General features: G+C 44.3%; 37 protein-coding genes across 42 annotated transcripts; 22 read left to right on the top strand and 15 right to left on the bottom strand.

Moving 5' to 3' along the window:
- The first annotated feature begins 10,194 nt into the window (after positions 1-10,194).
- On the top strand, positions 10,195-12,128 carry J3458_021383 (uncharacterized protein). 2 transcript variants are annotated; one of them, XM_007817985.2, is made up of 2 exons: positions 10,195-10,729; positions 10,776-12,128. In XM_007817985.2, exons 1-2 carry the CDS (start codon positions 10,304-10,306, stop codon positions 11,949-11,951), a joined length of 1,602 nt encoding a protein of 533 aa, XP_007816176.2. In that variant the 5' UTR covers positions 10,195-10,303; the 3' UTR covers positions 11,952-12,128. The 2 variants fall into 2 exon arrangements, with proteins under 2 accessions (XP_007816176.2, XP_065972340.1); XM_066122582.1 differs by having other exon boundaries at positions 10,195-12,105.
- Positions 12,129-15,132: 3,004 nt separating this feature from the next.
- On the bottom strand, positions 15,133-17,871 carry J3458_021382 (uncharacterized protein). Its single transcript, XM_066122581.1, has 7 exons — positions 17,667-17,871; positions 17,224-17,606; positions 16,738-17,171; positions 16,478-16,680; positions 16,116-16,418; positions 15,890-16,066; positions 15,133-15,840 (listed from the first exon to the last, which is right to left on the bottom strand). The coding sequence occupies exons 1-5, from the start codon at positions 17,838-17,840 to the stop codon at positions 16,293-16,295; spliced, it is 1,320 nt and encodes a 439-aa protein (XP_065972339.1). The 5' UTR covers positions 17,841-17,871; the 3' UTR covers positions 15,133-15,840; positions 15,890-16,066; positions 16,116-16,292.
- An 11,352-nt stretch (positions 17,872-29,223) lies between these two features.
- Positions 29,224-31,850, top strand: J3458_021381 (uncharacterized protein). 2 transcript variants are annotated; one of them, XM_066122579.1, is made up of 3 exons: positions 29,224-29,449; positions 29,505-30,840; positions 30,908-31,850. In XM_066122579.1, the coding sequence occupies exons 1-3, from the start codon at positions 29,285-29,287 to the stop codon at positions 31,165-31,167; spliced, it is 1,761 nt and encodes a 586-aa protein (XP_065972337.1). In that variant the 5' UTR covers positions 29,224-29,284; the 3' UTR covers positions 31,168-31,850. The 2 variants fall into 2 exon arrangements, with proteins under 2 accessions (XP_065972337.1, XP_065972338.1); XM_066122580.1 differs by having other exon boundaries at positions 29,235-30,840.
- Positions 31,851-33,328: 1,478 nt separating this feature from the next.
- On the top strand, positions 33,329-34,507 carry J3458_021380 (uncharacterized protein; the record flags this gene model as incomplete). The annotated part of the gene is made up of 1 exon (XM_007816845.2): positions 33,329-34,507. The coding sequence occupies exon 1, from the start codon at positions 33,449-33,451 to the stop codon at positions 34,505-34,507; it is 1,059 nt and encodes a 352-aa protein (XP_007815036.2). The 5' UTR covers positions 33,329-33,448.
- A 7,885-nt stretch (positions 34,508-42,392) lies between these two features.
- On the bottom strand, positions 42,393-47,653 carry J3458_021379 (uncharacterized protein; the record flags this gene model as incomplete). Its single annotated transcript, XM_007816846.2, has 2 exons — positions 42,393-42,569; positions 42,629-47,653. The coding sequence occupies 2 exons, from the start codon at positions 47,651-47,653 to the stop codon at positions 42,507-42,509; spliced, it is 5,088 nt and encodes a 1,695-aa protein (XP_007815037.2). The 3' UTR covers positions 42,393-42,506.
- Positions 47,654-48,538: 885 nt separating this feature from the next.
- On the top strand, positions 48,539-49,935 carry J3458_021378 (uncharacterized protein; the record flags this gene model as incomplete). Its single annotated transcript, XM_007816847.1, has 2 exons — positions 48,539-48,795; positions 48,855-49,935. 2 exons carry the CDS (start codon positions 48,539-48,541, stop codon positions 49,933-49,935), a joined length of 1,338 nt encoding a protein of 445 aa, XP_007815038.1.
- A 2,345-nt stretch (positions 49,936-52,280) lies between these two features.
- J3458_021377 (uncharacterized protein) lies at positions 52,281-52,976 on the top strand (the record flags this gene model as incomplete). Its single annotated transcript, XM_007816848.2, has 1 exon — positions 52,281-52,976. The coding sequence occupies one exon, from the start codon at positions 52,281-52,283 to the stop codon at positions 52,974-52,976; it is 696 nt and encodes a 231-aa protein (XP_007815039.1).
- Positions 52,977-54,018: 1,042 nt separating this feature from the next.
- J3458_021376 (uncharacterized protein) lies at positions 54,019-56,313 on the top strand. Its single transcript, XM_007816849.2, has one exon. The coding sequence runs from the start codon at positions 54,213-54,215 to the stop codon at positions 55,566-55,568; it is 1,356 nt and encodes a 451-aa protein (XP_007815040.2). The 5' UTR covers positions 54,019-54,212; the 3' UTR covers positions 55,569-56,313.
- Positions 54,057-57,761, bottom strand: J3458_021375 (uncharacterized protein). The gene is made up of 4 exons (XM_007816850.2): positions 57,326-57,761; positions 57,238-57,271; positions 56,468-57,177; positions 54,057-56,405 (listed from the first exon to the last, which is right to left on the bottom strand). Exons 1-4 carry the CDS (start codon positions 57,486-57,488, stop codon positions 55,849-55,851), a joined length of 1,464 nt encoding a protein of 487 aa, XP_007815041.2. The 5' UTR covers positions 57,489-57,761; the 3' UTR covers positions 54,057-55,848.
- Positions 57,762-61,226: 3,465 nt separating this feature from the next.
- On the bottom strand, positions 61,227-62,453 carry J3458_021374 (uncharacterized protein; the record flags this gene model as incomplete). The annotated part of the gene is made up of 3 exons (XM_066122578.1): positions 61,227-61,777; positions 61,847-62,148; positions 62,203-62,453. 3 exons carry the CDS (start codon positions 62,451-62,453, stop codon positions 61,227-61,229), a joined length of 1,104 nt encoding a protein of 367 aa, XP_065972336.1.
- A 4,210-nt stretch (positions 62,454-66,663) lies between these two features.
- J3458_021373 (uncharacterized protein) lies at positions 66,664-67,392 on the top strand. The gene is made up of 2 exons (XM_066122577.1): positions 66,664-66,855; positions 66,916-67,392. Exons 1-2 carry the CDS (start codon positions 66,739-66,741, stop codon positions 67,051-67,053), a joined length of 255 nt encoding a protein of 84 aa, XP_065972335.1. The 5' UTR covers positions 66,664-66,738; the 3' UTR covers positions 67,054-67,392.
- Positions 67,393-67,501: 109 nt separating this feature from the next.
- On the top strand, positions 67,502-69,405 carry J3458_021372 (uncharacterized protein). 2 transcript variants are annotated; one of them, XM_007816853.2, is made up of 3 exons: positions 67,502-68,125; positions 68,199-68,708; positions 68,773-69,405. In XM_007816853.2, exons 1-3 carry the CDS (start codon positions 67,945-67,947, stop codon positions 69,135-69,137), a joined length of 1,056 nt encoding a protein of 351 aa, XP_007815044.2. In that variant the 5' UTR covers positions 67,502-67,944; the 3' UTR covers positions 69,138-69,405. The 2 variants fall into 2 exon arrangements, with proteins under 2 accessions (XP_007815044.2, XP_065972334.1); XM_066122576.1 differs by having other exon boundaries at positions 67,502-68,708.
- Positions 69,406-69,554: 149 nt separating this feature from the next.
- On the top strand, positions 69,555-72,261 carry RTG2_3 (retrograde regulation protein 2). 2 transcript variants are annotated; one of them, XM_007816854.2, is made up of 2 exons: positions 69,555-70,125; positions 70,213-72,261. In XM_007816854.2, the coding sequence occupies exons 1-2, from the start codon at positions 69,929-69,931 to the stop codon at positions 71,900-71,902; spliced, it is 1,887 nt and encodes a 628-aa protein (XP_007815045.2). In that variant the 5' UTR covers positions 69,555-69,928; the 3' UTR covers positions 71,903-72,261. The 2 variants fall into 2 exon arrangements, with proteins under 2 accessions (XP_007815045.2, XP_065972333.1); XM_066122575.1 differs by having other exon boundaries at positions 69,561-72,261.
- A 2,728-nt stretch (positions 72,262-74,989) lies between these two features.
- RTA3_11 (RTA1 like protein) lies at positions 74,990-75,573 on the bottom strand (the record flags this gene model as incomplete). Its single annotated transcript, XM_007816855.2, has 2 exons — positions 74,990-75,225; positions 75,273-75,573. The coding sequence occupies 2 exons, from the start codon at positions 75,571-75,573 to the stop codon at positions 74,990-74,992; spliced, it is 537 nt and encodes a 178-aa protein (XP_007815046.2).
- A 1,388-nt stretch (positions 75,574-76,961) lies between these two features.
- On the bottom strand, positions 76,962-78,972 carry J3458_021369 (uncharacterized protein; the record flags this gene model as incomplete). The annotated part of the gene is made up of 7 exons (XM_066122574.1): positions 76,962-76,980; positions 77,152-77,662; positions 77,841-77,927; positions 77,995-78,532; positions 78,588-78,624; positions 78,695-78,714; positions 78,783-78,972. 6 exons carry the CDS (start codon positions 78,970-78,972, stop codon positions 77,257-77,259), a joined length of 1,278 nt encoding a protein of 425 aa, XP_065972332.1. The 3' UTR covers positions 76,962-76,980; positions 77,152-77,256.
- Positions 78,973-79,484: 512 nt separating this feature from the next.
- Positions 79,485-81,346, bottom strand: J3458_021368 (uncharacterized protein). Its single transcript, XM_066122573.1, has 2 exons — positions 79,700-81,346; positions 79,485-79,630 (listed from the first exon to the last, which is right to left on the bottom strand). The coding sequence occupies exons 1-2, from the start codon at positions 81,233-81,235 to the stop codon at positions 79,571-79,573; spliced, it is 1,596 nt and encodes a 531-aa protein (XP_065972331.1). The 5' UTR covers positions 81,236-81,346; the 3' UTR covers positions 79,485-79,570.
- Positions 81,347-81,575: 229 nt separating this feature from the next.
- J3458_021367 (uncharacterized protein) lies at positions 81,576-84,200 on the bottom strand. Its single transcript, XM_066122572.1, has 5 exons — positions 83,798-84,200; positions 83,135-83,733; positions 82,585-83,071; positions 81,839-82,516; positions 81,576-81,769 (listed from the first exon to the last, which is right to left on the bottom strand). Exons 2-4 carry the CDS (start codon positions 83,576-83,578, stop codon positions 82,317-82,319), a joined length of 1,131 nt encoding a protein of 376 aa, XP_065972330.1. The 5' UTR covers positions 83,579-83,733; positions 83,798-84,200; the 3' UTR covers positions 81,576-81,769; positions 81,839-82,316.
- Positions 84,167-84,499, top strand: J3458_021366 (uncharacterized protein; the record flags this gene model as incomplete). The annotated part of the gene is made up of 1 exon (XM_066122571.1): positions 84,167-84,499. One exon carries the CDS (start codon positions 84,167-84,169, stop codon positions 84,497-84,499), a length of 333 nt encoding a protein of 110 aa, XP_065972329.1.
- A 114-nt stretch (positions 84,500-84,613) lies between these two features.
- J3458_021365 (uncharacterized protein) lies at positions 84,614-86,346 on the bottom strand (the record flags this gene model as incomplete). Its single annotated transcript, XM_066122570.1, has 4 exons — positions 84,614-84,931; positions 84,992-85,556; positions 85,618-86,064; positions 86,162-86,346. 4 exons carry the CDS (start codon positions 86,344-86,346, stop codon positions 84,614-84,616), a joined length of 1,515 nt encoding a protein of 504 aa, XP_065972328.1.
- Positions 86,347-87,333: 987 nt separating this feature from the next.
- J3458_021364 (uncharacterized protein) lies at positions 87,334-87,938 on the top strand (the record flags this gene model as incomplete). Its single annotated transcript, XM_007816859.2, has 2 exons — positions 87,334-87,667; positions 87,727-87,938. 2 exons carry the CDS (start codon positions 87,334-87,336, stop codon positions 87,936-87,938), a joined length of 546 nt encoding a protein of 181 aa, XP_007815050.2.
- Positions 87,939-88,137: 199 nt separating this feature from the next.
- Positions 88,138-89,334, top strand: J3458_021363 (uncharacterized protein; the record flags this gene model as incomplete). Its single annotated transcript, XM_066122569.1, has 2 exons — positions 88,138-88,214; positions 88,272-89,334. 2 exons carry the CDS (start codon positions 88,138-88,140, stop codon positions 89,332-89,334), a joined length of 1,140 nt encoding a protein of 379 aa, XP_065972327.1.
- A 529-nt stretch (positions 89,335-89,863) lies between these two features.
- Positions 89,864-90,241, top strand: J3458_021362 (uncharacterized protein; the record flags this gene model as incomplete). The annotated part of the gene is made up of 1 exon (XM_007816860.2): positions 89,864-90,241. One exon carries the CDS (start codon positions 89,864-89,866, stop codon positions 90,239-90,241), a length of 378 nt encoding a protein of 125 aa, XP_007815051.2.
- A 3,503-nt stretch (positions 90,242-93,744) lies between these two features.
- On the top strand, positions 93,745-96,051 carry J3458_021361 (uncharacterized protein; the record flags this gene model as incomplete). Its single annotated transcript, XM_007816861.2, has 1 exon — positions 93,745-96,051. The coding sequence occupies one exon, from the start codon at positions 93,745-93,747 to the stop codon at positions 96,049-96,051; it is 2,307 nt and encodes a 768-aa protein (XP_007815052.2).
- An 866-nt stretch (positions 96,052-96,917) lies between these two features.
- Positions 96,918-97,097, top strand: J3458_021360 (uncharacterized protein; the record flags this gene model as incomplete). Its single annotated transcript, XM_007816862.2, has 1 exon — positions 96,918-97,097. The coding sequence occupies one exon, from the start codon at positions 96,918-96,920 to the stop codon at positions 97,095-97,097; it is 180 nt and encodes a 59-aa protein (XP_007815053.2).
- A 347-nt stretch (positions 97,098-97,444) lies between these two features.
- Positions 97,445-97,657, top strand: J3458_021359 (uncharacterized protein; the record flags this gene model as incomplete). Its single annotated transcript, XM_066122568.1, has 1 exon — positions 97,445-97,657. One exon carries the CDS (start codon positions 97,445-97,447, stop codon positions 97,655-97,657), a length of 213 nt encoding a protein of 70 aa, XP_065972326.1.
- A 118-nt stretch (positions 97,658-97,775) lies between these two features.
- On the top strand, positions 97,776-98,770 carry J3458_021358 (uncharacterized protein). The gene is made up of 2 exons (XM_066122567.1): positions 97,776-98,227; positions 98,285-98,770. Exons 1-2 carry the CDS (start codon positions 98,000-98,002, stop codon positions 98,396-98,398), a joined length of 342 nt encoding a protein of 113 aa, XP_065972325.1. The 5' UTR covers positions 97,776-97,999; the 3' UTR covers positions 98,399-98,770.
- Positions 98,771-101,884: 3,114 nt separating this feature from the next.
- J3458_021357 (uncharacterized protein) lies at positions 101,885-102,235 on the bottom strand (the record flags this gene model as incomplete). Its single annotated transcript, XM_066122566.1, has 1 exon — positions 101,885-102,235. One exon carries the CDS (start codon positions 102,233-102,235, stop codon positions 101,885-101,887), a length of 351 nt encoding a protein of 116 aa, XP_065972324.1.
- Positions 102,236-102,273: 38 nt separating this feature from the next.
- J3458_021356 (uncharacterized protein) lies at positions 102,274-102,645 on the bottom strand (the record flags this gene model as incomplete). The annotated part of the gene is made up of 1 exon (XM_007816863.2): positions 102,274-102,645. The coding sequence occupies one exon, from the start codon at positions 102,643-102,645 to the stop codon at positions 102,274-102,276; it is 372 nt and encodes a 123-aa protein (XP_007815054.2).
- A 403-nt stretch (positions 102,646-103,048) lies between these two features.
- On the top strand, positions 103,049-104,233 carry J3458_021355 (uncharacterized protein; the record flags this gene model as incomplete). Its single annotated transcript, XM_066122565.1, is given in 5 exon segments — positions 103,049-103,139; positions 103,207-103,368; positions 103,385-103,414; positions 103,440-103,806; positions 103,858-104,233. The coding sequence occupies 5 exon segments, from the start codon at positions 103,049-103,051 to the stop codon at positions 104,231-104,233; spliced, it is 1,026 nt and encodes a 341-aa protein (XP_065972323.1).
- Positions 104,234-104,478: 245 nt separating this feature from the next.
- Positions 104,479-104,934, top strand: J3458_021354 (uncharacterized protein; the record flags this gene model as incomplete). The annotated part of the gene is made up of 1 exon (XM_007816864.2): positions 104,479-104,934. One exon carries the CDS (start codon positions 104,479-104,481, stop codon positions 104,932-104,934), a length of 456 nt encoding a protein of 151 aa, XP_007815055.2.
- Positions 104,935-110,266: 5,332 nt separating this feature from the next.
- On the top strand, positions 110,267-111,269 carry J3458_021353 (uncharacterized protein; the record flags this gene model as incomplete). Its single annotated transcript, XM_007816865.2, has 2 exons — positions 110,267-110,622; positions 110,693-111,269. The coding sequence occupies 2 exons, from the start codon at positions 110,267-110,269 to the stop codon at positions 111,267-111,269; spliced, it is 933 nt and encodes a 310-aa protein (XP_007815056.2).
- A 2,529-nt stretch (positions 111,270-113,798) lies between these two features.
- J3458_021352 (uncharacterized protein) lies at positions 113,799-114,753 on the top strand (the record flags this gene model as incomplete). Its single annotated transcript, XM_066122564.1, has 3 exons — positions 113,799-114,059; positions 114,141-114,340; positions 114,405-114,753. 3 exons carry the CDS (start codon positions 113,799-113,801, stop codon positions 114,751-114,753), a joined length of 810 nt encoding a protein of 269 aa, XP_065972322.1.
- Positions 114,754-116,588: 1,835 nt separating this feature from the next.
- Positions 116,589-119,808, bottom strand: J3458_022582 (uncharacterized protein). Of its 2 annotated transcripts, XM_066123080.1 has the most exons (2): positions 118,421-119,808; positions 116,589-118,367 (listed from the first exon to the last, which is right to left on the bottom strand). In XM_066123080.1, the coding sequence occupies exons 1-2, from the start codon at positions 119,665-119,667 to the stop codon at positions 117,002-117,004; spliced, it is 2,613 nt and encodes an 870-aa protein (XP_065972321.1). In that variant the 5' UTR covers positions 119,668-119,808; the 3' UTR covers positions 116,589-117,001. The 2 variants fall into 2 exon arrangements, with proteins under 2 accessions (XP_065972321.1, XP_065972320.1); XM_066123079.1 differs by having other exon boundaries at positions 116,589-119,808.
- Positions 119,809-122,408: 2,600 nt separating this feature from the next.
- J3458_021351 (uncharacterized protein) lies at positions 122,409-122,987 on the bottom strand (the record flags this gene model as incomplete). The annotated part of the gene is made up of 1 exon (XM_066122563.1): positions 122,409-122,987. One exon carries the CDS (start codon positions 122,985-122,987, stop codon positions 122,409-122,411), a length of 579 nt encoding a protein of 192 aa, XP_065972319.1.
- Positions 122,988-124,145: 1,158 nt separating this feature from the next.
- J3458_021350 (uncharacterized protein) lies at positions 124,146-127,975 on the top strand (the record flags this gene model as incomplete). Its single annotated transcript, XM_066122562.1, has 6 exons — positions 124,146-124,275; positions 124,339-124,344; positions 124,425-124,717; positions 124,769-125,922; positions 125,973-126,535; positions 126,585-127,975. 6 exons carry the CDS (start codon positions 124,146-124,148, stop codon positions 127,691-127,693), a joined length of 3,255 nt encoding a protein of 1,084 aa, XP_065972318.1. The 3' UTR covers positions 127,694-127,975.
- J3458_021349 (uncharacterized protein) lies at positions 127,524-128,295 on the bottom strand (the record flags this gene model as incomplete). Its single annotated transcript, XM_066122561.1, has 1 exon — positions 127,524-128,295. The coding sequence occupies one exon, from the start codon at positions 128,293-128,295 to the stop codon at positions 127,933-127,935; it is 363 nt and encodes a 120-aa protein (XP_065972317.1). The 3' UTR covers positions 127,524-127,932.
- A 2,073-nt stretch (positions 128,296-130,368) lies between these two features.
- J3458_021348 (uncharacterized protein) lies at positions 130,369-132,156 on the bottom strand (the record flags this gene model as incomplete). Its single annotated transcript, XM_007813781.2, has 2 exons — positions 130,369-131,729; positions 131,794-132,156. 2 exons carry the CDS (start codon positions 132,154-132,156, stop codon positions 130,383-130,385), a joined length of 1,710 nt encoding a protein of 569 aa, XP_007811972.2. The 3' UTR covers positions 130,369-130,382.
- Positions 132,157-135,277: the final 3,121 nt, after the last annotated feature.

Here is a 135,277-nt window from a genome sequence, read left to right as displayed (position 1 = left end):
ATAATAAAGAACTTATAGCTATTATTAAGTGCTTTAAAGAATAAAGATACTATCTTATAAAAGTAAAGTATTAAATTAAGGTCTATACTAATTATAAGAATCTCACGTTATTCTTAACTATAAAGAATCTAAATAAACGATAAATTAAATAGTATAAAACTCTTACGAATTATAACTTTAAGATTATATACTATAAAGAATCTAAAAATAAAAGAGTAAACACGCTTAACTAAAAAGAGAACTTAAAATTAAATAAGTAAGTAAGTAATACACCCTTATTACACGCTATTAAGAATAGAAACCTTATATTAGGTACCTAAGAAATTAATATAACCTAGTAAGTTAAGCTAGATAAAATATAAATATAATAAATCGTATTATATATTAAGAATAATAGTTACCTAAATAATTAGGAAACGAAAACGTATTTATTTAAGAAAGATAAGACCTTCTTATATAATAAACGGTAGTATATTCCTAATATACTTTAAGAATAGCTTATTAAAGAAATATACGAGTGTAATAGTGGCTTAGGTTCTAAGGCATAGTAGGTCTATTTCTTAGAAAGTAAGTTAAGTTAAATACTATAAAGTAGCTTTTTAAGTAGTATTATAATAAGGCTATTAAGAGTATAACTCTTAATAGTAAGACTATTACTTAAATTAATTAATAGAGATCTAAACTATTTAACTATAGAAATACCTTCTTCTTAAGTACTCGTTTATCTCTTTATTATAGCCTTAAATTAATTAGCTTAACTATTAATCCCTCTAAACCTTAATCGACTAGCCTAAGGTTTAGTTAGTTTAATTCTTTTTAGTTAATGTGTTTAAACATTAACCCCTTTAATCACCTCTTAGGTTACGTAGCTAGTCACGTGCTCCTACCTTCTTCTTGTACCTATAGGTCGTGCCTATTTTAGCTAGTGCGGTCCTATCCCGTGTCTTATATAGTATTGTTTATAATATTATACCCCTCCTTTATTAGTCTTATTCTTAAGGCTATTAAAATAAGCCGGCTTAAGTGTTATACGTTTTCTTCCTTTTATTATTATATGCTATTATATTAATTAACCGTGTCTTAAAATAGCGGTTTAAAGCTTCGTTTACTTCTTCCCTTTACTAAGATAACCTTATTTTTACGATAATTAATAATTCGTCTTTATCCCTTATAAAGGCTTACGCTTATTACGCTTATATAGGATTTTCTTAATGTAAAGCTTTCGTTTCTAATTTAAGTTATTATATAAAGTGTATAATAGATAAGTAAGGGAATTATAATATTACAGGGGTAACCCCTTAATAGCTTTATAGCATTATAAATTAATATTATAAGCTTAAAAGGGAGCTTAAAGAAGCTAAGAAGCGTGCCTTAGCTAAGAATTAAAAGGTCTTACGTTTACGAAAATAAAAGAAATTATAGTTTAAGAAAATAATACGTGCGATTACGCGTGGTATTAATAACGTTAAAGAGTTAAAACGTGTAGAGTATAAGAAAGCGAAATAGCTTTAAAAGACTATAGGGGTCCTTTTTACTTCTTTTAAGGATCTAGATTCTATTTTAGTTTATTCCTTAAATACTAAATTTAATATTAAGTTATTAAACGATACTTAAAAGATTAATTAGAATACGTTTCTTAGAAATAAAACTATTTAAGTAATATTAAGTAATTCGTGAGATTTTTAGCTAATTCCCAGGTGTTTTTAGAGTTTAAATATTCTTTTTATTTAACGAGATAATAACGATTCTTTATATCTTCTTATGCTTTAAGTATTCGTTTAACTTTATATTCGTTAGTATCTTCTATTATAATATTAGTAGTAATTATAGATTTATCTAGTGCTTTCTCTAGTAATAATATATAAAATATAAGATAGATTCTTATTTTATCTAGTAATAATAGTTTATAATTAGTATTTAAGATTTTCCGTTTAATAAGAAATAATCTAATCTTCTTCTAGTTAAGTTTATTATTAAGTCGCTTAATTTTAATATTTTTACAGATAAGGTATACTTTATATCCCTCCTTTAGGATTAGCGCTAGTAATCTCTTTTTATTCGCGTAGTATTTTATTTGATTCTATAAAAATATCCATTCCTATTATAAGTGTTTCTGTATTTCTATTATAATTACTACATACATTATAGCTACTAGCGCGTTTATATTCTATATCGTATATATTTTGATAATAGGGTTAAATCTATAATTTACCCTAAATAGTAATATCTTTATATTATTAATCTTAGAGCTATTATAAGCCTATTATACTAATAGTAGCTATTTTACCTAATTATTCTATTAGTAGTTAATATAGCTTCGCAGATATTATTCGAGTATTTAGTTTAAGATTTTTATTTATCTATCTAATTATAGGTAAAATGCTATTAATAAGCTTTATTTAATCTTTATAGTTTTTATAAGGCATTTCTAAAAGTTTAAGGTGAATAATTTATCGTAATCTAATATAAGCTTTATTAGTAATTCGTGCTAGGTAATAACTATTTTAAAGAATATATACGCTAAGTCCTTAGTATTACTTAATTTCTTATATAGAATATAATAGGCGTATTTTATAAGTTTATTTATAATAACTAAAATGCTATTATAAGCTACTCCTATTATAGGTTCTTTTAACTTTAATAGTTTAACAATAAAGTCTATTATAACAGTTTACTATACTCTTTTAAGTGGTAATATCGGTTGTAATTCTTTATATAATGCGTGTTACGCTAATTTTACTTTATTACACGTATTACATTTCTTAATAACTTCTTATACTATTTTTCTGCTTTTTAGGAAGTTATATAATCTTCTTAGCCTACTAATCGTTTTCCCTACACCCTAATATTCGTGTAATAAGTGCTCGTATATTTCCTTAATAAGCTATTCTTAAAGTGTACTAGGAATATACTACTATTTATTATATAAGAAGGTCTTACTTTTCTTAAATAAATGCGTTTTCGTTTCCTAATTATTTAGGTAATTATTATTCTTAATATATAATATAATCTAATATATTTATGTTTTATTTAGCTTAACTTACTAGGTTATATTAATTTCTTAGGTGCCTAGTATAAGGTTTCTATTCTTAATAGCGTGTAGTAAGGGTATATTACTTACTTACTCATTTAATTTTAAGTCCTCTCTTTAGCTAAGCGCGTTTACTCTTTTATTTTTAAATCCTTTATAGTATATAATCTTAAAGTTATAATTTATAAGGGTTTTATACTATTTAATCTATCGTTTATTTAAATCCTTTATAGTTAAGAATAATATAAGATTCTTATAATTAATATAAACCTTAATTTAATGCTTTACTCTTATAAGATAATATCTTTATTCTTTAAAGCACTTAATAATAGCTATAAGTTCTTTATCGTAAATCCTATAATTAAGTTTAGGTTTATAAAGTTTCTTTAAGAAGAATATAATTAGGTGTAATCTTCTTTAATTATCTTATTATTTAAGCTATTCGCCTAGTATAAAGTCTAAGGTATTTATTTTAAGCTTATAAGGTTTATCCTAATTAAGTGCTTGTAATATAGGTTCTAACGTAACTAAATCTTTTATCTTTTAAAATACTATAGCTTTTAGTTTATTCTATTAAAAGCTAACTTCTTTCTTTATTAGGTTTATAAGAGGTTATAAAATATCTTTATATTCGCTTAAAAACTTATAGTAAAAGTTTACAAATACTATAAATCCTTTAACTTCTTTTAGATTCTTTAGTGTAAGCTATTTCTTAATAGTTTTAATCTTATTTAAGCTTATTTATATTTCTTCGTATATAAGCACGTACCCTAGAAAGTGTATAGTATTCTAGTAGAACTAGTATTTTAAGGCTTTAATTAAGAGTTTATTATCCTATAAAGTTTATAGTACCTTATATATATATCGTTTATATTTCTTAAGAGTATTTAAATAAATAAGAATATCGTTAAGGTATATAACTATAAACACTCCTAATTATTTTCGTAAGATTATATTAATTATTCTTTAAAAGGTTACTAGTGCGTTAATAAGCCTAAAAGGTATTACTAAATATTCGTAGTATTCTCTACTAGTTTAAAATGCTATTATTTACTTATAGCCTTCTTTTATTCGTATAAGGTTATAAGCTCCTTTTAAGTTAAGTATAGTAAACCATTTAGCTTTTTTAACTTTATCTCTAATTTCCGTTATAAGTAGTAATAGGTATTAATTCTTAATTATAATCTTATTTAAGTATTAGTAATTAATATATAATTATAGTTTCTTGTTCTTCTTTAATACCTATAAAATTAGGTATCCTATTAAGGACTCTAATAGTTATATATATCCCTTTTATAGTATATTCTTTAAATACTTCTTAAGCGCCTTATTTTACTTAAGGTTCTAAGAATAAATTTTATTAAACGTTAGTTTAATACTAGGCTAGAGTCTAATCTTATAGTCCTAGCGTAAATACTCTAATAGTCCTATTTCTAGCTCTCTACTAAATAGCTTACTATACTATAAGTATTCCTTAAAAATCTCTATTATCTTAGCTTTTAGCTCTCTAGTAATTATATATATTTCTAGAGGCTTATTATAGTCTAAATAAGGTGCTCTTTATAGGCTATTCTCTGCTTTATAACTATATCCTAGTAAATTCTATTAAAGTTAACTAGTTCTTTAATTAACTTATAGATTGCTTACTTATAACTAGGGTATTCTTAATATAATATCGTGTTTTAAGATTACTATAATATTTAATATAACCTAGTGTTTTATACCTTATATATTAATAAGAAGTTACGCTACTTTTATATTAATTACTTCTTAGCTATACTTTACTATAATTCCTTCTATAATTATAAGTTAATAAGGCTTATTTTTAAGTGTTTAAGGCAATTATAATCTATTAATAAGATTTAACGAGATAAAATTTTCTTATACTCTGCTATTAATTATTACTTGAATCTTTTATCCTATTATAGTTATATTAATTATAAGGTGTATTATACTACTAATATTTATAGTATATAGAGACCTATTAAATCTCCGTTAAGAAATCGGTCTTAATTGCGATAATAGCTATCGTTTCTTAATTTATTAATCCTATCCTTATATTATTCTTTAACGCGTTATTTTAGGCGCTATTATTAGTAGTTGTCTTTTAACGTATTATTAGAGCTTTCTTAGTAATCGCTTAATCTATTATTTATATTAATTAAACTTAAGCTAAGCGAGTTACTTATAATTATATAATTCCCTTTCTCCTTATATTATAAGGTTATAGCTTAAGTAGTATATACGTTATTCTTAGTATAATAGAACTTCCCGTTTAATATCTTTAAATTAGTTTATTATAATTTTAGTTATATTATAAGGGTTATTCTCCTTCCCTTTTATTCTCATAAAAACTATCCGTTACCTTACTTACTATTAAGGTGCGTATAGTAATTATTATCGTAATAAAAGGTTTAATTAAGGAGTTTATATTTAATTTTAGGTTCATTTTTCTTAGTTAAATAATTCTCTTCTTTCTAGATTTATTCTAATAAAGGTTTACTTTTTAGTAAGGGTATTTAGTATTCCTAAAAGTCGTTAAGTACTAGTTAAGTTTTAAATTCCTAATCTTTATTTAAACTAATATTATTTATTAACGTAAGGCTTTCTTTATTACTTATTACACTAAGATTTCGCGTAAGTAAGTCTTCTTAGTTTATAGTATAAAGCTTTTTGCCTTTAAAAATTAGCTTTTATAGCTTCTTTAAGGCTTTATATTTATTCGTAAAGTATCTAGCCTTACTATAATTATAATAAGTCTTCCCCTTTTTCTTATTCGTAGCGTTAAGTTCTATAGGTCTAGCGTGGTACCCGTATACTATTAATATTTAGCGTGGCTTACTACTATTAGGTTTATTAAACCTAGCATATAATTTAAATTTCCTGTGACTTTTTTCGTAACGTTACTCGTATAAATAGTTATTTACCTTAATAACTATTTTAATAAAGTTATTAAATAACTTAAAATAATCTTCTTAATGAATATTATCCTTTACTTCTTCTTTAAGTCCTTAATAAAAGACTTCTATTTTAGGTTTAGTATTCTAGTTAAGTTTTACTATAATACGTTTAAATTCCCTAGCATAATAAGCTATAGATCCAGTTTACTTAAGTTAAGTAAGTTATCGTATAGCTTTCTTATACTTATTAGAATTTCTAAATATAATAAGAAGTTATTCCTTAAAGGTTTTATAATTAAAGAAGATATAAATAACTTTTACTCTAGCTTTAGCGCCGTACTTAAGATATACGCGAAGGGTTGGCTTCTATTATTCTATTACTTTCCTAGTTAAAAGGTTACTAATATAAAGAATCTATAACTTAGGTGTTATATAGATTTTTTCGTTAACTTATAGGTAAGCTTAGGCTTATATAAGAAAGTTCCTTATATTACCCTTATAACTATCGTATAATTTAAGCTTAAGGAATTTTAGCATATTATTATTATTAATAAAGGATATAAGTATAAGATTTTAAACTACTATAAGTTTCTCTTCTTATACCTTAAGTTTCTTATAGAGATTATTCTACTAGTTAAGAAGCTATTAATTCTACTTCTTAAGCTTAATAATCTTATTATAAAGGTACTTTATTATCTCCTTAGAGTTAGTAGTCTTTCCGCTTAAAGTAAATATCTTAGAAGTTATTACTACTTAAAGTTTTAAGGTAACTTATTAAATAGAATTAATTAAAATGTAATAGTAGCTTAAGTTCTAAGGTATAGTAGGTTTATTTCTTAGAAAGTAAGTTAAGTTAAATACTATAAAGTAGCTTTTTAAGTAGTATTATAATAAAGCTATTAAGAGTATAACTCTTAATAGTAAAACTATTACTTAAATTAATTAATAGAGATCTAGACTATTTAATTATAGGAATACCTTCTCCTTAAGTACTCGTTTATCTCTCTATTATAGCTTTAAATTAATTAGCTTAACTATTAATCCCTCTAAACCTTAATTAACTAGCCTAAGGTTTAATCGGTTTAATCCTTCTTAGTTAATATATTTAAACATTAACCCCTTCAATCACCTCTTAAGTCACGTGGCTAGTCACGTGCCCCTACCTTCTTCTTATACCCACGGGTCGTGCCTATTCTAGCCGGTGCGGTCCCGTCCCGTGTCTTGTGTAGTGTCGTTCGTAACAACGAGCACCTATTACACGAATATTAGGGTGTAAGAAAGATAATTAATAGATTATAAAGATTATATAACTTTCTAAAAAGCAGAAAAATAATATAAGAAGTTATTAAGAAATACAACACATGTAATAAGGTAAAGGTAGTATAATACGTATTATATAATAAACTATAATTAATATTACCACCTAAAAGAGCATAGTAAACTATTATAATAGACTTTATTATTAAACTATTAAAGTTAAAAGAACCTATAATAAAAGTAGCTTATAATAGCATTTTAGTTATTATAAATAAACTTATAAAATACGCTTACTATATTCTATATAAGAAATTAAGTAACACTAAGAACTTAGCGTATATATTCTTTAAAATAATTATTATATAACACGAATTACTAATAAAGCTTATATTAAATTACGATAAATTATTCACGTTAAACTTTTAGAAATGCCTTATAAAAACTATAAAGATTAAATAAAACTTATTAATAGTATTTTACCTATAATTAAATAAATAAATAAAAATCTTAAACTAAATACTTAAATAATATTTGCGAAGCTATATTAACTACTAATAGAATAATTAAATAAAATAGCTACTACTAGTATAATAGGCTTATAATAGCTCTAAAATTAATAATATAAAGATATTACTATTTAAGGTAAACTATAGATTTAACCCTATTATTAAGACACACACGGCACGAAATGTAAACGCATTAATAGCTATAACGTATATAGTAATAATAATAGAAATATAAAAACACTTATAATAGAAATAGATATTTTTATAGAACTAAATAAAGTATTACGCGAATAAAAAGAGATTACTAGCGCTAATCCTAGAGAAAGAATATAAAGTATACCTTATTCGTAAAAACATTAAAATAAAATAATCTAGTAATAAACTTAACTAAAAGAAAATTAAACTATTTCTTATTAAACAAAAAATCTTAAATACTAACTATAAACTATTATTACTAAATAAAATAAGAATCTATCCTATATTTTATATATTACTACTAGAGAAAGCACTAGATAAATCTATAATTACTATAAATATTATAATAAAAGATACTAATAAATATAAAGTTAAATAAATACTTAAAGTATAAGAAGACACAAAGAATCGTTATTATCTCGTTAAATAAAAGGGATATTTAAACTCTAAAAACACCTAGAAACCAGCTAAAAATCTTACGAACTGCTTAACGTTACTTGAATAGTTTTATTTCTAAGAAACGCATCCCAATTAATCTCTTAAGTACCATCTAACAACTCAAATTAAAAACGAAGGCTTCACATTAGGGAAGTCCCATACAAGCGCAGCGAGCGCAAGCCTTTATAAAGGATAAAGACAAATTATTAATTATCGCAAAAAGAAGGTTATCCCAGCAAAGGGAAGAAGCAGATAAAGCTTTAAACCGCTATTTCGAAATACGGTTAAAAGACATTATAAAAAGAATAACAAAGAAAGAAAAAAGGGAAAAGAGAGGAAGAAAGAGAATACTTACTAAACGAAACGAAATAGCCTTAAGAATAAGACTAATAGGGGAGAAGTATTATATTATAAACTAAGGGTACCTAAAGCAGCTAGCTAGCGTTATAAGCTACTAGTATACAAATAAGAATAGGGCTAACGGGATCGTAGGTCACGTGAGGGGATTAAATAGAATTAGTTTAATTTAACTTAATAGATTAAAGGGGATTAACCTAATCTAATACGAGAGATTAAATAGAATCTATTTAATTTAGGACTATAATAAAGAGATAAACGAATACTTAAGGAGAAAGTATTCTTATAGTTAAATAGTCTAATTCTCTATTAATTAATCTAAGTAATAGTCTTATTATTAAGAGTTATACTCTTAACGGCCTTATTATAATACTACTTAAAAGCTACTCTATAGCATTTAACCTAACTTACTTCCTAAGAAATAGACCTACTGTGCCTTAGAACCTAAGCCACCGTTACACGTATATCGCAGCTTAATTTAGCTAGTAACGTGGCCTCTAGTCACGTACCGTATCACGTAACATGTCACGTGACATACAATTATATAACTAGCTTTTTAAAGCCTTCCTAGAAAAATAGAACCTTAACTTTCTTAGCCCTTATAGCTGTTATATTTACTAGTATTTTAACCGGTATTTTAAGAGTTTTTTTACGATCCTTTATCTTGTGTGTGGTTTTTCCCTGCATAAAATATAAGTAAAAAATAGTTGATAGAATAAATACTATGTAACTTTAAGTTAAAAAAATAAACTTAATAATAAAAAACGCGTTATTTATAATAAATTAGCTAGTCTTATTCTAATAGCTAGAGCATTAACTATAGTATAGTTTTATAGTTTTATAATTTTATAGTTTTTATAGTTTTTATAGTTTTTATAGTTTCTAATATAATAAATTATATTAAATCTAATAAAATACTTATAGAATTATAAGTTTTACGAATAATTAATATTAATATAAAATTATAAGCTAATATTAAAAACGTGGGTTCTTATACACTTTTATAAGCTTAAAACTTTAAAAACTATATTTTATAGTTTTTATAGTATAATATAATATAATAAGTTTTTAAAAAATTATATAATTTAGTTTTTAAGCTTATAATAAGCTAAAAGAACCTACTTTTTTATACAAGCTAATTAATTATAATATTAATTAATTTATAAATTTATTATTAAATATTTAAGCTTTTTTAAAAATTAAAAATATAGTTTTCTTATTAATGCTTTAGCTTTAAGCTATAATATGTGTAATATTATACTGCATAATAAATCTTCTTACTAGGTCTTCTATTATCACCTAAATTACTAGTAAATCTATGTACCTTTAAGAATCTAGCTTCTTATTGGATAAACATCCTTGCAGATACCTTACTAGAGCCTTCGCACACTAGAGGGGATTGGCATGGCTCCCACCAACAGTCGGTACCTTGGGAGAGTCAACTGATTGGTTTTCAGCGCTGGTGTAAAAGCGGGGCTTCTTAATAGCAACTAACCAGACATTGCCACAACATCAAGCTCACAGTACTCTCCGATATCGATCCTGAATGGACACGACTGGTATTATACATAAATGCCACTCTACACCATCGATTCCTCAGCTATGTCAACCGCTCAAGAATGTCCATGCCGCGACGCACACCATACGGACGACACGTTGATTACGGCTCACACAAGCGTCGACATTCCTCGTACTCAGATCTATCACTGCATGCCGACGCGTCTGGGTTCTCATCGAAGAAACAAAAGTTGAGCCATCCAGATTTCCCGCCAACGACATACTGGGAGAACTTATCTAAATATCCCCACTCCAAACTGCATCTTACAAAGGGAGCATTACAAGCTTTAGACGATATCGAAGACCCCTGTCCCGCAAAATCTAGTCTTACGCGACCCAGACGGAGCGAGCGGCTGGCTATTTGGAGGCCTCTCGATCCAAGAACCGAGCAGGCTCAGGAATTTCTCCGTCGCAGCACTCCAACATATTTGGAAAAAGTCAAGCGTTTTGCATCCCACGGTGGTCCAGATCTCAGGGATTTAAGAGGGGTAAAGATGCCTGTGCCCACGCAATACCGAGGCTGACCATTCGCAGTATCCCTTTACTGGCCCAAAATACAACATGAGCTCTCGAGACTCGAGTCTTGGCCGCCGAAAACGAGGCTCCCAGTCTCCTGTTAAAAGAAGTGGTGCACCGAACACGGCCACAACAAAGAGCACAGGTCCATACGATACTAATTTCCAGCAACATTTGATCAACCATGAGATCTACCCTCCTCGATATACCTATCCAAATGGCAGTGGCCCGCGACAACCAGACAACATGGACGAAATCAAACGAACCCTCGGGCAACCCCGGCCCTCGCTTTCGCCCTCGCAGTTTTCTGACGGCGCGTTCGATTCGTTTCAAGACGCAGATACACACGCTGCCAAGGAGGCACAGGTTATGGCAAGAGTGATTCCAATCATTGAAGGAAAGTTGGAAGATCCCAAGTGTACCGCAGGGCAGATTCCATTTAATAACCTCGATCACTTGACTGATGGCTCGCTCGTGGCCGGGAACCCGGACATATATTACGGAGCACGTCCCGAACAGCTTCAACAAAAAGTACGGAAGCAGCTGAGCGGCAAGATTGAACCTTCGACCCAGGACCATCTGCCTGTGGCACCAAATTTCTTTCTCCATGTGAAGGGTCCTGATGGATCTCTCTCAGTCGCCTCTCGACAAGCGTGTTACGATGGTGCACTAGGAGCGAGAGGGGTCCACTGTTTGCAGTCATATGGCCAGGCGGAGTCGCAATATGATAACAATGCTTACACCCTCACATCCATATACCATGGTGGTCAACTTAAGATGTATACCACTCATCCAATACCCCCGTCGGCTCCCGGAAACAAAAACGGCTTTGCCATGACACAAATCAAAACTTGGGCCTTGACTGGCGATGCCGATACCTTTCGACAAGGAGTTGCTGCGTATCGGAATGGCAGAGGCTGGGCAAGGCGACAGAGGGATGATGCGATCAGTCAGGCAAACGAGAGACAAGCTATCATCGAAGCCGGTGCCTCGCTGGTCGACGATAGCTTAGGACTGAGCTTCACAAGCGGGACATCTGCTGCTGAAACCATAGTTACTAGCCAACAAACCACCAAGTATCCCGGTTCACCTGTGCCACTATCAAATGAGTCTGAGACATCGGCAGACGAACTGTCGCTTGATATTAGACCACCTGTTAAGCGTACGAAGTCACGTTCCCCGCGGAAGAGGTAGCTGGATATCTGGTGCCTGTTTCTCCACGCAATCCCCTCTGGTGTGTTAAGGCTCCAGTGGGGTTACGACCCCCATAATGCCCATGCTAATAGCGGGTGACCGTAAGGCGACCCATTAAGCCTGCTAGGATTATATAGAGTTAAATGTAGTAACTTATAAGACATTAATTTTTTAAGTATACTTATTATCACTTAATTTTTTAGTAAGTAAATGTACCTTTTTAAATTTAGCTTCTTATTAGATATATATTCCTGTAGATACTCGATTAGAGCCTTAACACACTAGAGGGGATATGCATAAAATTCGAGTACCAAATTACTAGTTGGAATTATGCGAGGGATAACAGGCTTAGTCTGGTCGCTAATATAGCAGAGAACATATTAAAAGATAACGGGTGAGAATTCCACACCATATAACAAGCTTTAAGACAGAAGATATTTCCTAACGTAGAGAGATAGAAGAGCATAAATCCCGAGTCGTGTTATTGGATGAAAGACATTCTTCGCGAAGTTTAGGCAGACTAATCGTGCCACGCCCCACTATTTTAGGGGGCTCGTTTCACTCACCACCTAAAGGTGTAAAATAGTGGGGCGTGGCCAGAGCATTAACTGTAGTATAGTTTTATAGTTTTATAGTTTTATAGTTTTTATAGTTTCTAATATAATAAATAATATTAAATCTAATAAAATACTTATAATATTATAATTTTTACGAATAAATAGTATAAATTTTATACTATAAGCTAATATAGAAACGTGGGTCCTTATAAGCTTTTATAAGCCTAGAACTTTAAAAACTATAAAATGTAGTTTTTATAGTATAGTATAAACTATATAGTATAATATGTTTTTAGAAAATTATATAATCTAGTTTTTAAGCTTATAATAAGCTAAAAGAATCCACTTTTTTATATAAGCTAATAGGTTATAATATTAGCTAATTTATGTATTTATTATTATAATTTAAGTATTTTATTAGATTTATTATTAATTATTTAAGCTTTTTTAAAAAATGAAAATGTAGTTTACTTATTAATGCTCTAGGCGTAGCACGAGTAGTCGAGTCTACAGTTCGGGAGGGATATAACGTAACGTGCCGCCCTATAATATCGTTAGCCCCCTAATTTCGCCATATTATATAACGTAATTAATATAAGAGCTCTTTTTTTAACATTTAATAACTTTATTAAATTAAGCTCTTTTAACCTTAAATTTATATTATAACCTTTATTAATATTACTTATAAGAATAGAATTAAAGCTATTATTAAAGATATTAATTCTAGCCTTTTAAAGGTTTAATCAAGGCAAGCGCCGTGCTGTGGGTTCCCGACCGGCAGCGCTAACATGGAGGGGTGGGGCCGACCGAACTCGGCCTCGGCGCTTCGCAAATTGTCCTCTAAAAGCGGCATCTCATCCTCTAAAATTGATGCTATGACCTCCACAATTGGAGGCACATTTGCGGTGAACCTGTACTTTTGTTGTAATAATCGACGACCAAACACGGCATGTCACTATAATTTGAACATCACTTGCTACTTGATGGCTGGTCCATCCGATTTGACCCATTGTAAGAGTCACCTATCCGCATGCCTTGCCACGGCTCTCATCCAAGGGAGCCCGGCAACCTTGATAGTCTGAAATGTTCGAGGAATGGAAAAGCCGTCAACAGAAGGTACAGTCTGCCCTATAAATGCGAAAATTTATCATCCTTCGTGATCCCTAGCTTGGGCACTGTTGAAGCCGGTGGTGACGCTGAACTGGTGCACTACTTGATGACTTGCCTGATACTGCAACGGCTTGTACGCCCACTACCCAGTATTTATCCTTGTTAGGCTGGTGAGATGCCAACACAGCATGTATGCGAAACCATGGCTTGCAGAATCTCTAACTGATTAGCTCAATTGGTATTATGTGGAACTGGACGTTCTGCCCACCTAGGCCCGTTTCATGACATGCCACTTTAGTCAATGCAACAGATTCCCCGTTCAACAGAGGCCGATGAATGCTTGAATAAGTTGGGACCAAGAATCTTGCCATCCCCATGTTGCGACTGGCTGTCACAACCTGTATGCACTATGTGCCCAATGTCTATCTCGGTTCCCCGAAATGACAAGCGACTAGACATTACTTTATGTATTGTTTCCTACATTTTTCCCAGTCCTTCTAATTGTAGTTCCTTCATCTAAACAGACGGCTCCTCATCTTACCGACAGCTGCATCACTTGCTATACTAGCCTCGCAGTAGTGGGTTATTGGCGACGGCAAGCAAAACCTGTCGCTCCTCATTTGGAATGTTGTAAAATCGAAATCATGGTCATCCGCAAAACAAGAGAAGTCTTAACTCGAGCCTGGAGACAACGTGTGCATAGATGATGCTTATGTCAATGCCCTGGACATCTCCTCCCATGGAAACATTGACGCAGCTGCTGAGCGAAGGCTAGTTCGAAAACTGGACGTGATTATCATTCCGACGTTTTTCATTATATACATGGTGTCGTTTCTGGATCGAATTAACATAAGCAATGCGATAATTCAAGTAGGCCCAAGGATTTGGACCTCTCCGGCAAGAAATTCAACGTTACTCTGCTTGTACGTTGTGACAAGGGCTCAATGGAGGGCTTGAAGCAAAAGGGCTCAATCCAATGATAATCTTGTAGGATGTCAAAGGTCCTTGGTTCCTCCAAGCCAGAAGGCGAGGGGAGACCATCTTATATACATGAAAGGAATGGCACGTGCCTATTGTGCCCCATAGTTCTCGTGATCTCCCTGTGTAACAAAGGGCTTCTAATCCTTGCTTGACCTAATCCGTGTGACATACGTCCATGGCCGCGCACCGCCAAACTACATGCGCACTGGTGAAGCTGGCTGACAGGGAGTCTGCAGGTCTATTACGCTTTCCATATTTTGCTCAAGATTCCGTCCAATATGATTCAAAGAAAGTGCGTCCGTCATCATACGTGTCTACTTTGATGTTCATTTGGGGAGTCAACATGTGCATGGGCTTCGTCCATAGCTACCAGGCTCTCGTAGGGCTCCGATTTCTGCTGGGCATCTTTGAAGCCGGCGTGCCACCAGCCATTGTTTGCATCACCTCAGCATACTACAAGCGCCACGAGTATCAAAAGCGCATGTCGTTGTTGTTTTGCAGCACCGGTGTCACGGAAGCCTTTGGTGGTCTCTTGGCGTGATGCATTTGGTATTGAATAGCCCCTATTAATATCCTCAACGCTTCTCAATAATCTAATCTCCGGTACTCAATACAGACTTCTTCAATATTGACTTTTTCAATACGACATCATATTCAGTATCGAGTATTGAATGCATAACTGCCACGAGCCATAAGCTGCGGCACATTATAGCGAGCACTACACCCCAAAAAAAGGTCCGCCAAGAAATACTTGTGGTTGCTGATGCCTTGCCAAAGAAGAATCGTTGGATCAAACATTGGCGTGTCTGGGAGACTACTCAAGCAACAAATGCCACCAAGCAATGTCCCGTTATTTAGGATCTTGATGTATAAGTATCCTCTCTACCGGAGCAGCGACAGCGCTATTAGCCTCGGATATACTCGGCTTGAATGCGGTCCGACCAACATTGACCGTTGTCGGCAGTTTCGCGGCCTTTACTGTATCCTTTATAAAAGCGGTGAAGGCCGCATCTGTGCCTCTTGCACCCAGGAGCCCAATAGCAACTGGAAGCCACTCCTGCCTCTTTGTCAACCGAGACTGATATGGCGTTTGGCCAACTTGAGAAATTTTATTAGTGCCAGGCAGTGTCAGATGAAAAAAAGATGAACAACCAGACGCACTTGGCAAAATAACCTCAGGGGCTCCCGCATATACAGCGATAAAATGAAAAAACCAGCCTTCGCCAGTCCAAGACGGTTGTCTGGAAAGTGTTAGCAAAAGTCAAGTTGCACTAATAGGGGGATATATACACATCGTATTCGTCTCTGTAGCTAGGTTCACCTTGTGTCCACGGTAATACCAAGATGCTTTCAGAGCAGCCATTTTCGTCCGCCTGCATGACGTACTTTTCGAACCAAGTACGGAAGACTTTAATGTCCTTTTCTCCTTGTTTCTGCTGTTCAACTGTCTGGTTTGGTAAAAATTTCCTCAAGATATGTTAGCACGATATGATTAGCAGCTCAAGAGGCACCTCACATTTTCCACTGAAGTTGGGGGTTTAGCGGAGGAGCATGACCAAATGCGTTCTCGTATTCTGTATGAAATGCCTTGAGCATAGCCCATTGGTCTGGAGCCGATGCATCGACGAACGTCGTTTTGAAATAGTCATCAATCGAAAGGTCAGTTCCCAAAGTGTTTGATTCCGACCAAAGTCTACCTAGGCTGAGCTCCGTTTTTTTTTATACCGAGGGTGCTTTCAAGTTGTCGGATAGTGTCTTCAAATACCACCGAGCTTGCCTCGTCTCCAACCGGCCAGTATTCACTGAGATATATAATCCGCTTGGGCTTCTATTACTACATGAGCGTGAGCGTTCAAGGGTGCATCTTAGTTTTCTGACCTTAAAGCAGGCAGGAATTTCTCCTTTTTGATTATAAAGAACCGATGATGTCAACGCAAGAGTTCCCATGTCCCTTGTGAAAATTCCAAAGGTGTCAAAGTTCTTTGAGAATGGGATGACGCCTTCATTGTCTATAGCATCTGTTGATGGCCGGATCCCAAATAATCCATGAACAGCGGCAGGGGCTCGAACACTTCCGCTACCTATATTTATTGTGTCAGTGACAGTGACAACGCATAGAATAGCGTGTTGAGACGTACAATCTGTGCCAGTAGACAAGTCTAACCAGTCGTAGGCGGCCACAGCGGCGGCACTACCAGAGCTACTCGCGCTAGGAGTTTGATATCCATCCCCCCGTGGATTCCAGGGCGCATGATAATCCACCCAGTCGCGGGTAGCCCACTCACTCTCGCCAAACTGTGTTGACTTGAGCTTACCAACTACAATGGCGCCATGCTCTAGCAGGCGTTGTACCCCAGTGGCGCTCTTTTCCTGTGGCCCGTAAAGTCGAGCCCAGGCACGGGACGAACCCGTCGTCTTGACTCCCCGGACATTCTGAGTGTCTTTGACTGCGATACGGAGACCGGCCAACGGCTTTTCCCTGCTAGGCGTAAAGTATAGGCGTGAGGGTACACCGACAGTCAATGTCGCAGGAAATTCTCCTGTGAATACAGACACGTTCAAGGACGTGTAGCTAGTGAGGGTCGTTAACAGCCATAGGACAGCAAAAGCTTAACTTTACTCACAGATATGGGTCGTTGGGTGACTGAACCGTGGCACTCATGAATGCCCCAGCTGTATCGGGATACAGTCGATACACTTCGTGCAACCGGCCAGCGTCGCAGAAATAAGGCCCCGATGGCGCGTCTAGAATTTCTGACGTGCCATGGAATAAAACTCGGCTTCGCCAAGTCTCGAGCGTCCGCCGAGCGGAAGGGCTGGTTCGGACGTCTTTGTGAAACGTTGCTGACTGCAAAATGAGGTTCTGGAGAAAATCGGTCGTCCAAACATCGTCCTGTGAAAGCTTCTCTCGAATGTCATTCAGATCATCTGCTGTGATGTACGGACTAGAGACGCGAATGACGGTGCACGGCCCTGTAGCCAGTTTGTCGGAAAGCGGGCTTTGATGCTAAGAAGATGCAAAATGTTATTTCTGAACTTTGCCCAGTTACCATGGTCGAGCCTGTACCTTAAAGGTTGTCGGTATGAAATAAGTCGCGTCGCCGAGGGTGATTACGGACGGAGGTGGCTGGACAGGCGCGTCCATCCCGTCTGTCCTCCACACGACAAGGCCAATGCAGAGCAAACAAAGGAGAGTAATGAGTATAAATCCAGCGCAGTGTGGGCGCTGCGATCGGGTCATCTTGAAAGCTCAAGCTGCTTGATCATTTGAGATCATTTGAGAGCCGAGCCTCTGCTAGGTGGTTAATTGCTCGGGGCGCTCATCCATTTTGCTTGGGCCGCTTAATACCCTATTATACTTTAATCTTAATTTAATAATATCATTATTAAATCTTGCAATATTTTTAATATAAATATATCATAATAAATACTTTTAAGTAAATAATAAAATACTTATATAATTTATATATTTTTTAATAATATTATTTTCCCTTTAAAATAAGAATAAACTAATACTTAGTATTATTTAGCTTATTTAGTTGCCTTTTTAAGTGTCTTTTAAGCTATTATTTAAAATGCCTTCTTAATAGTATTACTTATATTTTCTTTTTTATTTATATCTCTTAAAATCTTATTAATTTCTTTAAAATTATTTAATTTATAAATTATCTTTTATTTTTATATAAAGCGGTTTTATTAATACTTAAAGTATTTATATTATTTACCAAGTTTTACTAGCTTTAATTTTTAAAGGTTATAACGAGTAACTTACTTAATTTAATTATATTTATTATATAAGGCTAATTAGAGCTATAAAAGTAGTATAGTTTTATAGTTTTATAGTTTTTATAGTTTTTTATATAATATATAATATTAGATCTAATAAAGCACTTATATAATTATAAGTTTTATAAATAAATAATATTAATTTTATACTATAAGTTAATTTAAAAAAGTGGGTCTTAATATACTCTTATAAGCCTAGAACTTAAAAAACTATAAGTGTAGTTTTTATAGTATAGTATATTATTATTATTATTATTATTAAGTATACTAGAGCTTTTAAAGCTATTCTGGTAAATTAACCCTTATTTCAAGTAGAAAAACCCTTAAAGAAAGAAAAACCTACTTATATTTATAAAGCCTTTTTTACCTTATATTACATTATATATATAAGGTGTATTTCTTCTTATATAAATTATAAGTATTAATTATTCGCTTTCACTTATTCTTAACCAGAGCATTAAAAGTAGTGTAGTTTTGTAGTTTTTAGTGAATTTTAGTATAGTGTAGTATAGTGTAGTTTTACTATACTATATTACATTTTAAAAATTAGTGTAATATATAGTATTAATTAATTTATAAGCTATTATTAGCTAATATAATTAGTAAGCTAAAATAGAGCTAAATTTGCTTACTAATATTAATATTAGTAAGCAGGGATTAGCTAGCTTAAATAAGCTAAAAATAGGGATTAAAAAACTAATAAAAATATAAAAATAAGAGAAAGTATAAGGGAAATTTAAGGGATTTTTATTAGGTAAGTAAGTATTATTTTATACTATAATTATAATTAAAACTTACGTAATATAAGAAAGAAAAGAAATTCTATTATTTACATATAAATGTTTTATAAAAAAAGAGATTTAACTTATTACTCTATAACTTAAATATAAAAAAATTAAATATAAAGCTTATAAGAAATATATTAAGGTAATAAATAATATTCTAAATTATATATATTAGCTTTAGCCTTATAAGTAATATAATTATTATTATAAATATAAGAGATTATATTCTTTTAATTATATTATATATATAAATTTATATAAAATATAAATTTAAATAACTCTTTATATAATTAACTTTAAATATTACTTTTTAAACTTTTATAACGCTAAAATTTCACTCTTTTATATAAAATAAAAAATAATAATAAAAAAACCCTTTTAATATTAAATTAAGTATTAGAATTATAAATATTTTTCTTCTCTTCTTTTTCTTTTATATTCCTACTAATATTTATATAATTAAACTTAGAAATATCCTTATTTTTATTAGAATTAGTTAAAAATTTATTCTAATCTTCTTTTTCCTCTTCTTCTTCTTTTTCTTTTAAATTTCCACTAGAATATAAAACTAAATTATAATATCTCTTATTTTCCACCCTTTTATTCATATTCTTAACCTAGTTTTTTAATAATAAAATAATTCAAATATTTTCATGTAATAAAGCAGTTCTTCGCTTAATAATAATATTAGTTTCTTAGTTAAAATTCCCTTTTATAGCTCTTAAAGTAGCTAAAATAGCTAAATATTTTTAAGCTATTATAGAAAGAATTAGGAAAGATTTAGTGGATTTAGCCTACCAAATAAATATATCTTACTATTAAAAGTTAACTTATAATTATAAATGTATAAATAATATTATAAAAGATTATAAAAGATTAAAAATATCGTATCTTCTTTAAAATTAAGCTTTAAATAACTAGAAATCTTATTTTTTTTAGTTTTTTTAATAGCTTTAGTTTTTTACTTTAAACTAAGTTATTAAATAAGCTAGGTTAAAGCTTAATACCATTATAAGAAGCTAAATTAGCTAGTTATTATAAATTAACTTTAATTCGAGTATTATTTGTATTTTTAATTGATTTTTTAGAATTAGAAGAAATTTCTTTTAATTTTATATAAGAAATTACTTTATTTTTAGGGTCTGTTATATATTCTTAATAAGTTTTATTATATAATTAGTTAATAGTTATTAAGGGATTTAAAATATATATATAATAAATTATAACTTACTCTTTATATTCGGCTTTTAAGTCTTTTAATAGTTAATTAATAGTATTAGAATTAATACTTAATTAATTTTTAATTGATTATAAATTAAGCCTAAGGTCTAATATAATAGTAAATAAATAAGGCTTTTAAAAATTATAATTACTATTAATATTCTTAGGAAAATAGTAATTTAATTTATGTAAGCCTTTTTTTAAAGCTAAAACAAAGACCTTAACTAATAGATTATAAGTATTTAATTATAAAATAATTAGTAATTTAAAATAAAATTATAAATATTATAAATATTATAAAACTTACATTTTTAAGCTAACTTTTTTAATCTTTTAATATATCTTAAAGTAAAGTATAAATTCTTATTAGAAAAAAATATACTAAACTTATAGTATTATAAGATTAGCTTTATAATTATATTATAGGCTAATTAAAAATCTCTAAAATACTTATTAAAGTATTTAAATTAGCCTATTCTTACGTAGTTAAGCTAGTATCTTTAAAAGCTATTAAATTCGTTTTTTTTATAATATTTTAATAGGTTCTACTAATAAAATAGCTGTGTAAAGCATTTTATAGGTTAAATTCTATCTTATTACGTTTACTAATATAAGTAAAGTTAGTTATTATAACTTATTAATATTAATAATAATATTTATAAGCTTTTAAAGCTTTAAATAATATTTATAATATAAAATTAATAACTTACTTAATAGTATTTTTATAAGATTATTATTTCTAGTAATAAATCCTTTATCTTTAGCTTCTTTTAAAGCTTTTAACTATTATAAATAAAGTTATTAGTTATTTTTAATAAGAATAGCTATTCTTTTAACTTTTCTAATAATTCTTATTTTATAATTAGCTTAAATTATATAAAATAAGTAATATAATAAATACCTAGAATTAAATTATTAAATTTTATTCTTTTTTTAGCAGATAAATCGTTGAATTCTTCGGTAAAATAATGTAAAAATTCGCTATTTATATAATCTTTAATATTTTTAGTATTTATTATTTCATTAATAAATATAAATATTATATCTTTAACTATTATATTTAAAATATAAGCTATATATTAAATATTCAAAGGCTTTTTATACCTTTTAGAATATAAGTTTAAAAAAGAAGATAAAAAGGTGTTATTATTAGAACTATTATCTCTAGTAAAGCTATAATTAAAAAGTTAGTAAATTAATATTATTTTATATATAATTATTAATTATAAACTACTAACCTTATAATTTTTTTAGGGTTTATATTATATTTAGTTAATAATTCATTAAAAATTAAATTAATTAAATGGCCGGTATAGCTAGTAGGTAAATATTTAAATCCTAAATATATAATTAGCTTTTAAATTATAATAATAATAATAATAATAATAATAATATAAATATAAATATACTTACCAATTAAATAATATTCTAAGTTAAATTAGGGGTTTAACTAATTAGCTATAACCCTTAAATATAATTTAGAATTAATAGAAGTTTAAATATTAAGTTAAATAGATATAAAACCTATTTTATTAACTTAATTTTAAATTTTATTTATTATATTCTTTTTTTATATTTAAATATAATATTTTCATGTGAGATATAAGGCCTTCATAATGAAAAAAGCTAATATTATAATTAAAATAACTTAATATTAGTATAATATATAAGTTATATATTAATATAATAATATAAACTTCCTTGTAATAAAAACTTAAAAGCTTTTTAAAGCTTTTACTAGTTATAATAGTAAAAGATAGGTTATTTTAAAGCATAAATTTTAGAGCTAATATAAGAGTAGTATCCTTAGAAAATCTATTACTACTACTAGTAATAGTATTATTTTTAGGTCTTTTATTACTTCTTAAAAAGCTAGAAAAGCTAGATTCAATTAAAAAGTTAAAAATTAAAGGTAATTCTATAATAGTAGGGACTATTTATAAGTATATTAGTAAATTATAAATTTATAATATTATAAATATATAAATTAATAATATAATAAGATATAAAATAATAAAAGAAGTAACTTACTAGTTATTTTATCGTTTTCTTTAGCTTTTAATACTATAATAGTAGAATGTTTTTTTTTATAATATACTAAACTATTAGAGAATTAAAAACAGCTAGCTAGGCAGGTAAAAGTAAAGTTATAGCTTAGCTAGCTATAAAAAAAGGTAATTTCTCGTGGTTTTTCTAAATTAACTACTAAAACCTTATAAGAAAAAAGGTTATGTTAAATAATATATGATTTTATGCGAAATTAATAGCTTTTATTATTTATATAGTCTTTTTTAATTAAAGTTTACTAAGAAAAGCTTGAATTATTTATAATAATAAGAGGTGTAATTCTAAGAGGATTTTAATCTATTATAAAGGTAGGTTTTAAATAATAAAAAGTCTTTATAAGATAGCTTAAATTTAAGGCTATTTAATAATAAAAAAAGTTTAAATAAAAGTTAAGTATTCGTAAAGTTATAAGAGTAAGAAGATTAATGTAAAAAAGAAAGGTTTTAAACTTTAAAGCGGGAGAATATAGTTAATATATAGAATAAATTTATAATATAAATGGTTTTAAAGACCTTAGAATTTAGGCATTTTTTTAATACTTAACTTACCCCTTAAACATGTATATTCGTGTGGAAAATAATAGAATAATTTTACGAGAAAATGCAATTATAGTAAAATAGTTAAAAAAGCTAGTATACTTATAATATATTAAAGGCGTTATATTATATAATAATATCCTGTTTTATCACTTAAAATATATATATGTAGCTTATAGAAAATCTTTGTATTTTAAAACTTTAACTAAATATAACTCCTAGAATATTAGACTTATAATTATACAACTAATATTAAATTAAAGGGCTTTTTAAGGGCTATTAATTAGTTATAAGCTTATAAATTTTAGCCAAGTATTTATAGAGATATTAGGAAATAGAAATTATAGCGTTTTTTATTAAAGTAAGGTAAAACGCTATAGCGTTTTACCCTAGTTAACTTACCCTATTAAATACCGCGGTTATTATCTTTATAATTAATAGGTGAAATTAAGTGGGGTTAATATTTTTCAATAGCTAGGATTATAAGCTTTAAAATAATACTACTCTTATTTTTAAACTCCTTTTTTTATAACGTTATAATAGTTTTAATATATAGAATAAAAAAAACTTAAGAATAAAGTTTTTAATATTTATATTAATCTTTATATATATAGAATTAATTATATTAAATATATATTTAAGCTTATAAAATACTTTATAATATATAAATTAATAATATATATAATTTTACTTTAATATAAATAATATATATTAATTAAATTTAAAAACATATATAATTATATATAAAATAATTTATATAAATTTTATTAAATATATATTAAATAAAGTTATTTGTTTTATATTAATAAGCTATTAAGATAACTTATATAAAATATAAAAATACTTATTACTTCTTTTTATAGATTTATTTTAATTAAATAAGATATAAATAAAAACTAAAAATATTTTAAAATATTATTTACATATAATTAAGGTAAAAAAAAATATATTTTAAATTTTTATATTAATTACATATATTATATATATATAAATAACATTTAAAAAGCATTTATTTCTTATTAAATACTTAAAATAAATCAAGTTAATATCTTTATTTTTTGAATTCTTTAAACTTTAATATCTTACTTATTAATTAACTTATAAAGGATATTTTTATAGTATTATAATAAGCTAAAAATATAGTATTTTTTGGTTATCTTTATAAGCTTATAAGTCTACTTTTAAAGCCCTTATAATTACATATTACACTATAAATGTAGCTATAGTATAGTTAAACTATACTAAAACTATAAAAACTATACTACACTAAGAACTACACTAAAAAACTACATATAGTGTAGTTTTTTTATTAATGCTCTGTTCTTAACCTATTATCTTAATTTATTATAGTATATTATATTATAATTATAATACGTGTTAGCTTAATTTTTCTTTACCTTAAAGCTTTAAGCTTATTAACTAATTTTTAAGGTAAGTTTAACTTAATTTCACCCCTAAATATCACGTGCTTAAGTATAAGTTAACCTCTTTTTTTTAGGTAATTAAGTTAAAAAATTAGGGGTACCTTTAGCTAGGTTTAAAGTAGCTCTCTACTAGACTAAAGCAGGGCTTTATAGCGCTTAACTAGTACGCTATAAAGGCTATAGTATAGTATAATTAGAGCATTAAAAGTAGTGTAGTTTTATAGTTTTTAGTGAATTTTAATGTAATATAATATAATATAGTTTTACTATATTATATTATATTTTAAAAATTAATGTAATATATAATATTAATTAATTTATAAGCTATTATTAGCTAATATAATTAATTAGCTAAAATAAAGCTAAATTTACTTTCTAATATTAGTATTAATAAGTAGGGATTAATTAGCTTAAATAAGCTAAAAATAGGGATTAAAAAACTAATAAAAATAAAATAAAAGGAAATTATAAGGGAATTATATTAAGTAAGTTAATATTATTTTTATATTATTATTATAAGTAAAATATATTAAATATAATAAATTTAAAAATTTCTATTATATATATATAAATATCTTAAAAAATAATAATATTTATAATATTACCTTATAACTTAAGTATAAAATATTAAATATTAAAGTTATAAATAATATATTAAAGCTATAAATAATATATTAAAGTTATAAATAATATATTAAAGTTATAAATAATATATTAAAGTTATAAATAATATATTAAAGTTATAAATAATATATTAAAGTTATAAATAATATATTAAAGTTATAAATAATATATTAAAGTTATAAATAATATATTAAAGTTATAAATAATATATTTAAATACCTTAAAATTATTTATATAAAATAATATTTTATACTTTTTTTTTATATATATTATTTCTTATATTATAATAGATTTTATATCTCTTACTTAACTTTTTTATTTTTAAATTTTATTATAAAAAAAAGTTTTACTAAAAAAAGCTTATATAAGTATATTATATATTAAAATAAAGCTAAGAATCTCGTGATTTTAAATCTTATAAAATTAGCTTTATAATGTTATTAATAAGTAAGTTATTAAGCTTTAAACTCTTATTTTAAAAAAGTAAATCTTAATTTTTTAGCTAAGGTTTAACCTATTATAACTCGTTTAATTTATAAGCTATATATATAAAAACTAGTGTATTATAAAGAGTTAAATTAGCTTTATATAAGTATATTAATTATAATCTTATAAGTCTTATGATTAACGTTATATTTATAATTAAAACTTCCCTTTATAATTATATATTATATTATAAATGTAATTATAGTGTAATTAAACTATATTAAAACTATAAAAATTACACTATATTATAAATTACATTAAAAAACTATATGTAGTGTAGTTTTTTTATTAATACTCTAAGTATAATATAGTAATCTTTTATAAAATTGTATAATCGAGTTTTTTAGCTTATTAAAAGCCGAAAGAACCCACTTTTTTATATAGGCTTATTTATATATTTATTATTATAATTCGAGTATTTTATTAGATTTATTGTTTAATATTTAAGCTTTTTTAAAAATTAAAAATGTAGTTTTCTTATTATAGCTCTAAGGCTAATAAACCTATAAAGGTAATTAAGTTACTATAAGATTTAACTGCTTTAACTAATATTAGTAAGTGCCTTAAGGTGCTTTATAGTAGCGGGAACTTACAAGTAGTTTATATTATATAAATTTATAACGTTAACTAACAGGTGTAAAGCTAGGATTTAATATTAAAACTAAAGGTTAAGAGAAGAAAAACCCTATTAATATATATTATATATAATTTGTCAACCGAAATCTAGATAGCAAGGCCAGCTATTATTGATCAACTAGTTAGGCCACACAGCGGGCTTCCAACAAGCCTAGCACTAAAAACCCCTGTATTTATAGTGGGCTGGGGACCCTATAACTCGAATTACGGGTGGTTTCGAATTTAATACAGCGCTTATTACAGCCTAGCACCTAGAGCATTAATAAAAAAACTACACTATATATAGTTTTTTAGTATAGTTTATAATATAGTATAGTTTTTATAGTTTTAGTATAGTTTAATTATACTATAATTATATTTATAATATAATATATAATTATAAAGGGAAATTTTAATTATAAATATAACGTTAATTATAAGACTTATAAGATTATAATTATTATACTTAAATAAAGCTAATTTAACTCTTTATAATACATTAGTTTTTATACGTATAACTTATAAATTAAGCGAGTTATAATAAGTTAAATCTTAATTAAAAATTAAGATTTACTTTTTTAAAATAAGAGATTAAAAGCTTAATATCTCGCTTAATATTTACATTTTAAGGTTAATTGTTAAAGATTTAAAATCAAGTGATTTTGAGCTTTATTTTAATATATAATATACTTATATAAGCTTTTTTTTAATAAAACTTTTTTTATAATAAAATTTAAAAATAAAAAAGTTAAGTAAGAAATATAAAATCTATTATAATATAAAAAATAATATATATAAAAAGAAAGTATAAAATATTATTTTATATGAAAAATTCTCAGGTATTTAAATATATTATTTATAACTTTAATATATTTCCTATAACTTTAATATTTAATATTTTATATTTAAGTTATAAGGTAATATTATACATATTATTATTTTATAAGATATTTATATATTAATAATAGAAATCTTTAAATTGATTATATTTAATATACTTTACTTATAATAATAATATAAAATAATACTTACTTACTTAATATAATTCTCTTATAATTCTCTTTTTAATTTATTTTTATTAGTTTTTTAATTCTTATTTTTAGCTTATTTAAGCTAATTAATCTTTACTTATTAATACTAGTATTAGTAAGTAAATTTAACTTTATTTTAGCTTATTAATTATATTAGCTAATAATAGCTTATAAATTAATTAATATTATATATTACATTAATTTTTAAAATGTAATAAAATATAATAAAATTATACTATATTATATTACACTAAAATTCACTAAAAACTAAAAAACTATACTACTTTTAAATCTCTGCTTTTAATACTCTGCTAGCACCTAATACAGGTCTATTATAAAGGTTACGAAAGGGTATCTTTCGTATTATAAAAGGGTTACACGCTATTACTAGCTAAAATACAATTAAAATAACCTTACTAGACTAACTAAATATAGTTAAGTATTAGGAAACTAAATATCTAATATTTTTAAATATTTTTATTATATATAAAGGTAAAATTCCCGTTTAAATCGTTTAAAAGAATAAGCTTAAATACACTCGTTTATTTATCTTTTATTATATACCTTTTCTAGCAAGCTCTTTAATAATAATAATATAATTATTTGAAGATTTTAAAGTAAGTTACTAGCAGAGCATTAACAAGAAAACTACATTTTCAATTTTCAAAAAGCTTAAATAATTAATAATAAATCTAATAAAATACTTAAATTATAATAATAAATATATAAGTTAGCTAATATTATAACCAATTAGCTCACATAAAAAAGTGGGTTCTTTTAGCTTATTATAAGCTTAAAAACTAGATTATATAATTTTCTAAAAATACACTATACTATACTATACTATAAAAACTACATTTTATAGTTTTTATAGTTCTAGGCTTATAAGAGCTTACAAAGACCCACTTTTTTATGTTAGCTTATAGTATAAGATTTATACTATTTATCTGTAAAACTTATAATCTTATAAGTATTTTATTAGATTTAATATAATTTTTGATATTTGAAACTATAAAAACTACAAAACTATAAAACTACACTATAATTAATGCTCTAGTTACTAGTATAAATTATAATTAAGTTTAAGTTTTTAATATGTTAAATTCACTTTTATTTAATTAATAGTTAAAGCTATTAAATTTATAAGATAGCTTTTAATAGCGTATAGTAATAACGTATTAATTTTACTAGTATTTAGCGTATTATAAAATTATAACGCGTTTATAATATATTACGTAGTATATTACAGTTCTCTAGCCTACTATAGCTAGTACATAGTATTATTAAATATACTTGTATAAAACCTATAGGGTATATTACTATTTAAATTAAAAAAAACAAAAATACCTTAATAAATATATAATTATAATTTTATTAATAAATTTTATTAATTTTCCCTAAAGCTTCTTAATAGAGAGTAAGATTATAATATATTTATATTAAAATATAAGATTAAAAAATAGAGTTAATCGCACAAAAATTAAAGCGTGCTAAGGTGTAAGTGCCCCGAGCAGAATGGATGAGCGCCCCGAGCAATTGACAGCTAATGCGGGTTGGAATATTTGCCGCTTTTGTCATGTTTGTACTCACGTGGAGGGCGAACAGCAAAAGAGCTGCCGGGCCCAGAGACGACAGGCTTGCTTTGCCAGAAGACGCGAAACCCAACCTTGGCGATTGGCACCCAAGGTTCCAATTTACTCTGTAGATATGAAGGTTACGGCTCGTTCGCAATTAATTCCATCTCCAGATCAGCCATGAGTGCCGGCTCGGAAAACAATCCCGCAAGTTCCGACTCAACATCGGAGCTCTTGAGCATTAGAAAACGGGGCGAAGAGGGGAAACTCTGGCTCCGAGCCGTCTTTAGCCTAACAAGAACGGGAGCTCACAACCCTGGCCCTAAATCACACTCGGCTACCAAGACCGGCTGATGTGCTGGTGGAGAAGAAGAGAGCAATTGACCTGACAAGTAGGTCGTAGAGCCAGTAATAGAAATACGACAAGAATCCCGGAAAACTCGCATTGTAATTCCTTCATTCTGGCATATCGATGGTCTTTTACTGGCCATTTACCCTTGATTCTCGTCGCGTGAATTCCCCACCGTCAGCCCATCATGTACACGGCATCGTTTGCTTTCTTCGATGCCCTTTGCGGGGCCGGGGTAACGCACTGCTTCGTCAACTTGGGTTCAGATCACCCGAGTATCATCGAAGCAATGCTCAAGGGTCAAAGGGAGAAGGGCGATTGCTTTCCGCGTATCGTCACTTGCCCGAGCGAGGTATACCCTGTTTTCTCTGGATGACGGGGCTTGAGAAACTGACACGAATTTCTAGATGGTGGCAATGTCAATGGCGGATGGATTTGCACGGGTTACAGGAAAGCCACAATGCGTAATCGTGCATGTGGATGTTGGCACGCAGGCTCTGGGCGTGGCCGTTCATAATGCATCTGTAGGTCGCGCTCCAGTCCTCGTTTTTGCGGGCATGTCGCCTTGCACCTTAGAGGGCGAGCTGCGTGGTTCTCGGACAGAATTCATTCATTGGCTTCAAGATATTCCTGATCAGAAGGCTATCCTTGGACAGTATTGCCGATACGCGGCAGAGATCAAGACGGGGGCGAACATCAAGCAAATGGTCAACCGTGCTCTTCAGTTTGCTACAAGTGGCCCCCAAGGCCCGGTATACCTTTGCGCAACACGAGAAGTCCTGGAAGCCGACCTCGAGCCGTACGAAATCCAGCAGGATCAGTGGGATCCCGTGGAGTTGGGCGGCCTGTCTCAGAGGAGCGCAGACAGGATAGCCGAGGCCCTGGCCCGGGCCGAAAGACCGCTCGTTATGACAGGATATTCCGGCCGCAACCTGCAAATACCGGCCGTCTTGGTTCAGTTGGCAGACGTTGTCAAGGCTCTCCGGATATTAGATGCATCTGGCAGCGACATGTGTTTTCCTGCCAACCATCCGGCGTGGCTCGGCATGAGAATAGGGGCGCACGGAGCCATTGAAGAAGCAGATGTGATCGTGGTCTTGGATTGTGACGTGCCCTGGATCCCGACGAGATGTCGCCCGAAAAAAGACGCAACGATATTCCACATTGATGTTGACCCCCTCAAGCAACAAATGCCGCTCTTCTACATCCCGTCTCAGGCACGGTATCGAGCGGATGCCCTAATCGCACTGGAACAGATCCTTCGGGAGCTTACGGGAGGCCAGGCAGCTAGAGTACTCGCTGAAAGGGACACTGCGGCGACTGAAGAATTACGGAATGCTTCACACTCCAAGTTTCTGTCGAAAATAGCTCATGCAGCCAGGCCCTTTGCCAGCGGTAGTTTCGGCACAGGTTACTTGAGCAGTGTTCTCCGTCGGGTTTGTCCAGATGAGACAATATGGGCCGTAGAAGCCGTGACAAACACGACCTTTATTCATGACAACATCCAGCCCGCGGTGCCAGGATCATGGATCAATTGCGGTGGTGGTGGGCTGGGCTGGTCCGGGGGCGGTGCATTGGGGATCAAATTAGCAACTGACTCTCAAGCTGGCGGAACCGGAAAGGGTAAATTTGTGTGTCAAATAGTTGGGGACGGCACATATCTCTTCTCAATGCCGGGAAGTGTATACTGGATATCTAAGCGATATAGTATTCCAGTATTGACTATCGTTCTGAACAATGATGGTAAGCTTCAGCCTGTTTGTCAAGACTCAAGAGTGAACAAGCCCCCAGGCTAATAGCAGAAACGTAGGCTGGAATGCGCCACGAAAATCCTACGTGTTGGTTCACCCCGACGGAGAGACGGCAACGGCGACAAACGAGGACATCAACATTTCCTTTTCCCCTTCACCAGATTACGCAGGCATTGCGGCTGCCGCGGGAAGTGGCAACATCCACCCGTTCAGGGCGAGCAAGGCGGATGATCTTGAGTCAATACTTGAGCAAGCTGTTGCAAAAGTGTTGGATGGACAGACTGCTGTGGTAGACTGTAAGGTGGTGCTAGACTGCTAATATCGTTTTGGTCATGGAAAGGGGGTTTTGAGGGCGCATCGGACGGAAGGGTCGGGCTATCCTTCTTATAACCCGTCAATACACTCTAGTCAGCCACAGCTGAACTGTGAGGGTACCTGTCGACTAACTACCTAGGTACCTCTCGCACATGATACATCCTTGGTACAATTGACCAAACTGGTCTTGGAGTTTGGCCAAAGTCGTTTCAAGTATGTGCTTTCACCCATCCTCGTGCTTCGCAAGCATTGGTCCAAGTGAAGATTGACCACGTCCTCTTCCTTTAGTTAATGGGGAGCGTTGCTACAAGATAGAACATGTATGCCGTTGTCTCAAGTAGACAGAGAGGGATTGCCACCAAAGGCTGCAGCGCCGCTTCCACTGTGGGGTTTTGATGCAGTCATTTTCAAGGGAGCAGCCGAGGGCAAATACCACTAGACTTGACATTGAATGCATTCAACTGGTACTTGACCTTCTGGCGGGCCAGGAAGTGCCAGACATTGCTCTATGTCGCATCGCATCGGAGACTTGCGCCCTCACCGCACATGGGCGTCAAGGCGGGCCGACAACAAGAGGGTTGCTGCGTTTCTTGGACTCTGGAAATCGTTAGACTGTGTTTGTCTGGTGGCCAAGTTTTGTCAACTAACTGGTCAGACTGCCCCATGTACTTTGGGTGTGGAATAAAGAGATTATTAATGGTATGCCTCGGTCGGTGGGGAGCTGCATCCTTAACTAACTGGCAGACAAGATGATGCGGTCTGCACTTGTCAAATCGGCCGAGAAAAGCAGACTGTGTCCATTAGTCAACCGTTGACATGTTGACTCGCCCAAGATGCATCATGAGACGAGCATGCTGTAGCTCCCGCCAATACCATCACCATAGCCGAGACAGCCGAGGCGCTTGGTAGCCATGATTGATGAAGTTTTCCCGAACTTCTTCGCATCCGTTTGGCAAGCTATCCAAAACCGATAGGACCCGTAGACGCCGTGAGCGGCGTCGCCTGGGCGGGTTTTTCGACCGGGAGCGTTGAATATTGAATACACCGTGGCGACTTGGACGAAGCGGCGACGTGGCAAGTCATTGCCAAAATCAGCGACGGGCAGATGAGATGCGCGGCATCAACGTCAACTACGCCGAATGAAGCAAGTTCAACGCTGGTACCTTGCCAATAGCACACACTCATATGCCGTGCGATACTGCAACTGATGCCATTGTCAAAATGTCGAGCGGGACCATGCTGTCAAGAAAGAAGGTCGCTGTTTTCGGCCTGCCGCAGGAGTGGTGGAAATAGATGGCCTGTGTAGAGGGATGACATGCAATCATCTCGAGTTGATGGGTTGCAACATCACTGGTGCAGGCACTGGTGGTCTATCTACCTGCAGCGGCTGTTCTGGTTGTTCTAGGCTCAAGCAGATACGCATCGACTTTTAAACTCCTGCTGCAATAAGACGTCTCCCGCCCCTTGGCGACGCGCACGAGACCATGCACCAACACCAACACCAACGTTAGATGCCGACACTAGTCATATTTCGGCAGGTTGCAACTGCTCAAAGGCATTGCTTCACAATGAACAACTTCATTATCAGCGACTGTGTTCTAATTGGGTTGCAGGGTCATACATGGACGATAATGTCTTTTGCTACTACGTTGCCTTGCGTGAACAGGGACACATGATGAGCCATGTTTTCGCCGCATGACTGAAAGAACGCATGATTAGTTGTCATGAATTCTGTCATCCGAAATATAGTCCAAATTTAGCGTGACTTACTGGTGTCTCACCACCAGCAAAACGCCGATCATCGCCGGTCGTGCTCGACAGCTAGTTTCCGCCTAATCGGGCCCGATGTGACTACTGCGTTTTTGTGGTTGCAAGTCAAAGTGCCAATTTTCCCCCGCACGTCTGTGAACTTCCCTTACCTGCTTGTTTAAGGCACAGTCAGTCGGGCTTTGGGCTCCTAGTCCATGCACAGTTCTGATGACCTCCCGCATCACTTGACAAGGGCGACGTGGAGACGCCTCTTCACATCTGTTGATGCAGGAATGATGGAACCCGAGACATTTGCAGGACGTCATGGCAGCAAAAAGGGATAAAACCTTGCGCGGTCCCTGGAACTCGACCAGGGAATTTCATTGTCCTGCCCACGGTAAATGTCGGCCGAGAAAGGGAGGCCGCGTTTGTCCTTTTCTAATGTCATTTTGACATTTCAATACATATAACCCGTGTTATAGATCGTTGCTATACAAGCGGGACCTTTGATCTATCGCAAACATGTTGTTGAAGTCATGTTGATCGCGGCTCTAGCCGCCGTGTCTCTTGCATCCCCCATTCATCAAGTCGTTCGAGCGGTTGATGAACTCCCTCGACTCGTCGTCTACTTTCAAACCACACATGACTCTAGTGGAAGGCCCATCTCAATGCTACCATTGATCAACGAAAAAGGCATTGCGCTTACACACCTCATTGTTTGCTCATTACACGTAAACGAAAATGGTCAGATCCATTTGAACGACTATCCTCCTAGCAACCCCATGTTCTACACGCTGTGGAATGAAACTGCAGTTATGAAGAATGCTGGCGTCAAGATTATGGGAATGGTTGGCGGCGCGGCCCCCGGTTCATTCGGCTCAGGCACCTTGGACGGCGACAAGGCCACGTTCAACAAGTATTACGGCCAGCTGCGTGATGTAATCAGAAAGTTCAAGCTGCAAGGCTTGGATATTGACGTTGAACAGCCCATGAGCCAGGCTGGCATTGAGCGCTTGGTTGACAAACTTCAGTCCGACTTTGGGCCCAACTTTATTATTACATTGGCACCGGTGGCCTCTGCTCTTTCAGGCGGGGGAAACCTCAGTGGCTTCGACTACAAGCTTCTTGACTCACGCAAAGGTTCCAATATCAATTTTTACAATGGTCAGTTCTACAGCGGCTTTGGCACTATGTCACGCACGACCGACTACAACGGGATCGTATCAAGCGGTTTCAGCGCCTCTCGGGTTGTTGCTGGACAGCTTACCTCCCCTGAAGGTGGTTATGGATACATCCCGTATGAACAGCTCAATGCGACTGTCATATCGTTGAGGAGTACATACGGTCAGATTGGAGGCGTAATGGGCTGGGAGTATTTCAACAGTGCCCCTGGCGGTACTGACGAGCCTTGGAAATGGGCGCAGATCATGACTCAAATCCTGCGACCAAATTCTGTTCCCAAGCTCACCATCTCCACGGAAATTGCACAGAAACTGGCGACGGCATTTAATGACAGTGTCAAATCGAACATTGCGTGGTCAACAAAGACTGACGGCGCACCAGGCGTTGACTACCATGGAATGGTTAATGTATAAAGTCGCATATCTAGATATTTTAAACCGTTTATATACGAATATTATGACTACTATGAGTAGAGAGTAGCAAAATCACTTGTGATTCGACAAGTAGCTGGAGACGGATCTAATGGTTGCTGTTGGCATTTCATAGCTATTACATCAACTACTACAACAGCGAGTAGAAGTATGCGGATAAGGAAAAGTACGAGCCGTAAGTGGTCATTTCGATGCCTAGTTCTTTGGTATTCATTGTCATTTGTGTAATTCCCTTCCTTCCACAAATTTTCCCGTCAGGACTTCTTATTGCGCCCGTTTAGCAAAAAATGGCGTTATTCCTCCATATCGCATATGGGACAAAACTGTCACGTTATGGGAATTGATGTTAACTTACTCTTATTCATTACACCCGTTGTTATTACTATGTTTGCTTTTGCTCTACACACTAGAGACTCAGAGTATTCGCTACCTTCAATATGCCCTGCTTTTACCCTACGACTACCGTTACCACTTGCCACTCGAGTGGACAACAGCCCTTGCGTGTCTCAACTAACAGAGGCTGTTTTATCCGACAGTAGTATTCGAAGCCAAGTCGTGACGGTTCCCCTATTCGGAATACGTAGTATCGTTCCCAAACCCTTGTAGAATGACATCTCCTCTTTCAGCTATTTAGGTGCAGCAGCTGGTTTCACATTGTCTCCCTGAGGGGTGGACTAAGCTGCACACTCAAAAGGACTGCGGCTCTAGACCTGGGATATATTTTGCTGCAAGTAAATCAAGGCGCTGGTACAGTCCTTTTTGCTAGCAACTTTACGCACAACTCCTGTTCCTGGACTGATTCGAACGTCCCGAAGGCACTCTGCATACACCTTTCGACATACATCATTTCTTGTTTATGAATTCAGTTGGCGTGGTGGGGCCAGCGAAATATATCTTTGACATCTTTCTCGCAGCCGCCTCAAGTTTTTGGAACTTCTTTTTAATCATGAAATACTATCCGCTAAAAGCAAGGAACCCTGAGACATGATATCCTTATGAGTTGAACTGTCACAGTTTAATGAAAACTTTGGGACCTGCGTTCTATACTGGTGTTAAGTTGACACTTTTGACAGCTTTCTATTAGTTGAAAAGCTACATAAGTTAACCGGCGCACCCGATATAGCAAATCATCAAATAGGGAAATGGCTGGCATTGCTATGTACCATGGGGTGCCCAAATATCTATCGAGAAGTTACCCAAGTATCAGTTGCCTCGAAACAAGGTGTGCTGTGTCAATGAGGCCGGGCAATGAGCCCGGGCTGTCAGTACTCGTTGCATGTGGTATGTGGACGACGCGACAGAATTTGGTGCGTACTATTTGCACCCCCAACGGTCTTCTGTGGACCAATAGGAAGCTGCAAGAGCGCAGCACCCGTATTAATTTGATGTAGCACCCCTATTCATCGCCCTTTTCAAACTGAAAGGATTCCTGTCCCCGCTGGGCGTATAGGCGTAGGCCCTCGACAACATAGGAGTCCGGCTATGTTGTCCGGTAAGAGCTGTCAACTTAGGTGTGAAGAAGCCTTTCATCTAGGAATGATTAAAACAGACGAGGTCTTTTCCGTAGTTCAGGAGTCTCCGGTGCTTCCTAGGCGGCGGGTGTTGATTGCCCTGCTCCTCATTTGTTCAGACGTAAATACGTGACAGTTCACCAAGGATTTCGTCTACTGAAGTTTCAAACATAACCTATGAGAGATGGAGATGTAAAAAGACAGGCCGAGTCAAGTGACTCAGACGCCTAACGGTTGCAGAGTCAAGATTTGCATCTTCACCAGTTATAGGATAAATCGTGGACGGCATGCAAGCGGAGAAGCCATGTCTGAGATCAATCCACCATCAGACAATAGCAAATAGTTGATAGACGCCTCCCGCTTCGAGCCTATCCGAGAAGACTGTAGGATTTGTACGGTAAATCTGGAATGAATTTTAATATTTACCATGATTTTCGACCCGCAACTGTGAGTTGTTTAACGCCAGCCAGCTACGGGAAAAGTTTGGTTCGTCTATAAAATGCAATTGCACCCATTCAATGTTTACTCGACGTAGGCTGACATTACCATGGGCTTAAAAGACGTTTACAGAAAGTCTTAAATGTAGCCTCACTCATGCATATCAGCTCATCCAAGTCATGAGGAGGCTCTCAATTTGGTATCCTCTCCAACATGGAGAAGGGGTTATACTACCCCTACCTATTACTATTGATTAGTCCTCATAACCACAAGCTATAAGCTTCTAATATACACTATTACGCATCTCGATATCCATCTTCAGGTCTTCAAGTCCATGACCACCGCCATGGCAATTCTTGAAGTTTGCAAGCATACTTGGTATTACGAATCTCTTTGGCATAATCCCAACCCTCGGCGGGATGGTAATCATAGTAAAAATCTTCGTGCATATCACTTTGAGAAATGCCACATTGGATAGCTTTAGCTGACATGTATCTTGTAGGAGCCATTCGACGCAACGACGAAAGTATCTTCTGCTAGACTGGTCAATGGAAAATCAAGGGCTAGATGCAAGCTCTTCGCGTGATTTAGTTAGTCTTTATACAGCTCGCGAAGTTCCACAGCTAACGCAGTATAAATATAGGGAGTTTAACGTTGCCAAATTCCCTTCGTAAGTCCAGGGATTTTATCCCTAAGCCTGTAAGTAAACTACGATGACTTCACAAAAAAGGTGTCCAGGCGAGAGCTCTCTCACTTAGGATAGTCTGACCCCTACAATTTGTCAACTAACAGCCTACAATTCAAATTCATCAATCAGCCGGCTGATCTCTAACCAGCGCGCTGTATGGCCTGCGGATGCTGCTTGTTCAACGACTGATGCATCTGGTTTTTCTTCTCGAGAGTCTTTAGAGCACCGCTTATAGTTAGTTTATGACGTGCCTACTAATTCAAAGGGGCGCGCCTTTGTTGCAAGTTGATTAGTTAACCGACGGTTCGTCCCGTATGGGAGCTCGCGCTGTAACTTGAAGAGGCGTAATAATTGGCAGAAGCCTTGTCGTCCTTGAGAGCTGGTCAGACGGGATTTCCGGCAACTATGGCTTCTCTGAAAAGCGACTTCTGATCGATCTTTTATGCCTCAGCCGATAGTGAGTCGTTTCCAGAACTATAAGACGAAGAGTCGGATGCTTGGGCCGCGGGAAAAGTCACCAGGGATTGAAAAGCTTATATCCCCGTTCAAATAAGTTAGTGCTTGAATTTAAATTGTCTGACAATAATAGCGCTAGGGTATACCACGAGATTCAGCGTGAACACGAAGGCCCTTGAATAAAACCGCACATTCGTTACTGAAGATTCCTCGGCATATCGATGTAACGACTTTCAAGTCAGACACGATTCAGACAGACAAGATGAGAATAATCCGCCACCTCGATCTACGAATTCGTATTAAGAGGAGGCGAATGCTGTATTGTAAGTAATTACTCTAATATCAAGTGGTTTCAACTGAAAGCTAACGTTCAATAGAACTCAAATTCAAGAAAATAGATTTATCCATTATATTAGTTATGACTATTTCCAAGAAGCAATACCAGTAATACCCTCTTAAAAATAAGCCCCTTCAAGATGAGAATTTATACTAATACTGTATTTCGTACAACCAAGGCTACCCTAAAACGATTCTATTTGTGTTAACTTGAGAGGAGTTTTTATTTCTAGATCACGCAGTAGAGACCTCGCAGAGCTATACCTTTGAGTTCCTAGTCTTTATGCGCAAAAATACATATTATCTCTTTTAAATAGGGGCGCTCGATAATTTAATGCATGGATTTACCTTGAAAATGCATTCCTACTTTAATAATGGATATATTGTAACTAGAGATAAATGCCAAAGCCACTTGGCTACGTGTCAAAAAATATACGATTACTAATATAATTTAGTTCTACGTAATTCTTTGCGACATAGGTGTGCTTTTTAGCGCTGTAATGAATCACCAATCGGCTAGTGTGTCTAACGCATCGCGATGCGTGTACTTATGGTGTCTTGTGTGGTTAGTTACGGTTCCCTGGCCTAGGTACGGCCAAAATACAGTGTTACTAGATGCCCTCCATTTAGCCCCCCCCCCCCCCCCCCCCTTTTTTTTTTCTAAATAAGTTAATTAATAAGTGTGATTTTAGCTGAATTTACACAGTTCTTTGGAAATAATAATAACATTAAGTGTATGCGAACGCCTTAAACGTCCTTAAATTGCAAGGAGGACGGCATCACGCAGCAATGTCGCAAACTGTGGTAGCTTGTGATCAGCACTCCTTGCCGAGGCAAATATCAAGTCAACCTTGTCTAGCTGACGACTCCGGAGCCAATAGAACGCCTCTTGATTGGTAGGTATGTGAGTATGACGGCTTCCCAAAACAGGCAGGCGTAGCGAAATGGAGTTGACGGCATAGGATCATTGTAATGGACCTTGAGGTCCGGGCTCACCAATTTTTCAAGATGGCATCTTTGCCCGATATACAGTACTCGCCACTCATGATGATTGGTTTACAAGCAGGCATGTCGAGATCATCAACACCATGCTATGCGGGAGGCCCGGGAGTGGCCAATCGCTTCCCACCATGTCACCCCCATGTCAACGCAGGGTAGTGTCCATAACAGTCGGCCGGCTGTGGAGAGAGAGGTTGGGCTGCTTGTAGTAGATGCGGAGCATAGAGTTTGAGTCCCTGCGTTGGGTGGGCTTCAAGTTGCAGCGTGGCGCCCACAACGTGCTGTGGCAATTTTTGATCTTTCTCATCTTCTAGGAACTGGCTTTCAGCTAGCGGCAAAGTTGTCACGCGTCGAGTTAGTGCCCCATTCCAGGGTGGCTTTGTTTGCCGTTGGGTTCGGTGACTGGATAGCCACTGGGAAGGCAACGTCGCCAAGAGCCTTAATTTTAGGTACGGCTGGTCACACTGGATAAGCTATACGAGCATGCGTTGCGATCTGGTCATATGCCGAGTAGTAAACGACAAACTGCGTACCAGAGCCGGCAGTCAACTTTTGGTCATGTGCATTGTGCATCCTGAACCGTTGCTCCGGGGAAGAGAGACGAAAGACTCATATCATCTCTGTCGCATATCATGCTAGTTATGCTGCTATCTTTACTGTACGTTATTTGTAAGACACGATCTAATCGGGGCCGCGGCTTCTTAGCTTCACATCATGGATAGTCACGAGTTAGCTAACCGCGCGTTGGGCTGGCCGAGATCTCCTCGTCTTGACCGCATTACATCCGGCAGCCATGCTGTCACCTTGTTGATGTGGAGTCAACATGGGCTCGCGAGTGGTTGAAGAGGAAAGGAACTCCAACTACAAAAGTTGCGCCGTCTGTCCGTTCCCCGGGAAGCCTGGACAGATTTGCATTCGGTCATGGGCATATTTGGAGATGTTTCTTCCCCCGCATTACCCCGCATGATTTCAAAAAGCAAGGGTCTGGTAGGATTACCCCGTATTTCCTCGCGGAATATAGTTGACTGCAGCCCTCCATGCAAACTCGTAGTCGCCACCCCGGCTGCTTTTCGTGTCCTCGGGTTGGCCATGATAACCACGGTCTACTCCGTCCATTGCATCCACTTATGCTGCTTCTCCTCTTCAAGGCGAATTGTCACCCAGCCACGCGGCGGACCACAATTCCCTTGCTAATCCATGTTGGCGAATTGTGTGCTTCTCCGATTGCCCCGTTGCCCTGCCTCCAGCCAAAGCCGCTGAGCCTTCTGCAAAGCGGTCTTGAACTGATGCACAGCTGGCACAGAAACGGCAAGCGGATGAACTCAAACACAGATCGAACCGTGCTGAAAGTAAAACGCGGTCGAGAAAATTAAGGAGACGTATCATTTCTTGGGGCCAGTATAAGTGACCTTCTGGTTCAGATACGACAGGCCCCAGGTGCCAGCATGCGCTTCCCGAGGCTGCAGCAGCCAGTATTAGCCAATTTTCTCACCAGTATTCACGTCACGAGCAACTGCAGTCTAGCCCATCGGAGAACGACCCGCCTGTCTCTGTAAGTGACTGTGTGGCCTAATACTTGACCATTTGCTCCGTATCTTCACTGTTACGTCATGTATTTTTATTAAGTGGCTAGCCCACTTAGTTGCCAACGGGTAGTCGATTATCGATGTGGCTTACAACATGGCGATCAGTCAGAATGCCTGGAACTGAAAAGCTTTACTGTGTCGTATGAGTCTCACAAGGCTCTATCACAGAGCCCGTTGTTTGCATTGTCTATTACGCGCAACCCAACAATGTAGGCCCTTACACTCTACCAACAACAGCCCTCTCACCATCTTCATTGGCACTACTTTAAGACAGTTCCGAGCTCAAAACGTGGAAACTCTCTGTGGCTTATACTTCTTGGTCTACCGATTATTGCGGGTAAGACTCTCCACTATTGTCGCAAACTTACCCATTCGACGTGCTATATTACTGAGCTTGAGTGTGTAACTCCTCAAACTACTAAATCCTTCATTTCACTAGTGGTGCCTGTATCCAAATCCGGACTGGTACGACGACGTGCCTATACTAATGCCGCCAACTGAAGTGCAGAATACACATCTGCATCCTATTTGTATTGACTTCTTACCGTGGCCTGCTTTACGAGACTCTCTATGCCAGAACCAGAACAAGGACTCGCGTCATTCCGTGGATCTACACATGCGGTCCATTAAGCTGCACTGGCCGTCGGAGAAGCAGCTGCTTTGCAAGGATTCTGGTGGTGCAGTTGAGCTGCATCCAGACTGTAAAGCTAGGGTATGTGATGCTCATTCTTGGACATTAGTTCCTCCTTGGGTCGAAGCCTTTGAACATTTGGAGAGATGTATGTGATTAAATGTGTATTTGCCGTACTTACTGTTGGTCCTTCTGTATCCGTAAACGTCGAGGCCAACTAGCTTATGAAGGAAATCTGAACGCATTGAGGAACTTGCGGGACAATATTAAACTTTACAAGGTGAACATGAGTAGACAAATGGATCTTTACAGAAGTCAAAAAGGTGTCCAATATGTAGCTGGCCCTGACTTTGCGGCCATGCATAGTATTCTTTAGCCAATAAACAGCTTTCGGCGCAGCAATTACAGCGCAAATCCTGTTTTCCAATACGGTGTCCACGACTTTTTCGAAACTAGACCAAACAGAGCCCATTTCAAATTGCTGCACAGCCGTGTCAGAGGCTGAGTCGCATCACAACCCAGGCGAACATGGAGAAGGGACAAAGCAGAGTTACAGGCAAAATCCGCTAAACAGATCAAATCTTTCCCCTTGGCCTCCAAATATAGCTCTGAATCGATACTTGAGCAATACAAAATGTGAAACGCGGCATGGAAAGGTTACCAAGGTAATTGATACCAAGTAAAGAGATTACTTAACGAACTCAGTACAGTCCCATTCGGCGGACGGTAGCACTTACTGCGGTTTTACTCCATGGGCCGGTAACGTCAAGGAGTCCTTACTGTTCCAGGAAGCTGATTTATGTGACAAGATTACAATATTTCCCACAACATAAAGCCTACGAGCTCTTATCTATCGGCTCCATAATTCAGACACAGAACATTTCAGTATTTTTCTTAAAGACTAAGTAATGGCGTTCGGGGAATCAATCCTCGGGATGTAGCCTGTAGACTTTGGCGAAGAGTTGCATTTGAGTCCCCACGAAGCAAGCGGGCGCCGATGGGAGACGATACGGCAGGCCACTGGAACTTAAGAACAAAAACAATCCGTGATTTCTGTACAATTTCTACACTTCCTTTGCAAAATAAGCTGCAAGCATACAAAATAGTATGCACATCACTCAAAGAGAGCAAATTCCTGGTTTCGTATACACCCGGAGAATATAGTCTAACATTAGTATTCAGATATATACGACATGTACTCATTGCTTCTTCTAAATAAATGCCACTCCCTTCTGCAATGTCATGATGTCCTCATTATGTTCATGTATAAATATCACGTATCATTAAAAGAGCCGCTTATTTATGGTCGCTCTCAGAAATTGTGAACCCCGTACGCTTAATTCTGTCCCATTAATGACTGGAAAATCGCTTTAACAAAATCTGAAATTGTAGCCACAAGCTATTTGTCCGAGTTAGTGGGGTGGTTCTAGATGAATGGGAAGGAGGGGATTTGCTTACAGGTGTTGCATCGCCAATCAATTCGGTTGTTTGGGATACAAACGTCTCGGTCAGAAGTTGTTCTGCGTTTCCAAGCAAGCCCAAGATACCCTTGATGCTCTTGGGGGTGATGAGTGGAGTGACAGTGTCCACAATGCCTTCGATGTCGATCTTCTTGACTGCGTCTAGGATGGGCTTCACAGCGTCGACCAGCCCGGCCAGGTCAATCTTGCTGAGCGAGTTGAGAAGAGGTTTGACTTGCTTCAAGAGTCCTGAGATGTCAGCGCCTTCCAAGTCTGCGATGAGTGGTGCCGCTCCATGAATAAGTGTCTGCGTTTCGTTGACGAATTGGCCGGTCAAGAGTGCTTCGGCGTTGGCCAAGAGGCCAATGAGGCCTTGTACAGTCTTGGGTGTGAGGAACGGAGCAAGAGTGTCGAAGATGCCCTTCAGGTCAACCTCGCCCAGAGCATTGAGGATGGGTGTGACCTGCTTGATAAGCTTGCCAAGATCAATCTCGCCAAGAGCGTCCAGTAACGGTTTCAACTTGGTAATGAGGCCAGGCAGGTCGATCGTGCCAAGGGCACCCACAAGAGGGACAGCTCCATCAATAAGCGTATGGGTTTGGTTAACGAATTTTCCGGTCAGCAGATCCTCGGCGTTGCTAACCAAGCCAACAATACCCTGAATACTCTCCTTGGTCAATAATGGGCTGAGAGCTTCCAAGATGCCTTCCAAGTCTATCTTCCCAAGCGTATTGAGTAGAGGTCCTAGCTGGTTGATCAAGTCTTGCAGATTCAGCTTGCCCAAGGAAGAAATCAGTGGCGCCGCACCCTTGATCAGAGTCTGTGTTTCGTCCACGAACTCGCCTGTAAGTAATTTTTCAGCATTGCCTAGTAGCCCGACTATTCCCTTGATACTGTCTTCAGTTAAGAGTGGTTTCAGAGCATTCAATAAGCCGGCAAGGTCGATCTGCCCAAGAGTTGCTAGAAGAGGCTCAAGCTGCTTAATCAAGTCTTGAAGGTTTAGTTTACCCAAGGAGGAAACTAATGGCGTCGCACTCTTGATTAGGGTCTGTGTCTCATCCACAAACTCGCCTGTAAGCAGCTTTTCGGCATTACCTAGCAGCCCGGCGATTCCGTTGATGCTGTCTTTCGTTAAGAGCGGCTTAAGTGAATCCAGCAAGCCGGCAAGGTCGATCTGGCTAAGCGTGGCAAGGAGGGGTTCAAGCTGGTTGATCAAATCTTGCAGGTTCAACTTGCCCAAAGAGGCGATTAAGGGAGCGGCACCCTTGATTAGACTTTGGGTCTCATCCACAAACTCGCCTGTAAGCAGCTTCTCGGCATTACCCAGCAGCCCGACGATTCCGTTGATGCTATTTTCAGTCAACAGTGGCTTGAGGGCCTTCATCAAGCCCGCAAGGTCGATTTGGCCGAGCGCACTAAGCAGAGGCTCAAGCTGCTTAATCAAGTCTTGTAGGTTGAGCTTGCTCAGCTCTGCGATTAATGGTGTTGCGCCTTTAATAAGAGTTTGCGTGTCATCCACAAACTCCCCTGTGAGGAGCTTCTCGGCATTACCCAGCAATCCAACAATGCCCTGAACACTCTGCTTAGTCAATAACGGCTTGAGAGCTTCGAACAGTCCGGGGAGGTCGATCTGGCCCAAAGCGTTCAAAATCGGTGCTAGTTGCTTAAGCAGGTCCTGCAAATCCAACTCGCCCAATGCGTCGATCAACGGGCCAGCTTTCGAGATCAGGTTTTGAGTCTCTTCCACAAACTTCCTATTTAGAAGTAATTCTGCATTTCCAAGCAAGCCAACGATTCCTTTGATACTGTCTGGAGTGAGCAACGGCTCGAGCGCTTTGAGGAGACCAGCTAGGTCAAGCTTGGTCAATTCGTTAAGAAGAGGCTCAATTTGATCGATTAACTTCTGAAGGTCAAGCTTTCCAAGGCTTCCAATAAGAGGGCCAGCAGAAGAAATGAGGTTCTTCGTCTCGTCCACGAACTCGCCTGTAAGTAGCTTTTCAGCGTTACCCAGTAACCCGACAATGCCCTTGACACTGTCTGGAGTAAGTAGTGGCTCTAGCGATTTGAGCAGGCCAGCTAGGTCAAGCTTAGTCAATTCATTTAGAAGAGGTTCGATTTGATCGATTATCTTTTGTAGGTCAAGCTTTCCAAGGCTTCCAATAAGAGGGCCAGCAGAAGAAATGAGGTTCTTCGTCTCGTCCACGAACTCGCCTGTAAGTAGCTTTTCAGCATTACCTAGTAACCCGACAATGCCCTTGACGCTGTCTGGGCTAAGTAATGGCTCCAGCGATTTGAGAAGGCCGGCTAAGTCAAGTTTAGTTAATTCGTTGAGAAGAGGCTCGATTTGATCAATCAGCTTCTGTAGATCTAAATTGCCAAGGCTTCCGATAAGGGGACCAGCAGAAGAAATTAGGCTCTGGGTTTCATTGACGAATTTGCCCGTCAATAACAGCTCAGCATTGCCTAGCAGTCCAACAATGCCCTTGATACTATCTGGAGTAAGCAACGGCTCCAATGATTTGAGAAGGCCTGCTAGGTCAAGCTTAGTTAGCTCGTTGAGAAGAGGCTCAATTTGATCGATCAATTTCTGAAGATCGAGCTTGCCGAGACTGCCAATAAGAGGGCCAGCGCTAGAGATTAAGCTCTGGGTTTCGTTGACGAATTTAGACGTCAAGAGATCTTCTGCGTTGCTCAATAGTCCAACGACACCCTTGATACTATCCGGAGTAAGCAGGGGCTCCAGGGACTTCAGCAGACCGGCAAGATCAAGCTTAGTTAGCTCGCCAAGGAGCGGTTCTATCTGGTCGATTAATTTTTGAAGATCAAGCTTGCCGAGACTGCCAACGAGAGGTCCGGCGCCATAAACAAGGCTTTGCGTTTCATTAACAAACTTGGATGACAGAAGAGTTTCGGCGTTACCGAGAAGGCCAACAATGCCCTTGATGCTATCCGGCGTAAGCAGCGGCTCCAAGGACTTGAGCAGACCAGCAAGATCAAGCTTAGTCAGCTCACTGAGGAGTGGTTCAATCTGGTCGATTAATTTCTGGAGATCGAGCTTGCCGAGGCTACCAACGAGGGGTCCGGCGCTGTAGACGAGGCTTTGTGTTTCATTAACGAATTTCGATGACAGAAGGTTTTCAGCGTTTTCGAGAAGACCAACGATGCCTTTCACGCTATCACTTGATAATAGAGGTTTGAGGGAGTCAAAGAGGCCAACCAGGTCTAGTTTAGCGACCTCCTTCAATATAGGACTGATTTGGTCCACCAAGCTCTTGATATCCACGTCCTTTAGACTGCCAAGAAGTGGACCAGCACCAGCAACTAGCGACTGAGTATCGTTCACAAAGTTCTTCGTAAGTAGTAGTTCTGCGTTATCGAGAAGACCGACAATACCCTTGACGCTATCGCTCGAGAGAAGCGGCTTGAGTGCGTCAAAGAGACCAACCAAGTCTAGCTTGGCGACCTCCTTCAGGATTGGGCTGATTTGATCCACCAAGCTCTTGATGTCAACATCCTTTAGACTTCCAAGCAATGGACCAGCGCCAGCAATCAGCGACTGGGTGTCGCTCACAAAGTCCTTTGTCAACAACAGTTCTGCATTGTCAAGAAGACCAGCAATTCCCTTGACGCTGTCGCTCGAGAGGAGTGGCTTGAGTGCGTCGAATAGGCCGACGAGATCAAGCTTGGCCACTTCTTTGAGGATGGGGCTAAGTTGGTCGACCAGGCTCTTGATATCGACATCCTTTAGACTGCCGAGCAAGGGCCCGGCACCGGCAACAAGCGATTGCGTGTTATTCACAAAGTCCTTTGTTAATAGATCCTCTGCGTTGCCAAGCAAGCCAACAATTCCCTTTATGCTGTCGTCGCTTAGCAGTGGCTGTAATGACTTTAGGAGACCGGCAAGGTCAAGGCCTCCGAGCTCCTTGAGAATTGGGCCGAGCTGATCAATGAGACTCTTCAAGTCGGCCTTGGACAAAGACTCAATAAGTGGGCTGGCTCCATCCAGCACTGTCTTGATCTCTGACACAGTCTCATTGCTCAACAGGGAGACGGCGCCATTCACAATAGCGGGCAAGTTATCCAGCAAGGGAGCAACCGCTTTCAAGATTTCTGTGGGATTGATGGCGCTCAGATATGGGATAAAGTTGTGGGCAAACTTGAGGATGTCATTGAGGTCCGAGGTCGTCTGGTTGTTCAGAAGTGTTCCAGCACTATCCACCAGCGAGACGACCTTCTTGATCGAATCAGACGTCAATAGCGGAGACAGTTGTTCAAGAACACCCTTGAGATCAATACCCTTCAGGGCATCTAGCAAGGGAGACACCTCGCCAACAAGAGACTGTGTCTGGTTGACAAAGGATGGTGTGAGTAGAGAAGCGCCGTTGGTCAACAAGGTACCGATGTTTCCGATGTTCTTCTCGGTCAAAAGTCCCAGAATCGATTTGACAAGACTGCCGAGATCAATATCGCCAATTTGTCCAACCAGCTTTTCAAGGTCTAGCTTGCCGAGCAATTGCACAAGAGGTATGGTACTGTTGAGAAGCTGTCCGACCTGGCTAGGAACTGGTGGCTTAAGCGTCGCTGCTAGATAAATCATGGCATCATGAAGTGCTGAGAGGAATTCCGGGGTGAGCAGAGACTCGATCGATTTGAGTAAGTCGGCAATGTTCTTGACGGCCGGGACGATGTCGAGTAGACCGCTGAGACCGCTGAGGTCTCCTAGTCCTCCCAATAAGCCAGCAGCTTGTGCGCCGCTAGAGCTGGAGCCAGAACTGGATCCTGAACCCGTCGAGTTTGCTCTGGGAAACAATGCAGCTCGTTGTTGCAAGGCGTGGTTCTTCTTGAGCAGGCCATTGAGTTCTGTGAGGGCCTCTGTGAGATCTGATCGAGGCACTAATGCAAGGTTGTGTTTTGCCAAAATCTCATCGAGATTTAGTTCTTGCGGCGACAACGTTCCAGAAACGCCTTCGGCGACGACACCGAGGGGGACAAGAGCCGCCACAAAGAGCGATGAGAACCTCATCGTGATGGCTCTCTTTTACCTTGAGTTGGGTTCTGTAGACGTTGAAAGGGAACAGTGAGCCCAACTTGATGCATTACGCCAAAGGAGGGCGATGAGAAGAAGAACAAGGACAAGAGTGTCTGGGGAAGACGTACCAATATGGGTTCTCCAATGGTCTTCTCTGCGAGCTTTCTTTCACATGAGGAGTACCAAGAGGTCCAGCTCAACTCGCGAAAAGCCTCGGGAAACGCCGCCCATCAGAACGGGCAAGTTTTTGTATCTTGTTTTAGAAGGTTTTGTAGACGCAACTTTCCCCAACTTCCCCAGTTTCCCCAGCCTGCCAGTACTCTAGTATTCTGCAGCTCGTACCGCCGCGCACGGCCATGGTCCATTGCCAATGGAACTATACTCGCAGCAATTTCTGTTTCGGGCTTGGAGAACCAAACTATTCGAGTGGAGATGGCGACCTGGTCACGACCTGAGCGCAGCGGCCCATGCAAAGTGGTCTATCATTTCCAGGAATAGCTAACACTTCTCCACATCACGGAAAACCCGGTCGTCTGTGGAGAGCAATACACTCGAGTCAATTTGTCAATCTTTTCTCAAGGTTTAATATGAGGGGTAGCTCGGCAAAAGGCGCTGATCTATGAGACATGTGCCTGTTTAGTGCGTGAATGAAGCAAAAAGCCTTACCCAGATGGAGCCGTTAAAAGCGTTTGCGGGCTGAATTATGAACAACTGGCACGTCATCTCTTTCTCCAACCGTTAACTTGACTGTCCGTGACAACCCTCCCCCCGGTAGCCTTGGTCCGGTAGTCTGGCATCTGGGTCTTTTGATCTCGCCTTTCCCCAGGTTTTCTTCCTCGCAGGCTCCATGATCTTGTGTCGTGACTTGGTCTCGAAAAGATGGCGCAAATGACCTCACCAGACACATCGCATCGCGAGCCTGAAGTGCCGCCGCCTACAGCCAGAGGCGCCAGAGGAGAGGCAGAGAACGGCGTTGATGCGCAGAGCGACAATGCATCCTCAACGGGCAACGTTGCAGAGAAAGCGGCCGGTCCTCCTCTAACAAAGCGTCAAAAAGTACGGCGGCATTGTGGCAGATTCTGGCTGTGGTATCTCATAGCCTCCATTATATTCCTCGCCATTCTGTTGCCGATTCTGTATGCTCAATCAGATTTCCCCTCCGAGATTGGACTCAAAACTAACCACAATATCCCAGTTTCAAAGTCATCATTCCTGCCATCGTACAGGCTATTGTCAAGGGTCAAAGTTTACCAATCTTGAGCGGCCGACTTGATGTCGTATCAGGCACGGAAATGAAGCTAGCTCTCAACACCTCTCTCAACACACCACTGCCCGCAAGGATCACAGACTTGACACTTTACTTATACAACAGAGACATCAAGCCATATTCGCCTTTTGCCAACCTTACTGTCGGCGGGCAAAAGCTCAACGGCAATACCAAAATCGCCATCAAGGAGCAAATTGTAACCATCACCAACCAAAGCGAGCTCCTGGGCTGGCTTGGCCATGTCTTCGACCAAGACAAGGTGGATTTATCTGTTCGTGGGAGTCCCACAATCTACCTTGGCGCTCTGAAGACGGACACACGTCTTGATACGACCGTCCAGTTGCCTGGCTTGCAACAGCTCTCTGGCCTGGGTATCAAGGATTTGAAGGTCATGCTACCCCCGGACAAGAATGGCAAAAACATCAAAGGCACCATCAACGTTCCCAATCACGGTGTATTGGTCTTGAATTTCGGCAATTTGACCTTCAACATATTATCAGGCGACATCAGGATCGGTCAAATCACATTATATGATGCGCTTCTAAACGTGGGCAACAACACCCTGAACTTTGACGGGCAGCTTTATCTCGATACCTTGATCAAAAATATTGGACCCGTCCTCGCCAGCCAGAGCAACGCACTCAACAGAGGTCAAATTGACCTGAATGTCACTGGCAACCAGACCGTCATGAACGGCGTTCACATTACCTTTATTGAAAACCTTCTCGCAAGCCGTCGCCTGACCACTTCAATATCCGTCATTACACTTTTGAGCGATGTATTGAGTGGCATAATCGGCGGAGGGGGCGGCAACATCATTGATGCCCTCGGCGACACTTTTAACAACAACACATTCATCCAGAACATTGTCGACCATTGGAACACGACAAAGGCCCCCGGAAAGTCGACAGATATTGGCTCAATATTGGGCAAGCGAAATGACCCCAAGGAAGCATTGATGTGGAATATGCTAAAGATGGGGCTGAAGATGAAACTGAACCAGCGGTAAAGGCAGTTTCATGTGGCAGGAAAGGAAATCTCCACACCTAGAGCCGTTGAAAGGAGTTTCTCATTTTAAAATTGATGAAGATGACTGTGATTAGTTTTCTTGACAATTACGATATAACGCTGGCGTATACGAGTAATGTAATAGCTAGGAACTTTTTTTTACGCCGTCTAGTCTATAGTGGTATGTCTTATTAGTGGCAATTAAACTTCCCGATTGATCTGCTGTTACTTTGCATATTTGTGTCTCGAATTCCAATCATTTGTTTCACTCAACGGCTGCAAATTGATGCATGACAAATTCACACTAGAAATCCAAACAATGAAAAATAAAAAAAATAAAAAAAGGAAATGTTAGTGAAACTAGAAAGGAAAATGAAATAGCAAGCATTTCAATTTCGACATATTCTCTTGTCTCCGAACTTTGCAAGAACCACTACCCGAGTCCCGTATAGGGAATGTCAGCTTGGGCCTTCCAATCAAACGCATTACATCGAATAACTACGACAAGGGCAGATAGACTGATTCAAGTTATGCAGGGAGATCAACGGGACTACCCAGACCCTGCAAGGCAAGCAAGACAGAAATCCCTGTCTAGCACGCGAGGTGGCGAGATGGCAACCAATGCCCAGAGTCTGGACCATTTGTCCTGATTTTCCAAGGTCGTGCGTCAACTCTTTTAGAGTTATGAGAGTGGAGATTTCTCGAGGCACGGACGTTGACACCAGCTGATAATTGTCAATTTCTCCAGCGCTTTGATGTCCATGAAGTGGGCGAGAGCTGTGGGTAATAATTTAAGATATTTCCGGTCACGGTTGACCTGACGCGTACCGTACTTCTAGTATTAAATATTGAATACGGCCGACCGCAAGGGAGAAAAATTTGCCAATTTGGTCACTTCGTGTCCGCATCTTCGAGTCATCATTTATCGATGGCTCTTTTAGAAACGGAACAAACTGTGAGTACAGCTAGATACAAGAGAAATCCAATTTGGGTTTTATTGGCTCTGAACAACGTTGCGCGTTGGACGCTCTCGACGCCCAGTTACTTGCTCTTGGTGGCACAATGACGGCGGTAGGGTCATGGACAGCCGTAGCGACAACCCGGAGGCTGGTCAAGAGAGGCAGTAATTTATTCCAGCAACTTGGGTCTCAATGATTGAGTCAAGAAGAACGAGCCGAACCGAAACTCTAGTAAAAGACCATGCTTTGGTGTCACGTTGCAGAACCTGGCTTCCCTCCCACTACATGTACTGATCCAGTTGATCCGCTGGCTCCTTTAGCAGCCACACACAGCTGGGATAGCAGTGCCAGAAGCGCTGAAAGCAAGTATGCAGGAACTCGCTAATCTAAACATTGAATGGGGGGGGAGTTTGATTCGTCCATGGAAATTCAATCATAACCATAACAGCTAGCTTAACTGGCGGGCAAAACAAAACAAAGTGTGATTCACGACAGTGCCTTGTGGAATATGTAATTAAGTCGCATTGTATCTTCTAATGCCAATTTTCGCGGCCTGCACTGCCTGATGTGGTCGATTTCGGCGTGGTTTGTGATGCGACCGCTCGCAGCCATCATTTACTCTGTAGCGACTCGGTCGGTCGGAAACTCCCATGTTGTATGGAACGGTCTTTCGTCCCTGAGACGGCGCTGGGCAGCAGACACTAGCCAACGTCAAATGACCAATGTCGAACAATTGGAAATGGAACGTTGTCCTGGGGCAATCCTTTAGGATGCCCATGTCGACCGTCAAGGACGCTAGCTGACCAACAACCAGTGACAAGTCTTGGGAGGTTGTACCAATGCAGGAACAAACATGGATTAGTTATAGATTCCATCAATTGGACGTCCTTCAACCCCAGCTTCAACGTCGCTAGGATTTTTGTAAGCTTAGGCACCTGCCAAAATGGTGCTAACAGCTACCTCAAGCAACACCGTAGGATTTTTACCAAAACGCCATAGGATTCATTCAAGTTTGGCCAGATGACATTTTCACAACTACAGAAGACTTGTAAAGCGCATCATGCCATCCTGAAAGGCAGTCGGGTCGGATCCTTTGGGTGGGCTTAGACGCCTTGAAACACATTCCGACACGAAGGATCATAGAAAACCAACCCAATCGTGTGCGGATTACAAGGCCATTCTGGTTCAATCAAGTATGAGGGCAGCTACTTGTAGTATCTGAGAGATGAATATAAAAACTGTAGAGACCATCATATTCTTGACTTATATCTCCAGCTCACAGCAATCACGGCAAGCAGCCTCATCCCCTTTATTGAAAGTTTAAATCCTCAACACCTAGGACAACAGTTCTATATTACTTCAGATTACCTTCACCTTCATCTTTACAATGCTTTCCCTCACTCCTGTTTCTGTCCTGGCCTTGGCTGCCCTGTCGACCGCCCTTCCGACACAGACTGTGGACGAATTCGCCGTTGCAGATCGATACGTGTTCTACCAAGACAGCGGTGCCAACTGGCCATCTCAGGGTTCCTGGGGCAGCTTTGACTCGCTATGGAACGCCAACGTGCCTCTGATGCAGAAGTCATGCGGATGGAATGGATGGGGTGCCGACAATTCTGGTGCCGAGATTAACGACATCAAGAATGCCATTAATCACGTCTCCGGCTCTACAGGCGTTGATAAAAGGTTCATCCTTGCTGTCATGATGCAAGAAAGCAAGGGCTGCGTGCGAGTTCCTACCACCAATAACGGCGTTCGTAACCCGGGCCTTATGCAATCGCATAATGGCCCAGGCAGCTGTGCTGGTGTCAACCCATGCCCTAGTGGTACCATTGTTCAGATGATTCGGGATGGTGTTGCCGGTACTTCCTCTGGAGACGGTTTGAAGCAGACTTTGGGCAAGGCCAAGGGTGTCGTTGGAAGCAGTAACCGCGCCTACTACGCTGCCGCACGAATGTACAACTCTGGTTCCGTTGACTACAACAACCTCAATAATGGTCTGGGAAGCACTCCGTGCTATGCAACTGATGTTGCTAACCGCCTGACCGGCTGGACTCTCGCTGCTAGCCAATGCCACGCATAAATGCATGCTGAAATGGCACTATTCTCAAAACAGAAAGATCAATTCCATCATGTGCATACATTACATTCCTGCAGCCTGCTGGTTATTCTTTTCTCAAGCTTTACGTAAATATTTCTCTTCATACTGTCTATATTTGAAACTTCTCATAGACATGAGCCAAATACAACATTCACGATGCCGTCATCATCAACGTCTACCAAGTACAATCTATAAAGCGCGTACCATGTTTGGAAGTGAAGAATCGCCTGGCCGACTTCTGCACCAGTGACATGGCCTCTGGTTCTTTGATGCGGCAACCTTTGGAAGTGTATAACAGGGTCATTCTTTTCATCAAATTCTGGTCTAAGAGCTACTAAGATATAAATTACGGCCACCTAGGACACATGTTGCGGCTTCAACTTACACACATCGCGCAGCTATGATGGGCTCATTTTACAGGACTGGGACCAAGGTAGTCGGACCCGATGTCCAACTTGGCATATATCAAGGGGGCTAATTCTCAGACTGTAGCTGGAGTGTAACTATCCGATTATGAGAAACCTTTACGCCAGACGTGTTTCAAAACTTGTAGTGAATTGAACTTCTTTCCTTGCTTCTCGAATATTCAACTTTAGCCATGTAACTTGCGACATTGTTTACAGGCTTTATATCCGCTTTTAGCTAAGCCTTTGAATTAGATCATACTTTAAAGCTCCTTTTATATCCCTTATATTATTGTCAATCATACAAAGAACGTCTAACCGCCTTATCTAGAGATTTGGGCTTCGGGTAGGGGCGGAGCGTTAGGGGGTCTTTTCCAGACACTCCTGTTCTAACTAGCTACTTTTTGTGTTTAACCACATATGCATAGCATATTCTAATGGTTTTTTTTTCCTTTGAGAAATTTCTAATAGAATTCCTGTCTACACCATCGTCTTGTACTTAACCCTCTGATTATAGGGTTAGGGTCCACCCGTCACTTCTTGACGCGGGTAGTGTCTCCACAGTAGCTGCTATAGTGTGATGGCGTGATTTTCAGATCAGCCACTCATATTACCAGCATGGCTGACATAAATTTTACAGACAGAAGGCTACAATCCTCATTGAAGCCGCTTGCGGCCTGTCCATGATATATATCCTTCTACTCGTGTTCGCCAACGTTACTTCAGCCTTTGTTCTCTTCTCTCTCAACCAGCAAGCCGTCGTGGAGTCATTCAAGTTGCTTCACACCTACATCACCGAGCAGTGTCTGCGAATATGCGGTACCCGAGGACAAAGCCGGCGTGGAATGCGGCTCTCACCAAAATCCGTTCGCAACACCACACCCGTCGGTGCTTTGCCAGCGCCTCGCCAGTGGTGCCTTTGTCAAGAAATCACCGAGTCGTCGTCGTTGGCGCGGGAACGGCTGGGTTAGCGGTGAGCCATCAACTACTTCGGTCCGGAAAATTTGGCCCTGAAGACGTCGCAATTGTTGACCCTGCGGTGTGGCACCATTACCAACCTGGTTGGACACTTGTTGGAGGCGGGCTGAAGAACAAGGAAGACTTGCGCCGAAAACTTGAGGATTTGATTGACCCGAAACTCAAATTCTACAACTCGAGCGTGGCATCAGTTACTCCCAGCGATAATTTCGTGACGCTTAGGGATGGCGACAAGTTGAATTATGAGCAGTTGGTGGTTGCGCCTGGTCTCAGCATAAATTATGGGAATATTGAGGGACTTTACGATGCTCTCTATGATCCAGAATCTCAGGTCTCTACAATCTACAACTATGACACCTGCGATAAGGCTTTCCGAACCGTGGAACGGCTTACCAAGGGAAACGCCATCTTCACCCAACCCGCTGGAGTTATCAAGTGTGCCGGTGCACCGCAGAAGGTCATGTGGCTGGCTTTGGACTACTGGAAGCGCGCCGGCCTCTACTCGCCAGCCACACCACCTAGTTCGGCTATCAATATTAGTTTTGCCACTGGCCTGCCTTCAATGTTTGCTGTGCCCAAGTACGGCGCCAAGTTGGAAGAGTTGCGAAAAGAGAGGGGGGTCGAAGGACTGTTCCAACATGATTTAGTTGCCATCAAGGGCAATGTAGCGACGTTTGCCCGTCCCAATGGAGAAGCCGCCGTCACCAAAGAGTTTGACTTGTTGCACGTGGTTCCAAAGATGGGCGCCCCGACATTCATCAAAGACAGCGGCATCGGGAATGACGCTGGCTACGTGGATGTCGATGATTACAGCCTGCGCCACAAGAAATACTCCAACATTTGGTCTGCGGGCGACGCTTCAAGTTTGCCAACCTCCAAGACGGCTGCAGCGGTGACTTCCGAGGCCCCCGTACTAGTTCGAAATCTACTCCAAGTGGTGCAAGGTAAACAGCCAGACGCAGTCTACGATGGTTACACGTCCTGCCCTCTTTTGACCGAGTACGGCAAGGTACTTCTCGCAGAGTTCAAATATGGTGGAGAGCCCAAGGAGACATTCGACGATTGGTTCGGAATTGATCAGGTTGAACCTCGTCGTGCCTTTTATCATCTGAAGAAGGACTTTTTCCCTTGGGTTTATTATGCCTCAATGGTACGGGGAACATGGGGCGGCCCAAAGGGATGGATCAATTAGAGGCTCATGGCTGAGGTTGCTGGCACCAGTCCTGATGGATGTAAAATGTAAGAATAGGGACTACTACTCACTTGAAGTTGGTAGTTGAGACGTCTTGGGAGAGGGCTGGACCGACCCCTCGCCATGTATGCACCATGGCAAAAGTACCACCATTTCCTGCAGATGTACGTAGGCAGTTAACATGCCGAAGGTCTCATTTGCAGTCATACTAAGCTGTCTGGGAGAAGGAAAAAAAGTTCCATTTCATGTTTGTTCTGCAGTCTCGATTTGGCTCCGACTCCTAAAGAACATATCTAAATTTGGGTCCATAGTTTTCGACGCCTTCGTCGTGGGTTTCGTCTGCGACCACATCATTCTCGTACTTTTCAGCGAGGCGTTTGTTTTCCCAAACTAACAGTGTCCTCAGAATAACGGCAAGAACAGCAACAAATAACATGAATGCAGCGCAGATACCGTGACCTTTGACGTAGTTTGGCCGCTCATCTTGAGGATATACCCTGGTGCCCAGAAGCGGACCACACTGCCCGACAAGATTGATTATAACCACACCAGCTCCTCTTCGTTCGTCACTACCTTGATTATTCACGACCCATGGCAGAATATTAGCTATGGTTGGGAATACCCCTGCCGCAGCGAGGTAGACACCGGCGTACCGAACAGCAGTAGTCGATGCTGCCGCGAGCATGACGTATCCCGCGCCACCTAATAACGCCATTCCGATGACCACAAGCCCTCGTTGTTGAGTACGATCTGCAATATAAGTCGTCGCAATTGTCACGAGAAAAGAAGCAAAGTAGGGCGGTGCAGAGAGGCCCTGTGCAGCCAAGCCAGAGAAACCTAGACACGGGTCAGTAGATAGTCACTGAATGGCGTGAGAGGAGCAAAAAGGCTCTTCATACCCATGTCTCTGAGGATGGTCGGCAGGAAAACCGGCAGAGATGAGTAGGAAACATTGCATGAGAAATACATGAGAGCGGTCAGCCACGCCTTTGCATCCAGGAGAACGGAAAGGGTTTCCCGCCACTTCAAGAACCCTACCCGGGCCCCCTTTCCTACTTGCTTTACTTGGCGTGCCAAAGCGACGCTTCTTTCCTCTTGATTCAAGAACCACGCTTGGTGGGCGCTGTTTGGCATGGCGAAATACGTCACGACTGCCATGGCCAAGACGGGCGCACCTTCAACCAGAAACAAGAGACGCCAATTAGCTATCCTGGCGTGCCCTGAGGTGATCGCGTAAGCCAAAGCACCCGCAAAGCACGTTGCCAACGGGGCACTAGCGAAAAAAATGCCGATGCGAAGGCCAAGCTCATTGCGCAGGTAAAAGAATGACAACAGGTAGATGGCACCGGGGCCATATCCGGCCTCAAATGCGGCCAAGAAGAAGCGACATGCCATCATGCCCCCCCAAGATTGGGTAGCAGATTGGGTCGTGGCGGCAATGCCCCAGCCGAGCACGAGTATTGCGATCCATATGCGTGTGGGTAGAACCTTGAAGACGATGATGAGCGGCTCGAAGAGAATGTAGGCGATGTAGAAGATGGTGAGAAGCCATTCATACTGATCGCTGCTCAAGTCGAGGTCATGCTCCATGCCGGCAATCCGAGCATTGCTAAGACACATGTCAGCTAATCGCCGTCCTGGAACATGACCGTGTCAAGCCTCGTCCTACCCGATGTTTGATCGATCCAAGAAAGCCAACAAGACTATGGTACATTAGAGCCATCATTCAAATATTGCACGAGATTCGGTCAGCTTACACAGAAAACACAGGAGCAGTAACACGTGTGTATCAAGCTTTCGTCTGACTCTGGCCTCAATGGTCGCAAGGTCACGGGGGGGAGACGCCACTTCATCACACACGGGCGCCTCGGCCGCCTCGGCATCGTGAGCTTCGGGAGTGGCTGCCTTCGTCTTTGACATTTTTGTTGAGGGTTTGATAGCCCATCGACCTATTGTGCCGTTGAGCGTGTGTTTGCACGGCCTGCTCAAGTGTTCAGCAACTAGGAAAAAGATGGACACGACGTCGGCTGGAAAAGCTGGTTGCTCAGCTTGTATTGGGATCACCAGTATTAAATGCCAGGGGCGGACAAGGCGTCTGGGCCGGACTAATCTCGGCTCTGTCCAACGCAAAAGGATACAAACTAATAAGCGACATTTCCCAAGGGCTTTGCGGTCTTACTAATTAGTCTCGAGTGCGACCAGTTGACCTAGACCTATTTCCATGTCTGTGTGCGAAGTACCCGTACGGAGTACACAGTACTACATAGCAGACTCGTTTTGGCCCTAAAACTCTGCGGTGCATCAGCTAGTCCTAGATTTAACATATGGGAAGCACCAGACCGGGTACCTGGCCATCGTCGTGGGACAGTACAGTGTGCCGTACTACATTAGTGTATACCAGACTTATTAGCAGGCTAATACACGTATGTCTGAGGTGCCCGCCTCGAAGGCCAAAGCATCTGACACAGCATGCTGCCTTTATGCCTGCTTCCTCCTTTTGGATCGGCATTCTAGGTCAAAGTTTGGCAGTCTAATCTTCCCCGCATCGCTCGATGCCGTGTTCGTTCCTAGTTGTCCACAAAGATCCGACGAAACTTCCTACGTACAGAGTCGACGACACAAAATTGACTCATCCCGCATATCCGTATTGCCTGGGATTTCTTGGCGTGAGCTTTGCTCCAGTTTGGTCCCTTTGTGCACAACTCGACTGTAAGCAAGCTGCAACTTAGAAACGCCACTCAGGGCTCTAGGTCTTGCTTCGGCACACTAGGGATACAGCGGTTGCTCTCATTACCTTTGTGGACAAACTCCATCGTATAAGAGTACGCATAGGAGCCACTAAAGATTCTGGTACGCCGGGTTGAATACACTCTTGGTAGGGACTGGCGCGCCCGAGTAGCAACCAAGCGCTGGTACCTTGCGGTGAAGGCAAAGAATGTCAGGCGTTCCCTCATATCGAGGTTGCGAAGCGTGTCGGAAGCAGAAGAAAAAGGTACATTCATCCTCGAAAGTACCGTTGAGACATCAAGCTCCGACCATGGTGGAAGTTAATCCGCGACTAACACAGAGCGTCTCCAGTGTGACCAAGTCCGGCCGGCTTGTTCCAGGTATGCTCGGCGGAAGATACAATGTATCGGGGTGGGAACACGGAGGTTGAAGTTCAAGGACGAATCACGAGCACTTGCCATGTCTAATAGCCAGCACCAAGCAAGATCATCTGCTGACCAACTTGTATCCATGCTCCCCTCGTCCCAGAGCGCCAAGTAACGAGAGTACCAAACTCACAGGAATGACTGTCAGATTACTCGAGGTAACTCATCCCGGATATGATGTGCATTCCTATGGACCGGTCATGAAGGAACTTCCAAAGCGACTTGGTCACCATTCCGCCCTGGACGCTGCAGATGTTGTTTTCGTTGGTGCTGTCAAAAGCACTACTTCACAGTCAGTTACGCAACTATCTCACTGCACTCAATAGACTTCAAAGCTGTCTTCGAGACGGATCCGGCGCTTACACAGCTGACACGTTGTGCGCTGTGTATCTGGTCACACTTTGCCATGGCTGGATGGCGAGAAAGGGCGACAGGGCACGAAGCCATGGTCAAGGGACGCCGCAGTTGATGAAGCATCTCGTCTCCTAGAAGACGGATGACGAATTTTTAGTCAAAGCTATACTTAGCGTGACTGGAGCCCTGGTGAGTGGCCAAGCTTTCTTCCATGATCCATTGAGGCAGATCCATGTTAATGGTCCTTCGGATGTACGAGAGTGTTCTCAATGACAATATCGAACTCGACTCCTGGATTTGGACTGTTTGCAAAGTATACAAACCTTGGCATCAGCCGAGCCGAGGAAAGGTGACAACAAGGCCGCCGGAGCTGGATGCATATTCCAGTCTTGCGAGTTCGAGATGTTGGCCATTATATCCAAGTTGATGAGACGACCCAAGGAAAATATTGAACGTTTCCACTCTATGTATAACAGTGGTTCGTGAAGAATTTGCCCAACTAAAATGGTTGGGGATACAGTCAGTCACCTCTGTGCACCGAGCCATTGTCTTCAATCAATGCCATACGTTCTCAGACGAGCTACCACCAAGCCCAATCGCTCATGCTAGCCATCTGCATTGCATTCAATGCTTTCCTGCGGGACTCCAAGCTTGCCAACCCTGCGTTGGAGGATGAATGCCTTGCCTTCTGCGCTGACGCACTTATCCTCGCCGAACAAGGCAAATCAGGCCGACCGCTTGCGGCGGTCTATATCCCCTTGTCTACTACTACGGCATGGTTGGCTTCAACTGACGATACAGAACGGACGAGGCTGCGCGACTTGCTGGAAGATTACCAGGGAAATTTTGGCGTGATGCATTTTGTGACAATAGTCTCCCAGTGATAAGATGCACCAAAAAAGTTGCAGTAGCTATCTTGGTTTCCTAAGAATGCTACAGATTTAGATCCTGCAAATCGAGTCGCCGGACAAAAGCGCCACTGCTCGCCGAACGACTACGAAAGTTGCTGTATTCTATGAACACCACAACTCCCACTACATTGCGGCAGTTGTGTCAGCCTGTACAACTAAATTTCCTTATATGATGTCATCTTTCTCGGACTTGGTTCAAGGCGTATCTGTTTTTATTTTAGACAATTCACCGTAGCGCAGCTCGGATTGGTCAGAGTCGTCGCTTATTTTGGAGAAATCGTCGGCAAAGTGCATTCAACTTGCGCTTACAGTGACATATAACACACTATCTCATGGTAGAGTATCTCATAGGTTGAATGAATCAGTCAGTGCCAGGCACATGTTTACTTGAAGTGAAGTGTGACCGGCATGTCGACTTCTACTTATGACGGCGAGTAACATAACCTCATGGTTCTGCCAAGTTATTAACTTATGGCTCTCGATTCTACTGCTCTTTTGGACTGTGACCCCGTACGTTCCAATCCGTCAAAAAGAGCAAGTATGCACAACGAATTTGGTATCGCAAGATATCCAGACCCCAAACATACCACTTGTAACGACCGCACACCTAAGTAGCGAGTACCGCGGACGGGCATATCTAGGCGGGCACTTGGCACACCAGCATCTTAGCGACAACTGAACTGACGCCTCGACCAAGGATGGAGACGGCAATCGAAGACGGCAATAATTCCGTCTCATCTTGAGCACCGGTTCGTCTTTGTCCCACAGGGTACGAGCTTCAGGATGCCGAGATACTTAGCAGTGTAAGTATCTCGGCAGCCAATCTCCCTGGCCTTGTAGCTGCTGCTGGTACTCGCGATATTAAGAGCTAGCTGGGGAAAGATCTTGGAGATGCTGCGAGACTTGATTTCTCGACTGACGGGTCAGGCCGGGCGCAGAGGTCATACACAGAGGCCTTTTTGTTGGGCTGATGCTGCAGCTGAAAGGCTTGTAGCAGCTATTGATACATTTGGCCGGGTTGTTCAAGTGATGTTGGCCGGACTGAATAGCGGCCGCCGTACGAGCCTAATAAAAAGGGGCGGCTTTGATGGGCCGCGAAGACTTTCGGTGTGATGTGTGTGCTTGTATTCTTGCTAGCTAAATGCTAGTTAAAAGGGTCAACGTTGAATCTGACAAATTAGCTTCCACATGCGGCCCAATACCCGATTTCGGGACGCAACACTTGACACCATCATATCCAATTACTCAGCAACAGCTACAAACTTCCAGTCGAATGTGCGTTTCTTGTCACTAACAATTCCCATTGAACCCTCAAGATATGGTACAAAACGAAATTCAGGCTTTTTACCTTCAAGTGGTATGAGCTTGAATAAAATTGCACTCGTGTCGCGGTTTTTGCTGGTAGAAAAGTTAATACTCCATCCTTGTTGATATTTCTTGCTATACCGCAATCGCTTGTTGCCTTTATTCTCCCAAGCAGACAAAAACTGCATTGCACCAAGGGGCTCTTCATTTTGCTGAAGGGCGAATTGCCAGGCCTCTGGTTTTTTAGTTTGTATCGGCTCTCTGGCGCTGCCAAGGACTGGAATATAGAAGTTGTGCATCACAAGATGGTGATTGCTATTATCGGCTTGCTGCCACTTCAGCCACTGACTGCCATCCTGGCTACCGGCGTCTTCAAGGCTTGGTTTTAGGAAGCGAAGACCAGGCGGGTAGAGCTTCAGTAGCGTGTTGGAAATAGTCGTTACTTGATCGTGGAATTCTTTATATAGGCGTTCCGCGTCAGTCTCGGCTATGAATAGAGTCAGTAAAACTAGTTCAATATAACAGTTTCGAATAACAGAAAAGATATCTGACTAACTGTGCGATGTGAATAAGCTTAATACAAGCCCTTGACGAAGAAGATAGGTGATCGGCCCTAAATTATCGTCCATTTCTTTCACATAATCAGACATGTGATAATAGAGGTTTTTTTCATCGCTCAACTTCGACATTGCCTGTTTATGCCAGACATGTATCGCGCCAGCGCCCTGCCCAGGTAACCCCATGATGGCATTATAGATCGAGAAGGTACTATAGCGAATACCAAGGTTCTCGTCTCGAAGAGCAGAGAGAAGCTCGACATAAGCTAAATCAGTCGCATTGATTTGTCCACCATTCAGTCTATTGAGTAATATTAGCCATGTTAGTTATGACATCGTAAATCGTGCAACGTACTTCTTGAAATCATCCATAACCTCATCCATACGCTTTGACCAATATAGAATGCGTCTCATAGAGTCTAAAATCTCAACCTTGATAGATAAATTTTCAATCTGCCGGGCTACTTCATGTTGCCCGGTACTGATACCACGGAGAATCTCAGTAGCATGTCCAGCATCATTCTGTGAAAGGGATTTCCAGGCTGCTTTCACGGCAAATGAGGCAACCCATTTGCCAACATTCACGAGCAAAGATACCGACACCATGTTGGTGGAAGTTGAGAAAGAGTGACTTGAACGTCTTGGCAAAAATGGCCTTAATAGTGTAGAATATAAATATGACTTGATGTAAATTTGGGAGGCTCCTGTTATGTTTCCCATGATACAAAAGTAGCATCTTTATACATTTTATATCTATGTGTCGTCATTTCTTTTGCGTAATTCTTCAACCTCTTAGCCTCGTAGGCGCACAGTCTAAGAGCCGCGGAGAAATATATTGGCCGCATATGGCATGATTATGCATTACGTACATTTGACAATATTGGATACGAAATTGTGTTGTTTATGGCCTGTCAAGGTCAAGGCCTCGCCTAACAAGGCTATCGTGAGTGTGAGCACAAACCTGACCCAATATACCGTAGAGGCAAAAGGGTACGAATTGAACAGGTCAACTGGTCCCTCACGACTCGCTCAATTGGCACTACACAGCCATGTCAACAGGCAAGGTTGGGCCTAGCCCAGAGCATACCATGGCCCACACTATTGACATGACTGATCTTGGCTTGACACCATATCTTAGAGCCTTGATTTTTGTTAATAAACGAGTCATTCAAGGGTTGACAGCCAGCTGGGCAGCTGTGGATAGCATTTCTCCAAACCGGATATTGCGCGGCTTTACAAAAGAACTTGGTGAGGCATAATTGTCCTTGGTGGAGTCACCGCCTCCTCGTATTTGGGGCGACGGATGCAAGTGCGGATACTAACTATTCCTTATTCCGCCTAGAGGCAAGTCCCTTGATGGTACGATAATTTAGAACCCCCTATTTTCTCTCGCACTACCCTACGCTCTACCGGCTCATAACTTTTTTTCAACCCGACCCCCTGCGTGCCGGTTACGACCTGCAGGGCACTTTTGGTGTCCTGTGGGGGATTGTATTTTTACTAGCTAATACTAGCTAAGAGGCTCTATGAAAAGGGGTCAACTCCCGCAGCTTCCACATGCAGCCCAATTACCTAATTGCTGCCCGTGGCATAAACAATCTAACTACCGTATTTATTTACTGTCAAGATCATTCCAAGATGAGATGAGGGTACCCTTCGGGTTAATTACTGCGTCTATATTATTAACTAGGTAATGTGCCTGGTAACGAAACGGTGAATATATGCAAGGCGCAGTTTAGTTTGGTGTTTACCTACCCGTTTGGAACCTAGTGGCTAGGTTGATAGGCAGGATTTCAAAACTTCTCAATGTATATGACCACGTCGGCAAGAGTAGCCGAGGGAAGAGCAAGTTTTCTGGAGACTTCCTGTGATTGCATATATGGCATAATATAGTCTTAGATGTGCTATTTGGAATCCCCCATAACCCCCTACTCCGTCATCCCAAGACTAAAATGAACCATTTACTGTTCCTAGTATTACTCACGACCTTGGAGGCCTCCATGCGCAACGAGTCAAGATGCACAGGCTCTATTTTTGAAGCAATTTTACGCTCTATTCCTGATGCTTCATTGTAATTAGATATCTCAGGCTCCCTCAAATGACTCATTTGGCGACGCCGCTACGAGTATGCCCTTTCCGCAAAATGCCTCTCAGCTTCCTGAACTATGTGCTGCACCTAGCAATGTCAAGACACCACAGAATACCTTCATGTCATTTTAATACATTTCTTCCAAAAGAGTGGAATTCTGGTCTTATGGTGACACACAAAAAACGGGCGTGGCCACGCCACAGTATTTTGTGTGTTATACCCCCTTATATTCTCTGCGACATATGGCAACGGGTAATGGTTCAAAAAGGAAGAGAAGGGGAGAGGGGGGTAAACTGGCTTGATATGGTTAGTTGGCAACCAATTCTTACTTTCTTTTGGCAAAAAAAAAGGAAGAAAATGCCTGACTATAAAATAAATAGGGCGCCCCTCCCCATTACGGACTTGCGACTATCTCAACAGGTACGGAACACAGTTCAGCTTTTGACGATGGTAGCTGGGGTCAAACCAGCCGGGGAAGCTTATCAACTAGGGTCACCTCGGAGAACCTGGAGTCAATATTTATGCGGGCCTAACTAGATTCAGCTAGCACTTGAGGTCATTAATATCCACACCAGTTGACCCTTGAGCGTGTTTCACACGTAAATAAATGGCCCGTGTGTCAACTTCAAAAAAAAGGCGCCCGGTCCGCTCCGATTAGGGGTTCTCGTCACCGCGCCGTGCATGGTTCCGTCACTACGCCAAGGACAATTATTAGTGCGTATTATACTAGTACTATACAATTCCCATACTATTCAAGTTGCTCATTCAACGGTCGGCAGGGTCCGAAAGATGTCCAACTGCAATCGGACCGTTTGACGGTGTAGTAGCGGGAGCGCCAGTTTGGTGTGCAGACGTGGACTATTCAACGAGGACAAATAACTTCCCAATGTATAGATCCATTTATATACCGGCACTTATCTTTCTGCTCTACAATAGCCGATAAGATGCTTCGTCAATGTGTGGCTCAAGACGGTCTTCTTGACCAGGTTATAGGCGATCCTGATGGCTGTAATTTCAACTTTGAACGAACTTCTTTGCCGGCCGGGTTAGAACAACACGGCCTGTTTAACGCTGAAAAGCTCTACCACCTTAACTGAACCCAAATAAAACCCTGCTACTTCCTGGTTTACCAATCAGCTCCGATGCACCAGCTCTCGGTAAGCCCTCGAAGCTAGGGATTGATCTTCTTTGCTACTGGGTTTCCAACGATGGCAATAGGACTTTACAAAGTTTAAATATGCAGACATGACCAAAGACGATCGGGGAGATCCTGTAAATGCAATGACCGATGAGTTCAAAGATTTACGGACCGTCAACATGATGTACTCGCAATTGTGATTCGGGTAGAGAAAGGCGAGGTGCCTGAGGACATTATTGCAACCAAGTTCCAAAATGTTACTGGTCCTAAAGGCATTGAATCACAGCGACCTATATTCCTGTACCCTCGGCAGGCACGCTATAATGGGCAGGGAGGAACCGGCGGGATGCCAAGACGTCCTGTTCGTCAGTTATTATTGCCCTTCTAGTCATTAGTACATTTACACCAGACACTTGTATTTATCACTAAAGAAGGAATCAATAAATGAAACGACTTGCGAATAAATCAGCTCTTGGCCCTTTTTGTAACTAGGTGTAACCTGTAATTCTGCTCTTGTATCTTGCACCACCGCATGATTGTAACTAGATTACCCACGGGGTAAATGGGTGGCTGCAGTCCGTAGTCTTTAGATTTAAGAAAAGGCGTTTAGCACACAGAGATTTATTATCAAATTTTATTTTATTCGACTTATTCAAATGCTCGTACAAACACTTCATCAGGTAAGGCCCGGTGGAAGTAACACATTATGCCTGGCCGTAACTAAGCTAGAGAACCGTAATATACGCCATTCACTATGAACGCATCACGATGCGTCAAAAGCTAGCAATATGAGTAGTGAAGAAAAGCACCAAACATCTGCTAGACGGAAAATGAAGACTGTCCCCGTCGTTTTACCTCATGCATCGAGGACCTCAGCCGTTACATGTAGATTCACTAGCCGCGGAGTGTCACATTTGTGCCAGATTTCCGCATTCAGCGTTGCCATGATTAGACGCGTCGCAAGGACAACGTATCGAATCCTCGAAGCAAAAGTCCATTATCAAAGAGGCTAATAAACCGACCTAGATTGATTTACGAGCTCATAGAAGATCCAGATAGCCTTTGTCGGCTGAGGAAGTGTTTTACATGGAAGGTAAATGCTCTCAAAATGCTTAAACAAACCGACGAATTTCCGACAGGACAGTTTCACTCCTACACTTGTTGTATCCCGAAATTCAGTCGGGTCCAACAAGCTTCTAGAAAAGCGATTAAACTGTGATGGTTGGCGCAACTTGATGTCATGACGCATGACAACCACCACGCCCAAAACATCTGCTCATTACACACTGTCTCGAAGTTAACCTCGTTACTCAACTTTGCATGTCATTTAGACCAAAAGCATAACCGCGCTAACACTTGCGATCCCAATCCGCACTATGCATCAGAGAAACAGGATCGAAGCGAAATGGTGTGCTCGAGGTGGCGGCATAGGGCCATCTTATTGGATATTTCGAAGCCATGACGTTTGTTGTAACATGGCTGACTGTTGTGGCGGCATGCTCTCGCTGGGCACATGATGCTCCTGAGGGGAAGCTATAAAACGGTCAAGCTGTGCCCCGGGTGGCAAATTTCAGACTCGGATAGCTTTCAATTCTCTAGTTGAGAGATTAAAGATCTGAACTGCAGCTTAAAACTTACAAGTGTCGTCGATAAATACATACACGATGACTGATCCAAGACATCCCAATCCAAGACATCCAGATTACGAGACGGGAATCACGGATGAGGCGGCAATCGAGGGCCACGACCTGATTGCGCGAGCTGAGGAGGAGGAGGAGAGAGTATGCCGCGCTCCAAATAGTTCAACAACTGGTCGGGTTTTAGCTAACAATGTGATTCAGATGCATCCAGACAAGCCGGAGCCGGCGATGCCAGTATCAAACCCAGCTGCTGGGGAGCCTGCTGCGGAGCAGGCCAAGCATGGGAAGAAGGAGTCAACAATGGACAAGGTCAAGCACGCGTTGCATTTAGACAAGTAACCAACAACGCTGCGGAGTGACTTGACTTATTGGTGACTTGGACACTCGGCCAAGTCGGAACTTTCGCTTTTCATATTATGGGTTTCACAGGCTTGGTTATATTGGTTACGGGAATTCGTACTCCAGATTGTCACCAAGTCGAATTGCCGCAGCAAAGTCGTTTTTTTTTTGGCAGTAACTAGTAGCTATCCTGACAGCAACAGGATCATAATGACATTCTCTGCTGGGGGGATGGTGAAGACGCGGAAAGGTTACTACATGAAAAATTGGACTACTTGACATTAATTGAACATGTCTTGAATATTTGCGACCGCAAAAACAACTGAGTCGAGTCGTGAGGCCGATAAAATTACAGAATCAAAGAGCGCTGAGCGGCCGTGGTACAGATCAATCGGCTACTGGTGAGAATATTGGGATTCAACTCGAATGGAACTAAAGTATGTACGTCATTTAGATAACCTAGGTCTGCGTGTACGCATTGTGAAGCATCTATGTAGAGATGGAAACTTGTCCGGTCACCTCGGAGCATCCCTGGAGCCTCGGCAGTGTGACCGGGCTGTATCACAGCATCAATCCCGCCCTCGATCTCCCCACACTTCGTTCATTTAGCCCAGATGTCGTTTATTTACCATGGTGAGTGGGCTTTCCCGAGGTTTGGCAAGGAGCAGCTCCCGATCCGGCAAAGTCTCCGAGTTGAAATGCTCATACTTGAACAATTGCAGTTACTTCAGCCGAACGCCAGCACTGTTGTATTACCAATCTCGATATTTTTCGTTGGCAATTGATGGCTGAAAAGCGGAGAGAGGAGCATACTTCAAAACGAACGTTGCCTCTCCGTCTGAACATTTACACTCATCCTGGTGCTTGTTACCCGCCAATCTCGAAGCTACAATGAAACAAGACAATCTGTCAGTGGTCCTTGCCGAGCGACCAACCGGCGCCATTGTTCCCGGACAGACTTTCCACCAAAAGACGACGCCTCTACCGTCACCAGCTGATTTGCAAGATGGGCAAATTCTGGTCGAGACCATCTATCTGTCCCTGGACCCCGCCATGCGTGGCTGGTTAAACGGTGAGAATTTAGAAGCACCAGTGACCCCAAACACAGCCGGCATCATCAAATGCTGACCGGCCCCGTTGGCAAGACACCCGCTCCTACCTCCCGCCTGTGAAGCTCGGGGCGGTTATGCGAGGAGCCACGGCAGCTCGTGTCATTGCTTCCAAGAGCAAGCAGGCGGCGCCCGGAGATTATGTGAGCGCCATGTCTGGGTGGACAGAGTACGCCATCCTCGGCGAGGGACAATTTGAGCCGGCGTCGTCATTCCCTGGCCTCAACCCCAACCAACCGCAGGATATTCTCTCTGTCCTGGGGCTTACCGGTGCGACCGCCTGGTGGGGGATGACGCAGATTGGCGACCCAAAGCCAGGAGAGCTCGTCGTCGTCTCTGGCGCCGCGGGCGCGACGGGCAGCGTCGCTGGCCAGATTGCCAAGATCAAGGGCGCAACGGTCGTTGGCATCTGCGGCTCCGACACCAAGTGCCGTTGGCTTGTCGATGAGCTCGGGTTCGACGTTGCGCTCAACTACAAGGCGTCTGATTTCGGAGAAAAGTTCAAGGCTGCCACCAAGAGCTACATTAACGTGTATTTCGACAATGGTTTGTTACTACTACACCATCCGTGTCTCCGTCATCTTTCATCATGCTGACCAGGCTTGACCAGTTGGCGGCGACATTCTGGACATGTGTTTGGCGCGAGCCAAGGAGCACTCACGATTTGTCATGTGCGGAGGAATTAGCCAGTACAACTCGGCCGACCCTGTCGGCCCCAAGAACATTTCCAAGGTCATTACCATGAGAATTAAGATGCAGGGCTTTATAGTTTTTGACCACAAGGACCGCATCCCGGAGATTCGAAGAGAGCTGTCGCAATGGTTGGCCGAGGGAAAGTTGAAGAAGACTGAGACAATAGTCAAGGGCGGGCTGGCCGTCGCGGAACAGGCGTTGGTGGACTTGTACAACGGTGCGAACCAGGGCAAGTTGTTGGTGGAAGTCAAGGATCCGTCGGCACCTGCATTGAAGTTGTAATAATTTTGTGCTCAAACTCAAGACATGACGTCCGGTGTAGACAGCCGATTCCTCGTCCCAGCACTCTGAAACGGTCTCTTTTTCTATTCATTCCATTCTCGACAGCACTGTAACGAAAAGGACAATAGTTTCGCCAGTTATGGCTTTTGCATGTACATTTGAACTTCAAAAGGAACCTGTTCGACGGGTCCAAGTTCTGAAGTTTTTTGTGCCTTGAACGCACCGCCAGGAAGATTAGTACTAGGAGTGCAGGGTAAGCTTCGCTAACCGGAGCAAAGAGTCTGGTGGCGTGGTGGGCGAGTCATGCAAGCCCGGTAGTCAGCAATCAGGATCTTGCTGCGACAGTCAAACCGGGTGCTGCCACTACTATTTGACGCACCTACTTCATACCGCTTTCTTTCAGAAGGGTCGGGAACCGTCGTGGCCTGGTGGTCTATTTTCTGCCACTTGCGGAGAAGTCTACACACACCCGTGAATTTCGCAGCGATACCGTAGCCGACAAGAATGCTGGTCTCGGCAAATTCTCCAATGTGGAGGACATGTAATCCCTTTTTTTTTTCAGCATTTCGATCGTGCCACAGGGCCTAGCGCTCTCTCCAAACCGAGCACATTTCTCGAAACCGATTGCGCCCGAAAGTTTAAATCCCAGCCACGCTCATTCCCAAGTACTCAGTACAGGTCCGATTCGACTCGGGCGGAAATAACACAAACCAGAACTCCTCGTTCTTACTAGAAAACTCATTGTTCAGAAACTTCGGTCCGGGCGTGAATAGCACGAGTATTCTCGAGACATGGCCGCGCGATTAGACAGCCCCGAGTTCTCCGACTTTGAAGAACTCGACGTATCCGAGTCTCCACAAACTCTGCTGACATCAAACAACCACGCGCCGAGCCATCTCTCGAAACTTTCAGTCTCCTCGACAGAAGATGGTCATCCGCCTTGGCAGGGCCATAGAGACAAACTGGTTGGTCTCGTTGATATGGGAAGGTACATGTCAAGCTCTGCGCGCAGCTGCTGCTCACTATGCGTTCTACCAGACTAATCAGACATTCGTATCCTTGTCTGCGACTTTAGCAACGGGATTCGATTTTCCATAACCGACCTCTCCGACCCATTGGCCCGAATTCTCAACCCAGTCATAGTATACCGTTCGTCAATCTCCCTGTACGATGCACAGTTTGATCCCGAGACTGGGGACCAGATCCCCATACCCGAGGATACCATACACGCCGTGTGCGATGCCCTCCAACGCTTCGTGGTAGTATGCAAGGACTTTGATGTCCCCGAGGAGCACATCTACTTTGTGGCCACGGAAGCCACCCGTCTGGCCAAGAACTCGGCTCAACTTCTCCAATCGATTAAAGAAGCCACCGGCAAGGATGTCGAGTTGATAGAAAAAGAAATGGAAGGTCAGATAGGCGCACTGGGCATTGCCAGTGGCTTCCTGACCATGGAAGGGCTAGTCATGGATCTCGGCGGAGGCAGCACTCAGATTACCTGGATTATCAGTCGGCAGGGCCACATCAGGACTAGCACAAACGGAAGTTTTAGCTTTCCGTACGGAGCAGCAGCGCTCACCAAAACGCTCGCTGACATCAGGAAGGGAAAGGATGAAAAGGATGCCGATCACGCAGTGGAGGAACTGCGCAAAGAAATGGTGCGCAATTTCACGGATGCGTACCATCGGCTTCAGATTCCCCAGTCAATGGTGGAGGAGGCTCAAAGAGAAGGGGGGTTCCGAATCTATCTCTCTGGAGGCGGCTTCCGAGGTTGGGGTTATCTACTCCTGTACCTCAACCAGTCCAAAGGACAACACTATCCCATATCAATCATCAACGGCTACACTGTGGGAAGAGAGCAGTTTGAAGACACAAAGTCTATAGAGAAGGCTGCCAGGGCGGCTCGTGATATATTTCGCATCTCGGATAGAAGACGCTCTCAAGTCCCTGCTGTCGCTTTTCTGGTCAATGTGCTTGCTGAAGCGATCCCTCTTGGCATCCGGGAAGCTCATTTCTGCCAGGGTGGTGTGCGGGAGGGATACCTGTTCAGAGAGCTTCCTGCGTCAATTCGAAGAGAAGCCCCTCTCGAGGTCATAACAAGGACTTTTGCACCGGGATCCAGGCTACAGATCCAAGAGCTCATCAGAGGAGCAATCCCAAAGACTTCCAAGGATGGTACCAAGAGATTTCCGCCGGAATTTGGCGGCCATGTTATAGAGGCCTTTGCCAACGTAATGTACGTCCACATGTTCATGTCTAAAGAGACGGCTTCCACTGCAGCACTTTACTCAACAAGCTCCGGGATCCTGGCATCTACGCTTGGCGTGTCTCATCAAGACCGTGCACGGCTTGCCCTAATGCTCCAAGCTCGGTATCGCGGGGAACTGCCGCCTCGGGAGGTCGAATTCCGAGATGCTCTCCGGAGCATCATCAGCCCAGAGCAAGTCTGGTGGGCCCAATACCTAGGAAGGGTAGGGTTTGTTATAACCTGCCTGTATCCTTCAGGCAAGGTCGACCCCTCCAATTTGAAAGTTCTCTTCTCCTCGTCGTGGTCGTCAACCCTGGGGAAAAAGGGAACGAAGGAAGGCCTTGTGCTGAACATTTCTATACGCAAGGTCAAGCACGACCCGGAGAAGTTGAACAAAGTTGTGAGGGACAACTTGAAAGTAATCAAGAAGGCAGGGAAGAAGAAGAATTGGGTTGGTACGGACCATCCCTGGGGGATGAAAGTTGAAGTGAGGGTAGCCGAGGAACAAATATTGTAGGGCAAAATTTACAGGCACAGATTCGATGCTGCCTGGTATAAGTGTATTTCAAGGATGCCTGACGGAAGCAGATGTCCATTATAGCTTGGGACATTTGCTGCAGTGCGTGTCAAGTCAAACCGTGGTGGCAAGAACTAAATACAATATCTGCCCCGGAGGAAAGGAGCTTCAATTGTAGCTTAGCCTGGTCAAACTGACCGGGCGCCTTGTCAACTAGAACCTGGCGAGACGCCATCACTAGTAACACGGCTTCTGGAGACAATACGTCTGGTTTGACAATTAGGCCTGGCTGCTAATCAAAATAATCGTGTACCACATACATCGCGTGTCACAGATAGAATCCGTCATAGCGAATTCTCTGACCTTAGTTTGTTTCATTAATTGTGATGCTAGTACGCGTCCGGCGTCTAGTAATGTTTAATCAAGGTCGATGAACACGATGTCACGAAGCAGGAGAGAGGTTACAACACCAAATATCGGAGTGACCATCGGGTCTGACCACTAGGCCATGGAATTAAGAGATTCAGCATTAGCGGCGTTTGGCCGAATATCCCCGATATCCAGCTATTAAGTATGCACATCTTGGCTCCCCCCCTTTGGCCCCCGACCCTAAACCAAATCATGGAGCCCAAGAGGCGGCAACAAAACCCCGCGGTTCGGAGAAAGATAATATCAAAGAAGCACCAATTCTGGGGTGAGCACCGTAATTGAAAACCATGTGATGACTTAACGACAAGAGCGGGTCTACCGATGAAAAAAAGGTCTTGCGATGATCAAAAACCTCGATACCTTGTCATGACTCCTACACTGGCGACAAGTAAAATCAAAGAAGCGAATTTACAATAGCATGTTACAAGCTTTATAGTTTCTATTTCATCGTTAACTGACCCGAAATTTTAAGACTGGATCATGCTTCTTATCGAGAAGTTGTATAAAAAAGATCAGTCTCACGTCTTGAAGCCCCAATGGACACTAGCATCCGTTGGCCCCTCGGGATAAATGCCGAATTCAGAACAGTCATAAGTGCTCTGTACGAGCACTCCAAATTAATTCGACACTCTATATTATTGCTTTTTGGATACAAGGAACAGGCTCATGCTGTGTTTGTCCCAAGCGGCCCCGGATGCGCTTCCTTAACACCATCGATCTGTGAAGAAGTCCTGAGGATGCAAGAGAGGGCCAAGACTGCAATTTGCCCTGGTCGAGAGAGCCGACCGCCCATGAAGCAATACATTGGGAGTTGGCCGAAAAATGTAAACGTGCAGGAATACAAAGGACCCGGCCAAAAAGCGACATTGCCTTTGGTTGTGTTTAACGTTTTCAAGCTCTTCTACCGTACCCAAACGCGCAGCACATGACTCTAAGCCGCATAACAGCACAGTATTATTCACCATGGTTATTTCTTGTCTTCAAACATCAGATATTGCGGATCTAATGGACTCCAGAAACATTTCCGCGTATGTAATGACCTTAATGATTGGCTCACAACGCTAAATATAGTATTAAATGTGACTCGGTGCGCCCCAGCCCAAGGTAGCTCTGTGGTTCATAAATGCGTGTACTTTTGAATCCGCAGTATACTTTAATAAGATATGAATCATGCGATAGTTGTTTCTCAAGCAGTCTACGATAAAATAATACAGCAATCATGAAGGGTATGTTATTCTTTGGTGGCGTAGGGGATAGTCAGCAGTGGCATTCCATATATTCGGACGTGCCCGGTTTTCCTATGCTATAAAACAGCCCGTGATATCCCCAACAGTCTATCTTAGATCTATAAAGCCCTTAAAAGTCAGCTCTGGAACATAATCTGGCTCTCATTCATAAAATATTCGTACCATAGGTATAGGCGTGATGGCTATTCATCTTGCCCAACTTTTGGAATAGAAGGGTGTCTGTTTCTATCAGAATCTTTTCTACGTGAACTTTGGACAGAAAGAAAGCCCGATGGTATAGCTCTTTTACACTCTCTCTATCAGCCGTGGCAGAAAATATTATAGCGGCAGGGCTGAAATTGAAGCAGCCGAACAGTCCGTGTTACGTCTTCACAGGACATTTCAAAAGTTCATTTCAGTAAATCTCTGTAACCGAGGATCACTTGTATTCTATGCCCGATGACAATAATCTATTTAATAATAATTTCAACTCCCACAAGTACCACTTCAACGCTGGTACTAACTAACAAGATAAACCAAACCCCACCCGGTTCGACAAGATATATACCCCTTATAATCTGTTCTAATGGTAGCGCCTTGAGCTAAGGCTCGTTAGATTTTAATATTTCGTTTCGTATTTTAGTATGTCTTGCTATGAAGTGGGAGTGCCAAAATCGACAGTACAGCCCCGGCTGGTATTAGGATACGATTCAAGCCGGGATTAGTACATACAGGTAGAGAGAATTTTAGTAGCCTGTAAGATTCTCCATATGCTACCATAGAGGGTCGTGGAACGCATTAAAACATTAAAGCCGGGAAATGCTAATAGTATCCCAACGTGGCAACTTTTCTAAGAATTAAGCAGGAGAAACACCTTGCTTCGTCAACAGGTAAGTTTATGATTTATTCACATCAACTAAAGCTGAAGTCAAGTTTGTATGGTCAAAATTCGACAGGAACTACTGCATCCATCTCATACAATATGTGGAAGTAGTCATGCATAACATCTCCCTACTTCCGCTCAAGTGGGACACCTCCTTCCTCAGCATCTGCCGAATTAGGAAAGGTAGCCTTCGGCTTCTTGAAAGACGAGACCTGGATGTCCAAAACACAAGGCTAGGGTCGCAAGATAAATAAAAACCCCTTCCAATATAATGAAAGGAACCTGCTCTTTAATTAGCGAGCCGTTATACCCATCTTGCAGTTCCGCAACACGATATGCGCAACGGCTGAGAATTAGAATAATCGCAATAGTAAGACCAGAAAAGAAGGCCTTTAGCCTCCATCCAAACTTTTTCGTCTGACCGCATCGAAAATAACGGATGAGAAAATCCGCAAAAAATAAAACAAATATTGTAAGGACGACGACTTGTAAGATTAGACCGGCTAGAGAGATGTTGACACCGGTCTATAAAAAGGTTAGAACTTGGCATCATTTAATACATGTCCTCAAGGCGTTGTTGCTAACCTGATTACTGCCAGTCGAATTGGTAGACATGGCACCACCAGCAGCCTGGAGGAGCAAGCATGTAGCATCAAAAGGAATAAAGATCCAGTAGAAGAGCTGAGGTTTAAACCGTGACAAATCAGGGGCGAGATTGACAATAGTCTTTGAAAGCGTAACGTAGATGGAGGCAGTGAAGAAGACGGGGGCGATAGTAAGACAGACTGCTTCATGTTAGTCGTTGTGATGATATCATAGGAGACTGGCTCACTGATTTGGGTCATAAAGCCCGGGTAAGAGAAAGGGTTATTCCACATAATGACACGACCGGCGTAACCAATGACTTCGCAAAGGCATCCCAGCAGCATGCCAGTCATGAACCCCCAGCTTCTCCATCGAATACCAAGATAGCCATGGATTGCTCCAGCTACAATGTAAAGCATCAAAAAAGTCGTATTGGCCGCTAGCGATGGTTGATAACCGTAAATGCTCCATGAGACTGGGCAAGTCTCAAGGGTGCAGTTTTCATCACTGCCAAACGGTATAACACCGGGAGGAAGCTGATTCGCCATCTGCACGACGAAACTTGGAAAGATAGAAGGAAGAAATTGTTTGTAGTTGCAAGGTAGTGAGAATTGCGGCAGATACCAACTACAAGTTGTAATAGTGGAATGAAGAGAAACGAAAGGGTTTGTGGTAGTATATAGATGCGTTAGTCGAGATTTTTGTTGGGAGTAGATCGGTAGTTCATGGCTCAGGATGATTTCGACATATAGGAGAGTAGGGGTTAAATGCAGCAAATTGTGACATATTTTGATTTACTTTATTTGGGTATACCGAATGAGCATGATAATCACGATCCCTGATGGAAGAACAACTTTGCCGAGGCTTGCAGACGTGGGGCTGAGATCGTCATTCAGCATCTAGAGGCCTTGTACTTTGCGAGACAGCCTTCCCAGCGGCGGCGCCTTGCGAGGATACTTGTGGCGGCTGAGACTGGAATGCGGCATGGTAACTGCCCCAAGTTAGGGATGTGGCTGATCTTGGTGGCGGCTGGCCAACGAGTCCATGGGCACGACGCGTAGGGGATGGGACGAAGACTGCAATGGGCTCGGCGAGCCCGGTATAACTGATGCCAAAAGCTACTCTTCTGAGCGACATGAACGCCAGTCGTCTCTCGAGACTCGCGATACTGTTCGTCTAGAACATGTCATGCTCTTCGTACTTGCAGACCCTCGATTACGCGTCTTGAAGTTAATCGCTGTAATTATTCACCAAATGTAGAAGACCAACTCTTGAGCATGACGAATGAAAGTACGCCTTCAAATACATTCACATGATGGCTTCCTTCCATCCCCGCACACTTGCCACTATCCACCGCAATTCGCATAGAGACGGAATACAGTACCACGGGTGGTCTATACGATTATGGTAGTTTAGATCACAGTCGGTTCATCCCGAGCGGAAATGTCAATTGCAATATTGCGTTTGCGCTTACTTGCTGTCATTGGAGGGATCTATGTAAGGTCAATCAATGTTCTCATCATGTCAAGACTGAAGAATGTGACAGTTCGTCGCCGCACCACGAGTTGTGCACCCTCGACTCTACCGCCCGTGTTCATTTCTAATAGACATTACTCCATGAGTGCTTCATCTGCGCTGATTGCTTTTTGGTACAACAAGAAGAGGAGAGTAAGAGACCGAGCCAACTTTCCGATGTAACTTCTCGGGGGAAATAACTCCGACGCAAGTTCTGGTCTTCCCCAGGTAGAAACGCACAGCGCAGCATGTACTGGTAGGGCCGAGGTGATGGGGTGCTCTGTAGCCACGGCTGACGCGCTCTTTCTAGATGGGCACCGGGGAATTCAGATAAATCAGGAAAGACAAAGCCATGAATTAGCGCCACCAGAATCTCCTCGAGCTCTTCTTTTCTTGTCCTGTTTTTTCTTTTTCAGCGCTTAGATAATCGTAGCAGTCGCCTAGCTAGTTGTCAATATACCCTTCACACTGCCTGAATCAGAGCCTCGGCATTCAGCTCGAGCTTGGGCTGCAAGGTTTCCTATTCAAGGAATTTGCTCGGTTGGGGCATGTGTTTGGGCAAAATGTGCTTTGTTGGGGAAAACTCTCGTCTAGGAATGATTTGTGCATACAATTGTGTTGTATATTTTCGACTGTTGAACAGCTAATCCAGGCACAACGAGTCAACGACACTACCTCAGCAGAGAACATCCATCTTGTAATCACTATAGTGCCTCCTAATTTCTCGTGTCAGAGCTAGCATGCTTCTCCACATCGTGCGAGTACATGGCCTTCAACTGATGATGGTAGTTCTGAAAAGCCGAGTCCTGTGTCAAGAGTACACTGCCATCGCCCTGCCTTTCGAGTTCCGTCTCGTGCGCTCTGGACCAGTTGGCTCTGCGAATAAAGGACCGCAGCCGAGTCAAGGCGCTTTGTGGGATGTCGGGAAGCTTCCCCAGCTCGTCAGTCTTGCCTCGATTGGTCGTGCGACTTGCCTCATTAATTCGATGGGAACTACGAAGGGTATAGAAGTAGTCTTTGACTGTTTCTCTTAGGGACCTGAGAGTTTCCTTGGCCCTTTTGAGCAAGGGTACCAAGATGGGCATGCAAGCGCAAATGCTGCCCGTGTTGAGCTCAAGGATGCTATTGGAGACGTAGGGGTTAACATGCTTTCTGTATTTGTTCGGTTTGTCGGAAGAATGGTGTGGAATGGACGTGACGGGTCAAGCACCGTTGTGCCATTTGCGTTTAATAGGTGGGCTTGGCACAAGACTGCGCGTGTGATTTGGAATCCATGACCAGAGGAGAATCGGATTCTCACCCAAAAATGTAGAGCATGCTCCAGGTTCCATCACTCTGCTCCCATTGAAAGCGAGCGGCCAGCCCTGCTGCGGAGCACGCACAAGCTCTACATGAACGATCAGCATGGCACAGCCAACGTTGGAAGAAAGTAATGGGCAGTGGGCGCAACTCACAAGATGCCCGTCAAAAACACAGCAGACACTCCGAGCTTGCGCTTCGTGGGGAGCCTCAGCTGGGAGACGAACCACAGAGGGACCGCCAATATGTACAAGTCCGAGATGAGGCCAAAGATGCCGCTGCCCTTGGAGAGGCCGTTCTGCACCGGCGTACAGCTGCCTGTGTAGGTTGTTTCTAGCCATGTCTGCCCTTGGCGAGGGACACACCTGTCCAGGAGGAGGACGGTAGAAATCAAATAGAAGGCGCTCACGGCGCCGACGCCTGCCCAAATTAACCAATAGGCCAGACGGTAAATTTGAAATAGACGAAAGTAGAAGAATAGGAGGCCAAGCTTGACGAATAGGGCACTCAAGAAGAACGCGACCAGAATAACCGTTGAATACTGTGTCGCCTGCTTGTCAGCCTTGACTTTAAAGCAACCGCTCAGAGGCTGAGGAGATGAATATATATAGGGAACTCGTGCCTTGAGATATCTGTCGGTGATCTCGCTCATAGGAACATCCCACAAGTGTCTCCCCAACGGATGGTCGAGCACTTTGTGAACCGTCAGCACAAGGTTGCGGAGAGGAGCTCAGAATATTGTACTTACGCGGTATGAGAACACCGCAGTAGGCAATAATACTGCCCTACGGAGCCGTGTTAGTTTGCATCGCTGCTAAAGGGCGGCCGTGTTATCGCAGAGAAGGGGATGCCTACCGCACCAAGTATGCAAAAGGCTGTATTGAATATCTTGTCAGTATAAATGTCCCCTGCTGTCCGATATCTTGGGAGATTTTACACGCACCGTCGTCGAGCCCAAAGTTGCGGAGCATGCGCACACGAACGTAGAGACGGCAGACCAAGAACATAAACATGAGCGGCACGAAAGAATAAATGACGCCTTGGTATGCAACACTCAGAGAGGGGGGGTCGATGAAGTTTGGGCTCACGCCAGCGGGCGGAATACCAGCCGGGGTTTGCGTGTAGTTCTCCATGGTTGCTTTTCTGAGAAAATAAAGCAGTGTCCTCTCGACTATAGGTATGTACACGTACTGGTAGTATTAGGCGAATTTGTCTGTCAAGAGTGTTGCGGCCAAGAAGGGCCAGGGCACGACACGAACACAGCTGACATCGAGTGATGGGCTGCCATGGAAAGGGGGACCAGGGCTTTCGTTAGTATTTGTAGTCTATGTACATTCGGGAGACTAGGAGCCTCTCAAGGCTGGGATCAGTCAGACATAAATAACCACGGTGTTCATAGGTAGGTGTCTGGTTGGCATGCTGACAAGGTTGGGGGCCTTGGGGGCCTTTCCCCACCTCAAGCCTCCTCAACGGATTAGATCCGAACGATAAGCCGAGTGTGCAGATAATATCACATCAGTGGTTCTGCTGAGGCGCAAGCAGAGACGCATCTAGTTCATGGTGCATGAGGCTCATGCGTCGCTGTCGCTGGAATAGCATTGCGATGGTTGACAAGGTTGCTACGTCAAGCACAAGAATGATGGGACGGGAGAGTAGAAGGCTTTATTAAAATATCCGGTCAAGACAAATTTAAAGGCTTAATACTATAACCATGTTTCTTGACTTCCAAAGCTACCTGGCCTTGACCCTCATCACCATGCCATCCACCGGCTTGGATGTAACCTGTCGTGTCTGCAATTGTCGCCGTTAGAAAGAACCAAGCTCAAGTACCAAGTAATAGGGGGTTCAGAATATGCCTACCATGTACATTGCCGATGCCACATTGTACTGACCATTGCTACCCATTTCCGGAGCACCAGCGTCGTCGAGCGCCAGCGCGCCGCGGCCGACCTTTGTAAAGTCGAACCGCCGAGCGGCGAGCGCCATCACGACGCGCGCCTCAATGGTGGCCAGTTCCTGGCCGATACAGCTTCTCGGCCCGCGCTCAAACGGGCGCCAGGCTCCAGTTGGGATCTTGTCGCTGTCATGTAACCAGCGCTCCGGCACGAAATGGTTGGCAGTGTCGCCAAATGCTTCCGGGTCGCGCTGGATGATGGAATGGACTTGGTAAATCATCAGGCCGTCTACACACAGCTCTCCTGTCGGTGTCTGGACCGTGAAACCGTCGCCAGGCTCCGTCATGCGTGATGTGGCACCAGGGGGCCACAGTCGCAGAGTCTCCTTGATGACAGCCGTCGTATACGACATGCGGTGTAACAGCTCTTTGCCTCCAGGAGCAAGCAGAGTCGCACGCACGGCGGCAGGGTCAGGGTCAGGACCAAACAAGTCGTCCAGCTCGGCACGTACGGCACGTAGAGCGTGAGGTGTGCGAGAGAGCTCATAAAAGGCCCAGGACATGAGGGTGCTGGTCGTGTCGTGGCCGGCAAACAAGAAGCTGGTGAGTTGATCGCATGTCAGATCGACCATGTCGGGGGAGAGAGAATCCACGCCCTGAAGACTCATGGCGAGGATGCTATAGTTGTTTTCCCCTTGACCCCCCGCGGCATGGCGATGGCGAACGATGTCCCGGAGACTCTCCCTCACCCATCGGTGTAGACGGTAGCGCTTCCACTCGACACGCGGCGTACACCACCACGGAAGGTCGAGATGCTCTCCGCTGAATGTCTCTATGAGGTCGCGGAAGACGCGCATAAACTCGGTGGGCTCCTTTTTCTGGGCGTCCATGTCCAGGTCGAGGGCCACGCGGCCGATGATGTCAAAGGTGAGGTCGGTAGCATAGCTCTGGAGCGGAAACTCGACGCCAGCCGAGGCGAGGCTGTCGAGGCGCTCGACAAAGAGGGAGACTTTATCGAGTATGGACGGAAGCAGGTTCATGAGGTTCGGTGTGGCAAAGCCCGGGTTGAAGCGCTTACGAATGGCCCGCCATTCGTCGCCCTTGGCCGAGATGATGGACCTGGGGCCGGTGAGATATTCAAGCCGCTTCCAGATTTCCGGCACCTTTGGAGGCGTGTAGGGCCAGCGGTGCGAGGGCTTGACGATTTGCTCGGCGACGTCGTAGCTACCTATGACGAGCATGGGCGACGAGGCAGGGCGCAAGTCGACAAACATGACGGGCGGCCGTCCCAAGGCCTCGTGCATCGCCGCAAAGGCCATGTCGGCGTGGGCCTTTGGCGGCTGCTTGCGGACGAATTCATCGACGACCTGGAGATGTCCCAGAAGGAGAGAGGAAGGGTGCTGAGGGAAGCCGGAATACTGCTCAAAGCGCTTGACGAACAACTTGCGCAGGAGATGGGCGGCGAGCAGCGCGCCAGCTGCCACCAGCAACGGAGCAAGCATCCTTACTCTCAAATCGGGAGTATTGAAGGCGTAATGAAGGAACGAAGAGACCCAAGTTCTTTGCGGACCGAGGGACAGCAAAAGGCCTACGGCTCGTCGAGATATATTGACCAGACGAGACAAGAATGAATTGACGGGTTGGGAGAAGGTGGAGCGGTTGGGCTTGGCACAAAGGGTCTAGCGGCCCTGGCCTTGGCGATGCGATGGCAGGCATCAAATGCAATTTGGTTGGTCGGCTGTCTTCGGGCCGCCAAGGCGCCCCCACCCCCAGGGCTTGCCAAGATCAACTGGCGGCCGAGCGAGCCACTTGACATGTCAACTTGACTCCATTTGAAACTTGACAAGATTGAACCAACATTCATCCCTTCATACTGCACATATGTATGTATACATGTTTTACAACCAACATTAAATTGACGTGTCCCCACTCATCTCATCCTGCACTGCCCGGTATGTCCTGTCCACCACGCGTTGACCGGGCTCCAGCCTCCAGTGCTCCATCGAGTCAATCCTCGCCCGCTTTCTAGTGCCGAGCTAACAATCCTCGTGTTAGTACTACCAGTCTTGACAAACCACGGCCATGAATAAGCGGCGGAAACTCACAAGACACCGGCAGATGCAGCAGCTCAAAGGCGAGATGGAATGCTACCCAGTATCTCTTTGCCAGGCGCGCCGCGGTGAACAGGGCGACCACGGCCACGATGCCCAAGGTGGAAAAGTCGGGCGAGCGCATCAGGTTGATGGCGACATCCATATCCATTCCGGTGGTCGTTTGCTGGTGCACGCGGGCAAGGTGAGTGAGGGACGGCTCAGGGTTCCAATATTGGTGTCTTATTATACCAGACTCTTATCCGTCAGCGACTGAGTGGACGAGCCACCTCATTATAAGTTCAATACTAGTTGACATGCCGCCTCAGCGCCCGGTCCTTGGCCTCGCTGCTGACCACCACCAGCGGCCTCTTTTGGACGAGCTTCCGCTTACATACATGTGTGTGTATCACCCTGTTGGTCGGGGCCTGTATGCCGATCCTGGTGGAGCGGCTTCAGCCCCTGCTCAAAATAGACTGAAGAGTCCAGATCACTACGACATGGCCAGCTCTCGGGGTCTGTACCGCACGTAGGCAGGCTCCTCTGAAATCTCCATCCGGAGGGCGTTCCGATCCCACACCACCATGCCAGCCGTCTTCTCACTCCCGTCCCTGTCACAAACTGCAAAATCCATGTTGGCCAGCAAGTGCACTGTAACCATGGTAATCAGAAGCTTGGCGAGCCTCATCCCAGCTGCGCGCCCATCTTAGTCCATCTGAATGGCCGTGAGGATGTGAGGATACGGAATGCCAACTACTTACCGCAAACATGGCGTCCTGACCCCCAGCCAAGATACGAATGGGCTTCTTCTGGGTGAGTCTTGGGCGAGTCCAGATAGCGTCCCGGGTTGAACTCGTGCGGTTCAGGGTAGAGCTCGGGATTCAAATGCACGTCGGCCACGGCGTAGGCCGCGTAAGCGCCGTTTGGGATCACCTCGCCCGAGCTGCCAATGGGCACGTCGATGCCACTTGCGTTTCTCCTGAACATGGTGCCCGGTAGCTGCAGCCGGAGCGTTTCCCGCAGACAAATGCCAACCACGGGGAAGCACGACTCCCATTCCTGGAGACTGAGAGACTTGAGAATGTCATTGGGCGTCTGGACCGAGCTTTCGCGGTGCTTGGCCAGGACTTGGTCAATCTCTTGTCGGCATCGTCGCTTCCACTCCTCGTGGCGACCCAGGAAGAGCACGAGCCATGAGCATGTAAATGTTGTCGTTGTTAGCCCCGCCACAAACACCGTGAATATAAACTGTCAAGTTGGTGTTGGCAAAGATTCTCTCTCGTTTCTGGGAATGTGGAAGCTGGACTTTACCTCGACCACGTTGTAGTTGCTTTCCCCCTTGTCGAGAAGAAACTGCACCGAGTCATCCACACGTTTACGCTCTCTTTTGCGCCGGTTCAAGATTCTTGACAAGTCGACATACAGCACAGCGGCCATGAGCAGCCGCCAGACGTGCCGCGGGGTGACGAGCCAGGGGAAAACAATGCGAGCGTGGCTTGTAGTCTTCTCAAACCTTCGGTACGTGGAGAATGTCCGCCGCAAGAGCTTCTCATCGTCGGCAATCTCTTGAAACCCAACACATTGCTGCATAATCTTGAACATGAACAGGGGCACTTCGGCGAAGATGTTCATGACGCGCCAGCCGGGCCTGAAGACGATACTGTTAGGCCAGACGGCTCCTTTTCTTTTTTGTGGTCGGGATAGAGAGGGCATATCCTTACGCTGAGCTTGACACTGCCCGTGAGAACAGTTCATCGCAGAACGCGGCAACAAAATTGCTGATGGGACAAATTCTCTTGGTCAGTTCCTGGGAGCGGGTCAAGTGAAGAAGCGGTTTGATGAGATTATTCAGGCCGTAGTCTTTCTCGTTTTTGGCAGACGGCAGCTTGCCAGTCAACAGTTCGACAAATCTAGCGCACCCGGCAATTAGAAAATGCTGGATGATGAGATGGCTGGGCCTATGGGACCTATTACCCTTGGGCTAGACTCAAGCCCTTTGTCTCGAAGAAGACTTGACGCGCCTGGGCGCCGCTCAGTGCCACAACATGTTTTCTCCCCACAAAGAAACTAAAACAGCGGCTCGGGAACACATGTCGCCCATGAAGAAACATGTCACGCCGCCGAGTAAAGAATTGTATGCTCGACCCGATTACGGGCCAGTCATAGGCCCTCCAGTGTTTGGGGCAGTTCCCCGCGCTGCTAGATGGGCTTTCCTTTCTTTGAGAAATACGAGGACAGAGTAGAAGAGAGAGGGGGAAAAGACAGAGAGCACTCCATAGTAGACTGAGCCAACTCATCTCCGACAAGGTCTGCTGCACGACTAGGAAATGTCGTAGCTCCAACATGGTCTTCTGGATTGTACATGTAGGTATGGAAGAGGCCAAGGATGAGATGTTGGCACGTCTTTGCACGAGACGCAAGTCTATCTTGGCCGAAGCGGTCCAGATTTTAGGACGCTTCCCCTCCCCCAAGTATCAGCATAGCCGCGAAAAGGCGATCAAGAATCGACGTCAGTTTGGCATGCAGTGTGTTCGATATGGATATGCGCCATTCGGCCCCCATCGGCCAAGGGTACTTTGGGGGCAAACCACCCGGGCAACCAGGACGATGCCGATCCCCGACATGTTTACCGTTCGCCTCGACGCCCCAGCATTCACTAGTGTAACCCAGCATTGACTGATGTAAGCAAGTTGACATGCATGCATTAGACGCTAGAATTGAAATCGCAAAAACGATCTAATGGAGTTGAGGGGAACACATGTGCAACCAAACTGCACTTGACCCATCAATCTAACCCTTTGGCAGCCTCACACGCCAGACATGCTCATTGGGGGCTCTTGCGGCAACTTCCACTTCCGGGTCACACGCTGGTAGTAGAAAGACCTTGGCCACGCCCAGTCCCAACGTTTCCTCCATCACCATTGGGCTCCAGACCCCGTTGGCGGGCTGTACGTCGAAGCGAAGTAGCATTTGGGCGGCGAACGCGAGGATGACGTTTTCAGCAAAGTGACGCCCAGGACAGAGTATTGCGCCGCCCCCAAAGACACGCATGCCGGCAGGGTTGCGACGCTTGATGAAGCAGAAACGCCTAGGGTTAAAGTGGTTCGCCTACACGTCCCGAGTCAGCTCATCATCTTTGAACAAAGGCTTTAGGTGATGCTATCCTACATCAGATCCCCAGACTTTTGGGGAGTAGTGCTGTGTGATGTTGGGCATCAGTACGAAGCTTCCCTTCTTGAGCAAGTAGGTGTTGTTGAGCTTGTGGCTTTGGACAACCTGGCGGAGGAGAACAGTGCCGATGCCGTAATATCGGAATACTTCATGCAGCGTCGAGTTGAGCGTTGGGCACGAGGATTGGACATGTGCGAGATGAATAGTTCTCGTTCCATCCTCTTCGAATTGAACCGCCTTTGATAGCTCCCTCCGACATTCTTCGAGGAGCGCCGCGTCCCGATAGACATGATGAAGCAGCCAGAAAGCGGCCGGGACTGTATTATTAACAAGCGCCATGCTATAGCCAATCTCTCCACGCGCTCGATCTGATGCGGGAAGCCCAGCTGCTACTCCGTGTTCCATGCGAGCGAGAAGTGCGGCACAGCCGTTTAGGTGATGACCGTCACGGAAATACCTCTCAAAGCCTTGTGCAAGATACTCGCGAGCGTAGGAGCTTTGCCTAGCAAACAGGTAGGGGAAAAAGCCCCCTGCCATGATGGGCACACCAGGTAGGAATTTGCTATACGTGTCAAGTTCCAGTTAGGCCGTGTTTCGTGGAAATATTGTCTGGGCCAACTCACAACCAAGCCTGCTCGAAGGCTAGTTCTCGAAAGGGGTTTCCTGGTCCATACTCGCCTTCAGTAGTGGCCAGGAGGACCATGTGTCGAACCCAGCCAAAGAAGTTGACTTTCTGCGGACTCGTGTTGTGCGTGTTGCTGAGGCACGTTCCCACGACGCAAAGAGCTCTCTCAACCATGCCATCTAGCCCCCAGCCAGGAGAGAGATGTGGGCGGACGGCCCTGTGAAAAGTTGTAAAATGGCCATTGCTTCCCGCCGGGTCGCGCCTCATAATCTCATTTGTAGCCTCCGTCGTGCCCAAGGTGGTGGCGGTTGCGCTGGCTTCAATTGGGGCGAATGAGAGGGTTTGGAAAGATCGGTCCACGGCGAGAACCAGGGAGCTGTTGTGAATGACATAGCACCTGATCCCTGGTAAACGAATAGTAGAGATTGGCTGATTGCATCGGTCTCTAATAACAAGAGTTAATGTTGAGACAAGGCCATGTCGCGACGACGCCTATGGCCAAGAGTGTGTCATTTTGGTAAATAAATTCTGCGGTCTCTTACCTCAGGTATATCCAAATCTTGTATTTTCGAATGAGAAGTTGGATCAAAGGTTCAAGAAACGGGATAGAGTGTAGGGCTAGGGGAGGCTCCTCCTTGTCTTGGGTAAGCAGCAAGACTCCTAAACAAAAGAAGTAGACAATCCCTAGACTAAATAAAGGGAGTATAATGGGAGTAATGTTGGACATTATGATGATTTGGAAAGTGCGAGTTGAAGGGAATCGAAACGGATAGCGGGAGTCCTAACCGACAAGCGAGGTCAAAGTTGAACAAGATCAGTTGACTTTTTAATTTACCGAGACGCCTGATATATACTGTATAAAATATGGCCCAGTCGACGAGGCACGTTAGGATGTACATCAGCCTCATAACCGCCCCCAAAATGTGACCCCGCTCTTACCAAGATAATACGATACTTTTACGTCCAAAATAGAAAAGGCCGGCGTAGCCCGGACGCGGCCCCTCTGACAAGGCTGCAGCAAACCCAGACACTATGATATCCATTCAGAACAGCAGCATCACTTTCAAAGTCGCCCTTGGGTGGTACCTGATTTGACGGGCACTTGGATGCAGACAGGCCTTCACTTGGTCAGAGACGACTTCCCCTTCCCGCTTCAACTGGACCAGCTTCTTTCTCCACCTCGAGGCGGGAGCACCTCAGATGGCGTCAACATGGGAAATGACGACATACCAAAGCAGTCGATACGTGCGAACAGACCTTCAGCAGTCACACGTCTTGAAACATGATGGTGCCCCGGCATCACAAAGCACTGCCAAGTTGCTAACCTGAGCAGTAAGCACAGGGGCCACATCTCGTCAGTTTAGAAACCGTTAGCACGATATTCTTGTTCAACACCGCCAATGAGACTGGACTTGTATCGTTTGACCCACAACCAATGTCACAGCCTCTCTTGCTGTCGAGTTAGTCCGAGAAGGCCAGCGGAATGCCGCCAAGCCCCTGTCCTCGGTGGAGAGCAGATATCGGTGGGTTGATCATTCCACTCGGTGCTTGCAGAAGTCGGTCGTTCCGGAATCTCACAAAAGGGGAGCTGCGCGCCGAAAGATGCTGCCGTCTGCCTCCAGCAACCGAGATCCATCATCAGCGACTCCACGCGTCCAGGACTCCAGGGAAATCACACGTGCTGGCATGGGATGCGTCCAACTCGTTCGACACCATGCTGCGATTCCTCCCAGGGCCTCGCAAGAGCCCGAGCCCGAGTCTCAGCACGGATCTTGAATCGTCCTTGGAAGTGGACGAGGTTGGCCATGTGCCTATAATGGGCGAGCAACGGAAGCCGCGACGCGCAAAGCGTTTTTTCGACGACTTCAAACGAAACGAGTCGGACAGGTTCTTTCCGGAACACCACCTCAGCCCGGCAAACTCGCGGACGCATCACACCCAACGTGACTACAACGGGCATTTTGCGGAGCTGGAGATGGCCCAGTCTGGTCTCGCCAGACGCTTGAAGGGCCGGCATTTACAGATGATCGCGATAAGCGGATCGATAGGTATGTCTCACTGTACTCGCATGGTCTTGTCTCGTGGCTCACATGTGCATGTATCCCAGGAACTGGTCTTTTCGTGACGAGCGGCGCGTCATTGGCACAAAGCGGCCCGGCGTCGCTGTTGCTGGCGTTTGCAACCGCAGGGATTTCCATGTATTGCACTTGCCAGGCTCTCGGAGAACTGGCCGTCGTGTTCCCCATAGCAGGATCATTCTCGTCGTGGGCAACGCGCTTCTTGGACGCATCGTGGGGTTTCGCCCTCGGTTGGAAGTAAGTCCAAGTCCACAACGCCCCAAGTCCAAGCTCCCAGACGTGTTTGCTGAAATCCTGACCGCGGCAGCTATGCTCTACAATGGCTAGTTTCTTTGCCGGTGGAGGTGGTTGCTGCTACCGAGGTCATCGCTTACTGGAACACGTCCTTGCCGCGGGCAATATTCGTGACACTTTTTGTTGGTTTGATTATTGCAATCAACATGCTTGGGGTCAAAGGATACGGAGAAGCAGAGTTCATATTCGCCATCATCAAGATTACTGCTGCGATTGGCTTCATGTAAAAACTTCTCCCCACCGCAGTCGACCTGGAACCCGTCTGCTAATGGCTCTGCAGCTTGTTTGGCATCATTCTCAACTGCGCGGGCACTCCAGAACGGGGATACATTGGATTTGAGTACTGGAGAAACCCTGGGGCCTTCAAACACGGCTTCAAAGGCTTTTGCAGCGTCCTCCTCAACGCCGTGTTTGCATTCAGCGGGACCGAGTTGATAGGTCTCGCGGCAGCGGAGACTGCCAACCCCCGGAAATCTCTCCCCATGGCCATCAAGCAGGTGTTTTGGAGAATATGTCTCTTCTACCTCAGCATTGTCCTACTCATCGGGCTTGTCGTACGGAATGACGATCCGCGGCTTATAGATGGAATGAACGAATCAGATGCAAATGCGTCGCCCCTAGTCATCGCCTTCCAAGAAGCAGGTGTACAGATTTTGCCGTCGATAATCAATGCCGTCATTCTCGTCTCTGTTTTGTCCGTGGCCAACTCGGCCGTCTTCGGCTCTTCTCGAACACTCGCGGCATTGGGTGCACTCAGACAAGCCCCCAAGTTGTTGGCATATGTGGACAGGCGAGGTCGCCCGCTTATGGCGATATGCGTGGCGGCGGCCGTCGGCCTCCTCGCCTACCTTGCTGACCTTGAAGAACGAGACAAAGTCTTGGAATGGCTAGTGGGCATTGGAGCGCTGTCTAGCGTTTTCACCTGGGGGACAATTTGTCTTTGCCACATTCGATTTCGCTCTGCATGGCTTTCGCAACGACGCGGCATATATGAACTTCCATACCGCTCTTCTGTCGGCGTGGCAGGTTCGTATCTCGGCCTGTTTGTGAACGCCACGATTATTCTCGTGCAGATTTGGGTTGCGATTGTTCCAATTGATTATCAGACAATGGCCAACGTGGAGTTGGCAAGGAATGCGGTACTAAAACTGTTGAGTGGTGTCTTGATGCTCATCTTTTTTGTGGTCCACAAGGTCATTCACGGGACTAGATACGTGCGGCCTGGGGAGGTTGACCTTGTTACGGGGCGGCGGGACTATAATGTTCTTCTTCTCGAGTCTCTAGAGAGAGAACAACGGGCCATGTGGCCAAGGTGGAAAAAGATTTATAAATTCTTGTGCTAGTATACCTTTCAACACTACAGAATAGAATACAAGAATAGACGCAAGCATGTATGCTTTTCTCTGTACAACTCTGGGTTCTATTGTACTTGGGGTTCCCATGGCAGGAAAGGTCTGTCAAAAGTGAGCTATGTTGCTCTATAAACTTCAAATCCTCGGGTCAAGGTCTACTAAATAGGCATACACGCTATTTCTCGCATGTTTGTCTGCTTTGCCTGGGACAAGCCGCCCACCGAGCACCTCAAACCGGTCTGACGCGAACAACACCGAGGGAAATAACATCAAGAGGAGAATTGTGAGCAAAAATGTCGGCTATGCTGTACTGTCATCGGCAAATGGTGGACAACTTGCTCTCGCCATTTGCCTACTTCTCTCTCGCGCCCCCCAAGACAACAGGCCGCGAGATGTTCCGCGACACGACTGCCCATGACTTGACAAACAAGGTCTTGAAAAGGGGCTCTCCCCCAACGACATTGTCGCCACCAGGACTAGGACCACGGCCAAAGCCATCGTGGGACACTACAAGCGCTACATGCCGACTGAATACGGCCCGCTCTCTGAGATTTACATGTGTGGCGGAGGTGCCAAGAACCCCAACATTATCGACTATTTGCAGGCTGCGTTTCCTGGAACCAGAATTCTGATGCTAGACGAGGCGGGTGTTCCTGCTGATGCCAAAGAAGCCATCACGTTTGCTTGGCAGGGAATGGAGGCGATTGTTGGGCGCAGCATCCCGGTGCCTGACAGGGTAGCAACCAGACAGCCGTGTGTGCTGGGTAAAGTGAGCCCAGGGAAGAACTACAGACGAGTGATGAAAAAGGCCATGGATTCTGGGGCTGAGCAGGACCAGCTGGAGCCTGTCGCAGAGTTGGCACATTACGTGGATGGGAAAGTATTTCGCAATAAATGAAACTAGGGGTTGGATACATCCGGGTAGTGTTTCGTATCAAGTCAGTTCTTACTTGGTCATTGATTTGCATAGAACAAATCAATTGCACTGTGAACTATTGACAAGTGATGTTGCCTATTTGTTGACATGATGTACCTTTGGAGAACCGCTGATATATATTGACCTTGGATAGCCTTTTTGTGGCCATCTTTTACTTTCATTCGGTTTTGTACGTTGTCAGGGGCAAATACTAGTCCTACACTGTGATGAGCACTAGCTATGATATGGGACATTTCCATCTGAAAGAAGGCTCGGGAGTGGGAGAGACGGGGGCTACGTGGATTCTGAGGTATTCTTGACCCGGAAATCCTGGAATTCCGGTACAGTAACGAGATGAGCTCTTCAAACCATGCAGTCTTGGTTCTGGCGCCCAACAGTGTCCTCTTAATATGGAAGTGGGTAGCACGCAGGGTAATTACTAGGTGAATCGGTCCTCTTGCACAGCAGACTGGAAGCATTCCCAAGTCTCTGACGGTGGTATTTTTATTCCATGTAGAACTACCACGTTTTTGCCATCGACGTGGGATAATAGTGGTGTGTAAAGAGCATCACATGATGGATTAGAGACACGCTGAGTAAATCACAATTGGTGCAGACCAAGTTCATGTACGACGCGTTTAGCTTATAAATTTCAATACGGCCTTTTCAGTTTCAGTAGTCGAACAGTCATCTCACGCCGGAGCTTAGTGTTGACATGATTCTCGTAGTTCAGACTACTGCATGGTAGCCTGACCACTGAGAAGGCCACGCACATGCCCATGAGACATGCTAGATAATGAATCAGCGGTTGGGGCTCGTATAGGGAAATTGATATTCTTTTGCATCTATTGTACTCGATGGTATTGGCATAATTGCAAGTATCATCTTGGCTGCCTGGCACCGTAACACTATGTCCTGCAAGTCCAGGCTGGTGAATTTTTTCAACTCAATAAAGTGCTAACCTTTCTGTAGCCATCTGGGATACCTATGCTCTCGACCTTTATTGACATGCTAGCCATGGAACTGAGGAGGCCTTACCTTGTTCGGCCATATGATTCGCGCCTATTCACGACCTCGCCAAGCTCATGCAGCGACTAGTTAGATCAGATTTTTACATGGGTCCACGTGTTTAGAAAGCCACAGTACTGTCATGTGTATATCAAGATTTTGATTTTTGATTCCAATGTCTGCTCGTTGTCCGATACTCTACCCTTGATCCCCTCAATCCTCTACACTTTTACGGGGTAGTACTAGCTCGCTGCAGTCTCTTCCACGCAATCACACCACTGTGAGACTATTGAAAGACCATAATTGGTGAAGATTAGCTTGCCATGGAGATGATGGCAGTTTTAGGTGCCCAAAACTGCCACGTCCGCCGCAAGAATGTTGTAATCGCAGATCAGACCTGGGTGCCTCTCGGTGCGGCACTTGCAAGCAAAAGCCCGTCCTCACAAGCAAAGTTGTAGGAGCTGACGGAATTCCACTTCTCCGTCAATGGAAAGCACAAGGGCGCCACTGGCGGGCAACCGACCATGGTTCTTGACGTCCGTCATGGGTGCCCGTGACTGAGAAGGACGTGGCTGAATTTGCAAGTCGCAATGGCGCCTGCATGTGATACGTCATGAATCTCTCTACTGGTGTAGAAGGAATTATAGTCTTGATTGGACATGGGCGAGACGTTGGCACGATAACGATAGGTCGAATTCGCTAGCAGCCAAGCCATGCCATGGCCATCACTGAGGAGGACATGGTGTCGCCATTAGCGGCAAGTCGTCACGATGCAAATGGACAGGCTCAAGACTATTCGGAATAGCCCCCCCATGATAAGCCACTCTACCCAACAACTTCCGCCGGCCGACTGCTGATCAGTTCTTCTCCAGGAATACATCGTCGCCGCCGATAGCGATCTCCAGCCGTTGATCTAGAGTCAGACCGGACGTCTGGTGCTGCTACCGTCACCTTGACATGTACAAGGTTGCGCACCGAGATTGGGCGTCCCGCAGCTAGCTGCTTGGAGACACGACAAGATCGACGGTGTGCGCCGGAGCGGGAAGGATCATCTGCTCACGAGAGCTTCAAATGGGCTGATATGGCGAGACGGTCCTTTTTTACCGGCTGGCGGTCAATCCCAGCACCTCGCTTACCGCCAGCCCGTACCGAGGTTGAGGCCTGCCGATTGAAAGATGGCTGCCGAATGACACGTTCAGGGTCTATATTCACCATTAGATTGGATTGGCTTCTGCACGTTGGAGAAAACTCGCTCGAAGCGGTTAGGTAGCTTTGAGTGCCACGTCGAAGAGCATGAGAGAGAGGCGGACAGAGTGTAGATTCCTCAAGTAGGTTTTCAAAATATCAAGTAGGAGGGCCAGAGAATTATGAGAGCAATGAAGGAGCAGCATCTTTAGATTCCAATCTTTTATTCTTCAACATGGTAATTACATACTAGGGAACCTGTGACGGAGGCCATAGCAACAACAATGACAAGTACACAATCCGCAAATCTTTGCACCACAATGTTCAAAATTTGCAGAGTGCTGAAGCCAAGACTACATGTGACGGCTTCTTGATGGCAGGACGCAGGACGGAAATCCATGACATGGGCCAACTTACACTCATACTTGGGTGCCAGAGGTTAAAGGGGGGTCAGACGGTCCGCCTCGTGATAGCCCCGGGTACGAAACCGAGTCAAGGGCCTCATTCACCAGATGCTGCTTCCATACGTCAAGGAAAGCAATTGGCCACAGGTACTCTGCGCGAAGTCGAGCAATGACGGCCATCTGAATCACCATCCGCCGCGAGCAACAGTCGCCCACACACAAGCAGTTCACGTATATGTGTAGGAGCATGTGGCACCAAACGACCAAATTACGCACTTCTTGGCGTTCCCGAGGGAGTGGATGATCGACAAGGGAGCAGGCCGCTGTGCGACACGAAATTGCGCCACTTGAGACGTGCTCCGATGCCTATGTACTGTTGCTTCTCCGTCTTCATCATTTCCACTTTTTTTTTGTGCTGGACGTGACTGACCTCGGTATAGCTGTCTTGTTTTTCTTTTTCTGTCCATTGTTTTTTTGCTTTTCTTTCATTGCGCTAAACCCGTGTTGTTGGCCCATTTGTTCTCAATGTCACGACGGCAGATGATAGATCGCGAACAACTCCAGCAACAGGCGTCAACTCGGCCTCGGTCGCGGCCCAACGGCGAGACAGGAGTCGGCCCGCCTCCCAGGTCAATCAAGGCGTGATGGTGTCTTCGGGTGTAAAGAGCGTGCCCGTGATCCAATTTCGGATCCGGCCGCCGATGAGCTCCAGGGTCGACGAATCATGGAGTCTTGATGCGACTGGTTGGAGGCAAACATGGAGTGCATAAATAGCCTCACCCTCTCCTGCCATCGAGCCATGGCAGTCATGGGGGGGAAACAACACAGCCTCCATACCAGGATTCACCCCTCACCACTTTATCTTAATGTCATCTACCTCGAGCAAGCATGGATACTCTTGAACTTGACGACCCTCACTCTTTGCACAATGCTCGTAAAGAGAGGCAGCATGCTGGGGGCAACACGGTACCTCAGATGGAGCAGAAGCAACTGGCGGCCTTGTATGGGAGGCGGCAGCGGCTACTCAGCGCCTACGTGGCAAGACACTATGGCAGCTGCTGGAGCACGAACAAGGGCATGAGGAGGATTGCCCGGCGGCTGGGACGGCGGCAGAGAGAGCCGGAGATCAGGACCGACGCCGAACGAGAATTCGCGCGCCTCCTCACTGCCCACAGCCTCGCAGGCAAGGACGACGCCGGCATTGACATTCTGGCATGGGACCAGATGTCGCTCATGACGGACATGTTTGCAGATGCCCCAAAGCGTGAGGCCGATTCAGAGTTGGAGTCGACTGCCGAGACCAAGAATCGACAACCACGATGGGTGGCTCGCAGCGCCGACACGGACGTGGCTTCCCAAGGCCGAGGTCCGTCGAAGCAGCTGATGGTCAGGTCTGGCGGCCTTGGAGACGACGTCATGCCGTTTTGCTGCGACAGCCTGTACGACTATGAGGAGTATGCCGAGCATGGCAGCGTGCTGTGGAGGACCACTGCTACCTGGGACCACATCTTCGACGAAGCAGCATATGCGAGAAGGGATGCCATGTGCCAGGCCGAGGTTGACGAGTCCAACGCCGACGACTGGGGTGTTGCTGCCGGCTTTGCTCACTACGAACACGGGCTGCTGCGGCACCCCAAGTACACGTTGAACGGGGCCAGGGACTTGGGGAAACAATTCCTGTGCATGTTCAAGGGCAACGAGCGGCTATATGACTGCAGCCAAACAGTAAGCGCCCTGGCTCGCGCCGCGCAAATATCCCCCTTGGCCTCCACGTCCATCAGTGTCACGGAATACAGCCTCTACACGGGGGGCCCGGTGGCTGTACCGCCGCCGCGTTCCTTCACCTTTGCCTCCGAGGTGGTTGTCCCAAACCTGCAACTGGGCGAGGCAGGGTGCGTCTATCTCAATGGGGTCGAGGTGAAGAACACCAAGAGACACCGCGCCGAGGCAATATCCATGGCACAGCCGCGCCTCGTGCGCGACTTCTTGCGGGCCGGGGATGTCTCCCCGTGCTTCTACAACATGTGTATAGTGGCCGGCCGGCTGAGGTACGACTGCTTCGACATGATGATGGGCAGCTATGCATTCACCATGGCCGACTACGCGGACAAGTTCGGCGCCGACAAGACGGCAGCGACCCATGGCTGGGCCGATGCCGTCGTCAACAGCTTCGTGAACCCCAGAGCCGTCCACTACAACATTGAGTCGTCCATGTGCACTGCCGACGTGATTGTGCAGAGACTGATTGACAACTACGAACGGGGCCCGTTGCCTTCGCCCGAGGAGCTCCTTGACGCGCGGTGGATTGACGGCGCGCTCCCCCAGTTCATCGACTTGGCCCTCCGGTGCCAGGTCGGCGGAGGGACGTACAAGGGCTGGTACGACAGTACCTGTGTCTACGTGCGTCAGGCCCTCGACAGCGTCGCCACGTTCCACGACTTCTGGGACCTGATCGAGGACACTGCCGGGGGCGAGGGCGGAAACGTGTGCAGGCTCTACACCAGGGAAGCGCTCTGCCACATGGCCGACTGGTGTCACGACATCGGCAGGCGGCTGGCCGAGTGTGAGTGCGGCGACCGGATGCACGGCTTTGGCTACGTCTGGTTCCTGGTCAGCGAGCTGTACTATGTTACCGTCGCCCGATGGGGGCTGTTGACGGCGCGCGGAGACGGCCATGAGCCTCTCAGCTACCACAGCAGAGAGCCGTGGCTGGCGGACGGGACGCCGTACTGGACGACGGATGTTGTGCGAGTCAAGGAGGCCAGGACGAGGCTGGTGGAATCCATCATCGGGCGTACATGCCGTGATCTCGTCACGCTGGCCGCGTCCCCCGACGTCCACCCCGAGATGCAGAATCTCATGCGCATGTGGGCGGCCGTTTCCAACAGGACGTTTGCCGACAGCGTCAAGATGCACTACCACATGAGCAACGCCGTAGCTGCCTCTGCGCCGCTTGGCGTACGCGGAGCCGACGTCGACTGGAGGACCTGGGTTGAGGTATACAACGCCCTGAGCTACGAGGTGTCCTTCAACCCGGGCAGTCCGTACCGGTGTGTGACGTCGCGGTATGCACAAGTCCTGCATGTCCAGCTCCGCAGCAAGGGGCGGATATCGCACGCCATAAACACTGAACTAACAGATGAGTATGCGTGCCATCAGAGGAATAGCGGAGGTACCGCAGCCTATGCGGATTAGGGGACATCGAGTGAAAGGGGGCATCCATCGGCTATAGCCAGGGATGGATCAGTTAAGGCTGGGGAAGGGGGGGGCCAATAGATTGACTCTGCGGCAGCATGACGGAATAGGGAATACGTGAAGTGCGTCTCACACCCTGATGACACGTCAAAGAATATACAGTCTGTGTCAAGAATAGCCGTCTAGGCGGGCGTTGAGAACGGGCTCGGTGTAAAGAGCATAGGTGGCCACGCTGCTCATTGGGATCCTTTTTGGTCAAAAACATAACAAAAGGCGGTACAGAGTCATGTACTGTCATTTATCTTTGCATTGACGGAGTCATGGAGTCACGGGCCGACGATGGCAGAATGCGGATCTTTGTCTCACCAGCCGACGAGACACCAATTCATTCCTGGCCGACACCCTTGGAGCCATAATGGCCACGTACTGCCTTGATTCCAAAGTTCCACTGATGTTTTTTTTTGCCTAGCAATAATTCACGATTGCGTCTGGCTCGCGCCAGCGCATGGGCTTGATCGGGCTCAGCCTGGGCGCGGCGGAACTGACGAAGGCGTGTGTACAAGACCGGAAGAAATACACAGCTCATGGTATCTGTGTTTGGGCCAATGAAGGAAACGCGGTCAAGGAAAAAGCAAATATACTGTGTACAATATGTGAGCAGGAAAAGGCTGGCGCCACAACTGCGCCCATCTTTCTGCAATCCCCTCCGAGCATGTATGTGGCCGCTCTTCAACTTGGCCAAACTTGCTTGCTGCCTGGGCAGTGTAGAGTGTCTTTCATCCTCTCCCCTGTGAACCCTTCTCCTGTTATTTTTGACCCAAGACATCGAGCTCCGAATATCGACACCGATACGACCCTCGTTGGCCATGCCAACCCCGCGAGCAGATGAGTCGGATGCCGTCATGGAAGACGGCATCGGGCAACATGACAAGGCGCTCCATCCGCTGTGTGATTTCGAGTTCACCTTTGAGTCGTCCATGTTGATGATCGAACCTGATGTACGCTACCATCTGAGTCCAGATCAGGAGGCTTTTACGCTGACGTGATGGCGACTGGCATCGCATAACAACAGTCTGGTGAAAGGTGAGAACTCTCCCCCCGCCCGAGCTGCCATGGGAAAAGGACACCTTTGCAAAAGCATTCTAATACCAACCAGTCTCCATCTTCAGCAGCGAAGTCAGTTCGTTTTCAGACGTGTCCCTTACTGATAGCGTTTTGGAATACCCCAAGTTGTTTGGCCGCACCTACCACGCCTTCCATGCTGGATGTATGAGCTCCTCCGCACACCTCTGCACAAATTCCTACCAGTCTGTTTGCTGATGAGACGCTTGAAGCATATGTTTTTCCAAACGACGAGAAGGAACAAGAGCGGCTAGCCCTGCAGGGCCCCATTATGCAGAAGCTCATGGGAGGCAAATTGCACTTTGCTCCCATTTCCCCCGAAAACTATCCACACTTTATCCTCGACATCGCAACGGGAATTGGCGACTGGGCTATTGAGATGGCTGATGAGTTCCCCGACTCACGGATCATCGCCACGGACCTATCACCAATCCAGCCGAATTACGTGCCTTCCAATGTCCGGTTCTATGTCGAAGATGCGTAGGTCTTGGTTCTTTCCCACGTCACATTGATATGCGTGCTCGTCTTTGCATTTGTAAATATGCCGTCGTTTTTTCTCCCTGTCACTAGTAATAACATTCATCCATGTAGGACTGAGCCATGGGACTTCCCCCACAAGTTCAACTTCATACATACTCGGCTCACTGGCGGCTGTTGGGAAGATTTCGAGAAACAGATTGCCGCTCAGGCTTTCGACGCCCTTGAACCGGGCGGCTGGTTCGAATCCCAAGAGGTTGATTGTAATATCTCGTGCGACGACGGCACCTTGAATCCCTGCGGACCGATAGTCTCGTGGATCAGCGACCTGATTCTCGCCGCAGACAGGATGGGTCGCCCTACACTCTTGGGGCCTATTCTGAAGAGGGCATACGAGAATGTGGGCTTTGTGGATGTGCAGCAGCGCGTTTATAAAATGCCCCTCAACTCTTGGCCCAAGAACCGATATCTGAAGCAGATAGGGCTGCTATGGGGCCACAACCTTGTGGAAGGGCTGTCTGCCTTTTCATACCAGCTGCTTCATCACGGTTTTAACCGTTCGGCCGAGGAAATTGAAGTGAGTTGGCACATGGTAATTTACTTGAATCGGAGCTGACAAAAGGACCATGTGTAGGCATCCCTCGTCGACGTTCGTCGGGACCTTTGCAACACATCAATTCACGCGTATATGCCGACGTTCGTTGTTTGGGGCAGGAAACCGTACCCCCATGAAGTGAAAGCGAAATAGCTGCACCGGGTTTCAAGATGATCGTCTTTGGAGCGATATGGCTACTTTGAGTCGGAATAGCAAAAAAATAAAAATCGCCATCATGTAGTTTGTATTATGAAGCGCTTGGCATCATCGACCGTCGTTTTTTTTTTTTTTTTTTTTTTTCCCTTGAGTAAAAGGGGGGGGGCATGAACTGATCATCACTGGTGTTTCTTGGGGAAAGTAGATATTCTTCTGGCAATGAGGACGGACATGAACGAGGAAGGAGCTTATGAGATCTGCAACAAGGTAGCTGGTCAGGCTGGTTTAGTGGTAAATTCGGGGAGCATGCCACTCATTTGAACTACCGAGTTCTCATGATTGAACTATTTACTCACTTGCAAGTTTCAGATGTGACTAGGTACTTCTGAGGAGTGAATACTGTATACCTCACAGATGAGAGTGGCAAACCTTCCAAGTCATACTATGCGCTAGTGCGCCGGAACGATATGTAGACGCTGTACAAATCAAAGAATGTGCTTTAATTTTTCCTTTGTTATTTTCAACCGGAAGACGTAAAATCCAAGCAAGATATCGATGCCATGGTGTTATTGGTGGCCGGTTCACCACTCAGATGGCGAAGCATTTCTAACCGCACAACTAGGCTCGCTTGCATCCGACTGGATGAATGCGCGGATCTCGTTAATTTGATCTGTTTGAAACAATATTCGTCTTCGTGCCGAACCAGAAGGGGCAGTCCGTCATCCGCTGCTCCGTATCATCTTGTTGGAAGAAATATGTAACATTTCAATAGCTACGGTAAACACATGTAGGCGTCTACAATTCTTGCCCTATAGCTTTTTTGGAAATTTTCCAACAAATCTCTGCCGCTTTGCCCATTGTTTTGATCCTCCATATGCGCACCTCTGTAAAAATTGTTTGAGGGGTCAGTTATCATGTTGTCAAAGTCTTCGCCGGAACTCGGGTGGCCAATGAGAAGGCTATTGAGGATCGAAAGCCCTTTTTATCGAGTATCAATCATGCCAAGCGCATCAACCCCAATCACAATTGTGATGTCTTCTTGCCAGCGAGCAAGCTACTTCGGATCCTTGCAGTGGTGTAAAGACGGCCGGGGAGGGGTTGGGTAGTTAGGGTTCGAATTCCAAACCCTTTTCCTTTCTTTTTTTCCCCTTTTTTGCTTTTTATTTTGGGTGTCTCTGGGATTTGACGGGAGTAATATGCGAGGCGTCCTCTGCTCCGCCGCCCGAGTACATGGACTCGGTGCCCAATCCCGCAGTGTGCGTTCAACGTCATCTTCTCATCACTCCATGTCTCATTCCTAAACCCCCTCCCCCACAAGAAGTCGACACTACTAACATGAGGTCGACGGACTACCTAGTTAGGTAGCTTCCGGGGCGGGATACTTGTCTCCCCCGCTGGTTTGGGCGCGGCTGGTATGTACCATGCATATGGGCCGGCTGTCCCTCCTGGCTCTCGAGCATGGGTGAATGTGCTAGCAATCACGCTGGCATGGACGGTTAACGCGCTATTACGATGCAGGGAACGATAGGATAAGTGTCCTTGGACCTTTGAAAATCCCCGTCAACCTGTCAATACAACGCACGGGTTGTAGCTGAGACTGTTTGGAGCAGTCAGGAGTGACGACCTTGGCTCTGAGCGGCATTTCTCAACACAACTGCCCATGACACCTCACACTATAGTCATAGAAATCATTCTAGAAATTTTATGTCTCTTTTCCCCGAATCACAGCCTGAACCAGACCCTCCGACCTCAAGTGAGAGACACAGACCCTCGCCAAAATAGAGAGAGCTTCGTAATGTGGTGCCCAAGCTGCCCGAGTTGCCATGCGGTGGACACTAGAGGTGCCTGATGATCAATTCGCACGTATTCTTACTGGTCCAGCCGCAAGCCAGGGCATTCCTGGGCTTAACTACCGGCCTGGAGAGCTCAGATGTCGGAGAAGCTACTCCTCCACAGCCTCGGTTGCAGCCATCAATAATCTTCCGGTAAGCCACGTCACCATCCATAATAAGATGGCCCAGAGACATGGCCCAGCTAGTCGCATTGCTGGGATGGATGGACCCGAGACCCATGTATGCATGCGTGATCCGAGGGTTTGGCTCCCGGCGTCATGCTTTTACAGGCCTAGACTTTGTTTTGAATCGTTGGCGCCACCCATAAGGCTCTGTACACAGTGTAAATTGCCGTCAGACATGAGCGAGATTGATCAATTGATGGCTCGATGCCCTGTGGCGCATGACCCCGCACCTGGGATTGGATTCTGTTGCCGTCATTGTTTGCTTGCTCACGGCGTTTATCTTCCGGTTGTATCGTGTACATCGGGCCGCACGGCGTACGGATGTATGGTGCCTAATTGTGCCACCCGGCGTCTTGCTTGTCATGTTGGATTTGCCACAAGACACTCGCTTTATGACATCACTAACCCCAAATAGGGAAAAGGAAACACATCAAACCGACTATCCTAATACATGTAAGCGCATATTGACCAGTAGCACAATCTGTTTTCTAGAGCTGAAAAGACCAAGACTAGAAGTTGTCGTTGATGCTAAAGTTCACATGGACATTCATCTCATTAAACGCGCAAGTTAGTGGATGGAGCAACAACTTTCGTCTAAGAAAGTCACGCGGGATATTGCAGATGGATTTGTGTCTCTTTAGCGGGCTTGTAAAACAGACAAAATGCTGTTCATCATTTATGACTCCACGGTCACAGTATAGAAGAGAATATTCGTGTCAGGATGTGTCACACGGTTACGCGAGGGCTATAATCACGGGACCTAGGGCATAAGGCTCTCACCGACTTGTTGTATATGAAGCTATTTGGTCTATCCAGGCCCTTGAGGAAAATCAAAGACCTCCAATACCAAAGACTGTTCTTACAGCTGAATTGAGTTATTAATCCAAGCCCTCACTGAGTACTAGTCACAGGGTGCTATGTCTCCCTATGGAAGAAATGTAGACTGCAAACGTTGCTTGGCCTTGAATTTTTTCTAGAGAAGAGGAGGAGGAATGAATCATCTCCTTCTGAGTAAAACAGTCAAAGATGGGGACACGCGTGGTCTTTTCGAGATTGCTTCATATCTTTATTCCCCTCAAGTCGCTGGTAGTTTTTCAAGTGCGATTCCATGGTTATGAGGGAAGCTTGAGTCTCAGGCCATCACATGAAAAGCTTTTTGCGTCGAAAGGTACGGGTTACATCCTGGACATTTCAAGATTTGCAGATATATATATTTCATTCCTTGGGTAACTCTTGGTGCCATGAGCCGAGTGTATTGTGCAACAGAAACGGGGAAGAAGCAAGAGACACAAGACCTGGAGAATAGATGTCGAGCTGGTGCGTGGTACAGTCGTTTGAATCTAATCAGAAAGTCATGCCAGGGTCAGCCAGCCATGAAACTTTGACTTGGCGGCCTGAAGACGAGACAGGCCAGGCTCAAAGACCCGTCGTTGTAACATGCGCAAACGCCACTCATCGACTCTTGGTTAATGAATCGTCAACGGTGCCAGTTTTGCCCATGTGGCCGTCCTGTCGTACTCGTGTTGGCCATCTGTAAAGTACCTGACTGCCGCGTCAATAAAAATGTTGCCCGGTCCAGTGTCAAAGTCGAAAAAGTCGGGGTTCGGCTTGCCGTCCCCGTCCGGCGGGATGAAGCAGACATTGGCAATGCCGCCAATGTTTTGGCACCCTCTAAGTTTGGTCGGGTGATGCAAGACAAGCGAGTCAAAAAAGGCAATGAGAGGAGCTCCTTGGCGGCCGGCGGCTTGGTCCGAGACGCGGAAGTATGTGACCGTCGTGATACCCGTCATGGACGCCAAGAAGCAACCTTCGGCCATGGTAAGAGCAGATCTGACCCGTCCCTCTTCCGGCATGCTTAGGAGCCAAATGGTTCGGCCGTGAGACCCAATGACATCAATTGAGGAGAGTGGAACATGATGTCTCTGAGAGAAGATCTTGACGGCTTGCGCAAACTCCTTGCCCAAATAACGTTGACTTCCGAAAGCTCTTCTGGCGATGTCGTTTTGTGAAGGATCATGTCCATGACGCGTTTCTTAATGGTTGGCTCCAGCGGCACTTCATCGTACTTGAGCAGCTCAAAATGCATCGGCGCATCGGGTGTTGCTTGCTTGAATCGGCACAAGGCGCAGTCGATTCCATGAATGGAGGTGCCAGAGTTGAGGCCCAACACAACAAGGTATAATGGTGAGGATTGAGAGCCTATGGCTCCGTCGTGAACTGAACCCATATTGTCTCTCCATGTTTCGCTCATTGGTTTTGCCTTGGAACCACCAATAGCTTATAGGAGAGAGTATTTATACAAAAGACATGGCATTCTAGGCTACATATCACCAACACACCGTTTCTCCGTATAACCGTCTGGTGAACGATGAACGGGTGGATGACGGGCCGTACGACACGATCGATGCAGCTTCTCGCCGTGAATGGCACAGACCCAGTCCTCTCCAGATAGATGTATATCCTGCGGCCGATTCCCTGATGCTCACCCATGACAAACCTCGGCCACAAGCAAGTATAAATGAACCGAGACGATCCTTCAAACAATCACGCCATCCGTGTAGCAAGCATCTGGTCCATCCCCGGCGTGACTGAATCGCGTGGCCCTATACTGTCTCTTGGTTTACGGCAACATGGCTTTGCTACAAATCTGGCAATACATGCCTGGAAAGGTGTTGCTCTTCCTCGTCAATTTGGTGTCTGCGGTTGCCTTGATATTTGAAGGTACCGAGCCATTCGGACTTGACTTGTATTTTCACATTCAGACCGCAGCTGACACGTCTTGTAACAGGCTTCAACCAAGGCGTGTATGGCACTGTTAGCAGCACACCTGGCTTCATCAAAATGGCCCAAATCGGTCACGATGATGTTGCTACCGACAGCATCAAACAAGGTGGCCTTGCCACTGCGTACTACTTTGGCGGCATGTGGGGATGCTTTATCGGAGGCAAGTGTACATCAGAATGAAGACGTTCAGATTGTAAATGTCGAGTACTTAAGTAACTAACATATGCCCGTAAACAGGATGGGTGGGCGACAAGTTCGGCCGCAAAAAAGGGACGTGGTTTGGCATCGTCGGCGCTGCTCTCCAAGCCGCCAGCCAGAATTCCAACATGTTCCTCTGCGCTCGCGTCATTGTGGGCATCGGCATCGGCTTCATGAATGCCATTATTCTGCCTTGGGTCAGTGAACTGTCTCAGTCACACGACCGTGGCTCCAGCTTTTCGCTCGTCTTCGTCGCCAATTTTCTCGGCATCACCATCGCCTACTGGATAAATTTCGGGGTTCGCAAATCTGACGAGTCCTTTCAATGGCGATTCCCGCTTGCGTGGATGATCATCCCTCTCGTTGTTGTTGACATGGCAATTCCCTTCTTGCCAGAGTCACCCCGGTAGGTGCTGTCTTCAAGTTCGGTACCGTCCAATGCCTAACTGTGTCCCAGATGGCTTATAGCAAATGGCAAACGAACGGAGGCCATTAGCATTCTCTGTAAACTTCGGGGTCTGTCTTCCGACGACTCCCAAATTATTGCCGAAGTCGAGCAGCTAGACGCCATTGTCGAAGCCACCCATGACAAACGAAACGACCTTCTCAATATTATTTGGGCGGCCGCCATTCAGCTAAACTCCATTTGGGCAGACGTGCAGTCATGGGCTTTGCACTGCAATGGATTCAACAATGGACAGGCATCTTGGCCATTGTCTCATGGGCCGGCAAGCTCTTCAGCCTGGTGGGCTTCGACTCGTACAAGTCGCTCTGGCTCGCAGGACTTGTCAACTCCCTGGGCGTGCCGGGAACTGCAGCTGCGGCACTCGTAATCGATCGAATGGGCCGCGTCAAGTCGTTGTTGGTTTCGTTTGTCATTCAAGGCGTCTCGCTCTTTGTTGTGGCCGCTCTCATCAAAACATGGGAGGACCGTGCCGCAACTGATCCAGACTTGTCAGCAAATCATGGCACAGGAGCAGCCTCTTTTATTTTCGTCTACCTCTGATGAGCTGCCAATCCTCCTCGACGCAGAGGTAATCGATTGTTAGACGGCTAATCGTGGACGAGGTTCTTTTGCATGTTTGATATTGTACCCTCGTGGATCTACGGTCTTGAGATCTGGCCACAGGAAATCCGTGCCAAGGGGTATATGTTCACTATTTTCGGGTGGGCTACCGGCTGCGGTATGACCCAATCCGTTATTCCCATTCTACTTGACAAACTGGGATGGGCGACCTACGTGTTTTTCGGCGCCTTGAATATAGTAGCCTTCCCTATTGTATGGCTTACTTATCTCGAGGTTGCCGGTAGGTCATTGGAGGAAGTGTCGTTGCTCTTCACGAGTGACAGCATCTTCGTGAGCAAGAATATGGACGACTACGAGCGCCGGATGCATCAAGCAGACGGAAATGTCGCCATTGCCGTCCGCCCCCTTCTTGACGAAGTGGATGGAGAGTCTTCACCTGTCCTATCGATTGAGACCGCTGAGAAGGGTTCTGGGGAGAAGGCTCATGGGCAATCAGTTGTATCGTAGAACGTGTTCCGTAGTAATGCACAGCGAGTTGTCATGGTGCACACGTCGTCTGGCATGCTCTGCCGTGGAGTAGCCTGGGATCGCTACGGGGCATATCTATCGTAGGGCGTCGTATTCTCAAGTTGGGCAGAAGTTTTGATAGTATCGGCGGAACGCTCCTCTCCGCGTGGTGCAGTGGTCTTTTCCCGGCACTTTCTCCGCACAGAAATGCCATTTGCGTAGGGATTTGTGTGTAGAATTTGCATATATATTACGTTATCAATATCAGTCGCTGTAGTCTTTAGTTTGGCCACGCATGTGTAACCACATCCTATCCTGCTGACAGTGAACATACCTCTTCCATGCAATCAACCCATATTGCATATTGGGCCGCAACACCCTCTGTTGTATGAACGCCCAAGCATGTACAGTATATGAGGTACTTACGTGTACGCAAGAAGCAGAAAGGACAGTCTTGAATGGCCGTCGAGAGATTTCGTCTTACCCCTTATCAGCGTGTTGCCTCGTCCTTTCGCAATTCTTTTCACCACTAGCAAATTGATCACACCCAAGTGAAATCTGATTCTCATAGCATGCCGAAGCAAGGAGGCGACAGTCGTCTGGCAGTCATATCACCACAGTTCCGGACCAGATTCAGACATATATTTGGTCCTTCAAGCCCTCTGCCGAGCCAAACGGCTACCCAAGTTTCCAGCAACGGCCAAACGCACGATGATAACGTTTAATCCCACGGGCCTACGAATATCTCGAAACCCATGACAGGGCCGGATGCGACCGGTGGCACATCTATTGCGGACGGTGAACAAGACGCTACCGGGAGCGACGAAGTCGTTCAGTCGGTTCCCAAGTCCGAGTCGACACTCTGGCAGAGGCGCTCGAGAAAACAGATGACAAGGCGAAGGCCTGCATTCATAAATACTTCTGTCGTGCAGATGTCATGATTCAGATCATTGAATTAATTGGTATCGTACGAGAGAGGGAAGCAAAACTTTGAGACAAAACACACAAGATTAAGATTGGGGATCGGGAAATTATATGGAGAGACTATGCAAATCGGGTCGTTTCCTGGATGAGTGACATCGGCAACATCGCTGTTCAGTTTGGCCCATCGGGTCCTGCAGCTGTCTGGTCGGGCCTTAAAGTTCTTCTCAAGGTATTTTTTTCTGTGATTGCTTCGTTCATCGATGCATAAGGGCCAAAACAGTACTTGAGGCCCATGTAAAACAATACAAGAATCCCACTGCCCTCTTGGGGTGCGCGGAGAAAGTTTTGCGTTTGGCTCGGCGTGGTAGAATTCACCAAGCCATTTACATCGCAGGAGCTACTAACACAAATTTCAAGTCATTGGAATGCTTACGCAAAGCACTAGTCAACGCATATCAACCATGTCTTAGCCTTGTAGCACTTACAGCTCATCGCCTCCCCGGCATTGGCACTGCCGTCGCAGGAGCTGTGTTAAGCGGCTTCCTAAGGTGTGTTAAGGTTTGCATCAAGCATGGTGCAAATGTCAATGCTCGTTTTAAGGGTTGGTATGGTAGCGTGCTGGCTTCTGCTCTTTTGAGTTTCTGTGGCGTGAACGTGATAAAATTTCTTAACTACGAGGTAAAGACAGACCCTCAGAAGATGATGTGTATTTGGCTATATAGAAGTAGAGACGACAGCCATATCGAACTATTAGATTCCTTTGAAAGGGCTGAAAAGGCAGATTATTTGATTGGCGGGCAATATCTTTCTCCCCAAGATTCGGTGAATATCGGGTATGTCCAAAAAAAGCAGAGCGTAACCAAGGATAAATAGCAATAGAATACGTAAATGGGGATTGTCGTATTTTCCATGAAAGGACAGAGTCAGATAGTCTTAATAATAGTAAGAAAACGGTCAAGAGACTATGAGAGCATAAATAGCGAGTTATACGCCCAAGACTAGACTCTTTTCACGTAACTACGCCTGATGTATGGTGCAAAAAGAGAACTGAGACACGAGTCTGTTGGATTTATTGACCATGATTCAATATCACGTCCAGGGCTAGGCCTGCGCCTTACTAGACTTCTTAAGCGACATCTCTACATTGTAGGGCAACGCACTACTCCCACCTGAAGTTCCTGTGTACTCTGCTGTGATTTCTAAAAAACAATGTCCAAGACACTGTTATTTACCATCACCGAATACGCGTTCTCGGGAGATAATCCAAGTAAACCACTAATGTTTGCACAAATCAAGCTAGATCAGGGTTTTGAAGACTCGTCCAACATTTTTAGACTTTCCTCTTTGAACGTCATAAAACAAATGATGAATTTTTCTCTGAAGTCCTGCCGTAGGCCTTACTATCAACGAGGTGAAAGCCGCCGACGGAATCAGGCAAGGGATATTTGAGTATAGAGCTACCGGGTTTCGCAGATCTGTGATAAGACACGTCGACGTGCTAGGATTGGGGCTGCAGCGGCTAGGAATGTGGGAATATCCGTCAGAGCATCAATGTTGACATTAAATAGGCTTTGTTTCAACTTGACTATTCCTGTAATATTTCGTAGCATATAAAGCCTTCATGTCAAACTTATTATTAAGTTTTAATTCCTTCCGGCCTATTTAAATATTCGTGCAGCCCTACATCAAGTAAGGCCCAGTTAAAAAAATGATATGAATAGCCGTACCGAAGCCAGAGAATCGCAACTTACAACGTAATAAACCATAAACAAAAATAGCTATCCGTTAAAAGATGAACACTGTCTGTTAGTTTCGCCTTATCCCGGAGGTTCATATCGTCCTTATACTCCTATACCTCTAGGGTACCCCTATTATGTAAGCAGGGCCTTTCATATCATAGATTAGGACCTATACAGCTAATAATAAAGTTATTAGGACTTAAACCACGGCCAGGCTAGGACCGATGTCTCATATGTACGGAAAGGTAAAAAGCCATAGGCCACATAACGAATTAGTATGCTCCTCTGATCGTTTCTTCACCATTCGTGGAATTACTATGTTACTTGTTGAATGACATTGCGCTGAAGCTAAAACAACTTCTCTAGGCCTCAGCAACTAGCTTCAACAAGTGTAGGCGACAAAGAAAGCGGCTCTCGCAGGCTTTGACTGTAAAGACTACGACAGCTTAACGGATAGTATAGATGGGAAACATTCGTTTAAAACATAGGAGCAATCTAGAAGAAATCGCCGATAGCCACCAAACCATGGAACATGTGGATTTAGTATTAAAGAGTTACGTTCAAGTGCGAACGAGACTGGATTTAGGCTCGATGCTAGTTTGTTGTTTAATGCTTTGACCTGTGGCGTATCGCTTTGAGATGAATTGCTTTGCTATAAACTCGTGCGGGGATATTAGCCGATAGCAAAGATATAGTCTCATGAGAATCAATTTTAAATATCAAAGCATATGATATGGTAGCTTTTGGGTTACGATCCGCTACACGATTCTGCTGCAGACAAAAAAGGTTAGGCTAACAATCTCAATTCTAGCCATTATCACGGCATTTATATCTACTTCAAGGGCTACTCGTGCTGGACCGCAACGGTGGCTGAGGAGATACACTTGGTCCAGGGTTTATAGGGGATCACCTGTTTCCTCTGGCGATTTTATTTTTCATCTGAAGTTGGGGATTGCTGTTCTTTCACAACGCAACATTCCTTACAGGTCTCGTCGTCATTGCTTCCTGCCTTCATCTACTGGAAAGAAAGGGACGTGCCGCCGGCTCAGCACGCAAATATAATTTTGCATAAACATTCATTCAGCTCTAAAATTGCGGCGACAAGCGTCCATGGCAAAAAGTCGACAACATTCGACAACAAAATCGCACAGCTGTTCAAGTGATGCATTTTTGGAGCATACTCAACTGACCCATACTGTGTCTCGAGAACACGCCCAACATCATGGCCCAGGGGCAAACTGGACTCAGTCGATTAATTGTGCCAGACATGCGGAACGAGGCGTCACATAACCTGGCAGAAGGTCGGGCAGATAACCTGACATCACACTAGCTCCACTTTTAGTACCCACCTAATATTAGCTCCACCTGGGTTAGGGTTAGTGGCCAGGTTCAAGGTTAAGGTTAAGGTTAGGAATCAAGATTAGCTACTCCGTACAACCCTTCCCAACCTACACGTGGACTACCAACTCCAGGTCGAGAGGCGCGATGTAAATTTTGGGGAGTACCGCCGCCTATCCTTCCCCGCCCAAGAGATAACAGCAACAAGAATAATTCCCTGGATAAAATCCCCTCCTTGCCATTGCTTGCCTCAACCTTCCACACAACTGAAACTTGCTCGCTGATACTTTCCCCCCGTGGGGCCTCTAATATAGGAGGGCGGTCGAAAAAAAAAAACCCCGGCAGGAATTCGACTATCGTGGCCATCACAACGTCTTGAGAGCCTAGTGAAGACTCTATTTAAGACCCTTTGTGTATTATTATGCTAAATTTTCATCAAGTATAATAGACGGGTGTTGCCAACCACTTTTAATAGTAGGAACATTATTCTAATTCTCCTAGTAGGCCGGGACTTCCTTATCGGAGCCACACTCTACACTCACAGTCACTTTCCCCTTATTGTTTGCTACTATATTGCCATTTACAAGTCGCAGAGGATCACTGAAGATGTTATTGTTACCAAACACGTCTCTCCTGCCAGGACTTTCACACTATGGTTTCAGTTACGTAGCTGTGTATCGCATGTAAACGCTCGAGGGCCTAAAGCTTAATGCGCCATTCAATCGTAGTCACCTGTTTTATAACTCCCCCTAGTAGTATAAAGATAAAGCCAAGGGACTAAGAGCAAGTATCTCGGTGCGTAAGCGACGTAATTAAAGCCATGCTAATTTCTTGGCCCGCGGACTCTCGGTCTTCGGCTCATTCTACCCCTTAAAACTCATAGCTCTAGAATACAAGAAGTGGCGTAGTATTTTATTAATCTAAATAATCAATGCACAATCGTACAATCCCAAGCTATTGGGAGAGCGGACAAAGGTGAGATATAACCACACCCAGTATATATGTGAAGCTGTAAATGGGCTGACCTACTCGCCAAGCCTCGTAAGGCCTCGTATAACCTGCCTCTAGCGCCGCCAACAAACTAACATAGTGCCTGGTGTCGCCCGAGTAATACTATTCTAAGGTTGGCGTGGACTGAAAAGTTGAAAAAAAAAATTTCTTATTACTGAAGACCATATAGTATTAATGCTGTTTGATATAACTACAAATTAGTATAAATCGTAGTCGCAATGCCGTCTTCACATTGTCCACCCAACTCGCTTGCACCTAACCCAACTTGAGATCATTTTGATAACAGTAGTCTACTTGGCTTCTTTACTTATTCTAATACAATGCATTTCACTGCACTTACGATCAAGGCTGCGGTTGCTCTCGCTGCACCGGCAACGGCCATCTCCATGGAGAAGCGCCAAGGCCAAAGTTGGGACAAGGCAGCTCTTGCCGAGACTGAGAGGCTTTGCTTCCACAGCTCGCTTGACGAGTTTGCCACGGCGAAAAACTCGTCAGATCGCAATCCCAACTTCGACTGGTCCACCGACGGTTGTACGGCTGCTCCGAATAATCCAACAGGCCAAGCTGACTTCTTTCCCTCGTGTGAGCGTCACGATTTCTGCTACCATACCTTTAAGAGACAAGGTCGTTTTTATTCAAAGACTAAGCAAAGGATCGACGACATATTTGAGAAAGAGTTAGTTGAATAGCTCCCAAGCCCAACGTATACAATCAGCTTGCATGGCGCTAAAGCAGTTTCCACCTAGTCTCCGAGATGCATGCCGCGGGAAAGGCTGGGATACGTGGCTCAAGGTCCTAAGTTATTTGAATTTTTGGTCCGCTATCGCTGGGGCTGGCACCGACTGTGATAATTCACCCCAAACCTACAGAGCGTTTGTCCACGAGTTTGGTCACTTGGAAACGGCACTGGATGTCACATCAGAAGGGAGCCTCATTGATGACTGCAGCGACTGGTATACATGGTATGGTACGGCCCGGTGGACATACGCCAAGGTTCGGTTTTGCTTTCCGCAAAGCGCGAATGGAACCAGCCTATCAGTATTTCAACAGAAGTCCATGTATTACTGGGGAGGGGCTTGGTATAGTGGACGCCCAAGTCCTGCGACAATTAACGGAACCTTGGGGAGTGCTGAGTTTGGTGTTTTGCATTTCAACGCAGAAAGCAATGGTGACTTTATGTCTATTAGCAAAGGTGCTCTGCCAAAGAGGCTACAACCCGGAGGATATAATGCTACGCTTACCTTTAACCAGGTCGGCCCATACTGGAAAAACGACGCGGGTATACTTGAAAGAGCTAGCTTCCCAATTTTGCTCTCTTACTAGATAACTTGACTAGCCAAGTTTAGTTACACGGTCTTGGGTTTTCTATAAGAGAATTATTAAAGCGAAGCTTTTTTCACAACCCGACCGCCCTACTACGGGGCCTGTTCCCGCTTCCAAGCTAATCACCACTATAAAGCCACCTTTAATCAAGTCACTCTTATAATGGGCTAGGGTAAGAGTTTGGTCTATTTAGCTATCTAGGCTATTTTTCCTACTCGTCTTCTAGCTCTAAATACATATAAAAGGAGATTTTTTAAATAATAAAGAAAGGAAATTATTAGTAGCTATCAGCAGCTGTTGGCTGTTTAGAGCTTAATTACTAAGGCTTTTTAATTGTGGCTAGCTGCTAGCAGCTGTTTCTATAATTTAGCAGTTGTGACTTCTATGACCCTGCCAGCTGAAATAATTCGTGGTTGAAATTAGCTGCTCAAATTATTATATTTCCGGCGTTTTTCGGCAGCTACCCCGGCCAGCGTATCGTAAGCTCGCACTTGGCCAACGGCTCATTTATGGCTATAATTTGCAAATCGTAAAATTAGCAGCTGTTAGTAGCTATTAGCGAGAAATCGGTCCGGCTACTTTTACTAGGGCTAGCTAGAGGCTCCTTTTCAACCAGGTTGCCAGCTTAGCCAGCAAAGGCTCTTATAATGGCTCGATTTATTTGGTTGTGCCTAGCTCTATCCAACGTCGACTAGCGCCTTTACAAATATCTTCGTATGCTAGTTATACGTGGCTACCATGAAAGCTCTGCAAGCTGGTGGGCTGCCCAGGATTTTTTCCTTTCTGGCACGGGCATTCGAAGTCAGGTGTGTGTACTGAGTCAAGTGTGTTCTCTCGCCTTTGCTAGGAGCGTCCATCTTGGCCGCTTCAGCCACTGCGTGGAATACCCATCGTTTCATTTCTGGTTTGCCACGAACCACCCTCTAAAGGGCCATGACGAGCATTTGAACACACGATTCTTAGTCTATTTAGTGGGTGCACGCTTGAACAACCATGTTTGAGAACAATGTAGCTTGCAGCGTACTATGCTTTGCGCGTCGTCGTTTAGTGGCATTCCCTGATGTCAGGGAAATTCAGAAATTATACGTCCCAGATGCTCAGGGTGCATGCGCTTGCTTTTTCTGTAGAACGGCTACGGAACTTGGCGCACAGGACGTGCTGACAGTCATCAGTATGCCAAGCTATGGACGGAGACGATGTGAAACCAATGACCCGGTACAATATTCGTCGCCAAGAGCTGAATCTTCATTTGGAGACACTGAATTGCTGCCTCATGACGCGTGTGCATCGGTGTGTCCGTTCCAAAGGCCGTGGCAATCATCTAGATAGCTTCAAACACTAGACCCGTCAACAGTAGACCATGTCCGCGATTAAGCCCTAGGCACGTACGAAATCACTCTTCTCCTAGCCAGGTCAATAGGCGCACAGCCACATACTAGAATTTTGTTGCACAGGCCCATGTTGATGTACGAGATGACTTGGGCTTTCGGCCGGCAGATAGCTCGCAATACCGAGTAGCAAAGGACGCAATGCTAATCTATATTTTCATATTCCTCCGGTTTGACGACGTGTAGCTTTACCAAAATTCAATACGCTCAACGCACTCATTTAATGGACCCTGTCTTTTTAAAAGTGTCAACGAGTGAGTCCGCAATTCGGCCTTTTATCAACAGGGTGTCATTTTCAACTCTTAAACTTCAAAATGATGTAGAAGAGATCTCAGTGGCTGATGGATTCAATCAGGTGCCATTCCAATATCATGTAATCCACAGCTGTCAATCATGACAAGCAGACGGTAATTGACTGAGGCTGACCTCGCCCGTTGGTACAAGGCCACCGATACACGTGTCAGCAAAGGCCACATGTCGCATGTCATGTTCAACTTTCCTTCAGTGATGCAACGAGGCTTGGCAACCCCAGGTTTCAGCTCCACGCAAGCTTACCCACCTCGATACGCCAGCGCAAAACCAAGGGCAAAGGCCTCCCTCTGCTGGGTATCGACGTGGCAAGATTCCGAAATTGAGGCTCAACATGGCGCCAAGGAGCGGAGTGGCAGAGTGGTGCATTCACATGCAACATGTCACGAGATGCCGCCTAGACTTACAAGGGATCCTCTTGGCAACGAGGATAGACGTAGCCTGCAGAATAAAGCAAGGCACAAGAGGTATGTATAGCTAGTCAGGGGGGAGGCGGAGCTTGTGCCACAAAAGTCTAACACAACTACCGTTTTACATATAGCATGGCTGTCAATATGGCTTCGCGCTTAGATCCCTGCATAATCTATGCAAGTTTTAAGCTTGTTTACAAGATTCGTATCTGTGATATGGACCATTGCCGTTCCGAGGTATCTAACTGCGTCACCACGTTCTGAAACAGCGGGTGATGAGCAATGGATCGTTGATGGCTTAAAGTGAGGCAGGTTTCCATATAAACCCAATCGGCCCCAAGTATGTAACCAGAACGGTCCTGTAGTTGTGTAGAACACTAATTTCCCATACTATTGTATTCCGAATCCTCTCAATCGCTCAAATGGTGTCCAACGTGTTTGCGGTCGCGGTTGCGGCGTGGGTAGTTCAAATGGCGACGGCACTCCCGGCAGATTCTTCTATTAATGTTGTCGGCGGGACTGGATCTGATGGGTCCAAAACGCCCTTCATTGTTGCTCTGCAGAACAATCGCCGATTCTTTTGCGGTGGCTCGCTTGCGGACGATCAAACCGTCATCACGGCTGCTCATTGTATCCAGGATCCAAGAGATGTTCAAAGGTTGACGATTCGCGCTGGATCACTAGTAAGTTTCCTTTCTTTATGACTACATGTGTGGTTCTTCCGAAATAAACTTGGCGAGATGTTCCTAACGCACACTCTACAGTCTCCATCATCCGGCGGCACTGTGGTTCCTGTAGCTTCTGCTATAGTTCACCCCGAGTGGGATCCTGACAGGTTCAATAATGACATTGCCATTTTGAAACTAGCGAAATCGGTAGGCGGCAATCAGTCGCTTGGCTTTGCCCCCTTACCGAAGCAGGACTCTGACCCTACAGAAGGAACTAACTTGGTCGTGGCTGGCTGGTATGTGTTTTAGCAAAATCTTTTGTCCGCCCCTATCGAAAAAAAATTCTGACTGTGATTCTAGGGGAGCAACAAGGGAAGGATCAAAGAATCTCCCTGGGCAACTGCGAGAAGTTGCGGTTCCGGTAGTAAGGCGTGATCAGTGCCAGAGAGCAAACGAAGACAGAAGTGGACGGTCACGGGTGAATAAAAATATGTTTTGCGCCGGTCTACCGGAAGGTGGCAAGGATGCTTGCCAAGGGGACAGTGGTGGCCCAATAGTTGATGAAACTGGAACTTTGGTCGGAATTGTGTCATTTGGCGAAGGTTGTGCAAGGGCCAATAGGTTCGGCATCTACACTAGACTGGGTAAATATGTTAACTTTGTACAGCAAAATATGGGGAGCTCGCAGTCAAAGGACGACGATTTTTAGCCCTCTCACTCCCTCTCATAACAGTACGGCGTCTTGTACCGTCACAAACTTATAGAGTACTACCTGACACTGTATTTTGCATATAAAAATACTTGCCTGCTTAAAGGGACTTAATTGCGACCTGGACTAACTGCTATAGGTGTTGAGAAATTTATGTATACTCTATTTAATAACGTAGCTTAATATTAGGTAAAGAGATTAATACTTAAGAACACAAGCAAAACTTGTAACGAGCTGCAATCGGCTGTTCTCTACGCCTCAGAAGCCGAGAGACAGGCCGAACGTGCATGAGAGGAGGCAGGTCAGATTAAATGCCCAGCGGCGACCTGAACTGTCAACTGTTAGGCCAGTGTGCTTGCATGGACAATGGACGGTTAGACACAAGGACGTAGATACTAGAAGGTACTGACCTGTAATGTCTGACACCAAACCCCAGAAGATGGCCCCCGCAGTTAGGCCAGCTTTGAGGCTCGTCGAAATGTTTCCTGACTGACTGTCTCTAAACCCATCTCTTGCTGTACGGGATTGAGGACGCCGAGCGCTTGTGCTCATAGAAGATGAAGCAAGTAGCTAAGCCTGTACAAGATGCAGATGTACCACAAATATCGGCCTATACCTTGATCAATCTCTCGGTTGACCAGGCGACATTTGTTCTCGTACAGCGTCAACCCCTCCGAGACCAGGGGCAGGGAGGCTCAGTTGAGCACACTCCCCAAATTTGGGCGAGGAAAGAACTTGCTCCATTTCGAAGTTGGGAAGGACCTTGATCAGAACTTGGCGCAATGAATACTGTTCTTTTTTTTTTTTTCCCCTGGGCTAGAGTAGAAAGAACAGCTTGCTGCGGCAGAGGGCCGGACAACGTATAGGTGACAAAACGGCAAACTGGACGTTTACTCTCATTCATTAGTTTTCCATGTCAAAATTAGTCAGCGGATTGCTTTGGACAGAAGTATCTCTAGCCATGGTGCTTGCAGCGGAAATCGGGCGACGATGGGCACCACCTAGCCCACGGCTTGGCTCAACCTACCACGGAAACATGGCATCGACAAACGTGAAATTACACTTGCTACTCCATAATACCTACTTGATGAATCATAATGCAGTCAAGTTCTTTACGTGACACTTCTTGCATGTAGGCGTTGGTCAACTTGCCGCTGATTGAGGTATGCAGGGCGATGGAAGCGAAGAGGAACCACAGGCCAGAGATGGGTCAAGACCAACGACGTCATGAACCGGCCGCACGGCGGGTTATCACTGACGCAAACGGTCAAGTATTTACGGAGAAAGGAGGTAGTTCAACTTGCCAGGAATTATCTGGTCGCTTCCAAGTTGACTCTATTACATTTCGCAGCAGGTACACAATCATCAGGAGGTGTGCCGGTGTCAACAAGGGCACATTGAAGCATGCAATGTTGACAAATTGAGGAAGCTGTGGTCGTGGCGATAGCTTTGATTGATTAATGGGCACATTGCGAGCTGGTAGTAGCTTGACCGAGTGCATCCTGTACCAGGCGCCTGAGGTATTCAACGTTGACTACCTAGCTTTACGGTACAAGTTGATTCTCCCTACAGCGGAATTGGAATTAGTACATGGCTCTCCCTAAACAACTTGCCCATGCTGACATTTCCCTTGTGCCGTCGGCCCTTAACGAGGTACCTACCTCATAGATCATGGCTATTGAATGTGATGGAAGCACAAGAAAATAAGCGAATCCCATGTCTCGAAAACTTCATCTTGCTAGTGAGAAGCGGTATTCTCTCAATTCTGGCAGACTGTTTGCCATGAAGAAATACCCTTACACCAGGCACAAACAAGGGATAATCCCAACTTGAATCTGCTTAATAGAGGACGCGATTGATAACACACTCATCGCCAGACATTTCTTTGAAATACTTGCATAGTTTGCATGCTGTGATGGAAGCTTCGTGCATACCCTTCTAGTCAACAAATGCCCCAGGCATAGGCGGAACATCCTTCTCTGGCTCTTTCTGAACAAGCAATCTTTGTTGCAGTGATGTTCTGGCGGGAGCGTTCCATCTCGCCCGGCGCTTCGTAACACCATCCTTGTTCACGCGGACCGGCACCGGTGTAGCACGCTGCTTGGCGACTGATACATGGGCACCCGGGTGCCCAAATAGACTAGCGCACCCAGGTGCCCAAATTATGTCAGCACTCCTCTAGCGCTGGGACAGACCCGCAAGACCCGGCTGGAAGATCATTTCAACTAGTTACTCTCTCCAGTTTAATCTACAACTTGACAACAATGCAATCCTCCGTCGCGCTATTCGCTGAGTGCAAAGCTTGTTGCTCATTACTGTCTACCTCTATTCTCTTCCATATTTCTTTCATTCCTCTTCTCTTGTTAGCCAAAGGATGATCACCCATCTCCCGAGCGACCTGGGCTTCAATCCGCTCATCTTCCTGGTTGCTCCAGTCTAGATACGCCATCATTTCCTCTTTCGTCCATTCTCTGGACCCTGTCGCAGTGACGCGATGCTTCGACATTTGTTTGTAGTCCAAGCACCACTCGTAACTCCGCTTGTCGTATCTTTGTGGGAGCCCCATCGCTTTGCGATATTGCTGGTTGGTCTTGATGCTGCCAGCAGGTTGCGCAGCGTACCACGCATTTCTAGCAGCTACATATCTCTCATAAATGGCACCCGGGGAATCGTACCGCGGCTCTTCCAAGGTGACACCAGACAAAGACTGGACTTGCTCAACCGTTGGCCCTTCAACGGTCAACATTGGCGGACTGCCGGGCGCGTTGTTTGATGTGGCAAGCGACCCCAAGTCAGTCGACGTATTAAATCTCATGAGAGGAGATGAACGGATGGGTGGCATGCGTGCTGCAAAGGAAGAGGGTTGATCAATCTCTGCCAAGGCATCCGCCACTGCATTTGAACATTGCGACTGCTGGGTCGTTGGCACGATTTCCGGGGGGGCCTTAGAGACACCCGCAGGAGCCATTTCCGCCGTGGCACCTGAAAATGTGACTGAACTTCGAGCTTCCGGCAGAGGTACTACCGGCGACCCCTTGAACTTCAGCGGACAGGACCTCGAGGTCATAATGTGGCCTACCACGTGGCATGCGCTGCAAGTGGGAGCCTTTCTGTTACCCTGGATTCTCTCGAAACCGGATGGTTCGCGTCTTGTGCTCGTTAAGGGTTGAGTCCTATTTAGTTGGTTTGCAGCCCGGCGAGGTTCCAGAACAGGTTTTGGCAGTGCCACCCCTCGCTTTAAGTGCCAATGTGGGTGAAAATGCTCTAACAGAAGACCCTGAGCTTCTTCTTCCAGCTTCTCGAGGGTGTGGGAGCACGGCAACCCATGTGACGAAGTGAAAGTCTGACTACATAGAATCTGACGTGGCTCTTGTAGACATAACTGCCGTTGCCCCTGGACTTTGCGCAAAGCATCATGCGAAACCCTACCTCGTACTGCTTCGAACATGAGCCCGGATACATCTAGAGGTGTGCGTAACTGTTGCGAAGCTCGAATATGTTTAAGTTCCTTGAGTTGGTTTGCGATGGCATGCTTCATGGCTTGCCAAACGTCGAAAAGGTCCAAATTCGATTTCTTAATGTGTGCTTTCATCAGTGAATGGATACCCTCGGCCCTGGGAACGTTCCATTAGCGTCTTGTCAATTGCATATAGTATAAGCCACCTGCCTCGAGGTGGCCACATTGCCGAAATGCAAGTGCATATCCACCCATGCTTTAATGATCATCTCTTTGTACGGCTCGAGCCAATACATCTTGATATACCCTACACACTCTGGATATTTTTCGCCATACTTCAGTTCAAACTTGGCCAGGCGCTCGTCAAATATCTTTTCACTTGGTGAAGCAACAATCGAGTGCCAGGAGGTGTAGAATTCTTCCCATGTGTCATTTTCTGCCCGCTCTGAGGTTTCGTTTTCTTTCTGCACAAAAAAGGGCCGGCAGCGCTGGAGGACCGCTTTGTTGACATGCCAGAGGCAGAGGAGCGCTTTGGTCGTTGGAAACCAATGTGCAGCAGCGTTCATTGCAGCTAGGCATCGATCAGTCAAGACAACTGACGGAAGTTCACGCTGGTAAAGTGACCTGAGATGTTGTAACGCCCAAGAGTAATCCTCTTCCGATTCACCGGATAGAAATGCAAATGCGATACAGAACGACCGCTGGCTAGAATCTACTCCGACCATGTCGAGTAGCGGCATACCGTGTTTATTCGTCTTGTAGGTACAATCCAGCAATAATACGTCCGGGTTGCATTGTAAATACGCCACAGAGTCAGGATGGGCAAAGAAGATAGCCGTCAGTCGATTGTCTACATCCAAGCGGACGCGACACCAAAAGCCCTCGTTATCTAATTGGTCGACTAGGGCTTGAATGCTGCTCTGGCCTTCGCGAAGATCTCTCCTGGTTGCCGCAATCCGGTTGTATATATCCCGCTGAGTTGCAAGTGTTTCTGAGTGGTTATGGAGGTAGGTCCTTATTTCTCGAGGGGCAGTTCCAGACTTCACGAGTTTGGAGACGATCGCCGCATCTTTTCCCACAAGCTTGCGGTGGGCAGGGTGTGCAGAAGGATCATCGCTGGGCGCGTGATTATGTTTAGCACATTCGATGTCTGGTCGATGGCTCAAGACCCATGTACTACCATCTAGCGATTGCTTGGCTAGAACTGAAAACTTGCAGCCAGTTCTTCGGCTCGAAGTGCGTCGCACTCGATCAGTAGAAGGGCTTGGAGGAGGTTTATTCCTATCACAAGCGAATATTACTCTGACTCTGCCATTTGGTGTCTTGAGGGATTTCCCTGTTGTAAATGCGTACCCTCGAGGTTTCGCCCAAGAATTGATAGCATCAAGTAAGGACTCGCGTGATTCATATGTGCCTTCGGGTGGAAGAACGTCGTCAGGGAATGCTGCCTGATCCATGTTTCATCAATCTGATTGGCGCTGCAATGTGCAGTGGCTGCAGGAACATGCTGGGGCACAGGTTCTGTCCCAGCGCTAGAGGAGTGCTGACATAATTTGGGCACCTGGGTGCGCTAGTCTATTTGGGCACCCGGGTGCCCATGTATCAGTCGCCCGTACGGCACCCGTCATTTTTACCCACAGCCTCTCATGATTACGCATACGCACTTTTTGCACGACTTGAGCAAACACCTTCAGCCCTCAAGCACATGTACCCAACCCTCGAAGGCATCCATGTCTCCGGCCCTCACGCCACTCACCCACCCTCTTCATCTGCTGTTGTTGGTGTGCATTGTTTCCCACTTCCGCGGTCGCAGCCCAAGCCCGTCACATCCAAGTGCTTGAAGCATCCGGCTTAGACGGTACAGCTCCGCCGAGGATTGCCAATCTTGGTCATCTCCTCTAGAAATGATACGCAAATCATGTGTCGACAACATGTGACATCTCACATGCACCATGTTTGCCGTAGTCGCAGATTAGTGTGTCGGTTTCGGGCTTCCGGGCGGGTGATGGATGGTGTTGATAGCGACGTTGTGGGTTGCTATGAAGAAGGATCGAACACGAGTCTCTTGGGCTTGACGAGCCCAGGGACCTGGTGTGGTGTGATGCGGATTCTGGGATTTCGATCAATGGAATCTGATATGATGGTTTTTGGTTTTTTGCTAGGCAGAGCCTCATGCCAGCTTGTGTTGGTGGGCACGGCCAAAAAGCAAGAGACGACACGGAATAAATACAATCTCACAGAATTTCTGTTTGTCCCTAGTTCCTCTGGAGACAAATACCTCATCCTGCTCCGGTAAATAGTCTGGGTCAAGCATTGGAGTAGTTGCTACAGATACCTAGGCAGAATAATACGGACTCGTGTGCTATTCAGCCGACGAAAAAATCGCTCTTCAGGCAACCCTCCCCAATAATGACTCAATTAAGACTTGTACATGTTCCAAATAGGCAGAATTTGCGTTATTAAAAGTTCAACCTGTACGTGCCACACGGGCCAGTGGTTGCCCGAACAGCTCCAACTGACAACGTGATCCCATCACGAAAAGCCTCATACTTCCGGATGCGGGAAGTAGAGTAGCAGCAACTACCCCGAAGCAAATGAAAACCAATCCACGGACAAGGAGAGGGCTACTACAGAACACGTGAGAAACAATCCGCGAACAGGGGAGGGCACATGGATGAAAGACATCAGCGGTCAACCAGGACAATAAGGGCCATTAAGCTCGTGCTCCCGTCATGTCTCAGTTGTGCTGGAACTTCAGATGGTCCAGCACGCATGCACTGCGCGAAATGATATTCACTTGTCTGTTGTGCCATCATATTACTGTTTCTTGAGCCTGTTCCCATCGTGGACTGTTCACATGGAAAAGGTATCAAAACCCAAGCCCGGCCGCCTTTTTCAACAGCCGCTTCATTCCATCGCCGCAATCACACCGAGACATACCAAGGAAAAAACCAAAAACTCTGACGCAAATCACATCATAACCAATCTCCTTTCAAAATGAAGTTCTCTCTCGCCTTTGCCGCCCTTTTCATCGGCGCCGCCGTGACCGCCATGGAAGGCGACCACCTCTATCTAACGGGTGGAAGTGGACGTCCCCCTGCTCCGGGCATCTCGCAAAGCTAATCGGTTCATATCCGCGCCTACGTATAGACATGCGTCAAGATTAACGGTGGCAACGGCCCGTACAAACTTAGAAAGCCGGTGAACAAGAAGATCAATGGCAAGATGGAGATGGTCATGGAACGGGACAGTGAGACTTGCGAGCCCAGCCATATCGTGAGTTACTTGGCTCGTCCCACACCGAGGGGGGAAGAGCTGGCAACTTGGCCATCTATCAAGTTGCTTGCGCAAGACCCCCAGGTTTGTTCCTGCTATAGGCTGTCCCGGTGGGCACCTAACGCTGACTGCATGGTGTAATAATACCGGAAACGTCTGCACCTATAGCACCGCCTTGGGCGATGCTCTCTGCACTTGAGTTACATAGGAGGTGGGTGGCACTGGGGCGGGTTTATCGATGTTTGTGATGTATTTGGGGACCAGGCTTTGCAGTGCCCCGTTGGGTATTGAATGGATGAAAAGACACTTTTTGTATGGCTACCTTGGTTCATGTAGTCATGTTTAGGGAGACCTGAGTACCATCACATCGATAAACGCACCACGAGGGCTTGAGCCACAGCAGGACTACTAGGTTACGAGTCCGTCTTGAAAGATGATGGCAATAAAGTCAAGGTTCCTGTGATGTTTTGCCACGTGGAGGTCCAATATGGTTTACCACGAGAGAAAGCTGGAATATGACCGGGCAGATGATATACAGGGTGTGAAAACCATTATTGATCAAGTACGAAATCGGGGACTTGGGACCTCGATGCTCCCAGTGACATCGCCCCATCCATGAGCCAGATTTGTTTGACTTCACTGCTCGGGGTTCTTGGAGGCAGGGGATAATTTCAGCTATCCGGAGCATCGTACGTCCTGGCTGTATCATGAGCTTCTTACAGGCTCATAGCATGGTGAAGCAGCAAATGCGTGATATCAATTGAGGTAGTAGGCGGGCGGTAGCATGTAGGTATTCAATAATCCATAATCAACTTCCTCAGACCACAAACTCGTTTCCATATCCCACCGAGACCTAATGATCCATTATAGACTTATACATTTGCGGTGGCTAGATACAGAAAGAGCACCTCCTGCTTGAATTCTACTTGCCAAAACATCGCCATCCATCTTGCGGTTCCTCGGTTGTTTTCGCCGAGGTCCACCACCAAGACCATATTGACCAGCGACGATGTGGCGGCTTTGACTCTGGGGTCGATTTCGATTTCGATGTGGAGATGATGTCCTCGGCTGCACTGTTACACTTCTTGCAGGCTGCTTCCTTGCCATGGGTCCTCTTGGGGCAGGACTTTTGCCCGCACGGAGTGACTTCGACGGGTGCCGGTGGTTTGGACATGGAGGCCCGAAGTGATGTTTTGCCATTGTCTGATTCCGCCGATAGCGGAGCCGGCTTTGATAGCGGGACCGGCTTTGGATTTCCACGAGGTAGAGCATGCGACGGCGCGGATGCATGTACAGCAGGTGGACTCGCCTGGTTGTGGTGTCTTTTCAGCGGAGAATCATGGGTCGAGGTGGTTCGATGACTGCCATGTGGTCTTGCATCTGAGCTTTTTGTGTGGGATCTAGTCGACTGGGTGGATGTACGTCTATGTTTGCTGCTACGTTTTCGCTTAGGTTCAATGGGCGATATGAAGCAGTTGTACCCCAGCATTGGGGGAAACATGGCTGCGGATTTCTCGTCGGGGTTGCTCGACTAGTGAAAGTGATAGGCGACGAGGTCGATGAGCACAGCCTTGCTAGGGGATATGTAATCAGGGCAAGTTGATAGAAGTGAATGTGATAAAAATATTCTGCTGTAGGAGACACAACCACTGCTTCGGGTTCCTCTTGTTGACGGAATGCTAGTCGCCAAAAGACACAAGCAGTGGAGGAGCAAGGACAAGGAGAGAACACACGGCCACCCGTATAGCTCCAAGGAAGAGGTTGAGTTCTTGCTAGATTGTAATAAAATTTGGCATCAATCCACCTTCCACATGATTGGACAGTGTGAGGCAAGTCGAGGAAGCTTGGCACTGCATCTCAACCGTGACTTCCCTTGTCCCTTGCGCCACCCTTGATCCAAGCCGTACAGGTCGTTCGGCATTGCACAATACCTACCTAGAAACTAGGCTAGGTACTGAGTAGCGACAAGGAATCGAGTCTGGCTGAACCGTCGTCTCGTGGCTGAAGTATGCTGCCTGCGAACGGCTGCAACTTGGGCGCAGTGTCGTGAGTCGCGAGTCGTGAAGTCGTGACCATCTGCCGCCATCTTCTCCGGGCAGTGAAGCGCAAATTGGGATAACTTGCTGGCTGATTTTGGCATGAAAGTAAAACCCTTTCGCCTTTCCCACCTCGAGCCCTCATACCACCCGTGCATAACAGTTCCACCCACACAATCGTGGAGGTCCTAATCCCGATGAGTTGATGGCAAGTTCACCAAGTCTGGCATCCACAGAAGCGACTTGGCCCATGTACGAGTTGAAAACAAATCCAGAAAGAAATGGAAACTTGGGACTCGTCTTTGTCAGCCTCATCCTATTAGATGCAATGGGGATGCGGCGTCTAGAGTCTGAAAATGACACAGTAGTCGCTGACTGCGTACTGGAGATGGATCTGGTGCGAAATCGCCCCTCTGACTCACCAACGTACCAGAGTGACCGACTCGCCGGTGTCACCACCCGCCCACTTGACCGAGTATCCTGACTGGTAGCGCAACCGTCAAACTACAAATGTCAAACTTGGACAACCTGCAAAACCATTGCTCCAGGACCATTACCGTTCAGCGCAACCGTTTTATGCTATACCTGTTCACCGGGCTCCTCATTTCCTGGCTCGCATCGCCATGACTGCGAATTTTCCCAAATTCGAGGAGGAGACTCTCCGCTTTTGGCGGGAAGTCGACGCGTTCAAGACACAGCTTCGGTTGACAGAAGGAGGTCCGAGATTCTCGTTCTACGATGGCCCGCCGTTTGGTATGTTCTGATTCTGTCTTCCCTGGGCAAAGCGAACCATTGACTGATCATGACCAACAACAGCGACTGGTACGTGCAAAGCAATTTGCGAGATTTCAACCTTGCGTCCTTTGGCGCCCTCAAGTCTTCCCTGTTGACCAACGTGGCAGGCCTCCCTCACTATGGTCATTTTTTGACCGGAACGTTGAAAGACATTATTCCGAGATACTGGTCCATGAAGGGATACCACGTGGTGCGACGATTCGGCTGGGACACGCATGGCGTTCCGATTGAATATCAAATCGATAAGAAGTTTGGTGTCTCTGGTCCCGAAGCAGTTCGCCAAATGGGCATTGACAAGTACAATGCCGAGTGCAAGGCCATCGTCATGACATATGCCCAGGACTGGAAGCAGATCATGGAACGACTTGGTCGCTGGGTGGACATGGACAATGATTACAAGGTGCGGTTGGCATTCTGACCAAGCAGTCCGTGTTGTGCTAACTGTCCCAAGGCCATGGATCCGTCATTCATGGAGACAGTGTGGTGGGTATTCAGCCAGCTCTTTGATAAAGACCAGGTATATCGAGCATACCGCATCATGCCATATTCTACCGCCCTCTGCACGCCGCTTAGTCTTATGGAGGCCAAGGAAAACGAAAAGATGACACAGGATCCCGCTATCCTGGTTTCCTTTCCGTTACTTGGCGTCCAGGGCAAGGAAAGCACTTCTCTCGTCGTGTACACAACCACCCCGTGGACCCTGCCTTCGAATTTGCTCATCGCAGTCCACCCCGACCTCGAGTACTTGGAAATACTTGACCAACAGAGTGGAAACCAGTACATCACTATGGAGAGTGGTCTGAGCATGCTCTACAAAGACCCCAAGAAAGCCAAGTACAAGGTCGTCGGACGTCTAAGAGGCAAAGAGCTGGTCGGATGGAAGTACATACCTCTTTTCAATTACTTCACCAAAACATTTTCCGATTGCTTCCAAGTTATTGCCGCCGACTATGTTGAAGCTGGCGAAGGAACAGGACTGGTACATCAGGCACCTGCATTTGGCCAAGAGGATTACGACGCCGCCCTTGCGGCTGGGTTTATTGGTCCAAGTCGCCTGCCTCCTTGTCCAGTGGACGACAAGGGCTGTTTTACTGCTGAAATACCTGAATATGTTGGTATCCATGTCAAAGTTGCGGACAAAGCTATTATGAAGGACTTGAGGCCTACCGGTCGCCTCCTTGTTGAAAGCCACATCATGCATGTTGACAAGTTCTGCTGGCGGTCAGACACGCAACTCATCAGAAAAGCCGTGTCGTCGTGGTTCATCAAGGTCGAAAACTCCATACCCCAAATGATGGAGAACCTGCAAAGCACGACAAGCTGGACGCCTGCGTTTGTGAAGGAGAAGCGATTTGCGAATTGGATCGCCAATGCCCGCGATTGGAATGTTTCTCGCAACCGATACTGGGGTACTCCTATACCACTTTGGGTAAGCGACGACTACGAAGAGGTCGTCTGTGTTGGTAGCGTGGCCGAGTTGAGACGATTGAGCGGCTACACTGGTGAGATTGATGATTTACATCGTGACAAGATTGATCACATCACTATACCTTCCAAGAAGGGCAAGGGCGATCTAAGACGCGTTGAAGAAATTTTTGACTGCTGGTAAGTGTTTAGAATAAGCCCATCGATGTTCTCTGGGCTGACAAACCAAGGCTCGAGTCTGGTGCCATGCCGTACGCGTCCATTCATTATCCATTCGAGAACCACGACGAGTTCGACGGAGGACATTTCCCAGCTGATTTTATCGCCGAGGGGCTGGATCAGACACGAGGATGGTTCTACACCCTCACAGTGCTTGGAAATAAACTCTTTGGGAAATCACCCTTCAAGAATGTTCTTGTTAATGGCATGGTTCTTGCCGAAGATGGGAAGAAGATGTCTAAAAGTTTAAAGAACTTTCCAGACCCGAGTCGTATATTTGAGAGATATGGATCCGATGCTCTGAGGCTATACCTCATCAACTCTCCTGTTGTAAAAGCAGAGCCACTTCGCTTCAAGGAGAGTGGCGTCAAAGAGATTGTGTCAAAAGTTTTGCTTCCCTTATGGAATAGCTATCGATTCTTCTCGGAACAAGCAGCGCTATATAAGAAGACAACTGGCCAAGATTTCGTGGCGGATATCACGTTTTCAACTGGTGGCTTGAACAACGTGATGGACCGCTGGGTCTTGGCTGAGTGTCAAAGTCTGCTTCAATTCATTGAGCAGGAGATGCGCGGTGCGTTTGTCCCTGCATCGCATGAATCTCAGGTGCTAATATTATATAGGATACCGAGTATACACTGTAGTTCCACGGTTGTTGAAAATGATTGACGACTTGACTAACTGGTACATTCGATTCAATCGAAAGAGACTCAAGGGAGCTGCCGGCCTTGGGGAAGCTGACACTTCTGCTGCTCTGAATACTCTACTACAGGTCCTGTTTACCTTGGTCACAGCCCTGGCTCCCTTTATTCCATTCATCACTGAACACATATATGGCCTGCTTAGGCCGTTCCTTGGCGACGTTCTTGCTTCATTTAGAGATACAAGAAGCGTGCATTTTTTACCTTTTCCCACGGCCCAAGAGGAATTGTTTGATCAACTTATCGAAAGAAAGATGGCAGTATTACAAAAAGTCATACAACTGGGTCGTGTTGCCCGGGAAAAAAGAAACGTATCTCTTAAGACTCCATTGTTGAGCCTCGTCGTGATTGCTGCCAGCCAATTCATATCCGACGTTGACTCCTTGAAGGACTACATCCGAGAGGAGCTCAATGTCCGAGATGTAATCTTGACTACGGATGAAGAGAAATATGGTATTTCCCTTGAAGCAAGGGTGGATTGGCCAACTCTCGGTAAGAAGCTCAAGAAGGATGTGCAGATTGTACGAATGGCACTCCCATCGCTATCGCAAAACGAGCTGCGATCGTATCAGCGGGAGAAAAAGATGACTATCCAGAACATTGAGCTTGGTGAGAACGACCTGACCATCGTAAGAATAATGGACAAGCATTCCACTGCTACTGCGATCGGGTCTGGTCCTCAATGGGAGCCAGCATTCGCGGACGATGCCGTAATATTACTCGACACAGCACCACATGCAGAACTCATAAACGAGGGCTTCACAAGAGAGCTTATTAACCGTGTTCAGAGGCTGCGGAAAAAGGCCGGTCTCGTCCCAACCGATGATGTCCATATGGGATATACGATCGTTTCCTATCCAGAGGCTGCGGATATTGATGCAGTGATCTCATCCAGAAGGGATCTGTTTGAAAGTGCTCTGCGTGGCATGCTGGAAAAAATGCCAGAGCACGCCGGAAGCAAGGAGGTCATCTTGGAAGAGGAGAGCACTGTCGGGGAATTGACATTGAAACTGGGGCTGTTTAAGATTTGATAGAGCAGGACGATTGATCAGGCGCAGATGGCGGTGTAATTCAAATGAGGACTGAAGACTACCATTGGTACCCTTTTTTTCTTTTGATCTCCGATATTCACCATTTTCCTCCGGTAAATCATTTTTCCTCCAAGCAACTGAAAGCAATAACCGACCATCATCACCAATCCACACGCGAATAACACTGCCTATCGAAAGGGCCCTCAAACACACTCCTCATTCTTCAAAACCTCGTATTGTTAACCCTTTGCATCCTCCTCCATTTCCTTCAGTTCAGCCGCCAAAAAATCAACTTCTCCTCTGGCCTCAAGTATTTCTTTGTAAAGTTCGTCTAGACGGTCTTGAATCATTTTCAGCTCATCAATGTACGATTGCAATCCTTGGGCACTTTCGGGATCGTCCTCATCACACATGGACTTGTAGTTATTCTTCAGCTGCTCGTAGTATCCAAGTTCTTCATACGCCTTGTTGTGTTCCGCGGAAAGGACATTGCGACGCTCCATCCATGCTTCCAGTTTTGCGCGCTTGTCCGGTATTTCGCTGGCGGCAAGCTCCCTACAAGACATTCCGCTGTCCATGTCCATGTCCATGTCCAGGTCCATGACTGCTGCGGTGGTGGACTAGACTTGATTCAAAGTGGATTTCAGGGGTCAAGACAAAATATGTTTGCAGTTGAAGAAGCAATGTACGGGAATTTGGTCTTTAGGAAATGTTCGAAGTTTCGAGGTGTGCGTGTGGTGCAATTGTTGAAGAAAGGGGGAAAGACGGCTTGTTGGTAGAGGAGATTAAAACCTGACAGAGGCATTAGGGGGTTAAAGAGCTCTTTATATATATCAATTCGCACGGAGATGTTCAGTCGCAGATCCTTTGGCTTACTTTCATTGTAGATTGTGATGCGTTAGGGGTCATTATCAGGGCGGTGTTTGGAATGAAGGTGGTCGATGTCCAGTAGCTCACTGCCGTGGACAATATTGACAAGAACTTGCAAAGATGTGGAGAGGCGGTGGGTGCCTGTGATTGTTTAGAAACTACTGGCCAGCATAGCTGTTGGCAAGTGGAAGAATCATATGCACGCTCCTTTTTTCGAAGACTTGGTCCGTGAACCGGTGCTTGTTCAAAGGAAGCTCATTGTATTGACGCCCTATGTGGGACGGATAAGTCCGAGGCTCTGTCAAAGGAGGTGGCCGATAATCAATAAAGCGACTTTAAACACGACGGGTACGTTACGCACACGGAAACGAATCTCTGGAATGCCCCCCCGGACAGAGGTTGGTCAAGGTTTGTACGGAATAATGTTGCCAGTGTCCCCAACTTGAACTCTGATGAAGCACCAGGTTCCAAATATGCACGTCTTATCTATCTGCTTGTGTAGAGTGCAGCTACTGCATGCAGTGAGCCCGTCCGCAGTCACGACATGTGCGGCTTAATGCAGTGTTTTTCGTATTCATCGAACGGCATAGTAACCGTTTGCCTGAGCTAATTTTAGATGGGTTCGCCTTGGATTATTGTGTTGGGTAGACACTAATCGGCACAAGTCGCATATTTTAAGGACGTACAATGCAATTTATACAATATACATGCAGCGGTATACAGGAGAACTCGACTAGAACACAGTTTTCCGTGATTCTCCATGCCCCCAGGCCACTACACAAGGTTGCATTACAGCATAGGAAGTTGTAGTCCGAGCCTGTTACACGGTCAATGCCCAACAAATGGGCATCGCCGATGCGGGAGCTAGAGGATACACAGACTGAACACATGACCCGCCGGGAGCCTTGGGCATAGCTGTTCTTTTCATGCATACATAATGGTTCCTCGTCCCTTCCTTTCCCTTGGAAATCAAGGACCTTGACATCCTACAAGATTATTATTGAATAAAGTCATTCCGCTCCAAGCACTTGATATCGATTCAAGCCCTGGCACAGAACCCGTCCTTTCACAGACCAAATCAAGCTGTCATGTTTAGACCTTGACGTCCGAGACGCCAATAACTGTTGACGTCCACAGTGTATTTATGTAATCAAATGTCGACGAGTGAATGCCTCGGCATCTAATGCCACGGCATTTCTTGATTCACACCAGCTGAAGACGACTGCGTGTTGCGTACTTGACACAAGCTCTCAATCGACTTCCTTTCACAGCGTTGGATGCAGCAGGCCTGGTGGACCATTTGCAGAAGGCAGCTAATTCTTTCACTTGATCAACGCCGAGGGCCGGTCTTGTAAGTCAATTGGAGGGGACTGTTGGGGAGTAAGAAAGTTATATAGCTTACAGCTAATTGCAACAGCGACTAGCCATGCCGTCGGTCGCGACTGAGCCACAGAGCATAACCAACTAAACTTTTTAGTTTTTCAATAAGTCTTATGGGTCATAAATGGAGAGAACGTTGTAGCCAAGACCATGGGAATCCGTGAGTTTATTACGTATACGCATGCGTGATAGGACCGACAAATGATGGCAAAGGGTAAACATACAAGTCTTACACAAGCATGAGGTTATACGAATCAACAACACCAAGCACTAGTGGACAGCCAAGTTGCGTAATCCCATTAGACTCCGGATGCGATCGATATAAAGCATACCTATGCTCTGGTAAACCAAAAAAACGCGATACCTCCTAAAACAGCTATGATGATGCTCTCGCGCCATGCACCAGACGTATCTAGAAACGAACCTGGTCGAAAATGGTTCAGCTGACGATATTAGTCGTGAAGGAAGAGTTCAACTCGGACTCGCCTGTGAGTTTAGTGATGATATTGGCGGAGCTGTTCTGATCCATCCTTGTCGTGTTTATTTCAATGCATTCCCAGCTACTAGCTTCGTTTACACCGCCGTGTCCCAAATACCGTGGTTGCTTGGGGTACGTGCAGAGTGGTCGTTGCGATTCCACCCCGGCAAGGGCCGAGTCGTTGCGGAATTTGGTAGCGATCATCTTGTCGGGCGCCTTGCCGCTCTCAACCCAGGCCATGATGGCCAAGATGACGTCGTGTTGGGGATCCATGAACCCGGGAACAGAATGACTTGCCCCCGTTACGCTTTGTGACCCGCCCCCGATATACCAAGGCGCCACCGTCGAGCCCATGCAGTGCTGCATGCCGGGAACAAAGAAGAAGCGGTAGAATTCGTCAACTTTGATCCCTTTCGGGGCCAAGGTACGATAGACTTGGTCGTAGAAATGCCGGCTGCTTCCCGCGGGAATCAAGTCATCAGCTAGCCCATGGTAGTGAATCAGTTTGCCGCCTCGGCTTTGGAAAGGAGACAGGTCGAAATCGTCGGCTGTCGCGCCCCCGGGATTGACCTTCTCCGCCATCAGCACGTCTTCGTACTTGAAAGTCGTGTAGTCCCAGCTGCTGTCATTGAAAACCCAGTAGCGGAGAAAGTCGACCCCCAGGGTCGAGGGCTGAGCAGAGAGAGCGGCTGCACTGGCGCCAAGGGACATGCCGGGAAACACGAGGGCCTGGTCTGTATCCAGGTAGTTTCTGTAGAGCCTTTCGGCAGTGTCTATCTGGGAGGGCGTCAGGCAGGCCGTCTTGTGGCCTGGCGAGCAGAGAAGCCGATTAAAGTCAAAATTGCATCCGTCCGGGTCGCTGATGATGCCGTCTGGCACCCCGTCCTGAGCATCACACTGCCGAACCATTTCATCCGCAATGGCACCGAAGAGAGCGGAGGGTACATGATGAGAGCTATTCGCCGGCAAGTTGGTCAGCCCCTGCTTCACGGTCCATGTCTGAAGGTGTGTCGTCCACCAGGCCGGTGCTCCCACCACGACGCCGTCGAATGTGTCGGGGTGAAGCTGAATCTCTCTGAGCCCCTGACGACCACCAGTGGAGCAACTGGCATAATAGGAGAATTCAATGTCCTCGGCGTAGTAGGACCTGACAATCTCCTTTGTTGCCGTGGCAGAGCCGTGCATGGCTCGATATCCCCAGTTGATGAGCTTTTCCGGCTGATGCAGGCCCCATTTCCCATCAGTCGCCGCAGAACTGTGCCCAGTATCCGTAGACATTGATGCGAATCCATACTGGGAGAATATGCCCTGTAATTTCGTAAGTGGACTGATTTACAAGGAAGACGTGGCTGCGGTGGCGGCTTGAACTGACCATGTCGATCCAGTTTATTCCGCCCCCCAAGCCGCCGTTGCCCGTAGCCAAAAAGCGACCATTCCATTGACTCGGAAGGAAAACACCAAAGTTGTACGAGGTATCTCCTGGGGTTTTGGTGTTGAATGATGCGGCGCAAAGTTCTGGAAGCCCCGTGGCGTTGTGTGGAAAAGGGATGTTTGTAGCGGCATCGCCAAACGATCCGTTCAGAGGCACCTCGGCGATGTAATTGATCGATGTGCCAGGGATGGAATCCAAGACTGCCTTGAAGGTAGACTGCGAGCACTTTGATTGACTGCAATGGCACCTAGCAGCCAGAAGGATGCCGGCAAAGATTGGTAGCGCAGCGCGTGACGAACGCATGGTGGTGACCAAGGCGTTGATGCAAGAATTTGCCAATATAGAAGCACCTCTTACGTTGGGCGAGTAGTCTTGTGATGGTTATGAGACGTTTTTGTCCCTGGTAACTGGGTGCCAGGTGTCACCTTGATGGTATTCCAAGTCTAGGTACTCGTACGCATGACACGGCATCGGAGCATCAACCAATTCCCGCAAGGCGAAGAACCTATGGCCCGATCTCACTGGGATTCTGCCAGTTTTGTGGAGTGTTGATGTGGGCACTGGGGAAGGACGATACCAATTTGCCGATCAAGAGAGCCGGGCGTCGCTCGGACCGAATGAGTTGCAGTCACTTGAGCTACTTGGTTGCAAATAACTTGTAGGAGTAGATATTTCCCCCGACGCGCGCACTGATCAGGTTATAGCAGGATGTAAAGGCCAGGGCAGGTGGTAGTTGAAACCGAGCAACGAAACTTACCATGCGCTATACTTTGATTTGTAACTCGTCCCTCGCATTCGGTCGGTCTTGTTGAAAAGTCCGGTTTGAGGACCTTTATGCCATGCCTAATTGAGCAAGTAACTTGGTCGGCAACCAATCGGGAGTCTATTAGCCGAATCTTTGGCGTGACACGTCCGCAGCGAAGAACGAAAAGACAAAATAGTTATCGACCAGCCTTGGATTTTGAGTATATACTATAACAAGCCTTATAGCAAGTTATAGTATAAGGAATTACTTTTAAAAAGGGTTATGAATGAGGTTCAGAGGCTTCATGTCATTGCGAAGCAAATTAATACCGACATTCGCTTAGAAACCCCGCCCGCCTGCGCAAGCGTCGGATCGGGACGCTTGATGCATTCGGATCGGAAGTGACGTAATTGCGGGGAAACCCTGTCCACTGAGTCCATCTATTCGCCGCTGTATGCATGAGCGCTGTATGCATACGACTAACCCGATTTAGCTGGGAACCCTATATCCCACACCTCTTAGTGTGTTCTACATATAAAAAAATAGTTATGTAATATATTATTTAAAACGCGCTTAATAATAAGTTTAAAATTTAATAGTATTAAGTGGTAATAATATTAAAAGAGCTTAATTCATTTAAAAACGCGATTTTTAGTATTTTATTTAAAATATATATATTCTATTAAGCTAGCTATTAATTTAAGCTATTTAAGGGGTTATTATAATAATAATTTTCTTCTTTATAATTAACGCTTATAATAGGTTACTTTTAATAACTTATACGTTTATTAATCTTATTACCTTATTAATTATAGTATTTTTAAAACGAATTAATAATTATAAGCTACTTTTATTATTACTTCATATTCTTAGCTATAATTACCCTTTAATTTTAGCTTATATAAGGGTTCTTTCAATATTAGAATTAAGCTATTATAAGCCCTATTAATTTAAGCGCTATAATTATAATTATAAAGGTAATTTAATTAATTAAAGCACTTAAGTTAATTAACGTAATAGGGTTAATTCAGGTAATTAAGTTACTTATAATAATTAAATTATTATTAAATCGTATTATTAAGGGTTAATTTAGTTATTTTAAGCTTTACGTACGCGGTTAACCTTAATAGGGTTTAGAATTTAAAGGGTTAAGTTATTAATATTTTAAAGGTAAATATTAGGTATAATTTTTATATTATTTTCTTTTAAATTTAACTAATAACTTACTAGAGGCTTTTAAAGCTATTAATAAGAATAAATAATAGTTTTATTAAGCGCTTAATTATTATTTTAAAAATTAAGGATAATATAAGCGTATAATAGGCTAAATTATTATTAAAATTTATAAGGTTTCTTATAAGAATAAAGCTATATTATATCTCTTTAAGCTACTTTAATAAGTTAATATTATTAATTAATTAAATTTATAGCTTAAAAGAATATTTAATAGAGAAGCCTATTAAAGTACTCTCTTTTAATATATTTACTTTATTACTTAACCTTTAATTAAGCTATTTTTTTAAAATAATTTTAATGTAAAGCTATTATTATTTATTAAAGCTCTTAAAGTATTATATAAAGGTTACTTATACCTATAATTAAGTAGCTTTTAATATTATAATATAATAATTCTATTAGATTATTAGTTAATTAATTAAAATACTAATAATTTAAAAGGAAGTAAAGGGCCTATTACTCCCTTTAATTAAACTATTATTAGAATATATATTAAATAATAGCGCTTTAATACTTATAATACGTATTATTTATTCTTTTTTAAATATTAATAAAGTTATTATATTAGTTAATAGTTATAAGTTACTTAAATGCCTTAAATAGGCCTATAAGATTATTTTTAAAGGTATTATATTCCTTATTATTTATAATTTATAGCTTATTACCTTATTAATCCCGTTTAATTTAAGCTTAAATAATAGTAAATAAATAAAAATAATAGAGCTACTATTAATAGTTTAAGCTTTTACCACGTTTTTTAATATAAGCTTTATATTTATAATAATAATTAAAGAAGTATAAATATTATTTTACTCTTCTTAAATCTTATTAAATAATATAAGTATTTAATAATAGCTATCTTTAATCTTTAATAATAAAAGAGTAAATACGATATTTATAGTTATATTTTAATTAATAATAACTATTATTTACGTAAGGTAAAGATTATAATAGTTAATCTTATAAGTGTTATTTATCTTTAAAATATTAGGAAAATACTTTTATCTCTTAAGGTATTTATTAAAGGTTTAAACTATAATTTAAAGCTAGCTCTTATAATATTTAAACCTATAAGGTAAACTTTTAACTTTAAGGGTTATAATAAAGGCTTATAAGCTATTATAACCTTTAAGAAGCTTTTAATAAAGTTAAAAATAATTATTAATAATATCTTAAGTGTTACGAACAACACTATATAAGATACAAGACGGGACTATACCGGCTAGGACAAGTATAACTCGTAGGTATAAGAAGAAGGTAAGAGCACGTAACTAGCCACGTAACCTAAGAGGCGATTAAAGAGGTTAATATTTAAATATATTAACTAGAGAGAATTAAGCTAATTAAATCTTAAGCTAATTAATTAAGGTTTAAAGGGATTAATAGTTAAGTTAATTAATTTAAAACTATAATAAAGAGATAAATAAGTACTTAAGAAGAAGA

This window comes from Metarhizium acridum, assembly GCF_019434415.1.
Source record: "Metarhizium acridum strain ARSEF 324 chromosome Unknown scaffold_579, whole genome shotgun sequence".
NCBI classification, from domain to species: domain Eukaryota; kingdom Fungi; phylum Ascomycota; class Sordariomycetes; order Hypocreales; family Clavicipitaceae; genus Metarhizium; species Metarhizium acridum.
This window is presented reverse-complemented; position numbering and strand designations above follow the sequence as displayed.

Excerpts from the sequence above, each read along its gene's own strand:
- J3458_021383 (XM_007817985.2), top strand. The coding sequence starts at position 10,304 with ATGTCCATGCCGCGACGCACACCATACGGACGACACGTTGATTACGGC. Across the intron at positions 10,730-10,775 it reads ATCTCAGGGATTTAAGAGGG|TATCCCTTTACTGGCCCAAA; the intron begins GTAAAGATGCCT and ends GACCATTCGCAG.
- J3458_021382 (XM_066122581.1), bottom strand. The coding sequence starts at position 17,840 with ATGACCCGATCGCAGCGCCCACACTGCGCTGGATTTATACTCATTACT. Across the intron at positions 17,607-17,666 it reads TCATACCGACAACCTTTAAG|CATCAAAGCCCGCTTTCCGA; the intron begins GTACAGGCTCGA and ends GCATCTTCTTAG. Across the intron at positions 16,419-16,477 it reads AAATTCCTGCCTGCTTTAAG|CGGATTATATATCTCAGTGA; the intron begins GTCAGAAAACTA and ends TAGAAGCCCAAG.
- J3458_021381 (XM_066122579.1), top strand. The coding sequence starts at position 29,285 with ATGTACACGGCATCGTTTGCTTTCTTCGATGCCCTTTGCGGGGCCGGG. Across the intron at positions 29,450-29,504 it reads TCGTCACTTGCCCGAGCGAG|ATGGTGGCAATGTCAATGGC; the intron begins GTATACCCTGTT and ends ACGAATTTCTAG. Across the intron at positions 30,841-30,907 it reads TATCGTTCTGAACAATGATG|GCTGGAATGCGCCACGAAAA; the intron begins GTAAGCTTCAGC and ends GCAGAAACGTAG.
- J3458_021376 (XM_007816849.2), top strand. The coding sequence starts at position 54,213 with ATGCGGTACCCGAGGACAAAGCCGGCGTGGAATGCGGCTCTCACCAAA.
- J3458_021375 (XM_007816850.2), bottom strand. The coding sequence starts at position 57,488 with ATGTCAAAGACGAAGGCAGCCACTCCCGAAGCTCACGATGCCGAGGCG. Across the intron at positions 57,178-57,237 it reads TTGGATCGATCAAACATCGG|CAATGCTCGGATTGCCGGCA; the intron begins GTAGGACGAGGC and ends CATGTGTCTTAG. Across the intron at positions 56,406-56,467 it reads GACCATCCTCAGAGACATGG|GTTTCTCTGGCTTGGCTGCA; the intron begins GTATGAAGAGCC and ends ACCCGTGTCTAG.
- J3458_021373 (XM_066122577.1), top strand. The coding sequence starts at position 66,739 with ATGACTGATCCAAGACATCCCAATCCAAGACATCCAGATTACGAGACG. Across the intron at positions 66,856-66,915 it reads CTGAGGAGGAGGAGGAGAGA|ATGCATCCAGACAAGCCGGA; the intron begins GTATGCCGCGCT and ends AATGTGATTCAG.
- J3458_021372 (XM_007816853.2), top strand. The coding sequence starts at position 67,945 with ATGAAACAAGACAATCTGTCAGTGGTCCTTGCCGAGCGACCAACCGGC. Across the intron at positions 68,126-68,198 it reads CATGCGTGGCTGGTTAAACG|ACACCCGCTCCTACCTCCCG; the intron begins GTGAGAATTTAG and ends CCCGTTGGCAAG. Across the intron at positions 68,709-68,772 it reads TAACGTGTATTTCGACAATG|TTGGCGGCGACATTCTGGAC; the intron begins GTTTGTTACTAC and ends AGGCTTGACCAG.
- RTG2_3 (XM_007816854.2), top strand. The coding sequence starts at position 69,929 with ATGGCCGCGCGATTAGACAGCCCCGAGTTCTCCGACTTTGAAGAACTC. Across the intron at positions 70,126-70,212 it reads GGTCTCGTTGATATGGGAAG|CAACGGGATTCGATTTTCCA; the intron begins GTACATGTCAAG and ends CTGCGACTTTAG.
- J3458_021368 (XM_066122573.1), bottom strand. The coding sequence starts at position 81,235 with ATGCTTGCTCCGTTGCTGGTGGCAGCTGGCGCGCTGCTCGCCGCCCAT. Across the intron at positions 79,631-79,699 it reads TGGCATCGGCAATGTACATG|ACACGACAGGTTACATCCAA; the intron begins GTAGGCATATTC and ends CGACAATTGCAG.
- J3458_021367 (XM_066122572.1), bottom strand. The coding sequence starts at position 83,578 with ATGAACTGTTCTCACGGGCAGTGTCAAGCTCAGCGTAAGGATATGCCC. Across the intron at positions 83,072-83,134 it reads GCAACTACAACGTGGTCGAG|TTTATATTCACGGTGTTTGT; the intron begins GTAAAGTCCAGC and ends CCAACTTGACAG. Across the intron at positions 82,517-82,584 it reads GTCAGGACGCCATGTTTGCG|CTGGGATGAGGCTCGCCAAG; the intron begins GTAAGTAGTTGG and ends ATGGGCGCGCAG.
- J3458_021358 (XM_066122567.1), top strand. The coding sequence starts at position 98,000 with ATGGGTCGCCCTACACTCTTGGGGCCTATTCTGAAGAGGGCATACGAG. Across the intron at positions 98,228-98,284 it reads GTTCGGCCGAGGAAATTGAA|GCATCCCTCGTCGACGTTCG; the intron begins GTGAGTTGGCAC and ends GACCATGTGTAG.
- J3458_022582 (XM_066123080.1), bottom strand. The coding sequence starts at position 119,667 with ATGGATCAGGCAGCATTCCCTGACGACGTTCTTCCACCCGAAGGCACA. Across the intron at positions 118,368-118,420 it reads GGCAATGTGGCCACCTCGAG|GGCCGAGGGTATCCATTCAC; the intron begins GCAGGTGGCTTA and ends GAACGTTCCCAG.